This window comes from Eublepharis macularius, chromosome 18 (genome assembly GCF_028583425.1).
Source record: "Eublepharis macularius isolate TG4126 chromosome 18, MPM_Emac_v1.0, whole genome shotgun sequence".
NCBI lineage: Eukaryota > Metazoa > Chordata > Lepidosauria > Squamata > Eublepharidae > Eublepharis > Eublepharis macularius.
Genome location: NC_072807.1, coordinates 38,244,377 through 38,377,427, shown reverse-complemented (window position 1 = coordinate 38,377,427; position 133,051 = coordinate 38,244,377). Strand labels below are relative to the sequence as shown.

The window sequence follows — 133,051 nt, the reverse complement described above, 5'->3', positions numbered from 1 at the left end:
AGAATGAACATTATCCATAATGTCTTAGTTTTGAAGGCACATAAAGCCATTCATGGTTTTGTAAGCCATTTGGGGCAGGTTCCCTGAAGAGGTGGCATAAATTTTTTCCCTAATAACTTGAAGCTCATTCACACTGAGAGAGGCTATAATGCCGTAAACAACTTTTCTATTCTCAAAGACAATAAATATTTTTAAATCATTTTTGGGCACCTTTGATAGCAAAAAGAGGTATACTTTTCAGCTTCTATAACATTTTTTTAACTAGTATGTAAACAGTCTGTCTTCTGGTCACCGGATTTTGCTAGAACTGCTCTCAACAGAGACATGTTTTGCACAACTTGTTTCATGTACCTGTTCACTAACCAGTAACTTTGCACAGTATAGAACAATGGCTTTTAGCCTTACGCTGGAACAACTGGCTTCCCCCCTACTGAGACCTCATTAACTGCAAAGTTGGCTGCATGGCTTGTGACGCCCTTAAATTAGTAGAGAGCTGATCGTTGCTTCATCTGGTATTTGATTAAAAAAACACCCTGCCATCAGGTGTTGAAATGGCTTAACTATTCTAAATGGGGACCTTCTGCTGGCCACTTTAGAAGGGAACCTGACCTGGGCTGAATTCACACCAGCATAGTGCTAAACAGTCAGAATGATAGCGTCTTCCTGGCACGTTTTATGACATCATTGCGCCACGATGCCACTCTCATGGCGCGATGATGTCAGAAAAAGCGCCAGGAAGATGCTGTCATTCCGACTGTTTAGCGCTATGCCAGTAAGTGTGGATTCAGCCCTGGAAAGATTAAAACTTGGGGAACTTAATAAGTAGATACAACAATACACGGGGAAAGTGATCAAACAAACTGCCATGCATATACAGCAAGGTGGAGATATACCAGTTTGAGAGACAATACTGTGTATGTTCAACTCTTCTGTACTCAAAGCTTAGTGGGACAGGCAATCTGAGCTCCTAACCTGAACTGTGGTTGGGTTGTGACCAAAAATAATGTGAAATTGAGGCACTGTGAAGTTTTAGCTTCAGTACTCATTGTGAATGCATCAAGTGACATTATGGAGAATAGCAAACAACCAGTCAAGCAGATACAGTTATTGGAGCAAACATACATTTCTAATATTCATATTATAATTTTTCCAGAATCACTACTACGATATACTGTGTCATTCAAATGTAAGAGCTTATTTTTCACCTCCTGCCTTTAGGAAATTAATCTTGATTAAACATTCAAAGATATGTTGGTTTGCCAGTTAAAATAAGAATAGCCACCATATGTTTCCGTATATGAGTGCAATCACAATATTTATATAATAAATCCAGAATAAAACCCTCAAATGTGATGATGGGCCAGAAAAAGTGTATAGGTCTGCTACTTCAAATATATAAAGCGATCTTGCTAAATTTTCCTCACCTAAAGAACTGCTGCAAGCTTTAGAACAGAAAGGGTAAGTTGTTCTTAAGTAAATGGGGCTTGCCTTAGGGATTGTGTGGAAGAAAATGGAGAACGTCCTGGGGCATTGTGCCCTTGATAGTATTCAGGCTTGATGAGTCAACTCCTAATTATGAAACTGCAGAATTAATGTTTTGAGTCTCCTCCTGCCCCACCCTGGCTTTTTTAGGGAAAAAGTGTTAGTCAGCCAACAGAGATGATGCATAATTCACCTTATTGAACTGGGGCTTTATTCACCTTTATCTTATTTTTTCAGAGCGGCATGGAGAATCCAATCCTGCCCTCTTTGTACCCCAAAGCATGCTGAATTTCTTTTGTGCAGCTACATATATATATATATATATATATATATATATATATATATATATAAATTTCTTCCTTGACATCAAAGCTCCTGGGATGACGAAGATCAAATTGCCAGGCAATTGGCTGTGCAGCTGTTTTCCGGGGAGGGTCTGTTCCTCTTGGAGGGTCTCCTCCATTCTCTCTTGGGGGCTCCCAGGCCTGCTGCTTACCTTATGGAATAGACATTGATCACAAAATGCTGCTGGACCTGAAGGTGCTATGTTCACGTGGGACAGGAGTAAATATTTTAGCCAGAGAACTATTTTCTTTGGCATATGATCAATTCCTTCTGCTCTCTCCCAGAGGAACAGCGATTTGACATCTTTCCTGTTGTGTGAAGAGGGCTCCTTCATTGGCCCCTCCCTGTCTCTCAAGGCATTTTGTAAGGGGATGGGGATGGCTCCTGCAACAATTCCATCACACACTCCTTTATCTTCAGAATGGAACATTTGTTTCATTAAATTTAGGACAATGCCAGACTGTCATGGCCCGGGCAAGGAGACAGCACAGCTGGATTTCCTGGGTGTAAACACAGGCATTCTGAAAACGATGCGTATGACCTGATGGCACCGTTACCCCCTCTGAAAGAGGGCTGCTGGGACATGGGAGAGGCACATCAGCCTCTGGGCCCATGCACAGCACTTCTCTGCCAATAGAGCCATTGTTCCAAAGCTGCACCCTGGCCTCCCAAACCAGTCCCAGCAAGGGGTGGATTGAACAGCTAGCAAGTAACTTCCAGAGGCTGGGTGGGGCAAGGGAGAGAGAAGGCAACAGGGATAAAGTTACCCTTTAAGAATCAACACTTATATGGCAAACCAAGGGCCTGGGATGAAATGGGAAAGGATGTCTTGGGCATACTGAATGAACAGTAGCAGTCAAAAAGGGGGCACCCCCTTCTCTTATTGAGGCCCACTACAAATTCCTCACACCCATGTTCACTCAGTCCTTTGGGTCTGGAACCAAGTTGACATAGCCAGTCTTTCTGTCAGGGTTACAGAGGCTTAGGGTATAATTGCTTAAGGTCTGACCAACAGGTAGCGTCTTCGTTCCTGCAACCACAGGCAGGCTATGTGGCCATGACCCTAGACCCTAATCCCCCTCTATCTCTATCACTAAACTATAAATCGAGATGGGTAGCCATGTTAGTCAGTCTGTAGCAGTAGAAAAGAGCAAGAGTCCAGTAGCACCTATAAGACTGACAAAATTTGTGGTAGGGTATGAACTTGAACCTGAAGTGAGCTGTGACTCATGAAAGTTCATACCCTACTACAAATTTTGTTAATCTTATCGGTGCTATTGGACTCTTGTTCTTTTTTACTAAACTATAACCTCCATTCTAGGCTCAGCAGAACTTGAACTGAAGCTCAGCCAACTCATAGTCGAATGACTATTGAATGGCCCCTGGCCTTCTTGAAATTGAAAATTTCCTTAGTCTGAGTATAGATCCAGAGGAGTTAGCATCTCACGAAGAGAGCTGTGGTTCTCGAAAGCTTATGCTACAATAAAGTTGGTTAGTCTTAAAGGTGCGACTGGACTCTTTGCTATTAGTCTGAGCAGCTTCTTTCAAGGGGGTGATTGCTGGCCAAACTTTGGGACTCTTCACCTACCTACCTACCTACCTACCTACACTTCCATGGTATGCAGCTTGGTTCCCAATGTCTGTGTCCTTTCCCAGATGAAGCACTAGGTGCTTGTTACGGAATGCCAGACTTGAGCCTGGGAAAATGCAATCTTTTTGTAACAGCTGGGCTCCCCATAACAGGAAAATAAACGGGGAGTCTTTTGGGAAGCGGAAAAACTCTCAAGCGTCTGTTCTAGCATAAACTTCATCAGCATCTGATCAAGCAGGCTCTTGTCTCGGAAAGCTTTTTAAAACTGGTTGGTCTTTAAGGTGGCACAAGACTCCTGTTTGTTTTTAATGCAACAGACTCGCACGCTGCTCCTCTGGAATTATTACTATAACTCTTGGGAGCTGTTCGTGGTGCTGGAACCAGATATTTGCTTTTTGCTCTTCTCCCCTGTTCATCCGGGGTTTGACATACACACGTGCTCCATGCAAAGGAAGCGTGCACCTTGCTCTGGGATTTCTCACTGCTGGCTGCTATTGACTTTACGCCTGCTCTGTCTCCATAGCCAGCCCTTACTGACATCCCTCCCTGATCTACCTCCCATAATTATGACCCAACTTGCAGAAAACCCTTTGGCTGCCCTGTGATTTCCAGCTTCACCTCCATTAGTCTCTTGCCGTGAAAATCCCACCAGGGGTTGCCATAAGTCAGCTATGACTTGAGGACACTCTCACCACCACCACCACCTAAGAAAGTGGCTCTGGATCCACACGTACCATTTGTGTTATGTACCAGCAAGTTGCCTCCAACTTATGGCGACCCTATGAATGAAAGACCTCCTGGAAGGCAAATATATAATTGCACACATCTAAACTGTGCAAATTACAAGTGGCCCCATGGCTCTGGGGAGAAGTTGGCTTTGCAAACTGCAGTAAACCCTTGGTTAAGATGTTATCACCAGGCTAGCCAACTTTGTATGGTGGGTTTTTTTTTTTGGTGAGGTTACAATAAGATAACCATACACCGTCATCTTTCAAAAATCTTGGTGTAGTTGAAGAAGAACTTCTAATTAAGATTAAGTTTTGAATGTGGTCACTGATACAAAGCCTGTTGTTTGTAGAAAATTTATCTCCTCACCCCTGTTATATATTTTCCGGTGTAATTTTCCATGTTTTGGGTCTGAAAATTTTGTTGGTCTATAACGTGCTACTGGATTGAAATCCTTCCATTTTCCATATGTTTTCTCTGAGTATACATTGTTTTAAGGATAAACTAGCTTAATCAAGGAGTTGAGAGATGCAGTGTAATATAGGGACTAGGAATGGAAAAGAATTGGATTCCAATCCCTGCTTGCCCATAACTACGTAACTTTGGATCAGTCTCACAGCCTAGAAGCATGTCTATCCAGACCTAACTATAGTCCGCTCCCACAATTAAAAGTAATTTAAATATCCAGCCTTTTGGAGAAGGAGATTCCCAAGGTTCAGGCAACGGCCAGCTGTGATTTGGAGAAAGGAGTCTGCCCTGGGTATGTTTGGGTCTGAAAATAACCAGAGCGGGCTGAGGTGTCCAGCTAAGGGTCTGAGGAAAGATTGCCTGCAGTCTTCCTCGGTCTTTAAATAGTAATGAGTATAAATGCAATAACAGCAGGAAACAACTTGACCTGTCTGCAAAACCTACAGGAATGACTCAACACAGCTGTAGCCAGAAACCTGAATGACTTTCATGATGCACGAACGTTATTTGTGTAATGTAATGTGGTACATTGTAGCCCTTTATACCCTAGGGAGACCTGGGTTCGAATTTCTGCTCTACCATGGAAGCTTGCTGGCCGACCTTGGGCCAGTCATGCGCTCTCAAACCTAACAAACCTCAGAGGGTTGTTGTGAGGATAAAATGGAAGCAGGGAGAGCCTCGTGGGCCCCACAGAGTCCCAGGGGTAAAAATGAAATGGATAGAGAAGGGGAAGGGGGTACTTGGTGTCAGCGGGAGATAGTGGCTATATGTGGCTCAGCCACGAAGCTCCTTGGAGCAACCTTAAGCCAGTCGTCCTCGTTTCTCTCTCAGCCTAGCCAACTCCATCGGATCGTTGAGAGGATATTTATTTTATTTATATTCCGCTCTCCCCCCAAGTAATAGGGACTGTAGACTGTATTCCTGTGCTGTGTGACTGTCGTTTATGAGGTCATGTCGAATTGTCGGATTTATGAGGTCATGTCGAATTGTCGGATTCTTCCTTGTTTTCACATTTCTGCAGTCTATTGTGTTTTTACGGAGTGGCCCTGCTGTCCGTTGTATTGACTTCCTCTGTGTAATCTGCCTCGTGTCTCAGCGAGAAAGGCGGACTATATGTAACACAAATAAATACATAAAAATAAAAATTTAGTAGGAAGTTAAATGTAAGGTTCCCTGAGCTCTTCAAAGGAGGAGTGAGATTCAAACATAAGACACTATGATATAGTGGACTGAGGTGTACCCACCTCTGTCACAAAGCTGACATATCCATCTAGTTTGTACTTTTTTATTCCTCTGAGGAGTTCAGGGCACAGCTCACGGCTCTCTTCCACTTTATCCTCACAACAGTCCTATGAGGTAGGCTAGGTTGTGTGTGTGTGATGAGATTCAGGCAGAGAGGATTTGAAGCCAGGTCTCCCCAGTCCCTATATTCGAGCCATTTTATCACATTGGCTCAGAATACTGTATTTTTTAAAATCAATCTGTTATGGTTTTTATCCGGCCCATCACCTGAGGGAATCCGCCCTAGCCCAGACAGTTCTCTCCTCCTCCAATTTTATTCTTGTGTGGTAGGTCAGGCTGAGAGCATGGGCCTCACCCCAGGGTGGTGGATTTGGAAGATTTGTGTTCAAATCTCATCTTTTGCCTGAAGACCTTGGGCCAGTCACACTGCCAACTGTACTGTTCCTTACAGGAGTGTTGTGAGAATGAAATGGAAGCAGGAAGAACCATGCTATGCCCACCCAATCTGGTTTTCCTTGGAGGAGGAGGGAAAACAAAAATATAATTGAAAGAGGAATTTTAAAAGACAGTATTTGAACCTGTGGAACAGCCTGCCTAAGGAGGTCAGGAGAGCCCCCACTCTCCTAGCTTTCCGCAACCGATGCAAAACCAAATTATTCAAAAAGGTGTTTGTATTGTAGGGAGGGGCTCTCAGATGCTTCACTAATGAATTAAGGACTGTAGACTTCACCACTATGTTGCCTTACATACTACCTGTTGTCTTAAATATGTCCTCCTAAGAGCTACTTGTGCTTCATGTGGTCTAATGTCAGCCCTAGAATTGCTTATGTTCTGTTTCAGCATTTCTTCAACTCTGTATTGGATTCGTGCTACTGCTATGTCTTTGTAGACTTGTGTTTATTTACGCTGTGGCATTGTGTATGGAAATATCCTTGGAATTGACTGTACTAATCTCACACTGTGTAATCCGCCTTGAGTCTCAGTGAGAAAGGTGGACTATAAATGACCTAAATAAAATAAATAAATAATTTATTTTTGTCCTGATTCTTTCCCCAATGGAGACTCAAAATAGCTTGGAACAAGTGCAATGCTGTAACCCGAAAAGAGGACTGGGATCACCTGTTAGGGGGTGAGCTTAGTCCAGCCTTGCCCTGGACTAGGATCTGGGAGACCCAGAGAAAGGCAGGGTGCATAAATGAAGTAAACCAATCTCTCAGCCTAGCCTTCATTACAGGGCTGTTGTGAGGATAAAATGGAGAATGATGTACGCCACTTTGGGGTGCTCATTGATATAAAATGATTAACAGTAATTATTGTTATATAAAATGATGCAAGCCCTTTTGGGGACAAAGGCGGAGTGCATACATGAAGTAAACGAATCTCTCAGCCTGGTCTACCCCTCAGGGCTGTTGTGAAGACGGAGAGTGATGCAAGCAGCTTTGGTTTCCCCATTGGGGAGAAAGGCGAGTTGTATAAACAAAGTAAACCAATTTCTCAGTGTAGTCCACCTCACAGGGTTATTGTGAGGATATAAAATGGAGGAGAAGGAGGCAAGCTCCATTTGGGTCTCAGAAGGCAGGTTGTATAAATGAAGTAAAGAAACCTCTCCGCCTCGCCTACCTCACAGGGCTGCTGATAGGATCCAAAATGGAGAATGAGGCAGGCCACTTTGGGGTCGTCCTGGAGGCAAAAGGTGGGAGCATAAGCACAGGAAATAAACCTCTCAGCCTGATCTACCTCAGGGGGCTGTTGTGAGGCCATAAAGTGACACAAGCCCCTTTGAGGTCCCCACTGGGGCGAAAGGCAGGCTGTATAAACGAAATCAGTGTAGTCTACCTCACAGGGTTGTTGTGAGGATATAAAATGATAAACAGTAATTATTGTTGTATAAAATGATGAAAGCCCCTTTGGGGAGAAAGGCGGAGTGCATAAATTAGGTGACCTAATCTCTCTGCCTAGTCTGCCTCACAGGGCTGTGGTGAGGATATAAAGTGACACAACCCCATTGGGGAAGAGAGGCAGGCTGTGTAAACGAAATAAATCTCGCGGCCTAGTCCGCCTCACAGGGCTGTGGTGAGGAGGATGGGGGGGTCCCCCTCCTCCTGAGGCGGGAGGGGGACAGAGGCCGGGCATATGGATGAGGCAACCCATGGAAGGGCTCTCGCGGCCTAGTCTTCCTCACAGGGCTGTGGTGAGGATATAAAATGATAAACAGTCATTATTGATATCCAGTGACGCAAGCCCCTTTGGGGAGAAAGGCAGAGCGCATAGGCGGCGGAAACTGATCTCTCGGCCTAGCCTGCCTCGCAGGGCTGCGGTGAGGAGGAGGAGGGGGGCGCGTGATTGGCGCCTCACGTCCCCCTGAGGCGGGAGGAGGCCGCAGGCAGGCCGGGCGTGCGGATGAGGCGACCCCCGGAAGGCTCCTTCGGCCCAGCCCACCTCGCGGGGCCGTTGTGAGGGGATTGCCGGGGGGGGGAGAGCCCTGAGCGCCCCTCCCCCGCCCCAGCGCCCCGTCCTTGGCGGCGGCGGAGGCGGAGCCGGGCGGAGAGGCGAGGCCGGCGGGCGGGCTGCTGTGGCGGCGGCGGCGCCATCGCCCTCCCTTCGCCTCGCCGGCTCGCCTCGCTTCTCCCCCGCCCGGGCGGCTGCGAGGCCAGTGCGGAGCCGCTGCGGCGACTCCATGGGGGCGGCCCGGCGGAGGCGGCGGCCCGAGCGGCGAGGTGAGCCCCGCGGAGCCCGGAGGCCGGTCGCTCGCCGCCACCCCCGGGAAAGCCCGGCGGGCGCCGAGCGGGGCTGCATTGCGGGCGCTGCCTTTCACCCCCCCCCTTCCCCGTCCCCTTTCCAGCGGCCCCCGGTCCTTCCTTGGGGGGGGGCGTGCTTTGACTTTGCGGGGGGCAGGTAAGGATGCCGCTGCCGGGGCTGGGCCGTGGCCGGCCAGAGGAGGCACGGCTGGGGTGTCTGTGGTGGTGGTGGTGGTGGTTGTGTGTTGTTGCGTGTATGGGTGGGGGGAATTGTGGGCCTCCTTGCATTCGAAGAAGGACCCCCCCCTTTGCATAGGTGGGAGGGAAAGGGATGCAAGCCCCCCCCCCCCAGCTGTGCTTGGCCTCTCTGCTAGGTGGTACCTTCGTGTGGCTACTAGGTCAGTGTATGCGTGGGATGATGTGCGGGCAGATGTGCTTATTGGAGGGTGCACATATAGGCTGCATTGGAAGAAGACCCCCCCCCTCTTGCATAGGTGCAAGGAAAGGGGATGCTCTCCCCTAACAGTGCTTGGACTCCTGGATTCTAGTTGCATGCCCGTCTAGGTGATGCCCTGGTGTGGCTGCCCAGGTCAGTGCGTGTGTGGGATGAGTGTGTGTGTGAATACTCAGGGAGGGGGCACATATATCTGTCCATTAGGTTGCATTTGGAAGGGTCCCCCACCCTTGCATAGGCGGAAGGGGAAATGATGCCACCCGACCCCATCACCCCGCTGGGCTTGGCCTCTTCTCCCCTTGTTGCTTGCTCATAAAGGTGGTGCGTTGGTGTGGCTGCCCAGGTCACTGTATGTATGGGATGTACATGTATGTGTGTGTATGCATATTGGGGGGGGGGGTGCACATGCATCTGTCTGTTAGGTTGCATTGGAAGAAGACCCCCCCCCCCCGCTTTTGCATAGGTAGAAGAGAAAGAGATGCCACCCCCACCAACCCCCAGTGGTGTTTGGTTTCCCTGCTCCTAATTGCATGCCCTAGTGTGGCTGTCCAGGTCAGTGCATGTATGGGACGATATGCATTTATATGTGTGTGTGCATATTGTAGGGGAGGGGGTGCACATGCATCTGTCTGTTAGGTTGCATTGGAAGAAGATTCCCCCCCCCCCCGCTTTTGCATAGGTAGAAGAGAAAGAGATGCCACCCCCATCAACCCCCAGTGGTGTTTGGTTTCCCTGCTCCTAGTTGCATGCCCTGGTGTGGCTGTCCAGGTCAGTGCATGTATGGGACGATATGCATTTATATGTGTGTGTGCATATTGTAGGGGAGGGGGTGCACATGCATCTGTCTGTTAGGTTGCATTGGAAGAAGATTCCCCCCCCCCCCCGCTTTTGCATAGGTAGAAGAGAAAGAGATGCCACCCCCACCAACCCCCAGTGGTGTTTGGTTTCCCTGCTCCTAATTGCATGCCCTAGTGTGGCTGTCCAGGTCAGTGCATGTATGGGACGATATGCATTTATATGTGTGTGTGCATATTGTAGGGGAGGGGGTGCACATACACCTGTCTGTTCATTAGGTTACCTGTTCTTCCACCCCCTCCGCTCTGGTGGCTGGCAAAAGGCAAAGCGTCCCAGTGAATAAGCATGCTTTGGAGTTTCAAACTGGGCTCGGTGAATTTGTGGGAGATTGTAGCTTAGTGCTATGAGCTTACGGTGCCTGTCTTTTGAACATGATGCGGCAGCCAGGGGAGGAAACAGTCTTCTGCATCCATGTCTCCCTTGGGCGGCGGGGGGGGGGGAGTGGAATGAAATGCTGCTTGATAATTGCAGGACTGTCACTGCTTGTCCATGTTTCTATGGAGACTCTGTGAAAGCCAGAGGCCAGAATGGTGACCCACGGCCATTGCATCCTGAAAGTAAAATGAAAAGATTGGGTATGGGGGAAGTGGATGGGTGGGGAAATGTCCTGTGACCCGTTAGATTTGGGCCGCGCCAGTGATGTCATCCTGTAACAAACTCTTGTACCTTCATCAGCCTCTCCTCTGTCGCTCCCCCTCCCTTCCCCAAAACAGTGAAGCAATTTATGGTGCATGAACTGTGACATTCAATGAAATGCCGATACCTGTGAAATGTGTGCAAAGTAAGTGCAATATTTAGATTAAAAGGGACCCCAGCTTGGGTATTTGAAATGGTCACGGTGGGTGTTTTGCATGAAAGGAAAGGTTTCGTTTTAGCCAGTTAGATTGCTGACATGACTCCACTGCTGCCGTCCTAAAGCGATGAGAAAGCTCGGCCTGTCCTTCGGAGGGTGTTTTTGCTGCTCTATCTTGAGAGATATTTACATTTTAAATCAATTGCTGTTTTAAATCTAAAAAATACTGAATCTGGAACCATCTATCTGGCGTATTTAGTCATTTTAAACCTGTATTGTCTATAGTAAGATTTTGATAAGAGGAGCTTAAGAATTTTAATGTTATTTATTAAGATAGACAGGGTGGGCATATGTGCCATGTAATGGATCCCGTTTAACTCTTACGAGATGTCTCTAAATGAGGAAATGAATATAGTTGTTTTTTATCCTTGGTATGTGAGTTTTTTGGGTTTTTTCCCCTCCCCTCCTGGAGGTTAAAGCAGTTTTTTTGCTTGTGGAAATATCACAGAACCCTTGAGTATCCTGATGTCTGCCTTTTTAAAACAATATACGGCCGCATCACACTGCCGGGAGTTCTAATCATGGGGCTTCCAGATCATGTGCTGTTTGCCCGTGGAAGATGCTGGTCACATCCTGGCTTAGTTGTGGGCTTACTGGACAAGGCACACCCTCTCTCTCTGTGTCTTTCACAGCTGTAGTCTGCAAAACTGACATAGATGTATCGAAGAGGAAGGTGATGAAAAAAATCTTGTCCTCCTGAGTCCGTAAATATATCATACCTGCCGGATCTTTGGCTCCGTTTGTATTGTTTTAAGCGCAAATTGTTTAGACTGTTTCTTTATTTTTTTACTAACCAAAATTAGTTCTCCAGGTTTGCATAATTAGTTTGCAGTATGTTTAAAAGCTGGGTATCTGAATGAAATATATGTGCTGAACAGAACATCCTGTATGGTTATTACTGGGTAGGGACAAAACTGAGAGATGGGTAAATCTGGAACGCATCGTTTCTGTTAGGCTTCATGCTCTAGATAGGTGTAGGCCTGATTCTCATGTATGTGTCTGGTTGTAGTAGAAAGGATGCTGTGTTTCCTTTTTTTCAATCTTGTGGTCTGAAATACTGTTGAGCTACAGTGTAGAGGTCAGTGTTTTCTCAGATGTTACTTGCTGACGGTCCCATTTTGGGGTGTGCTTTCTTGGTGGTGGTGGGGAGACACATCCTCAGTCATTGTTATGGCTGGACACACTCGAGCAATCCCAGTAGCATCTGCTAGAAATGGCAAATGTGTTTTGTCAGCATGCCCTGTGGTGGCCTTTAACCCCCTTTGCGCAGTTCTTTGGCTGGAGCCGATGTAGCTTTTGAAATGCTGCTCTTCCCTCTGAGGTGCAGTTAAGCAGGGCAAATGTATTTCATTCTGCCACCGCCCCAATTTACCGGTTTTTAAAAAATATGTGTCATACGATTTACAGTGCAGTCTTAAGCAGACTTCACACCCTTCTAAGACCACTGAAGTCAGTGGGCTTAGCAGAGTGTAATTCAGGGTTGCATTGTTAGTCTCAAACAGAAGAAATCTAGAGCAGGGTCTTTTCACTAGTTCTAAGGATATAAAGGAATCCACATGGGTAATGCATATATATCACGGTTAGCAACCCTTCCCAGCCCCCCAAAAGGCTTCTGTTTTGTGGAGTTATGGCCTGGGAAACCTGGCTTCGCTCTCCGTTCCTGCCATGGACTGTAGACTGTACTACTGAGTACTGTCTGTGGATGCAGAAATTGTCTTACTGGGTAATTTCCACATCATTTAATAGGTCATGTCAATTACTTGTTTTGTTTCAGCAATGTTTAATCTCCGTATTCCTGTACGCTTCATTCCAAATTTCTGCCATGCAACCCTGTTGTATAGTTTATTGAATGTCCCAGCTGACAGATAATGACAGGCCCATAGTCAGTCAGTACGCTTCATGGCAGAGTGGATATTTGAGCTTTGAACTTCCTATTCCTGGTCTGATACTTCAGTTGAACAGGCCTAAGCATGGTTGCATCCTTCTAAGTCTACCGAAGTGACTCAGTTCTGGATCCCACTGCAGTGCATGCTATGTTCATTTTATAGGGTTATTCTATGGTTAAATGATGCAGAGACACTTGAATGCTTGGAGGCTGACCCTAAGGTTTGTACGGCAGCACAAAGGCTGGCTTGTCCAGAGTGTATCAATGGCTAAGATAGCAGCATCGCAAAACATGAAATGCTAAAGTTGTTGACTGCTAAATGCCAGGCAATTGGTTAGTACTGGGGTGCCAAAATGCAAGATTACTTCTAAGAGTATTTTACTTTGTGATGAATAACATCACCATAATTTTAGACCCAGGGCTCTGCGTCTGAATGGCACCTGATGAATTTTAATTTTCTTAAATGTTGTTCCATTTTAATGAGGACTTTTGTTCTACCTTTACGTTTGTGAATCAGTGCTTTTAAAATGGAAAACCTGTGCTTTTTTAAATGCAGGCACCAGAAGAGCTGTCAGCTTCAATGCTGAGTTTGTTTCTTTCTCAAGGATAATGGTTTGTGTTGCATTTTTCCATTGCGCATAATGATGTTCAAGTAGCAAAAGCAGTTGTTTGGGGTTGTGTGGCTGTATAGTTTCCTAAGGATGACGGTGGTGTGTCACTTGGGTCAATCCTGCACAGGTCAACTCAGCGCCCTACTTGGGACTGTTCAATGGAGCTTACTCCCAGGAAAGTGTGTCCTTAGGTTTATTGTGTTCGTCTTTCATGACTAAGGAGAGAGAGGGATTGGTTTTCCCCCTCCTCCGTCACAGAATTGCCATTAGAATACATGTTTAAAATAGATTTCATACCAGAAGGCATAATATATTTTAATATTTGAGGGAATAGGAAGAAAGGATGGTAGCCTGTGAATCTAATGATCAAATTATTCTATCTAAACACTTATATGAAAACTTTAAAAATTATATATAAGAACAAATACAAAAATGGTTTAAGCGAGAAAAAGCAAAACATGCGGAACCTCATGGAGCAAAGATGATGGCTCCTTCCATTCTGTTTTAATTGTTGTCTGAGACCCAGGAGTGTAACTCATAAATCTGGAAAATTTGGAAGGACCCCCAAGTATAAAAACTGTAACATGGAGAAGTATTGGGAAGAAAAGGGTATTGCAGGATAGAAAAATGAATCGAGATGCAAGGTGGGATATAAATATTTAAATAAATAAATAAAATATCTTAGCAATAAATTGGAGAGGCAGTTCACCCGCCATGGAAATGGAGGGAGGCTGCAGAGCAGTACATCTTGATGGATTGTCTTAAAGGGGGGGGGGCTTCAGGACAGAGCTTGTGTTTATGGGGTTGATAACTCATACGCTTCCTCTTACTGTTGCAGTCTACTGAGTAGCCACTGGCCCATGGTAAGTAGAAATAGCTTCCAGGAAAATGGGCAGTGAAGTTTTCTTGTAAATTGGGTGAGAGCAGGTGGTTCTTTTCTCTCTCTCTCTCTGGCAGTAGCTTCCATGTAAAAATCCATCGAATCCATACAGATAAGAGATTCACTGATGTCCACTGAAAATCCTCCCTCATTTATAAGGACTTCTCCATTCATTTTTGGAGGGTGTGTCCCTAGTTGTTTGTTTGTTTGTTTGTTTCAACTTCTGCCCCCCCCCCCCGCACAGGCAGGTTCAGGGCAGATTACACTCTATAAAACATTTCAATAAAACATATATAACAGTTTAAAGCAACAATATCAAACAATATGATAAAGATTTTAAAAAATACAAACATGCTGTGAAACTGTATGGATTCAGTGGCCTAAGTGGTGACATTATTGGGGCTAGAAGGTCCTTTGTACCGAAGCTTCAGTGTCCCTTGTGGGACTAGGGATAGTCGGAAGGCACATGATACGGCAGCCCTGCTGAAGTTACAGAGACCGAAATCTGTTCAGTGCCCAGCCGGAAGACCCTGAAGAACCCCACGTGTGCCATCTTGAGTTCTGGAAGAAAGGCCGTGTATAAAATACATATCTGCAAGAAACTGCTAGGTGGTGGCCTTGTGCATGAAAACATTTTTGTTTGATTTTCCTTCCTAGGGTGTGACCTACAGGCTCAGTATGGGTTACGTCATGTTGTTTAAAAGCAAGGCAAAAATACAGAGTGGTAAGCTACAATTCCCTGCACTTGTTAAAACCAGGGCATCACAAATAATCCTCAACTAAAGGGGGTTTGGATGTTCCTGATAGAAGAGGATTCAAAGGTGAGGAGCAGCTATCAGGGCTGTCCCCTTGCTAATTGAACTTGGGGTGTAACCAGGGCTTTTTTTCAGCGGGAACGCGGTGGAATGGAGTTCCGGCACCTCTTGAAAATGGTCACATGGCCAGTGGCCCCGCCCCCTGATCTCCAGACAGAGGGGAGTTTAGATTGCCCTAGAGATCAGGGGGTGGGGCCACCAGCCATGTGACCATTTTCACCAAGGGCAATTTAAACTTTAAAAAAACTCCCCCCTTGTTCCAGCTGGCCCAATCCTTGTGCGGTCTTGAGTTCCACCGCTGAGTTCCGCCACCTCTTTTCCCAGAAGAAAAGCCCTGGCTGTAACTGAGGTACTGTGAACAGATCTTGGGACTGTGATGTGGTGAAAGGTAGGAGGCAGTGCTGAAGTTCTCTAAGGCTACAGAAATATGTAAAGCAGCTGTAGAGTAGCGGCTGTGATGAACTGCGGCCAGGGATCTATAGAGAATTGTCAAGATTGCAAGAAGATAATGTATGTGAAGCACTTTGAACATACTATATACATGCTATAAGTATTATTTTAAATGAAGCTGTACACTAGTTGGGAAATATGTGGTCACCCATGTTTGTCCATCTCTCCATGTATTTCCTGAAGGAATTGGTATATGTCAGAAATTATACCTTCGTTTTCACCAGGAAACAATATAAGGCATTATAATAGCCAACAGACGCACCTCTGAATTTAAATTAATTGAGAATTTGCTGATGAATATTGCTTTATTGAGAGTGATTCTAAATAGCGAATGGAATTTTAATTTGGCCTCGCAGTTGCCATGCATCTGTTGTAACAAAGGAGGCAGAAAATCATCATGAACTTGTTTGGGGGAAGTAAAAGTCCAATTGTGTGAATAGCTGCATCAGAATATAAATGGCACATAAAGCAGTGGAAGCCGTTTAAACGCCTGGGGAAGGGGCAGGGGCAGCGATGACTCCATGTGTCCTTTGGGCCATTAGAAATCCAGCTGCTTCAGCGCCCGCCCTAAATACCTGCTGTTGTAGGAAAGTGCTATCATTCATTTGTGTGTGACAGGTGGCATTGTGTCCCCGCTTGTCTTGCAAAGGAGCCACTATTCTTAAGTTGTCACATGCTTCTCTCTGTGGTTACGGCTATTGTGTGTGTGTGTGTAAAATCCAGATAGGAGAACGGCTCTTGTCCGTTGCAGTTGCTGCAGAAATTGTTATTCTTTCCTTTTATAAAAACAATATACTGCAAAAAGGAAAAAAAAGTTCTGTTAAACTAACCAATTTCTTGGTGAGATCATCTATAAAGGCAGCTCCTGCTCTTCAACTTTACAGGGTAAAGGCAACTGAGAGTAAGCCTAGCTATTTGTTTAACTGTATCCCCGTTTTTAGGTGCCGTTCAGGAGCTCCTTATATGATGGATTTATGAAAGACAAAACTGTGGCAGAAATCCCAACAGGATCTTCTCTGTCGCAAGGCCAGCTTGCAAATATGCAAATAGTTGTGCGAGGTCACAAAGGTGCTTGTGAGCAACTGCTATTCATTTCCATGGAACTTGGACAGAAATTATTCCCAAGCAGAAAGGTAGTGTGAGAGCCACTTTTATTTATATAAAAAGTGAAGTACCCCAGTGATAAAGATGCTCGGTTGCAGGTACATGTGTGCGTTTACACATAACATGCCCCTTCCTGGTTAGTCCTGGCATGTAGTAGTTCAGTACTGATAGAAAGAAAGGGTGAAGCTGCTCAGCCTTGCACTTGCCCAGGAAGACATGCTCAGAGGAAAAAGGCAGCTAAAGCATTATATGAGGCTCCAGCATTGGTTTTTTTTTTTGCAACACATTTCACAATGAACAAGGTATTACTGAATCTAAATAGCTTTTATGTTTCAAGCTTTGAGATTTTGTCCCATGTATTTAGACGAAGGCTTGGGGAGATTAGTATAGCAACTATAGCAATTTTGTCATAGCCCGAATAAAATTAGGAGATGTTGTGGAGAGTTTAGGATTGTATCTTATTGATAGCAATAAGTGGAAAATATGGTCATTAGCATTCAAAATTCTAAAGAAAGAATTAAGTCAGGCTCCTAAATTTTGGGGCTGACTCCCACAGCCAAAGAAAATTTGCCAAGGCCTGATTTATGCCATGTATTTCTGCCATAATTGTCAGGCATCTGTGCTGTTGAGGTCCTCATTTAATGCGGACATAACTCTGTCCTTTGCATCTAATTCCCTGCGAGCTAATGTCTCCAACAAAATCTTTTCCACTGAAAGTCCCTGAGGACAATATCAGAGATGCTGATGATAAACTGATTTATGTTTCTTGCTTTCTGGTTGTGGCTTTGGCATACATAGAAGGATGATTGTTTTTTTAGCTGCTCTCTTATGGACTCTACTGATGACATTATGAGATGCAAAAGATTTTGATTTGTTTGAAGCTGGGTCTCTTCTCAACAACATTTGTTTAGTTTGCATCTTAAGTATTTGATTCTTCATGAGGCTTCTAAGTTCTGTGTTTCTGACCATTCACATGTTATAAAGACACACATGTCCAGCAGTTTTTTAAAAATCTGTTTTGTACAGTAGATGGAGTTGTCCTAAGGTAATGGGGCGCGGGGGAGGATATGTAATTACATGAAATGTCATTAGGTTATCCACTTGATCTCATTATTTTGGGGTTTCTAGGATGGGCTAATAAAGATGAAATATTTAAATTTGATTTGGGAATCACCTGACAGTAGCAAAAAATATATCTACAGATAAGTATCCTACACCAACAGTTTCTATTCTCACTACAAATATAAAATTAAGGGAAGGTTGAAAGTAGATTGAGAAAAAACACAGACATGTTTTTCTATCATTCTGGAAAAGCAAGTAGAGCTTAGATATAGATGAATACAAGGTGAGGGTCCACAAGGAATGATGGAAGGTGGGAAGTAAGTCCCAGCTACTTTGAGATTTCCCCTTTCAGGATTCCCTGAGCTCTCGAAAGTTCATTTGTCCCCCTTCCCCTTGTTTAACTGGTGCTTCACTGCTTTCAATATTCTGTCCCTTCTGGATTATTTTCAGTCCTCATCAGACTGGTTTTTGAGGACCTTATTTTCTGCCCCTGTGAAGAGCCCCATTGCACAGAGTGGTAAGCTGCAGTACTGCAGTCCAAGCTCTGCTCAGGATCTGAATTCGATCCTGGCAGAAACTGGGTTTAGGTAGCCGGCTCAAGGTGGACTCAGCCTTCCATCCTTCTGAGGTTGGAAAAATAAGTACCCAGTTTCCTGGGGGTAAAGTGTAGATGGCTGGGGAAGGCAATGGCAAACCACCCCATAACAAAAAGTCTGCCAAGAAAACGTGATGTGACGTCCCCCATGGGTCAGTAATGACTCGGTGCTTGCAAAACCTTTACCTTTTTTTTTCTGCCCCAGATAGCAGAGAGACCCTTTATTTATTGCATTTCTAGACTGCCCTCCCCGTCAGACGGGCTCAGGGCGGTGTAGCAACATACAATTCATAACATACAGTTTAAAAACAATAAAAATATTATAAATAAACATTAAAACACTATTCCACGTACAATAAAATTTCTCGATTGGCAGAATAGGCAATAACTTATCTGCAAGTGGTCTGGTTTTGCAATTTTCCTTATCCATACAGGGGCCAATGAGTTCACTATTAAACTAGCTCTTCTGTTTCGTAATAATCACAGGACATATATGAATATTACATTTTATATTTGGTTTTAGTATTTGAAGTAGTATCAGAAGATTTTAAAACTAAATCTGTCTTCCCCCTACATATTTTTAAGCTACAAGTGAGGGAAAGATGAAAGAGTGTTTAGAACGTTAGCATTTGAGACGATGATGATGATTACTTTGGAGGTTGATGGTGCTGCACGAGTGATAAATTCGATGATTTGTAAGCACCTCAGGGCAGGGACCTGTTCCTTTGCTTACATAACATAACCATTGATGGCATTGTAAATATAACAAAAATGTCATCTGACTTCCTAGAATAGGCTGTGTAGTGAGAGGGTTTCTGAAAAGAGGAGATAGTAGTGGGCAGTTGGAAAGGAATGAACTGAAGAAAAAACCTCACGGAGGATCTCTTTGTCCTCCCTGTATACTACGTGATGACATTATGTCGCGTGTAGTGCCGTTCTGTTGCATTTTTCAAGAAAGGAGCATTTTCATTGGATGGCGCCTGACTCAGTATTGTACCTCATTTAACTAGAGTAGCTCATGGTTCATTCATTCATAAGGACCTCCGGGAAATAACTACACGTACTGACGTCCGCTGTTTTCCTCTTCAACGTGATTCATATTTGCTTTCATTGTCAGTTGGGTTGAGTGTGAAGCAGCGTAGTATTCTGTGATACAAATGTACCCTTTTGAAAGTAGGTTGTTAACCTGCTGCTTTGCTCATGGAACAGCTTCTTGTGGCAGTGGGAGGGAAGCACTTATGTTGGTGGAGCAGGGTGGTAGGATACGGTGCAGGGTGGTCCAGAATTCTCCCACTGTTTTTTTCTTGGGATTTGGGGGGAAGCTGCTCGTGTTCATTGATCAGATCTCTGTGCATGAGAAACCTCAGAGTTTTGGAGTCAAAAACAGAGGCAAATTGTTCTTGAAGTCTTTTGAACTACCACTGGAGAACAAAGAAGACCTGATTGTACCATAAACGGGAAAGGTACATAACAGGAGTTGCTTGTGAAACGGTTGCCTTTCTTCTATTAATGCTCAGGGCGAGTTTAGATGATCATTTTTAATAGAAAGCTTTCCAGAATTTGAGTTGTTTCCAGTTCTTCCATGTTAGATACTCATTCCTGTGAATGCGGCCTGCCTTTTCTATGCATTAAAATAATGGATGTTGTGGATTTTTGATGCCTTTGGCTTAACTACCGTTTTGTATTCCAGATAACGTCAAGAATTGTAGTTTTATATTTGTTAGGTAGCCATGGTTGTTGCACATAACATTACTCTCTACAGTTTCTAGAACTAGGGGTGAAGAAGGCTGAAAGTGGTTTGTATACGTGGAATATATATGACAAGAGAAATCAAAGAGCAGGACTTGTGTTTGATCTTTCCCAAATAGGTTAGCCTAAAATAAGCCCCTTTCTGTAATTATGTGGATCAGTTTTGTGGAACCATTGCTAAAGTAATTGCAGTGCACGGGGAAGAAGGAGCACGGGGGTCTACAGGGACAGACAGACCCATTTTATAATGGGTCATTTGTGAAATATTTGTGCAATGGACTCTTCCAAAGAATATTTTTGATGTTAAGTTTAGACCTAATACAGCAGAGGTCTTGCCCCACCATTCTCTTGTTTCTTGTCATTTTTAAAAAACATTTCCATTGGGGGGGGAAACCCCTCCCCCCCAACAAATGCTTTAACTTTCTCAGAGTATACTTTTGTTCAGTGTGGATTCCCATTTCCACTTACGGCATTATTTGAGAGCAATAAGTATAAAAAAGAATTCCTCTTTAAAAGGATGTCAGATGGATAGAATTTCTTCATTCGAAACACTACAGTTCTCATACAGTTACATCAAAAGGAATACCATAGATCAAAACTAATATTGTAATCGCTACTATCTTATATAAAGCAATGAAGCCTGCAGTAATGGAAGTATGGAGGGACACTGACCTATCCCTACCAGCAGTCCAAATGGTACACAGCTAGACACAGATTTACCATCTCTATGAGAGCAAGTAGGCCATAATTTGAATATTTTTCTACTCGAAATTGGTATAGACTGTAATATGACTCTGCTAGTCTCTGTATCAGGCATCTGACGAAGAGAACTTGATTCTCGAAAGCTTATGCTAAAATAAAATTGGTTAGTCTTAAAGGTGCTACTGGACTCTTTTTGATTTTGCTAGTCTATGGTGTTTTGAATTCAGTAAATGCAAATAAACAAAACAAGATTGCCAACTACTTCAGGTAGTTCATTGCAAATCTTTGTACCTATGGGAGTAAATTGACCAGTTTCTGATGGGTGCAGTTAGTATGCATAGACAATAAATGTAAATCTCTTAGGAATTGAGAGTCTAGAGCAGAGGCTTTGCATTGCTTTTGTTAATACATTTCAAGGTTCTTGAGATTCTATTTTTGAAGTTAGTTTCAGGACGCTAGCTGTGTTGGTCTGCCGTTGAACAGAAAGATTGTAGTTCAGCGACACCTTAAGGACCCAACAAGGTTTTCAGGGTACAAGCTTTGACTCTCGAAAGCTTGTGCCCTGAGAATCTTGTTGGTCTTTAAGGTGTCACTGGACTCCAGTCTTACTATTCATTTTCAAATTGTTTGTTTGGATTTTGAGGATTTGCTGATAAGATGAAGTTTCCAGTTGGTGCTGCAAACAAAGTAGGAATGCAACCCAGATTTAGCACCTTTCCTTTCCTCCTTGAGCATTGCTCATTTAAATTAGGTCACTGCAAATATTGCATGTTAACTAAGAAATGCTTTTATGATCATGTTGAAGAAGAAGTGGTCTTACGTTTTTAGTTACATACGCCTTATAAAAACCATTGGACACCATCCTGATACATACTTAGAATTTTGATGTCCACCTAACCCCTTTTTCCTTTCACTCTCACCTAATCAGAGGGAAAGGTTTTTCCCTGAGCAGTTTTCACCTGCAGTGAATGATGGGTTCACACAGCTATTTCATACCCGTGAGCAGCACCATCTAATCCTTGAGACCATCAGTATGCGGAGAAATGTAATTTATAAACGGGGCAATCATATTGATAGATCTACAGCAATTCCTGTATTTGTAACTGCATTTAGTAGTTTGTTTTGCTGTATTAGTGAATGATACATGGTGGTAATTCAATGCACGTTCCTAGTGTAATCCTAAACAGAGTTATTCCAGTCTAGACCCATTGGAATCAGACTGAAGTAAGTCGCTTAGGCTCGCACGGTACATTTATCAGTGTGTGGGTATCTGTTTGGTTGTTTGAAACTGGTCCTATGTACAGAAAAAAGTATTGTGTGAATTGACCTTGAGGCGTTGGTGCTCCGAAGAGCATGAGAACAGTAGGCCTGTCTTTTACTAAACCAGGGCTTAATTTGTCTCCTCCGTACCATGATAAATGGAAAACTCTTGTCTTGTTTCTGGAGAGGATGGGAGCAGCTTATTTATTTATTTTAGAAAATGTATATGCTGTCCCTCCAGAGACTTAGTGGGTCACACAAAACCATAAAAACAGCATTAACCAGCCTAAAATGATGCTTAGAAAATAGTCCCCCAGGCTACATAAAAATAGCTTTAAAAGATGATTCCAGGATAATTAGTCCTGATTTAGCATTGATAACTACTGCGTATGCATAGAGTATATGAGATCAATGCTGGGAGGAAGAGCTGTTTATTCGTGTCTTAATCCAGCCCTGTGTAAATCAGTGGATTTAAATTCGTTCAGTGTCAATCACTTTCTGGTGTAACCTGTGTTACAGTTCTCTAAAATTCAGCAGGGCATGAATTCTGGAAGACCTTCTTGGGGAGTGTTACCCGCTCACAATAAAAATCTACAAGGAAGTGCTTGTTTGTGTGTTGCCTTGAAAACATTTTTAATTAATTTTTTTAAAAAAATAGTAACTTGCCTGTGTATTAGAAATACTGGATTTATGCTTGAGCTAAAGGCTGTTGATTTGTATGCTTTCTCCAAAAAGCTTGGGTCCGTGTACATGGGCTTGCTTCATTTAATCTTCCAACATCCTAGAGTGGTAGCCAGCGAGGTTGATGGCTGAACCTATTTTTTAAATCTGCCTCCCCCTCCCAAGTCCATCCAGCATTTCATAATTTATACCACAGTAGCTCTCAGACTAATTTTCTTGGCCCAAGAATTATTTTAGGAAATAAAACCTATGTATGCAATTGAGCGATATTGCTTTAAGTTTGGTGTGTTTGCAGATATATTAGTAGCCTAGAATCATTCATCAGTGCTGTGATAAATAACATATTCTTTGGCAGCTGGACAAGTTTGCTTTTACTTGTGGACAATAGAGAACCATTGAAATAGACTTTTCTTAATTTTTTATTTTAAAAAACACTGTTCTAAAGCCATGCTGGTGAAAGAATTAGAAAACACAGGATAGAGCTATTTCTGCATTAGCCATTCATGGAGATATTTTCAAGGTCCCTCTAATGTTATTTCCCTTTTAAAATCATCTATGATAGTAATTTCTAAATAACAGAGGTTATGCTTATAGAAATGAATGCATTTTCATCATTGGCTGGCTAAAATGAGGTTTCATTGTGTTGATATCTGGAACCCCTCCATTTCAAATTCAGGGATTCTTTTAAGGCCAGGAGAGATCTTTATAACATGCTCAAGACTGTAGAAATATTTCAGAAAGTACATAATTTATGCATGAAGCATACACATAAGTGCTTTTGACATCTAATCTTGATTCACAGGCTCTTAACCTCATGTCTGTGTTGCTAATGCACATAATTAGTGATTTTTGTCATACCAGCAGAATTGTAGTGGGAGTGAGCTTATTTTTCCCCTCTCCCTCCCTCCCTCCCTCCCTCCCATAAGGAATATTCAGGTTAAAACCTGAACAATTATTAATCTTAAGTATTGAAAGGGAGGAGGAGGTCTATTTAAGCTTTAAATCAAAACATTCAATATTTTTACTGCATAGTACCGCAAAACCCTTTACATTTAATTTTTAAAAAATCATACCTAAAGTGACCTAGTGCAGTGAATGAAATACCTGACTGGTAACCAGGTTGAATCTGAAATAAATGTTTAGCTTGGCTGAAAGGTCACTAGGATTGGAAATACTTGCTGTGTTGAAGTGTTGTGAGGCTATCAGGATCTATACATACTTTAAGTATAGGGTAGAGATGGGTACGAACCAAAGTTCATGACAAACCAGGTTGGTTCATGGTTCGCGAACCGGCGGTTTGTCAGAGCCCATTTCTGACAAACCACCACGAACTTTAGGCTGGTTGTTTTGTTTTGTTTTTTGGTTCATCACTGCAGACAGCCTGGTGCTGATCAATCAGTTTCCTAGGCAACAGGGGGTGGACTTCCTGCAGACCTTCTGCTGACCTGGAAGTGACAATTTGCTGACCTGGATGTGACATTTTCACAAACCAAATGAACCGGTTCGCGAACCGGGGCAGGTTCGTGGAAGTTCATGGTTCGTGAAATGCGAAGAACCATGAACCGCACAGTTCGGTTTTTTTCTGGTTCGTGCCCATCTCTAGTATAGGGCATGGAGGTAATATAATTCCTCTAACTTTCTGCTTTAAATACTGCTTTTAGATCCATCATTGAATCGCAGTGTAATAAATATTGTAACTAATAAATCAATACTTTTCTTTTACTGTTAAAAATAGGCTTTAAAAATTATGTGAGGAACATATCAAAACATTACAGTCGATGATACCTGGAAAGGGCTTGGGTTTGGGGTATTTCTTCCACCACCACCCCTGCTTTCATTGCTCTTTCCGACTGCTTTTATTTCTTTCCTCTTCCCCCCAGCCCCCTTGAACTGCGCGTCTTTATCATATTGCCATGGCCGATAGGGATCATTTCAGACAACCCCCAATTATTTGGGGAATTTGGTGTACTCTTAAATATATTCTCTCTGTATTTGTGTGTGTGTGTTCGTGCTTGTGTAAATTACTCAGATGAGGTTCTGCTTTATGTGCCTGCACATACAGATATTCATACAATGGCTTTTATGTTATTGGCCTGTTCTATAGTGGCATCTTGTCTTTGGAATTCCCTGACTAGAGAAACTTGCCTGGTCAATTCAGTAGAAATGTGGGATAAACATTTTAGAAATAAAAACATTAGTAGGAAGCATGAGGGAGTTCCAAAGGGTCAGCTGGAAAAGAAAAGTGGGCCTTATTTTGTGCCATAGGGCGTGATGTTCCCCATTCCTCTTCCATAAATGCATGGTATCTGAATTTAAAATTCTGCCATTAGGAGTATTCGCCCCAAATAGATGAGAGAATTCATATTAGTAACTGGATAAGATCAACTGAACCGAATAGCAGGATTATTTGGTTTAGCTGTATCTTGTTTCAGTAACATAGCATCATTTCTTTCTATTCCATAAAAGGATATAAAAATAGAATTGTCTGTACTTTCAGTTACTGTATTGGGAAATATAACTTTACTTCCCAGTTTCTGCTAAGGCTGCATAAAAAGCAAGCACGTATCCTAAATGCTGTCTTACAGGAATGGCTTTTGACTTTTTCAGATTTTGTGACCACCATGTGAAAGTCAGAATGTTCTCAGACTGATCCCAAAAGGATAACTGTACTATTTTGTGATCTTCCCACTGCAGTCTTTTCCTGTACACGGTGAGTTTATTTATTAACATTTTGCTTATTGAATATAATCATTGCCGTGTGAGAAATATATGTGACATTTTGAATTAATTTGATGATTTGTGGGTGAGGAAAAAGCCTCATTTTAGAGGCTTTTTACTGCTTGCCTGTAATATGTTTAAAGCCATTTGGAAGCACGTAATACAAACCAGTGAAACTTAGTACTTTGTTCTGCTTTAAGTAATATCACAAGCCAATATCTCTTTGGGGGAAAATATATTGTGCCACCTAAGGGGGGGTACAAGTATACTTTCACATTTTGCATTATACCCAAACTGACTTCCGTCTTTGGCTCTGCACATTCTCTTTTCATGGCACATAATGTACCTATCTCCTGCTGTCTTCTGCAGTGGCTCATACCATCTAGGCCAAGGCCAGTTGTTAAATGTATTTATTTTTTATTTTATTCAATTTATATTCTGCTCTCCCCGCAAGCAGACTCAGAGCAGATCACAAAATGTAATAAATACAATAAAAACATGGTAGCAAAATTTAAAAACTTCCGACAAATAATTCAGTTACAAAACTGCCTGAATTTGTGCATATCATATACATGCAATGGCTAGTACCATCAAAATCAGCTCAAGTAATAAAATAACTAGCTTGACTATTGAGTAGCTATACAAAATTGGGAACAGATCAGTTCTTTAAATTTGTAGAACAGCAAAATACAGTATTTAAAATGCAGCTGAAACAAAACAGAAGAACCTGTATTCAAAATTAGGAAAGGATATAAAAATGTTCTTTTCCCAAGGAATAATTGGAATAACCATCAGAACAGAAGCTAGGCTTTATCTCTCATTGCTTCCTTTTGTACCAATGAATCCCTTATCATTTTAGGGACAATTAAAATGTATAAGCAGAGGCAGGCAGCAGCAAACCACCTCTGAATGTCTGTTCTTGAAAACCGTGTGGGGTCACCATAAGTTCTCTGCGACTTAACAGCACTTACCGCCACCAAATACTGTATATATTTGGGGCATTTTCCTCCTACCTAAGGGATTCTTGTGCCTGTATGCTGTACTTGGGTTTGATGTATTATTATTCCAGTTGAGTGTATACTTTAACCTTTTTCTTGGTTAAGGAATGCCATTTCAAGTATACTCAACAGTGCCTTTTTACCAAGCATTTGTAGACAAGCAGTACTCTGGTGAGCTGTTCCTCTGGTGATGGTGGCTGCTGGTTGGTTTATACAGTTCCATTTGTGATGCCTGAACATCACTTATACTAATTCTAATTTCTGCTCACAGATACAACGAGATCAGTGTGGGGTAGCACAATTACAGTATCCTCTAACTAGCCAGACATACTCCAAACATCCACACCTTGGTGTACTTTCTAACTCTGTTGGTGTTCTGGTTGTTGGAGGAAATGTTTCATAGAAGTGCTCATTTGCCTACCTGCTTAAGGTGTAATGGCTTCCTTAACCATGAGTGTCTCAGGTTGTGTGTGTGTGTGTGTGTGTGTGTGTGCATGCATGTGTGCACAAGCATAAGTAATCCCAGGAATCTGACCCTATCAAAAGCTACATCCCCTGGCTTTAAGTTGAATGATACACTTTGTAGTCAGAGGAGGGAGTTTCTTTCTGTTGTGCTGAATATTTTATCTCATTAGTTCACATTTAATAGAACACACTCTATTATGTTTTTCCTTAGAACAATCATACCTTTTTCATACCCCATCATATCTGCTCATAAATGCATATCATAAGTTTGGGGCCTTTCTTTGAAAAAAATTAGCAAAGAATTTTTTTGGTACCTTAGAAGATGAACAAATTTGTTGTGGTATCTTATGCAAGCAGGTTTTGGCTCAGGAAAGTTTATGCCACAGTAAAACTGTTTTTATCATGCTGCAAAGGCTCTATGCTATCGAGGTAAAGAAGTCACCCTAAAAAAAAATAATTGTGGAATTCTGCCTGTGAAAGAGCAGCCATGTTGAATGAGACTCATTGTCCATCTGCATTTGAGTCCAGTAGCATCTTAAAGACCAACAACATTTTGAGAATCAGAGTTCTCTTCACCAGATACAGACAGGAGTGTGTGTGTGTGTGCTTGCTTGCTGGTAGTGATGGTGCCCAGTAGGGTGGGCTATAGGAAGAGAAGAATGGTGAGAAAGTGGTGAGGGTTACAGGGGCAGGAAAACAGCATCTCAACTGAATTCCAGCCAGGACCAAGATAATATTCTAAGAGCATTGACTGTTCAATCTGGAAAATTTTGTTTGACTTTAAGGTGCTACTGGACTTGAGTCTTCCTGTTCCACTGCAGATCAACAGAGCTACCCACCTGAAACCATTGTCTGTCTAGTCCTGTTTTATACAGTGGACAACCAGATATCCCAGAAGGCCTACAATTTGGAAGGGTTTCAGAAGGTTCCACTTAGAGCCAAGCTACAAGAGACGAATTACACGAGGAAGAGCATGTGAAGGGAGTTGCAATGTTAGCCGAGAAGCTGTTTTAGAAGAGATCGGAAGGCTTTGTCAATTTCCCGTCTCTACAGAGCCAGGTAGATAGCTGCTCTGAGGGTTTCTTAATTTCCTCTTTGCCTCCCCAAGGCTCTGTCAGTATCACTTCCCCTTCTAGGAGATGAAGAGGAAATTAACAAACCCTCTGAGGAGTCATCTTTGCTGCTCTGTAGAGAGGGGAAATTGACAGAGCCTTCTGATCTCTTTTAAAACTCAGCTTCCCGGCTAACATTGCAACTCCCTTCACGTGCTCTGCCTAGTGTAATTTGTCTCTTGTAGCCAATAGCCAGTGATGGACCAATCCTTCATGAATATGTTGAATCCCTTTTAGAGCCGGTGACGACACGCAGCCAAGCTGCAGTGGATTTACAATTGACCCACTAAATAGGTGGGAAATGGGAGCTGTGGCTGGGCCAAGCAACCAGGATTGGGGCCAGACGCCGCAGCTACCCATGCCACAGGAGACGACAACACAATAAGTGTTGGGGGATGTACAAATATAGGGGAACCTGGCAACCGGCAGAGTTCCCAGGATTACATAAGTAATGATGGTACCTATACCCTGGACTGGAGTGCAGCCAGGCCATCAGACCCATTTGGGGGCCAGACGCCGCAACCAAGAGAGGTGGAAAACAGGTACCAAACCGTTGAGACCCAAGTGGCATTGATGAGAGATGAATTGGGACAAACTGCCCAGCTAATAACCGAAATGGCAATCTGTGGGACCATGACCCGTTTGATGTACGGGTCATGGTCCCACAGCCAACGACTTCCCAGAGCCGGCTAAACTAGCGGTCATCATTACATTCTGTTGCATTAAATTTTATAAGCCAAGGACTGTGAGTGAAATAGTACTTGCTTTTGACTGTCCTGAATCTGATTATCAGCTTTATTGGGGGCCTGTGAGTTCTACCATTAATTAAGAGGGAGACAAAAATTCTCTTTCTCTCATTTTCCACCCTGTGCCTAATTTTATAAACCTTTGTCATGTCTTCCCTTTTTGTTGGGCATGTGCTATCATTTTTTGTTTCAAGAAAGGGTTGGGGAAATACAAAGCTGAGACCCTACATTAAATCATTTTTTGGTCTTTAAGATGTTGCAAAAGTCCTGTTTGTTTGTTTTTCTTGACTTGGTTTCCCTAATGATAAAATGAGATTCAGGTTGATAGGGGTGTTTGGAATCATGTTCAAGGGACAGCCTGTTGAAGGTGAGAAGTACATGTGGTAATGTTGTAAGGCTTCACTTGCATCATTTCAGCCATAGACAACTCTGTGTGTGTGTGTGTGTATTTGGGGTTCTGACAAATGTCTTGCAGAACTTCTTGAAGAGGAAATGAGTTTAAAGCTGCCTTTGTGGCTACCATAAAACTGGATGATTGCATATAGAGGGCAGTAGCTGATGCATCATAAAACAACCTCAGTGCCATTAGCAGATTGCAGAACGATAACAATCGTGTGCATGGATGGGCGTTTGCTATTGTGTTCCTGATGTGCCGTGTAACAAACATGGTGGCGATTGTATGTGGTAAAGGTGCCTTCTTTTCCCGTATATTTTGCAAAGATTCTCTTGAACTACGTAGCAAACAAGTGTGCCTCTGTCTGCAGCTTCCTTCCCCCTCCCCTAGAATTGTATTACATAATGATTTACGATACTTCCCCAAGTAGCTATCCAGGCCTCCTACCTTCACACTTTGAGAACCATTGCCCCATAGGCCAAGAGTAATATCAAGGTCTGATTTGGAGATGCCAAGCACTGAGTCCAGTGTGAGTCCAATGGCACCTTACAGACCAGCAAGATTTTCAGAGTGTAAGCTTTTAAGAGTCAGAGCTCCCTTCTTCAGACATGTCTGACTTTGGAAAGCATGCATACTGAAAATCTTGTTGGTCTCTGCTGCTGGACTCTAGACCTGCGGTTTTGCTGCAGACCGCCATGGCTACCCACCTAAAATTATCCACCTAGAAGATGTTGGATGAAGATTTACACTTGGGCTTCAGTACTTGTGCCTCACTGTCTTCTCTGGCTTGAAGCCGTGATCTGCTCTTAAGAAGCAATGTATTACGAAACCAAGAACTAATTGCATGCCTGTGTGCTCTGTTGGGTTTCCATGAATTGTAGACACTTTATTGAACCTGATAATGTGGCTATTTAGAAGATGGTGTTTCATTAATCTTCCTCTTTCCCTCCCTGTCTCTTCCTCTCTGGCCTTGTACCTGTATTGAGCTCCTAGGAAGTACACTGTACAGTTGAATGCCATAATTATCCAGTGTAGGATAGATTCTAGAGAATGGCTCTTAAATGGTCCTTTGTATACATTGATTTTCTTTTGATGACTAAGCGAGTGGTGTTCACTTCAGGTTGTTTTTTTTGTTCCTGTAAGTGTGTGCTTTTTGATTGATCATCCAAGGTTGTTTTTCCTCCTATGTACTAAAGCAAATTATTATTGATGTGATATTCCAGAAAATGCTATCCTCTAGGAGGGAGAGTAATTCAACAAACAGTTCCAAAGTTTATGTTCAGGGCTACAGATTGCTCTGGGACTGTCTTTTTCCTCCCTCCTTTACCAAAAAGTTTTATGTAGGTATCTGCTTCTAGGTGTGAACTGTTAATTTTTCCCTTTCCTACATACCATAAACTGTTGCTGTTTTGAATAACACGAAGGGATGGACTTTGATAATAATTAAAACCCAAGTATGGATTACAATGCTATAACGTAGAATATAAATGGAGCGAATGCTCCTCAAAAAATATTTCATTATTTGAAAAAATTGAAAGTTGTCATCATTTGCTAACAAGAAACTCATATTAGAAAAAAAGATATCAAATATTTGGACTACAAAATTTTGGGTGAAAAATTGGTCTCTGCAAGTAACAAAAAGAAAAATGGGGTGGTATTGGATTTGAAGCCTGTATTGAAACCACAACTTGTTATTTCTGACAACCATGGTAGATTTGTGGGGGTTGAGGTTGCATTAAGGAGTAAAATCTTGATGGTGGGAATCTATACACCAAGCAAGGAGAAGGGGAAGTTCTACTAATACTTTGGGGGGAAATTGTCTGATCTGCCTTATGAAAATTGGTTGTTGATGGGTGGTTGGAATGGTGTTGTTTCTCCACTAATAGATAGATGCTCTGATAAAAACATAAAGGATACTCAAGGTAAATTACCAAAGGTTTGTTTCAACATGTTTGATAACATGGGTTTGGTGGATGTCTGGAGACAAAAAAATGGGAATTCAAGAGAATATACATTCTACTTGGAGAGACAAATCTTTATCACGTATTGACATGGTCTGGGTATCGAAAAATTTGGAGACATAGTGAGTTTTAAGAGAGATAATAACAATATACTCAAATGACTAGCTTAATCCCAGCACCCAGAAGCCAACCAATACAGAATCATCTTGTAGTATTTCTGATGTTATAGTTTCCTGTTGATATTAGGAAGCCAAGGGACTATTTGGAAAATCTCCAGATCTGTTCCATGTGGTTCATAACTAAAACAATAAACCAAAACAAAGCAAATAAGACAATAAAACCCCGTTAGTAAAAACAAATCATGCCATGAGTCTCAGTGAGAACAACGGGCTGTAAATAAGATAAGCAAATAAAGAAAAAAGCATCAGTAAAACCAGGCAAGTCAATTAAAAATAAGACTAGCTTACTATTATAATGACTACTAGTATATTTATCTGCTATGAATAGTCTTTTAGCTAAATTTCTGTGTTCAGAAGATGCAATGTCTTATTACCTCCAAGGACTTACATTCTACGTTGAGTAGACAAGGATAATAACAACAGCAACAACAACATTCGATTTATATACCACCCTTCAGGACAACTTAATGCCCACTCAGAGCGGTTTACAAAGTATGTTATTATCATCCTCATGACAATCACCCTGTGAAGTGGGTGGGGCTGAGAGAGCTCTGAGAGAGCTGTGACTAGCCCAAGCTCACCCGGCTGGCTTCAAGTGGAGGAGAAGGGAATCAAACCCGGCTCTCCAGATTAGAGTCCTGCATTCTTAACCACTACACCAAACTGGCTCTCCTTACTGAGAAGCGGTAAGATATTGATAGTGAATAGTTCTTTGTTGCAGGGGAGATCAGATGTAGGAAGAAGCAAGAAGGGTGAAGAAATAGCTTGATGGAGAGCAGCAAATAAAAAAGGGGACTCTGTATATTCCCCCCCCTCCCCAAGTGATGGAGACAAACACTAAAAGTGTTGGAGAGACCAAGCGTGGCTACTTTTTTCTCCCGGTAATGCGTTCCTGCAGCTCCTGAGGAGAGCTCGGGTGCAAAGAGGTATCGAACAAAATGTCACGGTGAAGCTAAGTTATGTGGCAATGTTTTCCAGTGGCTTCATTGACTCTTCTCTGCCTCTGCCGGGTCGGTGGCAATTTTCAGGTGAGATTTTTAAGCAGTAAACATTTCAGATGGTAGCAGTAATTCTGCTGTGGAGCAAGACTAATGCCTGTAAGCCATACCTTGTCTCTGGAGTGCTTTAAAAATTCCTTCTTAAGAGCAATCTTCTCTCTGTACCTTCAGATATATCTCCTCTGTCTGAGACATGTTGGATTTTGTTGGTTTATTGAAAATAACACTGAGCATTCTTATTCTAGAAATGGTAACTTTTTTCTTTAAAAAAAAACCTTGCTTGTTATGTATTTGTTATAAATTAATGTTAGAATTGGATCACATTTTATATCTCTAGCTCTGGGAAACTTACATGATATTACTTGACACCAGCCATCACAGAAACAGAAACTCAAGCCAAGCTACAAGTGATGCCCTTACACAAGTTGGACACTTGTCAGCTTCCCTCAAGTTTTGATGGGAAATGTAGGCATCCTGGTCTTGCAGCTGTAATGGAGAGCCAAGCTGTAAAACCAGGACACCTACATTTCCCATCAGAACTTGAGGGGAAACTTGACCTGTGTAAGGCAACACTTGTAGCTTGGCTCTAATTTAAGGAAGGCAGACATACTTTGTTTCTGTAATGCATGGAGCTGAGTGAAATGGTAACATAGAATTTTTACAAAGAGCTTCTAATCCACAAAGTACATTTTGGAATATTCACAACAACCCTGTGAGGTAAGGTGCTGCTGTTCCCATTTGCTTGATGAAGAACATAACTTGAAATAAGTGGGTTAAAAATGCTTGATGCCCAGTGAAAGTGTGTTGATTTTAACCATTGTAAACAAAAACGGCTCCCTGCAAGGTGTGTATCTGCTGAGGCAGCCTCTGCCCAGAACTATTCAAGCATGTGATGGTGGCAGCGGGGAAAAATCTAGCGCTATGGGGGTGGTTTCATGAGGTCTTCTGTGCCCCCTGAGCATTATCAAGCTGAACAAATTCTGGCCCCAGGGAGGCCCGTTTAGCGTCGACCAGAGCCAGGGCCTTTTCGGTCTTGGCTCCAACCTGGTGGAGCACTCTGTCTAAAGAGATCAGGGCCCAGCCAGATTTGCTATCCTTTCGCCGGGCCTGTAAGACAGAGGTGTTCCGCCAGGCATGTGGTTGACGCTCTGGGCATCCCTGCCAGCCACCAAGAGAAAGCTGTGCCCCCTGCAAAGGGATATCTACCACCTAGCCTTTGCCATATATTTCTGGTGGTGGTTGCTGGTGGTTGCTGGTGAAATCTTCTGCCATATGTTTTTAAAAACCTGCTGCGGTATTGCTTGTTGTGTGTGTTCTTTTTAAAATATTTAAGATGTTTTATTGGTTTTAAATATACTGTATTTTATATAATTCTATTAATTGGAATCCACCCTGAGCTTGCTGGGGCGGGGAGGGTGGAATACAAATTGAATTAAATAAATAAATAAAAAATAAATAGAAGCTTTTGACTTTACTGAGGTTGAATTAATACTGTTATTCAGGGGATGTCTGAATAGTAAACAAAATGCATCCCCCTGGTTTTTAAAGAATTATTATTTTAGCTTTCCTACACCGTATATGTGTACTTTGTATCATTGTTTAAACAGTTTGAAGCATAGAGGACTTCTGTTCGTTTTCCCATTTTTAAAAAAATAAGTTGAATCTCTGCTCTGGCTCATTTTAAAAATACAGTTTCTTTAATCATAAATTGTATAAAATGTCTCCCCGTGTGTTTTTTTTCCTTCAGGGAACATTTTTACAGCGTACGTTTCCAAAGGGGAAATTGTGTCTTCCGCAAAAGTTTGCCAATTACGTTTAATTTTAATACTAGGCACTATTTTATAGTAAAATTTAGTGTGTGCCTCTTAAATCTTGCATGCAGATCGCTAAAAAGACCAAATGCAGCTGTGTATAGGAGGAATAATTGCAAAGGTACGCATAATGTCATGCGCTGCTATATATTTTTTCCCATTGCTCTGTTCTTTGTGCTGACATAATACAAACAAAAAAAAGAGAGAACTATAATGTAAAACATCCAAAGGTCTTTTAAAGGAGACTGTCCTGAACAACCTCTGAGATATTTACCAGGGTAGGATGGGGGCAGGCAGGATTCCCTTGGTAGGGCATAGCACACTCCTATCAAGAAGGCTTTCTTTTGTCTCCGCCTTCCATCTCTCAGATGGTGGGAATGCACAATGAATGACTTCTGATGATGATCTCATTATCTAGATTTTTGAAGGAGCGAAAGAAAAGCAGAGACCAACAGAAGAAGGGAATTGGAAAAAAAAAAAAGATGGGCAGGAGAACAAAGAGAGAAAAAGTTGAGCCTTGGACCTGAAAAGATGAAATCTTCATTTTCTAGAAGACAGGCACTCTGCTCCTCATGGTGGGTGAAAAGCAGCTATCAAATCAGACTCTCTCATTCAGTTTTTCTCTGTGCGGCTCAGGAGACGGCTTCTTGATAGCAGCCTCACAGCTGCATCCTTTCTTTTGTCACTTTGTATAATGCCACTTTTCTTGGTTTTCTTGGCATATAGGCTGAGAAATTCCCCCCCCCCCTCATTCACTAATGAAGCGACATCTGAGGCTATCTGTTGCCTTTCAGCTTTGCTGATCTGCTTGAGTCCCATGTGTGTGCTCTGTTGGATAAGATTGCCAGTCTAGAAAGCGATTTCTAATTACAGTCACCAAGATCAAATTATAGAAACCAGACCACATTCTGAGATCTACATAGGAGAGGAGGGTGAAGCAGATTCCTAGGTAAGCGCATCAGAGTTGAGATGGAATTCTCATTAGGTTTATTGGGGTTTTGTAGCCCTGACTTGTGGAAAAATGCGTTTATTAACAAATATGGCATTTGTATCCGCCTTTCTCACTTACATACTGAAAGTGAATACAATACAATCAATAGCTAGGACATTCACAGTGCAAAAATACAATATAATCAATGAAAACAAATACAATAGGGTATGGTAGCCACACATTTGAAAACTAGTAGCTGCTTAAGGTAAGAGCCATGTGAGCAGTGATTGATTGATTGATTGATAGCTATAAAACTGAACACATAGATAGAACCAGGGCTTTTTTTCTGGGAAAAGAGGTGGTGGAACTCATTGGGTTGCCCTTGGTGAAAATGATCACATGGCTGGTGGCCCCACCCCCTGATCTCCAGACAGAGGGGAGTTGAGATTGCCCTCTGCGCCGGCGCAGAGGGCAATCTCAACTCCCCTCTGTCTGGAGATCAGAGGGCGGGGCCACCAGCCATGTGACCATTTTCAAGAGGTTCCAGAACTCCGTTCCCCCACGTTCCCCCTGAAAAAAAGCCCTGGATAGAACCTTCCTGAATTAAAATGTAAATAATTATCTTTTGCAATGTTGGACTATTGAGTAGGAGAGTATCTACATTCAGCAGACAGTACCAATAGCCGAGTCTATAGTCTTTGTGTCTTACCAAGGTGTCTCTTTGAACTATTTCTTATAACACAGCTCTAAAGCCCTCCTGCATAATTCAGTCTTGCATAATTTGTGGAAAGCCAGGAGAGTGAGACCTTTCTAACCATTTCATAAGGTGGGAGCTACCATAGAGAAAGTACCAACTGCAGGGTGGTAACTGTGTCCAACCTAAGATGTCTTTATTAGTGTGCCATCTCTGATCTCACAGTGCACAAACACACATGATATTGCAGAATTAAACACCGTTAAAATCAAATTATAAAAATTGATTTAGGAAAGGTATGTTTAAAATCTTGTACACTGTTGAGTTCCTACAGCAGCAAGCCTTCAAATACTGAGAAGTGAATAAATTTGAAGACAGAAGGAATTAGGAAAGGAAAGGGCCAAGAGGTTCAATGCAATGTCAAGAATATCCAAGCTTAACATTTAAATGTATAGAAGTCATGGTGTTAAAATAAGAACCGGGCAAACCACCTGCCTTACTTGATAATGTAGATAGTTGGGATATCCCTCACAATTTTTGTCTAAGAGGAGGCTTTCCTGTGTTTGACACAGATTTCCATGATAGGTTTGATACATTTATTTTTTAAAAATCTAGAGAACAGTTTTGGGAGACAATTGTGTGAAATTGTGTTGTTTTTCTATAAGCAGTTTAAAAAGAAGCGAGAGCTTCTTATAACTACAGTACTTTCCGAGTTATATGGTAGAAAGAGAATTGTTTTTGTAAGTATCACCTTCAAATCAAAAGACAACCAAGGTCAAATCCACATTCACCCATTACCCGCATGTTTATCGGATATCTTCCGTTTGCCTCCAATCCGTGATTTTTTCCTCTTCATTCACATTCCTGCTTCCAATCCGTCTTTCTCGTGCGTCCCTCCGGTCACACAGCCGCTCGAAAACCGCTTTTTTGGGCGGGACCTTTTTTTCCCCTCCCATTTTTAAAAAATTTTTTGAGCGCACTTTTCCGTTATTTCGATCTTGCCTTATAAAGAAACATCATTGAAGATAATGATGCCTCTCTTTCCCCCACTGACAGCACTGATGGTTCTCTCCCGTTTCTTTTTTGGAAATTTGGAAGCATGTGGGAAGCTTTCGTGGGCATTTCCTATGCAGGACAGTTCAGTGCCTGAATTTTACTGAAGTTTCACTTCCTTGGAGTGTCATTATTTTGATATTTCGTAATTTTGATATTACAGTAATATAAAATAAAAATAAAAAGCAGTTAAAAAGGAAGTTTCGTGAGTCCATTCTGAGGATGGATTCACCCCAAAATGATTTTTCAAACTACCAGATTTGATTCAGAAACAGCATAATCAATAAATCCAATGCTATGAAGCCAAAAACAGTCTTTTGCAGACTACGGAGCACTTGCAAGTTGAATCAGCCAATAGGAACTCTCGGAACGGCCGGAGAGACAGGAAGGGGGGTGGTTTTTAAAAAAACCGCGTAAATTGCGCATTGGCCTGTTCATGGTCACTGTGAAACTCCCGTTGAAAACCTGTGACCACATATTTGGGAGAAATGCGAATGAAATGCGTCTGTTTAATGAGGTAATGTGCCCGGCACTCGGGATTGTGTGGGGAATGCGGGGAACATGCGACTTAGAATGAGTAATGTGGATTTGACCCAACAGTCATCAGAATTAGTTCTTGAGCCCTATGGACTTAAGTTGCCCGTGAAATGATTACTAAAGAGAGCTGAGTGTCTCTCTCGGAAGCTGTCACATGTCATACGGGTCTTTTTTGTGATGTAGGAAATGTCATCTTAACATCTGTAACTCAGGGCTGTCATTTAACATCTTTCTCGGGTATCTTTGTTGATGTATGTCTCTTGTTAACCAAAGTTTTGATTTTTCCCTTTTTTGCTTTCCGTCACATTTCCAATTTGCTTTCTTTTTAAAAAAACAACAACACTGGATTGGAATTGAATTGGTTCTAATATGTAATAAGGTATTTGCCAAAGCTTCCCGAGGACAAGGTGCTAAGATCTCAGCAGTGTTTGAGTGAGGCAATTGTGAACAGCAACTTAAGTGCTGATGAAATAGTCTTGCTGTCTGGAATCGTGCCAAGAAGTGACCTACAAATAGCAGTGCACACAACAGAGAACAAATGAACTGAGGGTACAAGCTTGTAGCCAGAGTGCCACGTTTAGTGACAGCAAAACTCGTTTTTAGATCACCGCTCTCCACCATCTATCATCTCCAGCTGCAGGCATCGTAGAGATTCAAAACCACAAGCAATTTAGGTCCTGTGCTCAATAACCTCTTTTATATATATATCTGGGTGCTCAAATAAATAAAATAACCACATTAGGAAACAGAAATGTTGACCTTATGTGTATTAGAAACCACAACATTTTCTTCCTCAGTGCGGTCTTTTGTTTTAGATGGGGTTTTTTCCCCCTTCAGTGGTCTCAGGCATAGCACTCTTGTACGAAGAAAAGGATTTCATCTTATTTTTCAGTTGAAGATTGATTGTAGCAAACCAGCAAGCCCAGCTAAAATTAATACCAAGATAATACGTCCATTTCCCATGGCAACACAAAGCTTATGAACAATGCAGGGATACTTGACAAATGAATCGTTATTTGCTACTGCTTGAATTCTAGCAGCTGAATAACTTAAAACAATATTCCTATCACTGCAATGTTTAATTGCTTCAACAGTTCTGATGCTGGGCATAGAGATGGGCACAAACAACAATACGAACAAAAAAAAGCCACAAACAGCCCAATCTGCTGTTCGGGACCAAGCTGTTCGTGTTCGGTCCCCCCCCCCCCCTGTTTGTGCCCATCTCTAGCTGGGCAGCCATCTGTCTTGGTGTCAGCATTGACACTTCCACAGCCTTTGACCTTTTCACTTTGTGATAGTTAACGGCTCTCCCAAGGGAAGACAGGGCACTGTAAAGAATGGATTCCATAGAGGTCTGGAAATGTCTTCTAATTATGTTAGCTTTTAGCTGCTGGTACTAGTTGTCTATTGAGTCTCTTTCAAACATGTTCAGACAGCGTCCCTTGGCATGTGCTTTTTTCCTCTTCCTCCTCCCTTTCTAGCTTCTTGCTCACTGTAGGGGGATTACCTTTTCTCTGCATGGAATATCATGTTCTATTTATGATGTGGGCTACAGATTTCTAGTGGCTATGAAGGGTTCTCCCTCCACCCCCCTGAAATGAGGTACAAGGGCCTCTGGAACTCCCATGTCCACAAAAGCTGTTCTGGGTTGTGTGTCCTTTTGCTTGTTTAACAGCACCTTTTTCTAGTTTGCTCTGTTTTCATTCATTCATTCATTCGATTTCTAGCCTGCCCTCCTCGCAAGCAGGCTCAGGGTGGGTTACAACAAGATACAAAATACATTTAAAACCAGAATAGAATCTTGTGGAAGGAAGTGTATATATGTGGGCATGGAAGTAAACATTCTGCAACCCAGGACTGTTTGATTCCAGCAGAGTACTCTATGAAGTGTCCTGTTGTGAGAAGGAAGGCTTTGGTTGTTGTGGATTTTCCAGGCTGTATAGCCGTGGTCTTGGCATTGTAGTTCCTGACGTTTCGCCAGCAGCTGTGGCTGGCATCTTCAGAGGTGTAGCACCAAAAGACAGAGATCTCTCAGTGTCACAGATGCCAGCCACAGCTGCTGGCGAAACGTCAGGAACTACAATGCCAAGACCACGGCTGTACAGCCTGGAAAATCCACAACAACCATCGTTCTCTGGCCGTGAAAGCCTTTGACAATATAAGGAAGGCTTTGTTTGCTCTTAGGAAACAGTTCAGTGGCTCATCACGTGAATTGTCCACGGCCATGTAGTTTGCCTCCAGGCTGCTGCAAAACCTTCCAATTGGTACCTTGCATGCTAAAAAATAAAGAAGCTCGCACAGTGACTAATCGGAGTGTGATGAGCTGCCGCATGCCTATGGTTTGCTGTGTGAGGCATCTGCTATACAGATACGACTTGAAGCAGTCTCTGCCCAACAGCTGATTTGGCTGAAATGGTTGGTAGATGTTCCTTGTGAAACCAGGAGTGAAATTTAGCCTTGCCTTGCAGTGCTCTAAGAGCGAAAGGAAAAAAAGAGTAAGCAAAAAAGAGTATCTTTATTCTAGTGCCCTGGCAAGAAGAGAAAACAACTGTTTGAGGAGCAGATATAAGAAAGCAGTGCTCTTGGTATGGCTTAGCAAAAAGGGAACAAACAGGCAGCACACAGCAGCTCCAATGCCCTTTTTCTGTAATGGAGCCCTCTGGCCACTTGCTTTTCACGTCCATATACCCGAGATGCTTGGGAGAAAGGAGAGGCATATAAATATTTTTAATAAATAGCCCCGTGGCGCAGAGTGGTAAGCGGCAGTACTGCAGTCCAAGCTCTGCTCACGACCTGAGTTCGATCCTGGTGGAAGCCAGGTTCAGGTAGCCGGCTCAAGGTTGACTCAGCCTTCCATCCTTCCGAGGTCGGTAAAACGAGTACCCAGTTTTCTGGGGGTAAAGTGTAGATGACTGGGGAAGGCAATGTCAAACCACCCCGTAAAAAGTCTGCCAAGAAAATGTCGTGATGTGACATTCCCCCATGGGTCAGTAATGACTCGGTGCTTGCACGCGGGGACTACCTTTACCTTTACCTTAGTAGCATTTACTATCATTTTGAGAGCTTTGGGGGAACTCACACAAAAAGAGTAAAATATGTATGAACGTTTCTTTGAAAGCTTAAGTGACTTGAATTGTGACATCTCTGTGAACTGGCCGGTTTCATGCAGAATGTTGAAAAACACTGGGTTTCCTAATAAACTAAAAGGTCATTTGGCAAACAGCAGATACCAAAAGGGATCAAATCAATAGTTTTATTAAATTACAGGCAGTTCTTTTCTGGATGTGATAAGCTGAAATTGGAATCTAGCGAACCACTTCTGTAGAGTGTAAAATGTTGACACTCTCATGTGATTTAGGACAGTCTTTATTTCCACCCTTTTAGGGCTTAGATGGAAATGCCGAATAATCATATTGGAGTAATGCTTTGAGGCTTTGATATTCACACAAAAAAATGTGAGAAACATCATCATTTATGCGAGGATGCTAGCATTTGTTGTAACCTGTGAATATATTGTAACATTTTATTCATATGCTCTGTTATGTGTTTATTATATCCTATAATACCCAGTTTCCTGGGAGTAAAGTGTAGATGACTGGGGAAGGCAATGGCAGACCACCCCGTAATGAAAAGTCTGCCAGGAAAACGTCATGATGTGACATCCCCTCCATGGGTCAGTAATGACTCGGTGCTTGCACAGGGGACCTTTACCTATATACTATAATATTTATTTAGTGCTTTAGCAGCCTGGCATTGAATTATTCTTTCAGTCTTCCAAATATTGTTAAGAAACTAAGAGTGTCTTGTGAATTTAGAAGCCTTTTCCTCTTCGCCTGTTGAGCGTGAATTTTCCACCCTCTCCCCATTTTTCAGCTAATTATTGTATCCTGTTAGGTCTGTATCAGTATTAATATGAACCATGGCTTGCTGTGAGTGAAATTTTGAATCTGCTTCTAACTGTGGTTTCAAACTCTGTTTTTTAGATTGGTTCAGATTAAAAACAACATGCTGGGGGGAAAAGTTTTGGGTTCAGTTCCAGGTCACGGAGGAGGGGGAGAATCACTGCGGGCAGGATTTTGTGTTAGGATTCAGGTTGTGTCGGACTGCCTATTGTTGCCACAGCATTTAAGTAACCCATTCTGCTGCAGATCATATATTTGTGTAAATGTTGTATCCTTTAACCCCTCCTGGTAAAGAGAAGCATAATCACCAACATTTCGAGTTTTCAAATACAGCAAAAATAAGTAGGAGTCATGGTACTTTATAGACTTTAACCAAACATTATTTCAACATAAGCTTTCATGGCCTTGAACACACTTCTTCAAAAGCTATGAATGGATCCTTACTATGCAGCCATTTTGGGAGAAATGATGCATTCCCAACAGATGATGAATGTACCACAAGACTCCTGTTTGTGTTAAGATTGTTGCAACAATAACAGTGACACCACTGGAATTGTTCAAATGCAGCATTATTTATCTTTCATGTTCAGTAAACATGGGTGGATATTCTCATAAAGTGTCTTTCCTGACCATTTTACTAGGACGTTTTGATGATGAAACACACATCCATCTTAGAGTGCAATCTATCCAAATTGCAGAACGGTTAGACCTGAGATCTGCATTAACCTTCAGCACTGCAGACACTTGGGTCCATCTCCTAGCACTTAGTCTAATTCTCTGGCCATGGCAAATCTAATTTTGGTTCTCTTAGGCCCATTACAAACACTGCTAATATGATCTGTTTTTCTAGCCCTTTCTCTCTCCCCACTGTAGCCTTTTCTTTACACTGTTTCATTCCCAGTGCCTCTTTCTCCTTCTTTCCAGTTTGGAAAAAGAATACATATTAATAGTGATTCTCCAGCTGGTCTTTAGTTGTGGGTTCAGGTGCGATCACAAGTGTGTTCGTGGTTGCCTCGGATATAACTCCACCAAGCAAAGGTTTTCCTGATGGTGTGTGCTCTTCCCCTTTTTCATAATGTCAGTGGAGTCACTAGCATGAAATAGCAGCATGAGTCTCTGGGGTGCGGAGTCTGTCAGTCTATGGGATTCAAGTTACTCTGATTTCATCTCCCACCCCTTGCTTCAAGAACTCCAAGGTCTCTTGAGTCAAAAGAGTCTTTATTGAAAGATTATATTCAAAGTACAAAATCAAAAAGAGTCCAGTAGCACCTTTAAGACTAACCAATTTTATTTTATTGTAGCATAAGCTTTCGAGAATCAAGTTCTCTTCATCAGATGCCTGATCCGAACTGGTCAAAGTACAGGTGTCCATAATTAATCCAAAGGCAAGAAAGCTTCTGGCTGGACGCAAGGCTTTGTTGAGAATGACGTGTTAGTTACATGTTGCAATATATCAAACCCTCCTTTCTAATGCACCCCCCTATAGTCTAGAGAAAGTAGAGGTTTGGGAATGTGAAAGTAAGACTCCTCCAAGGTCTGTGGCTAGCCGAGCTAGATAAGGCCGTCCTGGGAACACGGCTGTTTCTGTGAACCTGCAGACAAACAAAACTGGAAAATACAGCCGTTACAAACAAGATGGCAGTACTGCCTGACAGAGTCTGATCAACCTACCACTCTGCAGAGGTGCAGTATTATCCTCCACATTGTTCAACCTCTGTGTAAAGCCTTTAGGAGAACTTATCCATAGCTATGGAATTGGATGCTGTCAATATGGAGATGAGACCCAGCCCTATATCTCGCTATCCGAATCCCCTGGTGATGAAGTAGAGATACTAAGTCGCTGCTTGACAGCAGTCATCCGTCAGCTATAAGCAAACAAATTGAAATTGAACCAACACAAGACGGAAGTGGTGGTGATTGGAAAAGCAGAGATCTTAAAGAACATTGTGCTTCCGACCTTTGATGGGGTCCCGTTGACCCTGGGTGACTCAGAGCCAAGGCACAAGTGACGCCTGACACAGGTTGGACACTTGTCAGTTTCCCTCAAGTTTTGACGTAGGCATCCTGGTCTTGCAGCTGTAATGGAGAGCCAAGCTGTAAAACCAGGATGCCTACATTTCCCATCAAAACTTGAGGGAAGCTGACAAGTGTCCAACCTGTGTCAGGCGTCACTTGTAGCTTGGCTCTCAGTGAAATGCCTAGGGGTATACTGGACCCAGCACTGCTGCTAGAGAAGCAAGTAAATGCAGCTGCAAAAAAAAGAAGACCTTTTCCCAACTCAGACTCACCTGGAAGATGCCACCTTACCTTGACACGGCCGATCTGGCCACCTGGATTCATACCACGGTGACATCAGGACTAGACTACTGTAATGCACTCTGCATAGATCTCCCCTCAAAGCTGACTCGGAGACTCCAGCTGCAGCTCATTTACTCTCAGGAGCTAGACAGAGCCTGCGTATCGCTCCCATTTTGCAGTCACGCCATTGGCTTCCCATTAGATACTGGGCTCAATTTAAGGTTGTGACGATCACATTCAAAGCCTTTGATGCCCTCGGCCCCTGAGATCTGTGCACCCTCTCTCCATGTTCCACCGTGGCAGCTTTGCTCATCTGAACAGGGCATTCTGCAGATACCGCCATCCAGTTGGGCAAAATCAGCAGTTGCCCGCCCGCACACATGCTTTCTCCGCAGTAGCCCCCACCTTATGGAATGATCTGCCTGCGCAGATCACGAAAGCCCCCACTCTCCTAGCTTTCCGCAAACTGTGCAAAACTGAATTATTTGGGAGGGCGTTCTACGCAGACTATAGGAGTGTGTCATAAGAAGTAGTTCAGGGGGGTGCTTTGGTAGGAACAATGACTGCATGCTATGCTATTGGATACTGTATGCTGGTGCAGATATGTGCCACTAAGGAGTTTCCATGTTGCTTCACATGCCATGTAAACTACTTATGAATTCTTTCAGGAATATTTCATCTCTCTGTTTGACTTTTTGCTTTTCAGATTTTCTGCTACTGTGCCCTGTCGTATGTTCGCTGAACATATGAACTCTTGTTCATTATTGTACCTGCTCAGTGAATGTCCTACCTGTTGATTATATTGTATTTCACTTGCATTGTGTAATCCGCCTTGGATCTCAGTGAAAAAGGCGGACAATAAAACAAACAAACAAACAAACAAACGAACAAACAAATTCTCCTCAAGGTACCTATTGAAAAAAGAAGAGGCATAATTCAGAACTACAATGTGTAGCTCCGTTTAAAATTTTTGCAACGTCTCTGGAGAGGATAGGTTTCACTTCCAAGCCCTGTGAAGGGATATAAGGGTGCAGTTGACTAGACTAGATCAACTTCCTGGTGGCTGTATTTCCCAATACTAACCCAGGTCCTGGTCTCTCTAAATGTCATGGTTAATTTAATCCCTCTGCCCAAACCTTTCAAAACTTTATCCCATTATTTGTTTCCTCTGGGATTTTATTAATTAATTAAAATACTCTGCCTTTTTCTTCTGGCTCAAGGTGGTCTACAGTTCCAAACTAAAACCAAATGTAATACAGTAAAACCCCATTAACCCCTGGGCCAGTTGGCAGCACAGGATTAGACATGCGCTGTTGATCTGAGTAAGGTACAATGAGATCCTCAGCAAAGCTTCTTCCTTCTAATTAATTTCAAGTTGGTGGACCCAGATACAGGTAACTCTGCTCAGAATGGCACCGGTAGTTGCTTATGTAGTAAAAGGAATTCTTGGAATAATCAAAACAAATACAAAATTGAGAATTGTTCAAATATACCTTTTGTAGCACATCTGGAAGATTCAGCTTTTTTGACCCTCTATACATTCCAGGTAGTTACAAAAGTGACCTCACATCCTCTGCAGGTTCGTGTTGTTATATCCCTGTTCCTCAAATGTTTCTGGTGCTGATTTAACTGATGAAAAGGTTAAATATGGCAGCGGTGATAATCTGCAACCTTTCCAGCTCATTAATTCTGTCAAGCTCATTACCGTACTAACAGTTGCTGTGTGATGGCCCCCATCCATTGTGCGCTGCGCTGAGCTCAGGAGATGCCTTCTGCCCGCAGTCCCCGTTCAATCCAAACCTCAGCCCCACCTTCAGAGCTTTCACAGCTGTCTCCTCACTTGGTGAATTACAAAATATATGGAGAGATCTGGCTAATAGTTTTTGAATAGCTCCTGCTGTTCATTCCATTTCTACATCTTAGTGGCTAAGGCACCAGCTAGCATTCTCAGTCAAGTTCTGCTTCCCAGTGTTTTAGACATTCTGCCCATCTGTCGAAGCCTGTCTGCACGACTTGTGACCTGCCCGCCTGAATGTATCTCACTAGCCATGCCTTGTGGTCTCTCCGATATTTGACAGCCTGCTTTCCTCTTTTTTGGAGAGGGGAAATCCCAGGCAGGCAGCAAAATCAAAAGGATTATATGGCTGGGGAACGGTATTTGGCGTTGGTGATTCACGATTTGTCCAGGCCTTTAAAAAAAAGCACCTCTCTTCATAGTGCTTATGGAAAAGGACAAAGATGAGCAGGGGCTCTGAGACAAAGACAAAGACAGACAAAAGAGGACAGAAGGGGGGAGCAAATGTAAAAGGAAAATAAGTATTCTTTGAGGTACTAATTTCAGCTCGATGATCAAATTTAACTATAGCGTGCTTTTTTTAAAAAATGCAAATTAATTTGACTGATTTTCTTATTGTTTTAATCCATTTTTACTTTCAAGAGGTCCAAGGAATATTGCATCTAAAATGTTTATTGTCATGTTCCCAACACTCTTGTTGTTTTGCCACACTGTCTCTGAAGGTGTAAAAGCGCTTCAAGCCCGGAGCCATTCTTCTGTGCAAAACATAACAACCTGTGATTCAGTTAGTAATCTCCGTCATATCCAGAGCAGAATCCCTAATCAGCCAGCTAAAATGTCCTAGTTTATGTGTCCCCCTCCCCTTTGGACCCTTGCAGATTTTTCATTCGTTATAGTCAGGGATCATATCGTAGAAAAAGAGCGGGAGGAACTCATTAGCATAACTCATTAGCATATGCCACACCCCTTGCCATCACCGGAAGTGTGTCATTAGCATAGCTGATTTGCATATGCCACACCCCCTGGCATCACCTATCCTGGCTGTTTTGTACCCAATCCTGGCCATTCAGGGCCGAAATTGGGCCCAACATGGCAAAAGGGGCTGAAAATGGCTGAAAGGGGGCCCAAAATGGTCAGGATCAGGCCGCTGCTGAGTGGGAGAGTGATCCACCACCCATCAGAGGCCCGATCTAGGCCGTTTCAGCCCCAATCCAGGCTGAAACAGGCCCAAAATGGCTGAGAGTCTGGTGGGCGGGGCCACCTGACATGTGACCTCTTTGGGGACCTGCCGGAACTGCGTTCCTGCACGTTCCCCCTCGAAATGAGCCCTGGTTATAGTTATATAGAATTATTAAAAAGTCTTAAATATATTACTTCCTTAGGGCCACTACTAATCTTATGTTGTTCAGTGTAAGTCCTAGAATTGATTGTGTTCTGTTTCAGCAATTCCTCAACCCCATACTGGACCCTTGCTAAGACTATATCTTAGTAAACTTATATTCTTTTTCCCCATGACATTGTGGAAATGTTCTTGACACTGTTTATGGAAACGCCTGCCCTTGTCCTTGCCACTAATTGTACTAATCTCACACTATGTAATCCGCCTTGAGTCTCAGTGAGAAAGAATAAATAATCTTGCTGTGTTTATTTATTTCACATTAACGCTATATATGGCCCTCGTTATAGTCTCATCTGAGGTCTCTATAGGGTTGCCAGCTCCAAGTTGGGAAATTCCTGGAGATCTGGGAGGGGGGGGGAACCTGGAGAAACCTGGAGAAAGTGGGGGTTTGGGGGGAGGGAAAGAACCTTGGCATGGCATAATTCCGTAGAGTCCACCCCCCAAAGTAGCCATTTTCTCCAGGTGAACTGATATCTGTGGCCTGGAGACCAGCTGTAATTCCGGGAGATCTCCAGCCACTACCTGGAGGCTGGCAACCCTAGGTCTGTATGGAACTACTAGTAGGTATGTAGCTATAGGAGGCATATGGGGTTATTCCCCCCCCCCCATATATCTTACTCTTCTCAAAATTCCTAATCTTCATTTTAAAAAAAGCTTTCTAGCCCTTTTCATTACTGAGAAGTAAAGGGAAACGTGCAAACAGATTTTGTCCAAATTGCCAGTAAGGAGTCCGGAAGCTGCAAGAAGGCTGGGGCTGGCCCTGTTGCCTCCTTCCTGAACAAATTGCTTCTCTTCTGCTTTCTCTATAACCTTTTCTCCTGGAGCCTTTTTGTTTCTTTTGATCCTCTTCGATATCCACAGCGCTCCCTCACCATAAATTCCTAGCAATAGACTTGGCTACTTCACACATTATACCTAAAATGTTTGAAAGTGTACAGAGTAAATATTATGCACGTTCACCGGGGTGGTGGTGGTGGTGGTGGTATGATAATCTTCGGATCTCTGAGGAGCGCACACGCAGTGGCAGATACAGAGTTGTCTTGACATAACGTCTGAAATGGCGCCATGATGTTGGCTACTTTGATTGGTAGATTTTTTTTTCATAACTCCAGGGTACATTCCGAATGGTACTATCTTCTAAAAATGCCTCTTTCTAAAGTGCATCGTGGCTGGGTTTTCAATACCATGCAGTATAGCAGGGAATGTGGAGAAAGCAGATACTCTTTTATCTGTTTCATTGGATAATGAAATGATAAATGCCAATCACCTCTTGTGCTCTTTTAAAAAGCTTATTATAGTCCTACAGCTAGAGAAGTGTTCCTTTCACAGGAGCCTTTGAGGGAATCATTAGGTTTTTGTTTATTAAATGCCAATTAACTTGAGGTTAAAAGCATCCTGCTTGTTCTCTTTTACTCTTCCTTGCACAACCCTAATTATAACAATTGTGGCTGTTACTGCAACCTGAAAGTACTGTTGGAAGGTGGTTGCTGCCAATATTACAATTCCTACAGCACTTCCCATGTACAAAGTTGATAATTCTTTCATCATTTTATCCTTGTAAGAACCCCAGTGCAATGGTAAGATAAAAGGACACCAGCAAATTTCTTGGCAGAATGGAACTTAAGGCCAGGCTGCAAGCCAGGAACATAAGCATGGCAGGAAAAAGGGTCTAGCTTAGTTTCTTCCTTTAGTTAGCAGGTGGTCTGTTACAAATCTTGACCCTGGTGGGTCAAGATTTGTACCTGCTAGGTGCATCTATTACAATATATATATAATACCAGCAATGCTCTTACGTGCACAACAACAACTATCACACCACTGCTAGGGATTCTGGAATCCTCAATATGCCTTATTTAATATATTTATGCTTGAAGACTTGTATTCATTTTTCTTATTTATGTTTGTGTTTTTCTAAGTTTGCGTGCCATTTTTCATGCACAAAAGGCTCTTATAGGGTCTTAAAACAACGAAAAACTCATGCCTTTTCTTTAACCAAAGCTCCCCTGTAGATATTGATCTTTGAGTGTATACATGCGCACGCTCGTGTTCTTCCTCCCCTCCTGTCCCCCGGCTGTTTTTTAATCAATAACAATTTCATTCTGTTTCTGGCTATCATATGTTCCCATTTCACGACAGTATTTTAAGCGCTGTGTGTTGGCCGGCTTTTTTGATTGTGAAAGAACAAATTAGACTATGGGAGTGGAATCTGTTTCCTTGGAGAGCTGAGTAGGGCTAAAAATGCAGCCCCCCCCCCCCCGGTTTGTGTGCTACAAGGCCTTCAGAGCAATGTTTTGCCTCTTGCGGTTTTTGTTTTGTCTTTTGTTTTAAATTTCAAGTCATCCATCTGTTTTGTCTTCACAGCCACAGTGGTTGGTAGATCACTATTGCTTCCATTTTGCAGAAGGTTGGAAAGACCACAGAGTAGCTGAGACGGGAATGTTCAAAATCCCAAGGGCCTGGGTTGCTTTAAGAGACTGCTGGGAGACAGTAGCAACATACTTGTTCTATGCAACTTCTAAGTGTGCTTCTGACTGTGAAAGAGGCCCCAGAAGAATCTTCTGTCTGGGAACTCCTGGTGACTAGCGGTCCCGAGAGAGTGACTTGTTCTATCCAGGGCTTTTTTTCTGGGAAAAGAGGTGGAGAAACTCAGTGGGTTGCCCTCGGAGAAAATGGTCACATGGCTGGTGGCCCCGCCCCCTGATCTCCAGATAGAGGGGAGTTTAGCGGCACTGAGCGGCATGGAGGGCAATCTAAACTCCCCTCTGTCTGGAGATCAGGGGGCGGGACCACCGGCCATGTGACCATTTTCAAGCGGTTCTGGAACTCCGTTCCACCGTGTTCCTGCTGAAAAAAAGCCCTGGGTCTATCCAAATGGGAATTTGAACAAAAATTTTCTTTATATGTTGAACTACACCAGGTTTGATGATAACATTGCAGACTGTTATGATGCCTTTAGAGGGAGCCTCTTTTACGTGGGTAAAAAGAGCCCTTTGGGGAAGGGAGACTTTATGAAACCTTGTATGAACCCAGTAACAGTATTGCAGTTGTTGTTACACATTTCCCCCACCAGTCAGCCTCTTTATTTATCCTTGCAGTACTCGTGTTGATAGCACTTTGAGTGTAGTACTCTCAATGTTCCTTAATGCTTCATCTTTCCTAGGCTAGGTACATTTTAAAAAGTAAAAAAAAAACCAATCAAACTTGCACCGTATTTTTCCACATTAGACACACCATTGTCGGAAGATACGGAGGATGTAAAATGAAGCTGCATTTATTTTATGTGCTTTTCTTTTTATTCCCATTTAATTTTCACAGCATATTTCATTCCTTTTATGTGATCATAAATACCAGTTCTCAGATTGGGCTATTTCTAGCAGTGGAGGCTATTTACAGTAGCGGTAATTTTGCGATAATTGTCATGAGAATTCCATGGAATAACTAAATTTGAAAAGATTGTGATGACTGAGGGAAATCTCAGCATATGTACGATATACACGCTTTCCCTGATCTGCATATTATTACAGTTCACGGCAAGGAGATGCAGTAATGCAAGAAAGGCCGTGCTTTACCAAATAGACTTTTCTTCGACTTGAACTGTGTTTTGTGCACCTTCTCTGTTGACTAGCTGGAAATCCAGAAAGCTGCTGTGCAACTGAGCTTGTATAAGGCAGGCAGAGATGCATATTTTCCATTTTGCACCAGTGACTTTGCATTGCATTGTGACTTTGTCAGTCAATATGCAGCAAGACACAAAATCCTGGCCCATTTTAAAGCTTCAGTTTTTGATTAAGGTTTGCATTCATAATGATGAGTTTGACAACAAGGAAAGATTCCAGTTTGTTTGGAATGTTATACCTTTGAATTCACAGTTATATCTATAGTTACTGTAAAATAAAAAGAGATTTTAAAGTGTACATTAAATATGTAGGGTTTAATTTACATCTGAGTTTGTTCCCATAATCTGTTTCATACCAGAACTGCATCTGAATTATGTGAAACAGCAAAGTGCCTGAGCATGTGCAGAACGTCTTTCCTTCAACACCATCATAATCTGTCCTCCAACACTTATAATTAAGGATCCCATCTCCTATGGCTGTGTTGCCCTTTTATTTTTCTCTCAAAGAAATTGGATACATGGTTTTAAAAGTGAAGGGCTAATCCTATTGCTCGTTTTAATTACCTTTGCAAAGTGAAGCAATAATGAAATTAGCATTGACTCCCAGAGAAGCTGGCACGTGGGAGCAATGCAAGGGAAGGATTTTCAGCCATTATTTTGATGTATGTATTGTGCAAGTGTCTTGTTGCTGTATTTCATAGCAAATGAGAGCTTCTAGTCATTAAACTACTGTGTCTTTGCTACAGTGGATAGATGGGGCACAAAGCATTAAAGCCTCTGCATCTTTTTGCTCCTGACTTTTATCTAATTGTTCCTTGACCTCTTACTTCCCTCACTGCTTTCTGCAGGCTTACACGTTGTTAATGTCCGTCTTTCCATGAAGATGGAACAGGGAAGTCCTTTTCTCTCATTGCTGCTGTTAGCTTCAGAGCAGGTCTGCATTGTAAAGTAGTAATAAAAAAGACATAGTAAAAAGTCTTTGGGTGTACGAAGCCTGTGACAAAGCCAGAACAGATGGAAAACTGCCTCCGTCATCTGTTTCCTAGTCATTGGGCTCCAGGCAAGCACTACCTTGATTAATGCAATTAAAACTACCTGTCCTAAGTGTTAAGGAGTCTGTGGCTGAAATTTGGATTCTTTATCCCTTTGCTTTTTCATGCTTCCTTTTCCTCTGTCTAGTTGCTCTTCTGGGCAGTTGCCTCCCTTGGTAATTGTCTGTGAACTAAATCCCAGCTGCAAACCATGAAACTTGCATCTATTTCCGTTTTGGGTGACTAGAGAAGCAAAGATACAGAAAATGTACAGAGTTCATTACTCCTATGCGTAGCTGCACCTCAGGTGCTGCTTCTCGTTAATACAGTATACCCATTGAGTAGCCCGACTAGGGTGGAGATACTCTAGATGATGTTTATGATGAATTAACAGCTGTTTTATTTCCTTACAGATTTCTCAGGGGTCACAGCTTTTTCACACGCTCTACTGTGATAAAAATGAACTGTTGTCTTCTGCGAAAACTAGTGGCATAAAGTCCACTTGACACATGCTGCAAGGAACTGTTACTTAAAGTCTACTGAAAGTAAGTAAAATGCACCACTCAAAGAAAGCATAAATAATGAGTTATTCTTGGCTTCAAGAGCACACAGCCTTAAACAGGTGCATGAATGTTAGCAAGTTGAGACAGGTGCCATATGTTCTTAAATGAAAATATTGGGGAAATTCTTCATAGAACAGAAGATGGGTATGCCAGACACTACAGTCATATCCCTAAAACTTGTGACAAAATGTCTTGGGTCTTGTTTCTGTGAACTGTGCTTGAAATTTATAGCAATAACCAGTAAAGCGAAATCAACAGCAGCCCGTACACAGGCTTTCTCTGTGGTGGCCCCTCCCCTGTGGAACAGCCTGCCTGAGGAGGTCAGGAGAGCCCCCACTTTCCTAGCTTTCCACAAACAGTGTAAAACCTAATTATTCAAAAAGGCTTTTGTATTGTAGGGAGGGGGCCTTAGACGCTTCGTTAATGAGTTAGGGACCATAGACTTTACCTCTGTGTTGCCTTATGTACTATCTGTTGCTTTAAATATGTGCTCCTATGTCAGCCCTAGAATTGCTTATGTTCTATTTCAACATTTCTTTAACTCTGTATTTGATTCTTTCTAATGTTACATCTTTTAAAACTTGTGTTTATTTACCCTATGGCATTATGAAATTGACCTTGAAACTGGCCGTACTAATCTCACGCTGTGTAATCTGCCTTGAGTCTCAGTGAGAAAGGTGTACCATAAATGGCATTAAAGAAAGAAAGAAAGAAAGAAAGAAAGAAAGAAAGAAAGAAAGAAAGAAAGAAAGAAAGAAAGAAAGAAAGTGTTAGGTTGTCAGGACAATGGTCTCATGGGTTCAGATTTGCCTGTCAGCCCCTGACTTGTGTGTCCCGTAGCGCAAGAGCAGTAGCGTTTGTTTTTGGGTCTGTCTTGAGCCCCAAAGAGGTGCTTTAGCACTAGTATAGAAGTATATAGTGCTCAAGGTTAGGCTTGGCTGCCCTCAACCTTCCTTCAGGGCATATTAACACAGGAAGGTTCAGAGCTGGCTGCCAGCCTCAAATACATGTTTTTTGTTGCTGCACAATACAGGGAGGGGAGTTCTTGGGAGTCTAGGAAAGAAAAAAGCATTCGTTTTTCGTCTTATCCCCTCCACCTTTACAGTGCCTCTAACACAAAATTTGAGTGCTTCATCGTGATACTTAATGGGAGCAGCAGTGTCTCAGGAGGCTGGGAAGGGAAAAAAATAAAGTCTCTTTCTTTTGCCTCCCTTCCCAAAGCTTCCCTCTCTTGCTTCTCCCTCTTGCTTTCTCAGTTTAACTCAGTTCAACGGCTGTACCATTTAAGATGCCATGTCTAATTGCTTATGCTTTGTTTCAGCTCCGTTTCGGCATGGCTTCCGCCCTGTATTTGATTTCTGTTTGTATCCAGTTTCCACGATCCGCACCCTATTGCTTTGTAATGGAATGCCTGAGCCGTTGATCATATCGACTCGCACTGTATAATCCATCTTGCATTTCGGTGAGAAAGGTGGACTATAAATAATGTAAATAAAATAAAAACCTAGCAGCCTTCTGCTGAATAACCCTTAGCCTCTACCCTGAGGTTGCTACTAGTGGTCCGCAGCAGCATGATAACGTGTGTGTGCTGCCACGGCTCTTCTTGCTTTCGAGGTCGTTCCTGTTTTTGAAACCACAGATTTCCAGTGTACCTGGGAGGCGGAGTCTTCTGTTTATGTGCCCATTCTAGTTTCTGTTTTGCTGCCTTACGTCAACATAGGACCACCCACTTTGCTACTGGAGGGAACGACGTCCTCTGTTATAAATGGTTGCTCAGCCATTCCTTTGAGCGAGACCTGTGTAAGAGAACTTCTAGATGGGTTGGGTCTTTGAACTTTATTCTGTAAATGGAAAGGGAAATGTCTATGTGAGTTTCCTGGGCCTCTTGCAACTGAACACCATTTCATTTATCCTTCCTGTGTAATTTGCATTTGTAATCATCAGAGCCCTTGGGGGAAGCCATGCGATCCTGAGCTTGTTGGAGAAAGTCTAGGATAAAAATGCTTCCAACATGGCTGTTCTTTCATAAGAGTTTAATGTCCTTTGGAGTTCTTTCATTTCTCCCAGAATTTTGTCCGTAAGGAACCCAAAATCCTCTTATTGACATACCATTAGAGTATGGGAAATTATTTCTGTAGTTCTGGATTTTGGATACATTCCCAGTTGAATGCTAAAAAAGGTTTATAACTTTCTGTCTATAATCAGAGTGAAGGTAAGTGGACCTGTCTAGACCAGACTTCACTTCCCAAAGTACAATCCCAAGCTTGTTTGAGTCTTATAATGTCAACTAGAAATCTTCACGGGTTAACAAATCTCTTTATTTGCCATTTCATCCCCTTCCTTCCTTAAGTCCAGCCAAGTCGCCGACTCCACTTTATTATCCATTTAGTGTCGTCTCTGGTTGCTACGGCAACTAAGAATGTATATGGGAAGTGGAACACATTGGACTGCACACCCTGGGTGCTGGGTGCTTCAAGGGAAGCGCCCTGCATTCTGCTCTGTCCTCTGATACTTGCCAGTGCCTTCAAGCCACCTCCTGTTTCTCTCTTCACTTGGAGGGCATGAGACTCCTGTGGGGAAGAACCGGTTCTGAAAGGTGATCCGTGCCCACTGCTGCCAGAAGCGGTAGAAGGAGATTTCTCCCTCCTGGAATTTTGCACTCTTCTTCCTTCGAACCCTGAAACCTTCCCCCGTCAGGTCCCCTGTAGGTGCAGGGCAGAACAAGACGGTGGGACTGAGGCAGGAGACCACAAGCGGGGACTCGCAAAGTATCCGCTGAGGAAAGGAGCGGATCAGTGCCTAGAGTAACTGGCTGCACCTTCTATCTTGGTGCGCTGAAATAATCTGGGACTGCATGCCTGGTCTGTTTGGACTGCAAGCGCGCACCTGCATGTCAGGCGCTTTCTGTGTTTGCCGTGAGGCCTGAGCTGGAGGTGTCCCACAGTACTGGCCTCTCGACGTGGGGATCCCAGTCACACCCTCTCTGCAGGGTCCCCAGCGGGGAGAGCGAGACCTTTGCCACTTGCTGCAGGGAGAACCGAATGGGAGGGTAGTACAGCAGCGGGCGCTGCACAAGTAGCACCCATGAAAGGAAGGGTGCCCTTGGATGAGAGAGAGAGAGGCAGGTGTAGGTCCCCTGAGCAAGGAGATCCAGAGCACCTCCTGGATTGGCCTGCCAGCTGACTAGAGGGTGAGGCAGGCTCTTTTAAAAAGCAGGTGACTGGGTGTGGTGGGTGGAATATGACCAGGGAAATAACACTGAGAGCAAGACTGATAGCGGGGAAGAGAAGAAGGGACCTGAAGGGGAGGGAAGAGGCTTGAGGACAGACTCCTGGACCTGGAAAGCCCACAAAGGAAAGGCAGTAGCAGCTGAGAATGGGAAGGAGGCAGATGGGAGCGAAGGAAGTATGCAGAAGCTGGGTGAGGGAAGGCCTCCTAGCCAGACTGGCCTGGACAAGGCGTTGAAATAAACCTTCTGTCCCAGCTTATGATGTAACATCTAGGGGAAAAGGGTTGCTGAATTGCACCCCAGGCTACCCCGCTGAATTAGCCTCTGGAGCTGTCCCAGTGTAACCTGCCCCCACCCCCAGAGCAGCTACCGATCACGCACCAAGTGAAAGGTTAGCAGTGGGTTAGGGGTGGGGGGTGGCGGCTTGGAAAGTGAGCATGCTTCTCAGATGTTCAGAAGTCTCCCACGCCTCTCTGAGCTCACTCTAAGGTATAAAGGCTATTTATAGATGAGTGGGAGTTTAGTATGGGCCCAGCTCTTGAAGTCCCTGCACGTTTTCCCTGAGACGAGGTAATTTTGGTGTGCTGAGAATTGCCGAATTCAGTAGAGTGGCTTGAGGTTTGTAGTCAACTTTAGTAATTCCATAGACGTTCAGCGACAGCCAGAACGATATTTTAGCAGAGGAAGGCCAGAGACCAGCTGAGCCATTCTGACGTTTCTCTGACCCTTGACAGCATCAGATACTCCAGGCAGGGGCTTAATGAGTGATGAGGCGAGATTTCTTATCAACAGCGTCTAATTCTTCAGATTTTCCCAGAAGAAGGGAAAGATTCCTGTTGTTGGCAGGCTGGTTGAAAAGCTACTGCCCCCCTGTATGGCTCCTGCCAGTATGTGGGTGATCTGAAAGTCGTTGTACAAGTGGTGTTTTCTGAGATAGCGGACGGAGCTCCTCCTGCGATGTGTTCGATTGAGATGTCGGCACAATTTGCCTTTTCCTTTCCAACTGGCTTTATTCTGCCTTTATTTCTTTTGTCAAACGTTTTTCTACCCTACTTCATCCTTCAACCTGTCATGTGACCGCTGGCCCATTCTTGCCATCCCAGACCGAAGAAGTAGCAGGGTGGCTTTGCCTACGGTAGCAAATAAGGTGAGTTAGGGAGGACATGCTTTGTGAATAGCTCTCAAGCATGCTCCCGTATGGTCTGCTTGGATGATTCTCTTCTAGACTGGACTTTAAAAGCTTAAGATGTGGACGCTTGCTTCTGAGCAGCCGGCTTGCTCGCATCCTTGAATTGCTCAGGCTGGAATTCGGGAACCTTCTGCCCAGGCAGCTGAATCTCTCCTCCTGCTTCACGACTGCTAGATGTTTACTCCTGTCCTGCTGTTGGGCCTCTCTGTATAGGGTTTCAGAAATGTGTGCAGTGGCTACAGTGCGTTTACCTCCAGCTGAGTGACAGTGCTGGTGAAATGGATTGAGCCAGCCATGTTCACCCACAACAGTGGATTCTGTTTCAGGGTTTGTTTGAGCGAGAGCTTTTCAGCACAAAAAGTAATTCTTACAAGTCGTAGCTGTATATTATGCCATAGCAGTTGCTTAAAGGTAAAGGTAGTCCCCTGTGCAAACACCGAGTCATTACAGACCCATGGGGGGACATCACATCATGATGTTTTCTTGGCAGACTTTTTGTTACGGGGTGGTTTGCCATTCCCTTCCCCAGTCATCTACACTTTACCCCCAGGAAACTGGGTACTCATTTTACCGACCTTGGAAGGATGGAAGGCTGAGTCAACCTTGAGCCGGTTACTTGACCCCGGCTTCCGCCAGGATCGAACTCAGGTCGTGAGCAGAGCTTGGGCTGCAGTACTGCAGCTTAGGGATCTCATTTTTGATTAGTTCAGCACCTGTGAGGATGTGTACATATCCTCTGAATACGAGGGCTAGGTGGCAATATCTGGGGAAGGCCTCAGCCCCTGTGCTTCGTTGTTGGCCTTTTAGAATTGGCCACTGTGTGAGACATCTGACGAAGAGAGCTGCGGTTCTTGAAAGCTTATGCTACAGTAAAGTTGGTTAGTCTTAAAGGTGCTACTGCATTCCTTTCTATTGTGTGAGACAGGATGCTGTATTAGACGGACCTTTGGTTGAGTCCAGCAGGGCTGTTTTTATGTTCCGTTCATGATGCTTTTGCTCCCTTAGATAACTCATCCCGCTTCATGTACATGGTGAACCGTAGGCTGTTCTATGAAATATTTTCCCCCTGTGAGTCAATCATAAAGTGCCACAGACCTTTTAATTGTTTTGTACACATGCATGCAGAAGGGAATCTGACCTCTTCTGTCTGTCCGAATCCATCCTCTTACTACGTTGTCTGAAATGGAAAGGGTTAAAAAGTAGAAAACGCTTTATCTTGGAGATTCTTCAAACATGTTGGTTTTAGCTGTACATCTGTGATCCAGCATATACTGGATAATGTCATGTGTAAAATATGACATGCCTTTAGCAGAGGTTTGTGCATACCTACATGATGCCTGTGTGTTGAAATCCCGGGAATTAGCTGCTGCTCCACGTGGAGGACACAGTAGCAAGTAGGGAGGGTTGCTATGTTTATAGACAAAAGCCGCTTTAATTGTATCAAGAGATTAATACCGACATTAGAAGTCGAAAGCTTTGAGCGATGCTGCAATATATAACAATTAAAAACATTCACACACAATTTTTAATTTAACTACGCACGCTAAGATCTGTCCCTTGGGAAGAATTACATAGTCTTTATTTTGTTTAAAGAAAATAATCAGACGATACACTGAGAATCATAAATTGCTTTTATAAAGGGTTCCCCCCCCCTCACTTTTTCTGGTGCTAAGCGGGATAACGTTCTGTTTCTGCCACTTCCTACCAATTGTGATATGTCTGCGCAAAAATCTTTCTTAGCATGGGGAGCCGCGCGCAGCTGGAGGTCTTTTTACAGTTGGTGGCTACAAATCACAGAATCACATAAATCCAGACAAAGAGTGGCTGTTTCCCCGGGAGAGGAAGAATAGTTTCTGTTTAGACCCCATGTTCTCAAACCTGGGAAGAGCAATCAGCAGCGTTAATCAGAATTCAAGAGCTTCAAAATATTTTGAAGAGTAGATTTTCTTTTGAGCACATCAAGCGCACTTGCGTTCCCACTGCCTTTTCAGGCTGTTTCCCAAAGTGGTCTGTTTATATTTATGGTTACCGTTTCAAATGTTCCTTTTAAAGTAAGGCTGGAAAACCTATTTTGAATGCCTTTTCCGGGTATGGTGTTTCTCCATTCCCTTTTGTATTGGGTAACCTTTCATACTAGCTAAGAAATAGCTTCTTCTTTTTTTTTTGTAAAACATTAGCAACTTATTTGTTCCTTGCTAACTAAGTTCAGAACATCAATGCGGAATCTGTCAGGAAGATCTGTTTAGAAGTCAGAGAACAATACTACAAGAAATATTGTAGCTTTTAAAAAGAGAGCAAGAATTGTGCCAGGAGAGTGTTGTCCAGCCAGCCATAGGTGTTACCATGTACCATGGGTGTGACCCTTTGAATGGATATCCAGTTTTTATTTATTTATTTATTTATTTCACATTTCTATTCCGCCCTCCCCACGAGTGGGCTCAGGGCGGATCACAACCCATTAAAACACAATAAAATTCCATTTCCCATAAAACGTTTAAAAACATCATTAAAATAAAAACATATTTCTAGTTATACAGTCAGCCTTACAAACTAAAACTGGGTGGTGGACAGCCTTCATAGGGAGGGTTAGATTTTATACAGCCCTTGTTTTTCAGGCCGGCGGAGTCCCAGACCTCAGCCATGTGCTTGGCGGAACAGCTCTGTCTTACAGGCCCGGCGAAAAGATAGTAGGTCTTGCTGGGCCCTGGTCTCAGTAGACAGAGCGTTCCACCAGGTGGGAGCCAGGACTGAGAAGGCCCTGGCTCTGGTCAAGGCTAGGCGGGCCTCCTTGGGGCCAGGGACCACCAACAGCTTTTTGTCTCCTGATCGGAGTGTCCTCTGGGGAATATATGGGGAGAGATGGTCCCGCATCTCTCTGAATGCATGGCCTGCCCACGTGAAGTTTGCCAAGTGGGCCAAACTATTCAAAATAATTAGTTGCCAAATTGAAAGTTAGTTTACAGAGACATGAGTCCAGAGGTATGTGTTAAAATACACATGGTGGTGGTTTGCGAAAGACTGTATGCTCTTAATGTTGAGGGTGGAGTTTCTGTCCCTAGAACTAAGACATTTGCTAAATAGCTTCTCATTCCTTCCCGAAACTGGAAATCACTTACTCTCCCTTCCTACCAAGTTGGCATTCCCAGGGTACAGGGAAGAGAAGGGGGGGCATTAAAACCAGCAGAGCTTGAAATATCTTTCAGAATAAAGTACAGAAATTGGAAAAGATGGATGTTTACATAAAGCTTTGTAGATTTTTTTCTGAGCACAGAATGGAAGTTTTTCATGCACTGTTTATGTTTTCCTAGTAGATAATTTTTTGTTTGTCAGTTTTAAGTATAACAGTTATTTGGCTGTTCTTTTAAAACTCCGTCTATGGACTGAAGAGAGGTTTAGCAAAATGCGATCATCACTGTTTTCTGTAATTCCAATAAAATAGCACTTACAAATTATCTTTATGTCGACCTATTTAAAAAGCTCAGGATGTATTGATGTAAGTTCTAAAGTTAGCTAGGTGTGTTGAGGGAAGTTCAATATGCTTTATTTCCGCCCTACAGGAAAAATAAATCCAATTTATGTTCTAATTCCATCTGACACTCAGTGATTGATGGATTTTTTTTTTTTTTGGTTTTCAGCAGCCTGGTATTTTTGTAAGCGTATTTTGGATGTGCTCATTATGATCACATAACTAAACAGCCACATTGACCTTGGGCCTGGAGCAGTGAGGGTATCTCAGGTATGGAGAAAAAATGTGGAAGGTCTCAGTCTTGCGAAATCTAGCACGAAGCCAACATCAGCTGCCCAGTTGCTATTTAACTTCATGTCTACTTCTTGTATGTTAAGAGGCTCATTGTACATTAAGTTGAAGAATGCTACATTGAGAGCAAAAACACTAATGGTTAGAATTACCACTGGTGGCAAAGCAGTGTACTCATAGATGGTGTGGGAGGTGCTAAGTTCATCCAGTTGGAACAAATGCTCTAGGTTTCGCGTTTGATTTCAGAGTGACTCACGGCTGCCTTCCCTTTTCTTTCCCTATTTGAATTCTTCTTTTTAAACACATTTTCCACTGAATGAATCACTTGCAGTCTACTCCTATACTCCTGCAGTGAGGTCACATCACTTAGCCCTTGTGAAATTGTGTCCCTTCTAACCTTGCTAGGTTGCGCATTCCTTTCCCCCTGCCTTCCATGCTTAGAAACACCACTGAATTTATATTCAGGCTCCTATACTCGCAGTCTGTATCACTTTACTTCTTCAGTCAAGTCCTCTGTGGAGCGCCCCCCTCTGCCGCTATATGCCCATAATTTCACCACATGCCTGAAGATGCTGGGCTAGCACCAGTGTGCTGAGTGATCGTGTGTCAAGGTACTTGGAGTTCACTTCATACACACAATCAGTGGCACGACCAAGGTTTTTTTTCAGCGGGAACGTGGTGGAACGGAGTTCCAGCACCTCTTGAAAATGGTCACATGGCTGGTGGCCCCGCCCCCTGATCTCCAGACAGAGGGGAGTTGAGATTGCCCTCCACGCCGCTCCAGCAAACTGATTATCAGAAGCAAACTGATCCCATTATCAGAAGCCCCTGATTGCATCTACTCCGCCCTCCCCTCTCCACCTATATATCTGACCAGTTTCTTCTTACCCTCCATGCATCTGACGAAGAGCGCTGTGATTCTCGAAAGCTTATGCTACAGTAAAGTTGGTTAGTCTTAAAAGTGCTACTGGACTCTTTTCTATTTTGCTACTACAGACTAACACGGCTAACTCCTCTGGATCTATGACTGTAGTCAGAGATACAGCAAGGAAAAGCAGACTGGAGAAGAGCATTTCTGAGCATAGCAGTTGTTAGATACTAATTAGTGATACTGGTAATTTTTACAGGCAGAATAAGTTTTCATTGGTATATGAGGGGAGTTAATTACTTTTTAAAAACTCATTAGCATACCCCATTAGCATACATGATGCCCCTTGACATCACCGGAAGTGTGTCATTAGCACAACTGATTTGCATATGCCACACCCCCTGACATCACCTATCCTGGCTGTTTTGGACCCAATCCTGGCCATTCAGGGCTGAAATTGGGCCCAAAATGGCAAAAAGAGACTGAAAATGGCCGAAAAGGGACCCAAAATGGTCAGGATCGGGCTGCTGCTGAGTGGGAGAGTGATCCGTCAGAGGCCCAATCTGGGCTGTTTTGGCCCCAATCCAGGCTGAAACGGGCCCAAAATGGATGAGAGTCAGGTGGGCGGGGCCACCTGACATGTGACCTCTTTGGGGAACTGCAGGTTCGAAATGAGCCCTGCAGGTAATAATGTGTGTCTATGAGAGAGAGATCTGTGGGAAAAGAAAGAAAGGTAGTTGTTACCTTCCAGTTTGTATAAATATGTTCCGTTGTCTTCATGGAAACAAGAGTGTATTTGCATTTCCTCAGCTATGACAGTTAGTTCCATTAGCTACCTACACACCAGTCCCTATGCCAATGAGTCACTATCATAAACTGGTGTGATTGTTGCTTTTCTCAGCAACTGGATGGTATAGACAGCTGGCAGTAAGTTGCTGAACACTTATTGCATCACTTAAATTGAGAACAACCAGATCATTGTACCCAGAAAACACAACTTCCTACCTCTTCAGAAGGAATTCTATGCACAGAATGTGATTAACTGGTCCCTTTAAATACTGTATAATGCTTGTGATTAATATGTCCTGTGCATTTTAGTGCATATAGGGTTCTTATGCTTGCTTAACGTGTATTTCTGTATTTCATTTAAAAGAGTCTTTCTCATGCTGTGGACATTATTTTCCTGCTTTGGAGGCAATCTGTTAATTATCAAAAGTTTGTGTTTCCTTTGCCTTCTCAGAAAATCTATGGGACTTGGCTATTGTTCCCACAATCTGTGTCGTCGTGGGGAAGCCACTAAAAACTGCCTCCCTATAGCCGGTCTTCCCTGGCCGTAATAAGTGGAGGCACCAACCACATGGCTTAGGACCACCATCTGGGAGATGTACAAAGACTCACAATGTAAAAACCTCTGTTTATGTGGGGAATAAGCCAGCATGTTTTGGTCTGCACAGAGATCATTCAGTACTCTTGGAGGGGGCTTACTAGAAGGGGACAGTTTCAGGTGGGTAGCCACGTTGATATGTAGTAGAAGAACAAGATCCAGTAGCTCATTAAAGACCACCTAGATTTCCAGGCGATAAGCTTTTGTGGGAGCTTTGATTCTCGAAAGCTCATACCCTGGGAATCTGATTGGTTTTTAAGGTGCTAATGGCCTTGAATCTTGCTCTGCTAGTTGTTTGTTGTTATTTTCATGATCATTTGCTTGAATTACTGGATATTTCATAATCGCTAATGGTCTAATGCGGTTACTGAGTTTCTTTTTTATATTAACGGATAATTTTATGGTTGTGAATGTCGAGAGCTTCAGTTATGAGGCAGTCGGAAAGTCATTTGGCACCCATAGGTAGATAAGTGCTGTTCACAGACTACTTTGTTCTTTGAGGCGTTGTATATGCTAACATGTTGTACAGCTATAATGGAAAAGAGTCCAGTAGCACCTTTAAGACTAACCAACTTTACTGTAGCATAAGCTTTTGAGAATCACAGTTCTCTTCGTCAGATGTATCTTCGTTCTCTGATGAAGAGAACTGTGATTCTGGAAAGCTTATGCTACAGTAAAGTTGGTTAGTCTTAAAGGTGCTACTGGACTCTTTTCAATTTTGCTACTACAGACTAACACGTTTAACTCCTCTGGAGCTATAATGGAGTTACTCAGACTTAATAACTAAGCAATAAAAGATGTTAACATTTTGAGAATGTGATTCTGACCACATAATTTCAAAGGGGGGGAATCATGTCACTAAGAAGCCACCGTAGTTCTTGTTAAAAGAAAGTGTTCTCCGCCCCCTTGCCTCCCTGCAAATGAGGTGTTGAGTCATCAAGTGAAGATGTTGCCGTAGACACCTGACCTTCAGGAAAGTGATCTTGGGAAAAAGTTTTGGTTTCACTCTTGCTCTTCATCACTGGATGTGTTTGTCAGGTTTTGACAAGCCATGATGTATTGTTCTGCTTCTGAACTTGATTATGATGTCAGTAGGGGAAGGCAGCTGCAATAGAAGGTCGCCGTAAACAGGATCAGGCCCTCAAGATGGTCATCTTGTACAGTAAGCAGTTGGCGTGGACAGCCTGCTCATTCCTTGAATATGAACAGCCTCTGAGAGATTGCTTTGGGAATTCTTTCCAGCGTTCTCCTTGCAGCCGTCATCATGGCTATCTTCATTAGGCTACGGCTGTACAGGAAGTCGCTGATCGTGGCCTCTCTGATGAAACATACTTTAATAATAAAACAATAATAATAAACAATAATAATATATTTATGCCATGCTTTGATAGTTCAAAACTATTCACATGAACGATTTTTCTAATTCTTGCATTAATTCTGTAAGGCTTGTTGCAAGCCAAGGTAGTGCTGACGGAGGCTTTGTTAATTCACTTAGTGAACTTTATGGCCAAGGCGAGATTCAGTCAGGGGAATTCCTGGCTCGCAGTCGTTCTATTTGCCTGTGCGCCAGTAATTGTACAAGCGGTAGATATTTAAAATACAAAAATTACGTAAAATAATACTCGCTCTTGTGTGTTGGTGGGCCTCTTTAAATAAGCAGCTGTTAGCAAACACTGTGTGTGTCATTAGATAGAACTACGGAGTTGCTATGCAAGTACAGGATCGTGTCCCTGGCAAACTCCATAGTATCAACTCTGTGTTTTGTTTTTTAAAAGCAAGTCTCTCGACGCTGCGGCTGTGGCAAAGGTAAGGAAACATACGAGTGATAATTGGTAAAGCCACAGAAATGGAGAAGGGAATTTCAAGGCAGAACTTCTGAGTTTTAGGGCAAGGATTTCAATGCGCCTTGTGCACACAAAACAAGTCCCGGTTTTGAAAATCCTGTATCTTGGAAAAAGAACAAGAGTGGTATGAAATATTGCACATTTTTCGTGCCATTACTTAATAATACACTTGCAGCATTTGACTTTCTTTGACTCAGAGCATACAAAGCTATGAATAAAGCACTGATTGCGGCAGTTGTTTGCCTTTGACTGTATAATCAATCTTCCTTCTGTCTTGAAGTCTCTTGTTTAAATCAATGGGGCTAGTCCTATGGAAGCTGCCTGATTATGGAAACGTAGTCAGGAAGAATCGATAAATGGGGCGAAAGGTATGGAACGAAAACAGGACAGGTTTGGTTCTGGTGAAATTGGGGCTCTCCAACTAACAATAGAGTAGCTGTAGTAACTGTCCAAGGATAGTTTAAATATCTTTAAAATAAAAGGGGTACAAAAAGAAGAGGGGGAGATACAGGGTCAAAGGAGGGGTAGGATTTTGCACTACAAGAGTTATTAAAATACCGAGTACTCAAAACATATCTTATTCAGAGTTAAGCAATATTAAAATAAAGAATACATACACTATTCCAGCTACTGTATGTTTTCACATTTACCTTCCCAAACTAAATACATCATGCAGTCTACCTCGTCGTTAATATTTGCCCATTTCCATCTTATCATAGCTTTATATTCTCTTTTATTTTTCTATATCCCATGCTTAGGAAATAGATTTCTAGCATCTTTTAATAATTTATTTTTTTTCTTTTAATAGATGGATGTCTTGTAGCCTGCTGTTAAATCCTGCCGCTGCTGCACCTCTGGCAGCACTTCTAGATGATCACATGACTCTTGATATGGATGCGGTCCTGTCAGACTTTGTTCGGTCCACAGGGGCAGAACCGGGTCTGGCAAGGGACTTGCTGGAAGGTAAGCTCACACACGTGAAAACGCTTTCCTCCTATCTCTGAAAATGCTCTTTGTTACACTATTGAGCCCCCGCGGTACAGGATGTTTAAAAAAGAGGTTGGCATGCTTTGGACACATTTATTTATTTTTATTTTTATTTTTATTTTTTTTGAAATTTGTGAAATGCTTTAGTTTTTATACAGGAATAAGGAAATTAGATAATAAACGTCATGCCAATATAGTTAAAACAAAGACAACTAGCATTTTTTTTCAATTATTTGATAGTCGTTGCTTCAAATCTGAGTAACAAAAAGTAAATGCTTAGGTGGAGAGTGATTTGTATTGGAAATGAATTCAATGAATGGTAACCATTTTGCAATAAAATCAGTTTCTTTCAAATAGTGTTCACTCTGGTATAATTCGTCATGTATTTTTTCTTGTATTGGACACATTTATGAAGCATAACTTTTGGTTTTGATTCTGGTGCCTCAAGTTATGAACCATTGGGGTCAAGAAGGATATTTTCCTGGATTTGGTTTGGATTTTTCCGCCTCTCTCTTCTTTGAGAGTATTGTGGGATGTTTGGTATGGCCTTGTGTTTCAGTGAGAGTTTCGTTAGAGAATTTCATGAGTGTGTCTCACAAAGAGTGTCTGATTGTCCTTGTTTATTGCAGTGAGGCGTTTGAGGAGAACTTCTTAGTATGTCATGACCCACTATTAAGTAGGAGGAAGTAGATTTTACATCTTATTCAGCAAGATGTCTTTTGCCAGTCCTGCGTGTAAACTTTTGTGTTTATGACTGCATGGTACATGTAATTTCTTCAGTGAGTCATAGAACTTTGCATGGGGGAAAATGCGATTATGACTCATTTTGAAATTGCTTACTAGGTTTGTTGGGGGGGGGCAGAATTAGGCAGCCACAAATGTTTGATAAATAATAACAAAATGGAAAGATGCATCAACGTTGTTGTGATTGTGTTATGTATGTATCTTAAGTTAGGTTACCTTTGACATAGTAAACTATTGGTAAAAATGGAACTCTTGAGTACTGTTTACCCCAGCACAGGAAATATGATCCAGTGGAGATTTTTTAATGTACTAAAATGGGAGTGCGGAAGTAAAAATGTCTTCCGGTTTTCATATGTCCTGCAACTCTCTTGCCACATGCAAGACAATATTTTCTTCTAATTCCTGGTAACTTTCTAAGCAATATCATGCCATGAAAATGCGTTTGTGGGAACTGCTTTCCAGCAATGGAAGGTTTATAATACCTGGTGTTAGACTAGATTATGTATAACTTCTTAGTTAAGGTAACATGAATATTACTGACTCTAAGTTGCCAGATGGCATGTAGATTACCTTCTGCTTTTAATGACTGTGTTCTGATGTATCCAGGCATGTATACACTCTCCCAAATATGCCTCAGTTGGGTAGCCATTTTGGTCTGCAGTAGAACATCAAGATTTGAGCCCAGTAACACGTAAAAGACCAACATTAAGTGGTCATTAAGACCTGGTATTTGACAAAGGGAGCTTGACTCTCAAAAGCTTATACTCTTGGGAAACCTTGTTGGTCTTTTAAGGTGTTACTGGACTTCCAAATATATCTCATCACATATGTTCAGACATACTTCTCCCAGAATTCTGTATGAAGTGATAGAGCATTTTTTTGGAGCAAACTTTGGTTGTGGTGACTAATTCATGAAATAACAGTGTGTGGAGGCACCTTAAAGACTTGGAGGCGCCTTGAAGACTAATGCAGCTGTTGTGAGTGACATGCATACACTCATCGACACTCAGAGAGGGGTTATAACAGTAGGAGTCATTAATACAGATGGGAGGCCACAAGGCCCAGCGTTCCAAGATTCAGGTGTGTTAATACTACAGGGCATGGATGAAAATGAGATTTGATCAGAAGAGTAAACTGGCCAGTCAAAGCAGATGTGTGCAACTCCTAACTGCTGACAAATTGGCAAATTAAGATGAATACACAAATCAATAAAGAACAATTACTTTCTGTAGTGTGCTAGTCCTCGAGGTGCCAAGAGATTTCTTGTCTTAAATTTCTAACTCTTGTTCAGATAGCCTCATATAGTAGGTCGCAAAGAGCAATGTGATCTAGGTTCCCCTATTGTTTCACCTGTCCAGACCCCAGAGTTGGTTTCCAGATAAATGTTTCTTATAAAAGTTAGAGCTCCAACCATCATCTTCAGTTTTCAGTTAGCCAAACCTATGCTGGATGGAGGACCAAGACATACTATGTACCTGGAGACTCTCAATTCACAAATTGGCAGGGCCGAGTTTTTTTTTTATTTCATGGCTACTGAAGGTTTTTAGACCAGCAATAACCCATCTTATTGAGTCATCTTCAAGGCAAGTATGTTTAGCCATATGTACAACATTTTGATATTTTCTTTTATAAAGTTCATGTCTGTTGTGTGATCCAAATTAACAGTGATTAATTCCTGTGATGTTCTCCAGCAAGATAATAAATTAAGGAATGCTTTTAAAAAGTCTGCAGGGAACTCTTAACCTAACGTTCTTGACTGATTAAGAAACGAAATTGGAAAGCTGGGAGAGTTGGAACTCAGTAAGACTGGCTCGGGACTGTGATCTCTGCTATCTAATGTTGATAACTACTCTGAGTCCTGCAGTATAAGTAAATAAGAGAACCAGCAGGTGAGGGCAGTTTGGGGTTTTACAATGAATCTAATGATAGGTGAAATAACGAATCCCAATTCTGAACAAGTTTAACAGTGACTGTTCGAAGGAATGCGGTCAGGTGGTTATTGTGGGTTTTCCGGGCTGTATTGCCGTGTTCTTGGCATTGTAGTTCCTGACGTTTTGCCAGTAGCTGTGGCTGGCATCTTCAGAGGTGTAGCACCAAAAGACAGAGATCTCCCAGTGTCACAGAGTCAGGACTTGCTGCATTGCATGTGCTATGAATAAATGAGTTATCCATTTTGCCAGTTTTGCATACTTAAGTGTGAACATAGGAAGGACACTGTGCTATATAGAAAAGTCGGAGACTTCTGCATGACAGAGACGAACATGCGCCAATATTCAACATTCTAGCAGGAACATGATTAGATCTCAGTGTACAAGTAGAGCATTCATGTCTGACCGGACAGTGGGCCCTTCAAGCTTGGAAGAGAAACAGCTTGTGTCCAACTCCAGCTTCCCTGGACCAATGCCATCTTGCCACCGTTCTTGATCACTGCCTGTTCTTTTTTGTACCGCTGAGGACACTGCACGGACCAGAGTATGAAAGTTCTTTTAAGTAAAGATGAGCATGAACCAGAAAAAAACCGAACCATGTGGTTCGTGGTTCGTCGCGAGTCACGAATCACGATTGAACTTTCACGAACCTACCCCCCCCGGGTCGTGAACCGGTTTGTTTGGTTTGTGAAAACGTCACATCCAGGTCAGGAGATCATCACTTCTGGGTCAGCAGAAGGTCACTTCTGGGTTAGCAGAAGGTCTGCAGGAAGTCCATCCCCTGTTGCCTAGGAAACTGAGTGATCAGCACCAGGCTGTCTGCAGTGATGAACCAAAAAACGAACCAAATGAATCAGCCTAAAATTCGTGGTAGTTCATCAGAAATGGGCTCTGACAAACCACGGGTTCACGAACCGGTCGGGTTCCTCACGATTCGTATTTCGGTTTCTGCCCATCTCTACATATAAGCATCTTTGCTTCTGTTTATCAATATCCCTCTACATTCCATTTTTTAATTTAAAAAATGCAGTGGAAGAAAATACAGGAGTGAGAGAGGGTGAGTTGAGGCACATAATCTTAGTGCTCATCATAATTCATTTAAAAGTTTTGGCAACATTTCAAAGGTGTTGGGGGTAACCAGCTCTCTCTCTCTCTGTCTGATACCTTAGTCGTTTTAAATACTTTGCCTTCAATGTGGAGATTCCTATGTCCCCAATGTTCAGACCTTTTAATCTCAGTCAGCAGAGATCACAGAAGAATATCTAGTATATAATGCAGTTTTGTAAATTTCGTGTGGGAGATGGCTACCAACAGAGCGCATTTGTGATGGTTGATGGTGATTAAATTAGCATAGAAATATTTTCGGAGGTTATTACCTGTGCTATAATGTTAATGGGATTGTAAAAAAATTTTAAAAATCAAGAAACACAACATGTAGGATTAAAAGAGAGAGAGATGATATTTTAGTGATGGAAGGGAGGCAATTCTGAAAAAAGTGTCACAGTAGAAATCATGTCACTCTGGTGCATTCCTTAATACGATATGAGGTAGCAACGTTATCTATGCTTTCAGAACTAATCTGTCATGCATGTTTTGATGAGAACAATTATTATATCAAGGTCACGCTGTTGTAGACCACAAGACTCATTCCTGTGTTAAAGTATTAAGTAAAATGCTCAGGAGGACTAGGAAAATCCCTGGTGCTTAAAACCTTGCTGTTGGCATATTTTCCAGGCCTGACGCTATATCTAGGTGCTACTTTCCATGGTTTCTCTAGACATTTCAGAGTATGGCACTGGTAGGAAAGGTCATGGTTGCTGAGATATGTGGCAGTGTCACCATAAATAAGTTGGACTCTCAATCAGTGCAGTGAAAGCTGCAAATGGGAAAAAACCCATTTTGTTGTAACTGGTAGTTACCTTTATTTTATTTAGTGACAAGTGTAGAGGGTCCTAGTAAAGGCTTTTCCATTGGGTAGCCAGTTCTTAGGCAGAGCTTTAATGGGAGCCAGTAGCAACAGAGGTTTGTGATGCTGTTTCTAGAATGGCATTTCAGGGCTTGACACTTAGGAAGGATAGAAATGTCTGTATGTGGCCCAGGTGTGCATTGTCAAGAAGCAGGCCTGCTGTTATTCCCATGTTACTAATTCAGAGCTTTATGGAGGCTGACCAAGTTTAATTATAGTTCTTGCCATTTGAGTGCAATCTTTTCCCCATCTCCCTTCCCTGAGTTTAGTAGTAGTAGTGCTTTTCGTTTCAGGTTTACACACTCAATTCAAGAATCTGTTCTCCATCCAGTTAATGAAGAATGTATGCCAGATAACCTGCAAGATTTACAATTACTCCATTTTGACTACAGGAAGAAAGCTTGACCGATCTCTTGAGTTGTTATATGACAGGCATGAAATGAACATCCACTCCAAAGTAGGAAACCTAAGCTTTAAAGTCGATCCAGTTTTTTTCTTCGAAGCTATGTTTAAACAATGCTTGTTTCCTCCCCCCCCATCCAACCATGCTATGACTAAAGTTAGCTCCTTGTGTGAGTCAGTAAGAGTTTAAGAAATATCCGATGGGCTCTGCGAGCAGACTTCTAATTCTGGTGGCATTGCTGTTCTTTAGTTGTATTTGTTGAGATGGCTTTCTTGCTTTAGGGTGAGCTACAGTTACTTCACTTTTATTTTTTCAGATCCTATTAGGTTTCTTTTGGTGAGATTCCTTCATACATAATATATGAGGATGAATTTTGAGGAGAGATGGCTTGCCCAGAGAGCTTCTTCAGAGATGAAAAGCAACCCTGGCCACTAGATCTGGCTAACTATTCGTGAGCAAACAGGCACAGTTATATTCCTGTTCAGTGATAATAGGGGGGAAATTTTGAATCTTGGAATGTTGCTTTGATGGACTGTTCCAGATTAAAATTCCCTTCATTACCTACTTTCCAACTCTGCCCATTCGAGAATTCTCCATCGGTGCTTGAAAATCAGGCTTCGAAGGCAGCAGAAAGAACAGCTTTATGAGGAGGGAGGGAAGGAGAGGTTGCTTCATCCCACCCAGGCCTTTATGGGCAACATCCCTTTGTAGCTGTATAGTACAGAAGATACTTAGGCTCTCTTGGGTCCCACCTCCCCATTTTGCCCCTCCTGGACTGATAGCCAGTTGCTGGCTGCCTCACACACTGCCCATCGCTATGTATAAAAACGAGGTATATTGTTCTTGATTTGGATTTTTGTTTTGCTTGCTCTTTCTGCCTTTTCCCTGGTATATAACGGAAAAGATTTTGTCCCCTTCAGCAATTCTTTGCCTCCTCTGTGGCATTATACCCATCCGTGATGCTGACTTCACTGTTGTCAGTGGAAAAAGCTGCTTGTTAGCAGACACGCCAGAATGCATAGGTAAGTGTTGTGACCGAACTGTGAGGGAGGAGACCAGCCCCCTTTCAGAAGCGTTCTTCCTGGACTACAAGGAAGGAATTCTATTTTGTGTCCCTCCCATTTGACTCGTAATTTTAATTATTGAATTGATGGAATTAATTGTGTGGGGAGGGCCGAAAATGTAAGTTTTTAAAGTGATAGGACACTTTTGCTTTCCAGAGATGACTGCCTATGCCTGTCTACAGCGTCCAAACCTCCAAGAAAGAAAAGTTTCATAGCCAGAATCCACCTCCCCCATAATAATAGTAAAAGCAGAAACGAGAGTGCCAAAAGGAGATTTGACCGTGCCAGGAAGCAGTTAATCTCCTATAATTATCTAAAAGTGGGAAGACGCATTATTACAGAAATAAGCTGAGATGGAAAATAAAATAGCTGTATGGAAGTAGACTGGCACCGCAGATAGCAACTAAACGTGAGCGAATGGATAAGGAGTAGATCAAAAGAAACAAAGAAGGCTATACAAGTATAATGAAGAGATAAGGAGGCTAATGGATGTGTAGAGGATGATATGAGGAATCAAAAGAATGAACACAAGAAACCATTCAAATCTTTCAAAAATGTCCTACCCCATGATAGTGAGCAAGGGCCCGCGTGGGTCAGAGAGCACGTTCTCCCCCCCCTCCATGGAATCAGGTCAATATTTGAGCCTGCCTTGTCTTTCTGAGTAGCGATGCCAGCTCTTTAGAACTGCTTCCTAGAGATATTTGCTATGGCTTCTCCTCTACTGGTCTTCTAGAAGGACTAAAGACTCTTTCTTTCAAAAAGCCTTTCAGCAAATTGAGGTTTTTGATTGGCTTTGTTAAGGCTGATTTGTTGATTCCACACACACACACACACACACCCCTTCCCGATGCTATTTTATTGGTTCAATTGTTGAAATGTTTTAATGTTGTCTTAAGAAAATGAGCCCTGCTAGACCAGACAAGAGGACCATCTAATCCAAGAACCTGTTTTACACACGTGCAAACCAGTTACGCCGAAGGGCCAACAAACAGAGCAGAGAGGCTGAGACCTTCGCCTGGTCTTGCCTTATATTAAAGTCTTAGATGCTTATGCCACAAGTATCTGGGCTGCCTTGTGGGCCTGATACAGACGGAAAGGCAGGATATAAATTAAATAAATAGTTTTTAAAAGAGGAACCTTCTTGTAATCTGCTAGCTGTGCTCTCCGCCCCCCCTGCCATCCCTTCTACTGACTTCCTCCTGTCGTGCCCAGCAGCAGGGCCTTTGAGCCAGTCTTGCTGTTTTTGACTGTTTATAGACTTGCTAACCAATTCTCAAAATGGTGGTTGCGATTTCACAATGTAGCGTTGTGATATCTCAGTTTTCCTCCAGTATATTAACTTTTTTAAGTGTTAAAAATTCCTATCAAGTTTTTTTGGGGGGATTTTTGTGCAAACCTTGGGGGCTATCCAAGGTTTCTAAAAGCATCTCCCCCCACCCCTAGTCCATAGCTAGTCCTCAGTACATAGGTTTTTTGATCTGCACTTTGAGGTCCAGGATCCGCAGGAGATATATGATACATTGGAGTGTTTACACAGCCCAAATACAATCTGAATTAACTCTAGTGGTGAGCCTATATAAATGAATCTGTATGGGGTCAAAGGCAATTTGTGGTGTTAAGACTTGGATGCTGGTATAAACCATTTTGGATCTTGTGAAGTAGCCTCATTCTAACAAGCCTATTTATAACATCACTGTGATATTGCATTATTTTAAAAAAACAAATATTTTTAAATAGCAAAAAGAGCACAATTGTCAAAGTCAGTGAATGACACACATGTTCTTTTTTGTGTTAAGCCATCTGCATTAGAACTCTACAGCCACCTCCCACTCAGAATAATTTTCACCCACCTCCAGCTCAGTATATTGCTTAATCAAGGTGGGTGCAATTTGGTACCCTCGTAGCTTATGCAAGTGGCAAAGTGAATACAGTCCGAGCTGATTTAGCAGTAGTTGATATTGGTGCAATCCATCTGTGCACACACTCTAGCCAGTACCCAGTTAACAAGCACGGTTCCTATGTTCAGTCAATGACTACTGTGAACAGAATTGGTACTAGTTATTGGAGCTTGCCAGCCAGCTGGATAACACAGAGGTCTTATCTACTCTTGAAAAATGGAAGTTAAAAAACTTGGGTGCTGTATTTTGAATATCTGAATATTTGCATATTTGGGGGAAGAAGGTATTAATGTAGCTATAAGACGTCCAAATATGTAGTGTCTTAATGTGAAGTGGTGTTTTAGTTCATAGAGAAATGAATATTTTGAAGATCTTACACTAAATTCTGTGCTTGAGAGATTTGCCAAGTGGTTCCTTAAATGAATATCTGTGAGGGCAAAGAGAAAAAAAAATATTTTGGCGCAGTGTGGTAAGCGGCAGTACTGCAGTCCAAGCTCTGCTCACGACCTGAGTTCGATCCTGGCGGAAGCCGGGTTCAGGTAGCCGGCTCAAGGTTGACTCAGGCTTCCATCCTTCCGAGGTCGGTAAAATGAGTACCCAGTTTCCTGGGGGTAAAGTGTAGATAACTGGGGAAGGCAATGACAAACCACTCCATAAAAAGTCTGCCAAGAAAACGTCGTGATGCGACGTCCCCCTATGGGTCAGTAATGGCTCAGTGCATGCACGGGGGACTCCTTTTACCTTTGCCTTTACCTTTAAATATCTAAGGGCACATGAGGCTCATCCTGTAGGTGTGAATCAAATGAATAAACCATTCCTGTGGGTTCCAGTCACATTCTGCGCATTATACACCCCAATTTCCCCTGCTGTCAGAGACTCAATGATCCATACGTCTACTGAGATTAAAGAAGTAAGCCATGAAATCACGCTTCCTATCATAGCCCTTCTTTCTTTACCCATCATCATCGACGTACGCGGTGTTTGAAACTGTGCATTAAATTTCAGCTGTCAGGTACTTTGGAAATAAATGTGTGATTTAAAAAAAAATTAATTGGCATCATAGAAAAACAAATCCACAGAACAGCGCCCACAACTGCCTTATGCGAATAGGTTTTATTATGTCGGATAATTATAAACCAAATAGGGCTAGGCAGAGGCAGGAAAAGAAAGATGGTTGTTGCATGATGTGAGCAAAAGGCATAATATCTTCTCAAGACATGTTTGTGCCACACCTGTGGAAAATAACTTTGGAACTCTTTCTCCAGGGAGACTCTCCCGTCCCCTTCTGTTGCCATCTTTTGCTGGCGGGCGAAGACATTTTTGTTTCATTTGGCATTTCCTCAGTAATCCCTCCTTTCTTCCTTATGTTTAATTGTTGCCTTTTTTGTCTTTGTATGTATGTTTTAGCTCGGTTTCAATTGTTCTAATATGTGTGTTGTGTTTGGTTTTAATGTTTTTGAAGATGTATGCTTGTTGTATATGTTTTTAATCTGTTAGTTGCCTTAATAACCCTGATGACAGCAGAAAAGGTGGGGCTTAAATTAATTGTAAAATTGATAAGTGTGTGTGTGTGTAAGTATAGTTTTTTTTTTTAAAAAAAAACACCCAAACCTGGAGTTGCATGGTGGCCTCTAAAGTAAGATGGTTCCAAAACTAAATGAAAGTAACATTTAAATATTGGTGACTTGAAGAAGCTATCTAACTGATTGATGGTAGCTGGCTTTTTACAGGGTGCCATTTAAAAGAAATGTCAGCATGTCAGCGGGCCTTGTGGATTGCCTGACTGGCAGGCTGTTTGTGAAGACCGAGTTCTCAGGAGCATGTGGTGTTGAGAGAATCTGGCAATTTCTGACCGTCCTTTGAAAGACTGTTAAGTGCTTTCCTCCTTCTGGCGTGAGCGATGCCCTGGTTCGGTGGAAGAAAATTGGAGGCATTCTTATTTGATGAAAACTAATAATCATCATCCGTTGGGGGGAACCAAGAATTACTCATATGCCATTTCTCTGGATGCTTTTTCTGGCAGAGGTAGCTTATCCCGTGTAACTCCTAAGGTCAGTATTACTGGCCCATGAAATAACAGTCTTGCTTGAGTTCTTTTGCCTGGAAATAACACGGAGCTCTTGAGCTCTTCCTGTGTTGACTGCCAAGAGGTGGCGCCACGTTGCAATACTTTGCATACCGTTTTATGAATTTTCCCCACAAAACGTGGTATTCGTGTGGCATAGATGTGATAGATGCCTGGATCTGATGGTATAACTTAATGGTTAGGAGGTAGTTTGGTATTGTGTCTTGCAAGATTGTTGGGTTGGAAATCCCTTAAAATAGTGAAGGCCCCTGATGCCATTTATAGTTGGCTTTGTTCTTCTTCCTCCTAAACAGGCTTCTAGTGTATAAAATGTAGCATCTTATTTTAGAAATATTCTTTAATTGGATTAGAAAATAAAACCCTTTGGATTGATTGAGCTTGTACGTTGTGTACCATGTGGAAAGTAGTGCATTTGCTAATTAAAGTGCCGAAAGCCTTTTAGTTATATTCTGTTTTCATGGTGGCGTGGGCAGTATATGTTAAAAACAGATTTGGTCAAAATATTTTGGAGAAAAGAGATCCAATTGAGATCTGAACAATGAAGAAAAGATAATGTTGCAATTAACTTATTGCATTTTTGTTAGCGGTACATTGAAGAACAAAACAAGAAAGGGTTGATGTGTTTGTATGGGTAAAGCTTAACTTTAATGTATAACTGAAACTATTTTCACTCGAGAACTAGAGTTTAATGTCCACAAAACAGTATAATTTTCCTTAAGATGATGCATGAAGTTGTAGTTAAATACACAATATCTTTTGGTCCTGTTTTGCTTATGTATGTGGTGAAGGGTATATTTCCCCTTAAAACTGTCTACATAATTAAGGTTGGGTCACCTTTCACAGATTGTCTCATTATATTTCAATATTTTGTGAAAGCAATGAACTGCCATGTTTCCTTTGTGTAGATGGTAACCTAATATCTCCCCCCCCCCCACACACACACATCATGAAAATTTATGTCCTCTAATAACAAAGGCAACCCTGACCTGGATAGCCCAGATGAACCTGATCTTGTCAGATCTCAGAAGCTAAGCAGGGTCAGCCTTGGTTAGTAGTGGATGGGAGACCTCCAACGAAGGCCAGGGTTGCAGAGGCAGGCAATGGCAGGCCACCTCTGTTAGTCTCTTGCCATAAAAACCCCACCAGGGGTCACCATAAATCAACTGTGACTTGAGGGCTCTCTCCACCAATAATAAAGGCAGAAGTAGAGCAAGATCTGGGTCCAATAGCACCTTAAAACCAACTAGATTTCCAGTGTATGTGTTTTTGAGAGTTAGAGTTCCCCTCGTCAGATTCATCTCTCAAATGCTCATACTCTGGGGATCTAGTTGGTCTTTGAGATGCTGTTGGACGTGGATCTTGCTCTTCAACCACAGAGCAGCATGGCTACCCACCTGAAACTAAAGGCAGGAGTGATTCTTTACCAAAATTTAAATCAGTATTTTGACCAGTCTATTGACCAATGTTTGTCCCTTTTGAGCAGCCTGCCCTTCTCTATTTTTATAATAACTGTGGGGCCATCTAGCGTGATGCTGTTTTGAATCACAGCCCTTATACTTCATCACAGTGAAGGAATGAAGGGAAGACTGTTGACTGAGCCTCTAAAGCCAAGTACTATTTGATGTGCAATGTGCACATGCAACGTACAGTCCTCTTACCCTAGATTCATTAATCCAGAACAGTTACCATTTGTGGCTTCCATACTCAACTGTCCGTCAGTGTGGTGGAGAGTGCTGGCTTATGGTGGCGTCTGGTTGCAAGAGACTATCAGAGGTGGTTTGCCATTGCCTGCCTCTGCAACCCTGGCCGTCATTGAAGGTCTCCCATCCAATTGCTAACCAAGCTGACCCTGCTTAGCTTCTGAGATGTGACAAGATCAGGCTCTCCTGGGCTATCCTGGTCAGGGCAGTCCATCAGTAAGCACATGGAAGTTAACACCGTTCTTATTCTGTCTCTTTGTAGGCAAAAACTGGGATTTATCTGCTGCTCTGAGTGACTATGAACAACTGAGACAGGTTCATACGGCGAACCTTCCCCAAGTGTTCAATGAAGGGAAGTACCCCAAGCAGCAGCTGCAGGAAAGAGAGCCTCCTCAGCCAGTGAACAAGCATGAACGGCCGTCTCTTCAAAGACAGGATGATCTTGCTCAAGGTAAAATGCTTCCAACTGCAGAGTGTTGATAAGAAAGCAGCGGAGAGAGGCCATTTTGTAAGCAGCAAGAATTAGAGTCAAACCTTTGAGAGAAGGATTGCCGCAATATGCTGGCTGGCCGGTCCACTGCGGCCCTTTGAAGAAGAGAGTTCCCTCCATTCAGATGGTACTAACGCCCTCCTCAGTTATACGTGTGTTGACGTTGCCTTTTTATGTAGTTTCATTATTTCCTTAAGAGATTTTGTTTGTTTACCATTCTTATCCACTGTATATGACCTTCAAAGCAGCATATGCTGTCTTTGAAAACAGTACACCAAAGTAGAAATAAAGAATAAAAATAAAATATCCAGCGCCTTCACCTTTGGTTCACTTCCAAAGTAATGTCAGTAAAACAAAATTTGAGTCCAGGAACACCTTGAAGACCAACACAGTTTTTTCAGGAGAGAGGCTTTTGCGAGTCAAAACTCACTTTATCAAGTATGGATATCTGACGGTGAGCTTTGACTCACAAAGGCTTGTACTGTGGAAAATTGGGTTGGTCTGGACTTGGATTTTGTTCTGTTACTAAAGACGAACACAGCTACCCCTCGGAGACCAACTCCGTTATTGTTTCTGCTTGGGCTGATTACCCCTTGCAGCATCACAGGACGTGTACTCAACCCCCTCCGCCCGAAATGCCTGGAGTGGGAACCACTGTGGTGTAGTGGTTAGAGTGTTGGCCAAGGATTGGGGAGACCCAGGTTTGAATCCCCGCTCTGCCATGTAAGATCTCTGGGTGACCTTGGGCCAGTCACACTCTCTGAGCCTAACCTATTTCACAGCAAGTTTCGGGTCCAGCAGCACCTTAAAGACCAACTAGATTTCCAGAGTATGAGCTTTCAAGAGTCAAAGCTCCCTTCATCAACATGTGGTTTTGAGGATAAAATGGAGAAGAGGAGAACATTGTAAACTGCTTTGGTGCCTGCGAAGCATACTTTAGGCAGACAGTAATTGTTAATCTCTATGGGGGCAGTGTTTCTTCCGACTGATCCTGGCGGCAGGATAGTGGCCAACAAGACTTGGAGCCAAAACACACGAGAAGAAATACCTAGGTTCAGCATGTGTTCTCTTACCTCAAGGTTTTCCGGGATCTGTAGGCGTCCTGGAAGCTTAAAGTTTAGCATTTACAGAGCAGCAGGAAGGGGAATACAGGCGCCTGCATTTCCCTTCCCCTCCCTGCTGCTCTGTAAATGCTAAACTTTAAGCTTCCAGGACGCCTACAGATCCCGGAAAACCTTGAGGTAAGAGAACACGTGCTGAACCTGGGTATTTCTTCTCGTGTGTTTTGGCTCTTGGGGACAGATTTTGTTTCAGTGACCAATCCCAGTGCTCCAGGCCTTTGTGGCACTTCTACTTTCAACCCGTGGTGGCCACAGGGCAAGTACACCCCCCCGTACACTCCTCACACCCCTCCCTCCCAGTCTCCTGAGCTTACACTCATCAGCCGCATGTTGCCAGCCTTTTTGGGTTATTTGCTTCAATCGCATAGAGCTATCAGGTTTGATGGTTGTCCTGGAATCTGAATTCCGTGAATTAACTTATTTTCGGATGGGGAAGATTGACATCTGGAGGATCTCATCTGCGTAGGTAGGTGAGATTGATGACTGTGGCAGAACAGTTCCCAGGTCCCCCCTCCTTAGCACTGAGGGTATTTAACACCTCTCATCCTTCCGAAAGGACCACAGCATTTAGTCAGTAATGGGGCCTAATATATCGGAAATGGGAGGGAAGGGGAAAGAAATCGTTAAAACCGTATTTTTTTAAAATGCTGTAAGCCACATGTAGAACTTCACTGTGAAAAACAACATATCACTATGAGATAATTAAATTACCTTCTGGTAATCATTTACAGCCCTAGGTAAGTGTGTGCAAAGTGCAGTCCAGTCACAGCTGACTTAGGGTGGCCCAATAGGGTTTTCAAGGCAAGATCTGCACCTTGAGGTCCAGGATCAGCACGCACAGGTGGTTTGCCATTGCCTGCCTCTGCAGAGCAACCTTGGGCCTCCTTGGTGGTCTCCCATCCAAGTACTAACCAGGGCTGACCCTGCTTAGCTTCTGAGATCTGACATGTCATGGCACAGCCCTAGATAGATGTCATAAATTCAAAGTTGGCAACAGGCACGTTTTGAGAGACGCATGAATTACCGCTTTGCGTACTACCAGATACATGTAAGAACATTAAACTCTTTTTTGTTACTTATTCTTAGGTAGGTTCATCATGTTGGCTTTGCTTCCTGGGACTAGAAGAGAAGGGAAAGCTGGTTACCTGAAGGTGCTTTTCCTTAACCCAGGAGACCTCAAACAATAGGCAGAGACTCAGAATATAACCCATCTTTTGGCTTACTTTTTTCCAGTTGCTTTGAAGTCACAGAAGGTTTTGTAAGCCTCCAGCTATGCTCCTCCTAGCAGTTCAGGGGCAGTGGGGATTTCCAAGGTCTATAAGCAGCTGTGGACAACATTAAACAGTGCTGGAATGTATTTACGCTTCTGGCTTTTTAACCTCTTGGGTAGTTGGGCAGGCTCAGTTTCTCTCACCAGAAAGAGGCAGGCAGTGCTTGTTTTTTATAAGAGAGGGTGTGTTTTCTGAAAACCCTGTTCCTGCAAATGCCATCTTGCTTTTAGAAGAGAAACAGAACCTGTCTTTAGATTTAAGCATAAAGGTTGCAACAGTTGGAGATGAAAGCTGGCCCTGGTCTGTTTGATGCTTTGTTATGATGCCAAGGGGGTGACTCTTTGATGCGTTTCGTTTTGATATGTGAAGAAAGCTGGAAAATGAAATCATGAATAATTGTTTAAAGCATGTCCTGGTACCTAGTATTTCAAGAAAATGGTGGTAACTCTCTGAATCTGGTTTTTTTGTGTGTGTACACTAGCATATTTCCTTCTCCCATAGAGAAAAATAGGAACCTGGCAAAGTCTCAGAGAGCAGGAAGGGAATGGTTGATCAGGAGTTGGAAAAAGCGGCCTCTCTGTTTGTATAACTCGCCTTTCCTTCTTGCAAGAAAAAGTGGAATAAATTATGTTAAAGAATGAAATGGATAAATTTGCACAGTAGATAAACATCAGAAATTGTAAATGCACTGCTCTGTGTACAGCTGTGCAGTTCCACATACTAAGGTTCTCTCAGTTAGCACAGGATAATTAACTTGCTAGCTCTGCCGTCTTAATTTGGGGCCAATCTAGATCTTTAACTCTCTCCTTGGGTTCCATAAAATATGGTAGAACTTGCTTATGTTTTGACTTCACGGTGAAGAATTTACAGTGTATTCCTTTAAAAAAATGTTGTCCTTGTAAGTTCTTTTGTTTTGTTCATCTTCATTGCATGTTTTGTTCGTGCTATTTTTACTTTAAATGCTATTTTATATACCGTTGATATAAAAATTGCGTTCAGAATTGTATAAATGTAATGGTAACAAATTCAGCATTAGGAGATAGAAAGCGATGTGAAAATAAAGACTTAATTGTTTGATTTTTACAAGAGAAAACAAAATAGGGGATTTTTAAATAATGGGCAGTGAAATTTGATAGTATTCCTTGTTCTGACAGCCTGTATCTCTCCCCCCACCCCAGGCATTACAGTAGCTTCCACACATTTAGTATGGCTTCTAGTAAAGTTAACTATCCTTGCAATAGAGTCAATTGGATGCTAACAATGTACTTGACCTCAAGTCATTCAGCATCTTATCTGGCTTTTCTAATTTGCAAGAGTTAATATGATGGTTTCTAAGTATGTTTTGAGGTTTTCCGTGGCTGTTTGTTCCTGTGCCTTTGAATACATAATTTGCTTTTAGCAAATGCACAGGGAGTGATAATTCTTCATTAACTCATAATCAAATGACAGATTTCTGTTTCTTATGTTGGGAGCAACAGAAGTCAGGAGAGACCCTTGTGTCCACCAAAGTAAAGTTGGCTGAAAATGTGCCCTTGGTTTCATTTTGCTCATCTTTTTTTTCTTTTCCGAAGCAGAAAAAAGGCTTTCTAGAGGAATTTCCCATGCCAGCTCAGCAATAGTCTCCCTTGCCCGTTCCCATGTGGCCAGCGAATGCAACAGTGAACACTTCCCCTTGGAGATGCCTGTCTACACATTCCAGCTCCCTGATCTCAGCGTCTACAGCGAGGACTTCAGGAGCTTCATTGAGCGAGATTTGATCGAGCAAGCAACCATGGTGGCTTTGGAACAAGCAGGTGAGGGAATACCTTCAGCAAAAAGAAGACGAGGCCTAGGGGAGAAAAGTGATGCAAGTTTATCCAGTTAGGAATACATGAAGAGAACGAAGAGACAGAATTTCTGAGACCAATACTTTTCAGAATAGCAAGATCCAAGGCCCGTGCCACTGTAAAGACCAACTAGATTTCTAGAGTATGAGCTTTCGAGAGTCAGAGCAGTTGATAGTAGGTTCATGGCAAGCAAAAGAAGGTATTTCTTCACATAGTGTAGACTCCATAAGATGCGGTGGGGCCTTTAGCTTAATAATAACATTCGATTTATATACTGCCCTTCAGGACAACTTAATGCCCACTCAGAGCAGTTTACAAAGTATGTTATTATTATCCTCATGACAATCACCCTGTGAGGTGGGTGGGGCTGAGAGAGCTCCACAGAGCTGTGACTAGCCCAAGGTCACCCAGCTGGCTTCAAGTGGAGGAGTGGGGAATCAAACCTGGTTCTCCAGATTAGAGTCCTGCACTCTTAACCACTACACCAAAACTGGCTCTCTGTGGCTTAGATCTGTGCAATTTGCTTTTAAGAAGGGTAAGATACGTTCATGAAGGGCAAGTCTGTTAATTGCTGTTTGGTGGAATAGAATCTCCATGTTTGGGGGCAAAACACTTCTGTTTACTGGGCACAAACTGGTATGGTGATTGCTTTTGTACTCCACTCCTCAGCTCTGGCTGCACCTGTTTGGATACAAAAGCTGTGTTTGAGGGACCTTGGACTGACCCAGCAAAGCAGTTCTTAGTTCCTGCATTTTGTATGAAACAGAATTCTAGAGGAATATTTCAGTAATTTCATTAGGTAGAGTAAGAGATTGAAAGAATTTTTCTATAATGCTGCTGTTCAGAAATGTGCAGATATAGAATCGCCTGTCCATATGTGGGCCTGTCCTTGGTGATTAGACTCAGAGATGGGCAGATTTGACAAATGAACAGTAATAATCTCTCTGAAGGTCACTGCAGCTTGGTTCCTACACAGTGCCTAAGCTTCATGTTAGAGTTCTTAGCCTCAGTCTTGCACATTTCATTCCGCTTCTTTTACATGCTCCAGTTGCCTTTCTTTCTCAGCAGATAATGGTAGGCTGTTATATGTGAACCAACAAGTGATGCCCCCCCCCCGAGTCATTTGTGGTTTCTAGTTTGGGTTTGAAGGGCGTGCACATATTAGTTGCTAGTTTGGGTGCCATGGGAAAAGACTCCAGTTCCAGGACGAAGTACACATTTCTGGTGTAGCGTGGTGGTTAAGCGGTTGTGTCGGAGTGCGGCACTTTACTGGTTTGGATCTCATTACTGCCCTGAACTCACCAGCTGGCCGTGGGTAAGCCATTCCTCTCCACCCCAGCTCCTCAGCTGCATTGTGGGAATAATAACACTGACTTTGTTCACCACTTTGAGTGAGCAGTAATCTGTCCAGAACTGTGGTATACAAATGAGCATTATTATTATTACTTCTTGGATAGGTAATACTTCACTGATGATAATACTAACACTGCTATTTCTTTTCTGTAACACTTTGAGAAATTGTGTCCCCTAGCCGACAGATATCTATATGCAGTAAATAAATTTTAAAAAAGAATTGTTTTGTGTGGCAGTTCTTCCAGAGTTACACAAACTGTTGTTGTGCTACAACAATTCAACAAAGAGGTTTTTTTCTTCAAGTAACAAAGAGGCACCATGTCCAAGGCTTGTTTGGCCAGTACCTTCTTCACTATAGACAACACCTGTTAAAATTTTATAGCTGTTGTAATGGGCTTTATTAGTGTTGTTGAAGCGGCATCGTTGATTTGTCTTTTCACTGCCTCTACATTATTGCCAAAATATTCTGCACGGAGCAGGTGACAGGTTGTTGTTTCACAGAGCCTGCGAGGAAGGAGTTGCTAAAAATGAGAACATGTTATTTCCAATTTTATCTTTCCCAAAGGCTGTCCAACACGCTTTAAATTATTCTTCCCAAAAGCACTCCTAATTTAGATTTAATAAAACTGGTTTAGGGATATTAAGTGGATACCAGCTGAGACTTGTGGAATACATCTGAAGATTACCAAGGTTTTGTATAACCCAAACTACTATTTATAGTGAATATATTTTGCAGTATATCCCTTTTATGCTGTTGTTTTCTGTAATGGTCCTGGATTAAACTCTCAGGTGAATGGGGGACATGGAAAATTGAATCATTACCTTGCTAGCAAACTCGATTTTTAGTTTGAGGCAGGGCTCGACAAATCCCAGAAGTCAGGTTGCCATGGTGCCTAGAAATTTCATTGTGGCACCTAGTATTTCAGTATTAGGTTTTGTGGTAGAAATAATTAGAAACCTAGGAAACCGTGAAGAGTAAAAAATTAGTCTGGCTCCTAAATTTTTGGGTTGGCTCCCAGAGCTAATTTTTTCCCCTCAAGACCTGGCTTGAGGCATCTCAATAAGTGCTGTTTTCACTTACTTGGATAGAAGCAAATCCACTCCTACATCTGTCCTTTTCCAGTGTTGGCGTTTGTAGGAACGAGCCTTCAGCCTCTTGGAAGTCCATTACCTGTGAAGTATTCTTAATCTCACTTTGATCAGTCTCATACTACCCATCGCCGTAAGATTTCTGCATTATATTGGAGAGTATTGCAAGCTTTGAAATCAGCACAGCTTAAAAGTGCTTGACCGTGACTGGGTTGTGTCCTATAAATTTGAATTTCCGCCTCCCTTGCCCCAGGTCGTCTTAACTGGTGGTCCACGGTGTGTACAAGTTGTAAACGGCTTCTTCCACTGGCAACCACGGGGGATGGAAACTGCCTCTTACATGCTGCTTCTCTAGGTAGGTCCTCCTTCTGTTAGAGCAGTATATTTCCTTTTTGTTAGTTTGTTTTGAATGTTTATATCCCATCTTTCCTTTTCAAAAGAACTCCACTGACACTTATGGGTAAGACCTCAAGATGTATAAAGAGGTGTGGTTAAGAGAGTTCCTCTTATTCATAATGGTTTGGTGTACTAAAGGCCAGGGCTCATTTCAAGGGGGAACGCACAGGAACGCAGTTCCAGCAGTTCCTCAAAGAGGTCACATGACAGGTGGCCCCGCCCACCTGACTCTCGGCCATTTTGGGCCCATTTCAGCCTGGATTGGGGCTGAAACGGCCCGGATCGGACCTCTGACGGGTGGTGGATCACTCTTCCACTCAGCAGCGGCCTGGTCTTGACCATTTCGGGCCCCTATTCGGCCATTTTCAGCCCCCTTTTGCCATTTTGGGCCCAATTTCAGCCCTGAATGGCCAGAATTGGGTCCAAAACATCCAGGATAGGTGGTGTCAGGGGGTGTGTCATATGCAAATCAGTTATGCCAATGACATACTTCCGATGATGGCGAGGGGCGTGGCATATGCTAATGAGTTATGCTAATGAGTTCCTCCAGCTCTTTTTCTATGAAATGACCCCTGCTAAAGGCCATACTGCAGCAAGTGGTATCTTTGACTAAGAGCTCTGGTCCTCCAAGCAACTTTAAGAATTTCCGTATCTCACAGCCTCCATTCGTGATCTATACATTTTGCACAGATGTGATCTACAGCACAGAATTATTGTGAGATAAGGAAGCATTGCCTTTTATAAGATTTCAAGGTAAGATGGGGACTAAATAGAAATAAAATGCGGTTCTGTCCTTTTTTTGCTCCGTAAGTTATTCTGGATATGTCAGGATCTGTTCAGTTTGATGGATGACAGAAGCTTCACCAGCATATTGGCTGAGATAAAGGTGCAGCAACAAATTAAACTTTTGACCTGTAGGACCATCACGTGATATCCCTAAAATGCCCAGACTTGATGCAGGCAAAGATTGCGTTTTAATTTGGAAGCATTTGTATCCTCCACTGTATTGCAGGCTCAGGTGTGAGATATGAAGAGCATTTAGTACATCTCACACTTTTATACATATTCTTGGGTCTTCTGTGTCATTTCTGTTTCCTTATTATTAGCATAATAATTGTTGCTAGATAGTTGTTAAACCAGGTGAATGAAAACTGAGGACCATGTTATTGCAGAAACCAGGAAAGCTTTTGAGTTCTTTCTTCCTCTACTTGAGTTCTGTTGCTCTGAAACTTAGTCACAAACCCACTGGCTACAGCTACAAAAAAGAACTATGTGCAAAATGGCGGCTTCTGCTCCATTTCTTAATAAGCGTCCAGCTCATCTGGGACGTTGCTGGCCCTGCCTAGTTGCCCATAATGCTACTGGTGGGCTTGGAATCCACTTAGGCTTGCAACAGCAGCCGTATGATCTTGTATCTTGAAGTAGGATATGGATACCCGCGTGATTGCAGTGACAGCTGGCACCTCCACGTGATCCTCACACAGTAATACGTGCACCGGTCAGTTTGCCAGTAATTAACATCTATTGGGAACATAATATTTTTTCAGCCATTTACAAGGGTCACTTTTAAAAACAGTTCAATAAAGAAATAGACATGGTTAAATAACTTCAAAATGTTTTAAGTGGTTCATTTCACCTCGCTGGTACCACTGTTGATCGGTCTCGTTTCTTTTCTAAACCTTAACCAGGCTCAGAGTGTAAGTTTGTTTTCTCTCTCCCGTGCGCACTCAGCAACGCAGACACCTGCAACCCCACATTTCTCTGCCAGCTGTACTACTCTGCTAACATTTTTAAGAAGCCCCTTCAATGTCTTTGTTGAATTCAGTATTGCTCCTATTAACCTGTTTAACACTGGCAGCATTAAAGCAATAATTAGAAGTACTGGTTGAGTACTGGATCCGGTGGAGTACCGGATTAGATTCAAGGTTTTGGTATTAACCTATAAAGCCCTATGCGGACTGGGACCGGCATATCTGCAGGACCGCCTCTCCCTATATGAGCCCCAGAGGACGCTTCGATCCAGCAACAAACAGCTGTTAATGGTCCCTGGCCCCAAGGAGGCCCGCCTAGCATCGACCAGGGCCAGGGCCTTTTCGGTCCTGGCTCCAACCTGGTGGAATGCTCTGCCGGGCCTGCAAGATGGAGCTGTTTCGCCAGGCGTATGGTTGACGCTGGTTGGGCCTCCCCCCTGGCCGACGAGGGGAAAACATACCCCCCCTACCCACGCAGCCTGTTAAATACTTTGGAGATGGTTGGGTGGTGGTTATTGGAAAAGTCTGCTGCTGTGTGTTCTAAATATTTATGTGGTTTTATTGATTTTAAAGTTATATGTATTTTAAATTACTATACCGATTGTAATCTGCCCTGAGCCTGCTGATGCAGGGAGGGCGGAATATAAATGGAATTAAATAAATAAATAAATAAATAAATAAATAATTAGAAAAACAATACAGACACCTGCCCAGCTTCAAGTCATCATCATTCAGCACGTTTTGCACCATTTCAGTGTGGCTGCTGGATCTGTAATGCTCACTGTATGTTCTTCCTTGCCTTTAGGGATGTGGGGCTTCCATGACAGGGACCTCGTGTTGCGGAAAGCCCTCTATACCATGATGAGGAGCGGCGCTGAAAGGGAAGCCCTCAAGCGGCGGTGGAGGTGGCAGCAGACGCAGCAGAATAAGGAGGTTGGTGTGGCATGAAGAGGCAAGAGATTGCCCAGCGCTTCGTTTTGAACGTGTGGTCACAAAGGCGTTGTCCTCCGAATCGCTTACGGGTGCCCAGACTTACCCCGCCTTGAAAGAAAGGCGGGCTACAAATAACCTAAATAAATAAATAAATAAAATACGCTCTCTTCTCTCCCCTAGTCCGGGCTCGTTTATACAGAAGAAGAGTGGGAGCGGGAATGGCATGAACTTCTCAAGCTGGCTTCGAGCGAACCACGCACTCACTTCAGCAAAAATGGAGGCACTGGTGGAGGGTAAGATTGGATTAGGAGGCCTTGTTTCTGCTTTACTTGGCTGCCAGCGGGTTATTTTCTGAAGTACTGTATAATTGAGTCTTTTCGGTAGATCTAATCCGGCATAGAGAAATGTGCCTACTTTTACTTGGTGCATTCCTTCCAAAGAAAGTGCTGTAGGGGAGGACGGGGGCAAGGGAAGCCTTTTATTGAACAGATTAACAGTGCTGCATCTTTCTCATACAAGGGTTGCAGCACCAGCCATGAGCGGAAAGGCCTTCGTCGTTCAGGAAACAAAGATGGCTAATATTCTTCTAGAACACAAAACTGGATAAAAAGAAATTTTTCTTCCTCGTGCCTCTTTAAAATGCTGCTGAAAGTTCGGGGCCCCCTGATTTGTTTAGCAAAACTGAACAGTTAAACAGCCTCTCCCCTCCCCTTGTGACCCTGACCTGAATTGAGTCTCTGTGTCCGTTCGTGCACCCGTATACAGTTTACCTTTTACAGACAACAGAGATCTGTGATCTAGGTCACATTTGTTTTATGTCTTCCAAGAGATTTTGGCCTAGATGGCATCAGGAGGTCCTCCCGTGCAGCGCCCACGTCTGCCAGACACAATGGCACGGACTTGGTTTCCCCATGCAGAGTTGCAAAACGAAACAGGGGTGGTTTGCCCTGAGTGCTTTAAAGACACCCATGTGAACTAATGCGTTTCAACAAATCGGTACTTCTCCAGGGCCTTGTAGTTACTCAGCACGATTTCCCAAGGCTTATTTTTAGAAGCGATTTATCAGTTGCCTCGTAGCTTCTACTTACTTATATGCTTTCCTACCGGCCCCCCCCCCTTTAAGCATTATCTTCTGCTTCATCCTTAGCATGCCCAGGGCAGGCAGCACCTTTATAAAAAGCTTGGTGGGGGGAGCTTAGGTATAAATGCCGTGCTTTAATTTAGTTTGTTTTTCACTTTCATCATCTCAAAAATCTCTGTGTTCTGTCCTTTTTTTTTTTTTTTTTTAGAAAAAGAAGTGGCTAATATATGCTGCTTCTGTATTCAGGTCCTTATTAGCAGTTTTCCCCCAACCTCATTCTGTCCTCAGACAATTTTTTTTTTACCTCATGTTTTGCACAGCTTGGTGCTCTCCAATTAGAAATGTGCTGAGATGTGTTTTCGACAAAAGATCTCAGTCTTTAAAGAGTCCCTTTTGACAGCTTAATTTCTCTGGAAATCAAAACATGTACATCATAGAGCACTAATAAATATTTTAAATATTTAATGCTGTAGTTCTCAAAGTCAGACCTCCTTATGGGAGGAGTTGTGAATCTCTGGTGGGAGGGGGGGATACAGTCTCCCCTCCCTCATCCGCCAAACTTTTCCAGATTAGTAACAGGACATAGTCTATAAGAAACATCTTAAAGTGTATAATAATGCTGATAAATGAAACGGAGACAAAACGTTCTAAAACTAGTAGAAGAGTAATGATGGACAGAGTTTTGTCTTAGCTACAGTAGCCACGGAGAAGAAAAAGAGGCTCTGGCCAAATGTTCTCAGGGAAGAAATAGCCTTTAAAAAGCCTTCTTCCACCTTTCTTGCTCCTCTTATGGAGAAGGTGAACCAAGCTGTGCCTCATTGCTTGAGTGCAAAACTCTCTTGGATCTTAAGATCTGTCCCAAGATTGCAAGGAGATATTTTCTAAGACAGTTAGGAGGAGCCGCTATTTAAATGCAGTTCTTGCCTCTGCAGTATGGGGTAGGGAGAAAGGGCCCAGGGGAGATTCTTGCAGGTTTTGATTTTCTTTGCAAAGAATGAATGTCTGAATGAGGCCCAGCTGAGAAGGGCAACTCAAGTGCAAGGCTGTTATGGCCAGACTTGGAAGGAGAAAGGTGGCCAAAACAACCTTCAGTCTACCTCTTCATAAGCATAAGAACATAAGCAAAGCCATGTTGGATCAGGCCAGTGGCCCATCCAGTCCAACATTCTGTCACACACAGTGGCTAGAAATCCAGTGCCATCTAAAGGACTGTCAGTGAGGCCAGGACACCAGAAGCCCTCCCACTGCCTTCCTTCCAGCACCAAGACAACAGAGCACCACCTCCCCACAAAGAGAATACCATCTATCTCCTGTGGCTAATAGCCACTGATGGACCTCTGCTCCATATATTTGTCCAGTCCCCTCTTGAAGCTGGCAATGCTTGTAGCTGCCACCACCTCCTGTGGCAACGAATTCCATGTGTTTATCACCCTTTGTGTAAAGTAGTATTTTCTTCTATCTGTTCTAACCCGACTGCTCAATAATTTCATAGAGTGCCCACGAGTTCTTGTATTGTGAGAAAGGGAGAAAAACACATCTTTCTCGACCTTCTCTAACCCGTGCATTATCTTGTAAACCTCTATCATGTCTCCCCTCAGTCGTCTTTTCTCCAGGCTAAAGAGCCCCAAGCGCCTCAATCTTTCCTCATAGGGAAAGTGTTCCAACCCTTTAATCATTTTAGTTGCCCTTCTCTGTACTTTTTCCAGTGCTATGATATCTTTTTTAAGGTGTGGCGACCAGAACTGTACACAGTACTCCAAATGAGGCCTCACCATCGATTTATACAGAGGCATTATGATACCGGCTGATTTGTTTTCAATCCCTTTCCTAATAACCCCTAGCATAGCATTAGCTTTTTTTATGGCAGTCGCACACTGTGCTGACGTTTTTAGTGAGTTATCTATCATGACTCCAAGATCTCTCTCTTGGTCAGTCTCCGCCAGTTCAGACCCCATCAACTTGTATTTATATTTTGGATTTTTGGTTCCAATGTGCATTACTTTGCACTTGGCTACATTGAACCTCATTTGCCACATGGATGCCCACTCTTCTAGCCTCGACAGATCCCTTTGGAGTGCCTCACAATCCTCTCTGGCTTTCACCACCCTGAACAATTTCGTGTCATCTGCAAATTTAGCCACTTCACTGCTTAATCCCAATTCCAAATCATTAATAAACAAGTTAAAAAGCATTGGACCCAATACCGACCCCTGTGGCACCCCACTGCTCACCACCCTCCACTGTGAGAAGTGCCCGTTTATGCTCACTCTCTGTTTCCTATTAATTAGCCAGTTTTCGATCCACAAGAGGACTTGGCCCTTTATCCCATAGCTACTGAGCTTACTTAGGAGCCTTTGATGAGGAACTTTGTCAAAAGCTTTCTGGAAGTCAAGATAAACAATATCTATCGGGTCTCCCTTGTCCACTTGTTTGTTCACTCCCTCAAAGAACTCTAACAGATTGGTGAGACAAGATCTTCCCTTACAGAACCCATGCTGAGTTTTCCTCATCAGCTTTTGGTCATCAATGTGCCCACTAATTTTATTTTTGATAATAGTTTCCACCAACTTACCCGGTATTGACGTCAGGCTGACTGGCCTGTAATTTCCCGGATCTCCCCTGGAACCTTTTTTAAAGATGGGGACAACATTAGCTACCTTCCAGTCCTCAGGAACAGATGCAGAGTTTAATGACAGATTACATATTTTTGTGAGGAGATCTACAAGTTCACACTTGAGTTCTTTCAGAACTCTTGGATGTATGCCATCTGGGCCCGGTGATTTATCAGTTTTTAAATTATCTAGCAGTCGCATAACCTCCTCTCTCGTCACCTCAATGTGACTCAGGTCTTTCAAAACCCCTCCCAAAGTCAGTGCTTCCGGAGTGGGCATGCACTTCTTATCTTCCACAGTGAAGACAGAAGCAAAGAATGCATTCAGCTTCTCGGCCATTTCCCTATCACCCTTTAGTAATCCTTTTACGCCTTGGTCATCCAAGGGCCCCACGGCCTCCCTAGCTGGTTTCCTACTTCTAATATATTTAAAGAATTGTTTATTGTTTTTCTTTATGTTCTTTGCAATATGCTCCTCATATTCCCTTTTTGCCTGTCTGATCACAGACTTGCACTTTTTTTGCCACAGCTTATGCTCCTTTTTATCAACCTCACTCCGACTAGTTTTCCACTGCCTAAAAGAATCCTTTTTACCTTTTACAGCTTCTATTACATTGCTTGTTAACCATGCTGGCCTTTTCCTAAACCTATTTGTGCCTTTCCTAACCAGCGGTATATATTTAATTTGAGCTTCCAGGATTGTAGTTTTAAATAGTCTCCAAGATTCCCCAAGTGTTTTGACCTTTTTTACTTTCCCTTTCAGTTTCTTCTTCACGTACCCCCTCATCTCAGAAAAGTTACCCCTTTTGAAGTTAAACATGGCTGTGTTGGTCTTATTTGGCAATTTCCTATTTATACATATGTTGTACTCAATAACATTATGGTCACTGTTCCCAAGTGGTGCAATCACATTTACATCTCTCACCAGGTCTTCAGCATTACTGAGGACCAAATCCAGGATCACCTCTCCCCTAGTAGGTTCTGTAACCATCTGTTCCATAGCACAGTCATTGAGACAGTCTAGAAACTCACTTTCTCTCCCCCGATTCGAACACCCATTGGCCCAGTCAATGTGTGGGTAGTTAAAATCACCCATTACAACACAGTTTTTTTGTTTAGCAGCCATCTTTAATCCTGTCATCATTTTATAATCCTCCTCTATTTTCTGATCTGGAGGGCGATAACAAACTCCCACAGTTAAGTTTCCATTTGGGCCCGTAATTTCAACCCATAGCATTTCCAGAAGCGAATCTAATTCAGTTACCTTCTCAATCTTACTGGAATGTATACCTTCTCTGACATATAGAGCCACCCCACCACCAACCCTTCCCTCCCTATCCTTCCGATATAATTTATATCCAGGAATCACCGTGTCCCACTGATTTTCCTCATCCCACCAAGTTTCTGATATGCCCACAAGTCATTTCTCGACAATCCCAGCCTCCTTAACTGCAGCCAGCAATATCCCTTCCCGGAGAAAGATGGCATGGGAACAATTATCCCTGCAGTAATAACATCCAGGATTATATTTCTGCAGTGCCTTTACATGTGGTGTTGCCTTTGAGAAGTTAAACCAGTTGGTACAGAATAGGGTGGTCGGATTGTTCTCTCGTATTGGCTGCGATGTTAAAAGAGCTATGTTGACTTCTAAGTTGTTTCCACATTTGATTCAGAGTGCTGGTTTTAATCTTTTAAAACCTGAACAGACTGGAACTGGGTTTCTGAAGGATACCCTTCCCCACCTGGACCTGCCTGTCAGAAACCCTCGTCCAGGTGCCTCCACTTTTAAACGTAAGGCCTGTGCCTATGAGAGGGGAGGGCCTTTTCTGTATTGGCTCCCTAGAGCTGTTCACCTGGAACCGTCACCAGCGGAGTTAATCCTGTTCTCTCAGGCTCTCACCTGTTTTTATCTGCTGTTTTTAATCGTCGCACACTGCACTTTTAGCCTGCTGTAAGCTAATTTATATGGATTGGATAGCCTGAGTGGCATGTTCAATATTTTTGTATTTTTTAAAATCATTTTTAATGTCAGCTGACTTGGGCTTTCTGTTGAACGATAAGAAATAAATACTGTGTAGTTCAGATCACAAAATCTTTAACTTGCTGTGCTCAGTATTCAAGAGATGTCATATGTGCCCATCTAGCCAATAATATGCAACACAGCTCTTTGGCAAAAACCAAAACAGGTTAGTTTTATCACTGCCCAATCTTTTAAACATTAGCTGGATCCAAGGGTGCTGTTACATTGATGGAGAAGGGGAGGGTGATTTTTGCCCATCCCCCCCCTGCTTTGCCCTCCCGCTGTTCCAAAGGGTCTCTTCATTTCCAAGAGCTGACTTTTTGGGGAGCGCCAACTTCACTCCTCTGGCAGTGCTTTTGATCCAGACTGCTGTATTGGCTATCCCATAAACTGAACGTTTGAAGGCACATTAAGGGTGTGCATATGTACTGTGAAAAAAATTACCTCTAGATATTGGAGTGGTGTGAGGGCTGCAGTCTCTTCTCTGAATCCAAAGTGAAGCCTAAAGATTAATGTGAGAGCCCCAGTTGGGGGCATGAACACCCCCACCCCCCAAATTCCATGCCTTACATTTTTCAATTATTTCCCTGTACTGTTACTGAAGAGAATTTGCAAATCAGTCTTTGAATTATAGATGAGCCAATTTTCTTTGGTGTCAGAACAAACTTGACACATCCAAAGGAACATTACCTTCAAAGCAATCTTGGTTTAAAGAGGAGGATTTTGAACTAGAGTAGGCTGCCACCCGCATGTTAGGGTTTTTTTAAACCACCTTTTAAGTCTTTGCGAGCAAAAATGCTCTTTTTAAAAAGAGGAAGGCACCTGCTGTCACCTTGGAGTTCTACAAAATTAGAGAAATACTATTTTATGTTAGATAACCAGTTCTGATGTTAGTAGTTTGTGTGGTTCCTATAGCCGCTATTTGGGCTCACGTGCTCTTTCTCCCAGAACTGGAGTCAGATGAGTTTGTCTAATGATCTGCAATTTTATCACTCCACCCCAGGTTTTAAAATTTTTACATTAAAATCCGGACATCAGAAAGTAGCTTTAAAATGACATGAAATAATCAACAAGCGTGTCTAAGACACTACTGGTAGCATTCCACTAGGAAAGTTTATTATCAATCAACTTACAAACTTAGTTATTACCAACTAACTTATGAACTTAGTTTTATAGATTACTTGCTGTAATCTATAAAACTTGTATTTTATAGATTGCAGCAAAACTTTGGCCTGTGTGGATCATGAAAAGCTATAGAGAGTCTTAAAAGAAATGAGAGTGACACAACATCTGATTGTTTTGATGCGTGACTTGTACTCTGGACAAGAGGCTACTGTCAGGACAGAATTGGCAAAGATGTCAGACAAGGATGCATATTATCTCCCTAACTGTTCAACCTCTATGCAGAGCATGTCATAAGGAAAGCTAGATTAGATCTAAAAGAAGGTGGAGTGAAAAGTGATGGAAGGAACATTAAGAATTTGAGATATGCAGACGACATCATGTTACTGGCAGAAAATAGTGAAGACCTAAAACAATGACTGATGAAGGTTAAAGGAGAAAATGCCAAAGCAGGATTACAGCTGAATATAAAGAAAACAAAAGTAATGACTACTGAGGAATGACACAATTTTAAAATAGACAATGAGAAAATAAAAATTGTTCAAGATTTCCTATTCCTTGGCTCAGTCATCAACCAAAAGGGAGACTGCAATGAAGAAATCAGAAGAAGATTGAGGCTTGGAAGAGCAGCTGTGAGGGAGTTAGAGAAGATCCTTAAAGATAAAGATGTCTCTCTGGGAACCAAGATCAAAATAATCCAAGCTATGGTATTCCCCATTACGATGTATGGATGTGAAAGTCGGATGGTGATGAAAGCTGACAGGAAGAAAATTGATTCATTTAAAATGTGGTGCCGGAGGAGAGTTTTGCAGATACCATGGATGGCCAAACAGACAAATAAATGGGTACTAGATCAAATCAAGCCTCCCTAGAAGCTAAAATGACAAGACTAAGGTTATCGTACATTGGTCCCATCATGAGAAGAGAAGATTCTCTGGAAAAGTCAATAATGCTAGGAAAAGTGGAAGGCAATAGGAAAAGAGGAAGACCTAAAAAAAGATGGCTGGACTCAATAAAAGAAGCCACATCCTCCTGTTTGCAGGATCTGAGCAAGTCTGTTAATGGTACGATATTTTGGAGGTCTTTCCTTCATAAGGTCACGATAGGTCGGAGGCAACTTAATGGCGCATAACACACAACACAACTTAAAAATATCTAATCCCAGCTTTTCAGTTCTGACTTTACAGAGGTCACAGGAAGGTGACAGTGGAGATGGGCATGCTGTTGCCCCTCTCCAGCAATCCAGAGGTCACAGGGTGGTTCAGATGGCTGACCATCTTAGCTAGAATTTTTTGGTATCACCTCAGCATAACGACTCAGTTCAGATATCACACAAAACCACTGCTTGTTGTAACTGTGGCTAGTTTGTGAAACCAGGGTTCAGCTCCTAGACTGTCATTCCAATCCTGGCTTGTCTTAACACATGCTGATTTCGTTGCCTTTTCTCTCTAGCCTGGGAAGGTGCTACTGGGGCATAAGACAGGATAAAGCCAGTATGTCGGTGTTCGTGCATCACATAGAACTGTGTTTAATAAAATCAACTTCAGATCCTAGCTTCGAATTCTGGTTTAATAGGCCTAACTAACCATAGCCAGTGTAGTAGTATTCAATGCAGACAGTCACATGAATCGCAATTAATTTAATGTCACTAATTCATTGAATCTTGCTGCTGTTGGCAATTTTTCTTGTGGTTTTTAAAGTGTTTGTTAATCAATAACTGCAAATTTCCTTATGAACTGTGGTTGAAAGGAAGGGTAGAAATACCTTGCATAAGTAAATCTATCCATATTTTTATGCCACCCTTCAAGGAACTCAAGGTGGGGTACATGGTTCTCCCCCCTCCCCATTTTGTTTTCTCAACAATCTCCAGTGAGGGAGAGTAAGCTAAGAGAGTAAGTGGCCCCAAGTCACCCAAAAAGCTTCTCAACTGAGTGGGGTTTCGAACCCGGGTGTCCAAATTACTATAACCAGGGCTTTTTTCAGCAGGAACGTGGTGGAACGGAGTTTCGGCACCTCTTGAAAATGGTCACATGGCTGGTGGCCCCGCCCCCTGATCTCCAGACAGAGGGGAGTTTAGATTGCCCTCCGCGCAGTGGTGCGGAGGGCAATCTAAACTCCCCTCTGTCTGGAGATCAGGGGGCGGGGCCACCAGCCATGTGGCCATTTTCGTTGAGGGCGATTTAAACTTTAAAAAACTCCCCCCTTGTTCCAGCTGACCCAAAGTGACATCATTGTGCGGTCCTGAGTTCCATCACTGAGTTCCACCACCTCTTTTCCCAGAAAAAAAGCCCGGACTATAACCACATTGTCTCAGTAAGTAAATGTAATACACTTGATGTTAGATGTTTTGACCCTTCTCATCTGACGCGCTACACTTTTATTTTGTTCTGTGTATCCAAGTTCAAAATTTAGCTGCCTTGAGTATGTCTTTTGGAAAACTTGTAAAGAATATTTCAAAGTGTTGTTGTGAGTTTATTCTCCTTCTCTGTGTTAAATGTTTATTCTCCTTCTCTGTGTTAAATGTTACAGCTTTAAAGAAAAATATGCAAAACTGTGTACATCAGATAGAAGACATAGAATTATTTCTGAATTTGTGTGCCATGGTGTTTGGTTTTCCAGAGTTGACAATTCAGAAGATCCGGTGTACGAGAGCCTAGAGGAGTTCCATGTTTTTGTCCTAGCTCATATATTAAGACGGCCTATTGTCGTGGTTGCGGATACAATGCTCCGAGACTCAGGAGGGGAAGGTGAGTCTGGTGGCAGTTTGCACGCATGGTTAGCATTACGTTGTTCAACGAGGGTGCCTTTGTGTGTCTAATGGATGTTGTGGCAGAAATGAAATGTTTCATGAAAATGAAAAAAGTTGCGACTTGGAGGTGAGTGGTAGTTACAGTATTGACAGGAGATCTGCTGGTGGCATAGCTTGTGCTCCGAGCTCGTCCTTGACCGTATTTTTTTGGCCCCCAATTGATGGTTTGTGTCTTAATGAAAAATCAGCTCAAGAGAAGCATTTCAGTGCCTTTGGAGCCTACGGACCCACAAAGCGACCATTTGTTTATTTTATCTTTTAAAAATGTATTCCCTGTCTTTCCAGCCTCTGAGGCAACTTATATATGAAAACTAAAACCAAGACCACAATGAAAGTCAAAACAATAGTTTGATGAAATTCAACCCCGCCCTAAGCAGGGTTAAATATATCCAAGAAAAGCCCCCAAATGTAGTCATCAGCTTTCAAAAGGCATTTGTTTGTTTAAAGTACTTTAATGCTGCCCTTCACCCAAATAGGTCCCCCAGGTGGCAAACATTTGAACATGAAAACAAAGAGTTAAAGTAATATATAAAATATGGTTGTTGTGGGTTTTCCGGGCTGTATTGCCGTGGTCTTGGCATTGTAGTTCCTGACGTTTCGCCAGCAGCTGTGGCTGGCATCTTCAGAGGTGTAGCACCAAAAGACAGAGATCTCTCAGTGCTTTTGGTGCTACACCTCTGAAGATGCCAGCCATAGCTGCTGGCGAAACGTCAGGAACTACAATGCCAAGACCACGGCAATACAGCCCGGAAAACCCACAACAACCATCGTTCTCCGGCCGTGAAAGCCTTCGACAATACAATATATAAAATAATTCAAGAAACAAACAAACAAACATCTAGTTCAGCCAACTCCCTGGGTTTTGTGTCTTATTGCAAAACTCTTGGTTTCTCTTCACAGCATTTGCACCGATTCCGTTTGGTGGAATTTACTTGCCTCTGGAAGTTCCACCGAACCGATGTCACTGCTCTCCCCTAGTCCTTGCCTATGATCAAGCGCATTTCTCTGCTCTTGTGTCAATGGAGCAAAAAGATCAACAGAGGGAACAAGGTACGTAGAATACGAAAGCAAATAATTCTGTCCTGCAGGGGGAATGCAAAGCAGTTGGCAGTGGGCTTGCCAGTCTTGAGCATTTGCTGAGGCTCAAAGCTCAGCTGGAGTCAGTAGCAGACCTATAGCTTTTGGTATTAGAAACATCTGCAGAAGGGGGTCCCTGACAGCTGTGTTTGCACAACTCGAGCTGCAGTGTTTTGAGGAGAAACAAATATTCTTTCTCAGTATGAATTAAAGAGGTGGAAATTCCAAGTGAACTTTGTAGTTAGCCGTTGTGGATGGTGTGTGATGAGGGAGGGGTGAGGTCTGTTCCAGTGTAGTTTTCTGCTGTTCTCACTGTCTTTTGCGTGCTCTGCTTTTCACAAAAGGTAAGCTATACTCAGTAGCTCCATTTCTCCCTTTGTTTTCTGGTGCTGCACTTTTGCATTACGCCGTGTGATTCTCAAAGAGGGCTTTTTAGAAAAGATAAAAGATGACCTCTGCAGGTTGTAGACAAGTAGCACTCCGTAGCTTACTGTGAACATAAAGTGACAGAACATTCGGGAATAGGGTGGAATAATACAGCGATAACAAAAGAAGCCCAGTATAAACAGAGAGTTTGCCTGTAAGGGAATCTCGGTTGGGAACAGAGAGGCCCAACGAGGGAGCACCACCATGCAGGTTGGCACGGCAGTGGGCTGCAGTATCGACAGGCGCATGAAGTGTTCTGAGAGAACGTGGAACGGGTCCTGTGGCCGCACTTTTGAGAAGCTAGTCTAATGAGCTAGATAAGAGTACATTCATATATACTAATTACTGAAAGTATCTTTAGACCTGCCTGTTTTTAGGGGCTAAAAAAAAAAATCACTAACCTCATTCTTTGTAAAAGCATTTAGTCCTAATTTTTCTCCCTATGTTTCGTGAACACTGAAAACGCATCCCATCCAATCCACACTCTAGGGCTGTGAGCAGTGCCTATCTGAAATGCTCCCTGTTGATTAGCACCAGTTCAGAATGGCATCCATCTATATTTATTTTATATCTTTGTGCTCTCCCCCCCGCCCTCCGAGATTTCTATTCTGTCCTTTTACTGAAACAGAAATCCCTACTGTTCATGAAACGTTTAAAAATAACCACAACATGAAAAAACCTAAAAAGTGTGTGCAAGCACCAGAAGGGCTGGAAAGTAAGTGGGTGGGTGGGAGGATGCATAGATGGGCAGGGAAGTGCAAGTGGGGTGGGCATGGTGGTGGGCAGAGCAGGGGGTGCTCCAAGCATTTTCTGCCCAGGGCCTGCAACAACCTGGAACCAGCCCAGATTTAGGTGTTGTGGCTGCTCTGTGCCAGCGCTTTCATGAATTCAATAGCTGCATGAGTGATAGCATTTATTATATATAGCCAAAGGCTGTTACTATCAATCAGAAGATAAAACATAAGCCATAAATAACACCATTAAAATAAATCAGATCTAAAAGTGCTTATCAAATTAAAAACAATTTCACCCTTCAGATACAACTTTAGCAGGCATCTTCTTGGCTGCCAAGGCAAGCAATGACTGTGTGAAATGAGTGAGCCAGTATCTGAGAGAGAGAAAAATCAGCTCTCCGCTTCTGAGGGAGAAGCCCTTCAAAAGCACTGCAAGAAACTTGGTTCTAGGCTCTGTGAAAGAAGGCAGAACGGGGGGGGGGGGGAGAAAAACCCTCTGGAATCAGAGCTCCACAAATGTGAAACAGTTTTGGGTAGTAGCCACTGTCAAGCAAAGTTGTTGGCATGGTCTAGAACTGAATAGATGTAAAGGCTATTCTGAGATTATGACAGGTAATGCTAGACAGATAGGAGGCTCTGGTGTGGTCCCTTTTAATTAATTTAAACCAGGGGGGAAACTTGAAGCTCAAGATGGATTGTCTGTCTAATTGCATCACACTTGAACATCCAGTCCCTGGATATTGGTGCCTTCATATCCCAAGGAACTAAATTCTCATGTGAAGATGCATGTATACCTTCTGTCAGATTCTAAATCCTTTTGAAGATGCTTTTCCTGTGCAAAGCAGAACAGCTCGAAGCGGGCCTCTTGATTCCTAGACCTTGCTGTGTGAAGTAAGCAACTGCTGCGCTGAGATTCTTTTAATCATGGCTTTTTTAGCTTATTTATTCCTAAGAGCCTTTGTTCATGAATTTGTCAGTTCAAAGGCACAAGCAACTCTGTTTGTCAAAGGGCTGGTTTCCCATAAACGGGTAAGTGTAATGGCTCCACTCCCAGGCCTGCTCAAAGCATCCTTTGATTTCCGCTGTACAAGGATGCACTGTGAGCGGAAGAGATGCTGTGATTGTGGCTGGCCTACTCAGCCGGCGTGTCCAGGGCCGTTCAGAAAGATCAGATATTATTCCCTGACAGGTTGTGGGAGGCTTTGAGGAAAGAAGGAAGAGAAGGGGGCACATTCATGTTGTTTTTAAAAACTGGTTTGTGAGTCTTCCGAACACACTTTTCATATAGGAATGTTGGTCTGTGTTACTGAGAGAGAATTCACCATGGATTGCAAAGGTGCATATTTTACTGTTTTTTTAAACCACCATATATGAGAAAAGTTCTCAAGTAAAAGCCAAATTCTAAGCTGTGATCTTCTTTCCAGTGTTACAGATTAAACTTTTTGAGGGTTTTTTTTTTTTTGCTGCTTCAGATGCTCCTTTGCTAGGTGATGTATAGCCCCTTCCCAAATCCATCTTCTACCTAATATAATTTAGTCCTACAGCATTGATCTGTGTAGCTTTGATGCTCTTCTGACTTTTGGCTAATTCTCCAAGATGAGAGCTCCCCCTGCCAGCTGCATCTCACTGATTAGCGTAATTACCTCCGTGAAGGCTCCGTTGAATATGTATAAGATTAAAAAGGAGCCCGCCTCTGAGCTTCTTTTACGGCCTTCTAACTTTCCTGTTATGGCTAACTTCCAGGCAGAGCATTACCAGTTCTTTAAAGACTACACTTTTGTGCCTTTAGGAGCAGCCTAAGTCACAGAAATGCAGCACGTGATGCTTTTCTCATTGGTTATTTCCATGCCAGGAAAAGCTTCACCTGCTAATTTCCTATGCATCCTGCTGGTGTTAAAAAACATAGGATTGAGCCAGGAAAACAGATTGCAAACATGCATATCCCCCCAAACTGCAAGCTGGCCCCAACGGTGGGAAAATGCTGCCTCCTGCTACCTCCTGCCTCAGCAGAGCTGGTTATTGCTGTGAACAACTCAGTAATAGCCCAGACTTAATTTTTGAATTTTTAAATTCTGTGAACTTAATTTTGCATTTAAATGGCATTAAAAAAACCCACTGTGAAATCCAGTCACAACGTAGGAAGATGAACCAATGACCTTAGATGCCTTTTCCGGCTTTATGATTTTGAGAAACTGTCTTGTGGGATATTTATTATTTGTTTAGAAAACACACATACAGCCTTCTTTCTTAAATAAATAAATAGCACGCAGAGCAGCTTATATACACCTTACAATAATATAAAATCAACAATTAAACAATTGGTTAAAATAAACAATCAACAATAGCAAAACAGCAGCATCAAATATCCACTAAAGAAAAAGAATAAAGCAATAAAACGGGGCAATCAGAGTGTGTATTCAGACAGCAAATGCCTCGTGATTCTGATTCCATTCAGTTGCTGATGTGGGCAAGAGAGACGGCTCTACTCCTAGGTAAGGCGATTTTCAGTGCAATGGGAATAGACTGGAGTAACTCTGCTTGAGGTTGCACTTTCTGGATGCCTCCATGGGTGATGGAGTGAGATGGACTGATCTCACCTCTAGGGTGCAACCCACAGGGAAGTTCTCCTACACAGGCATCGGGGAAATTTAAGGGAGCTATATAAGCACTCAGTAGCTCTCTTGCGTGGCCCCCCCCCCTTCATTTTGTGAGGCTTACAAGAAGAATTCCCCAGTAGTTGTTTTTGTGTTACTGTGGTTGATTAGTACGGTGGGGAAGAAGAGGTCCCGTTTGATATCCTATCTCAGGCACAATTTTGTTGGCTTGGCCTCGTCCCAACCCATTATTTTCCTATCCTCCTGTATAGCTTAGGGGAAAAAATGCCAGATAAATACAGATTAGAACTGCATTTACCCTTGTGAGGTGGCCTCCTTGCCGGCCTTCGCCAGAGCAAGGTTGCATAAATTTAGAATCACATCGCATCAAATCAATTTTTACCTATCACATGCTGTGAATAAATCATGTCCCATTAAGCTTCTGCTTTCAGATCAAAATCACAGCTAATCAAAATGTATATCAATTTATATCAAATAAGCGTATTTGTCCTCCTAGTCTCTAAAAACTTTCTGCTACTTTTAAAATTCTTATCAAACCAGACTTCTTCAAATCTGGAATACTTTGTAATTAAATTGTAGTTTAGGTGCCGTTTAAATATTACTTCAGACAAATGAAAGTGGCTAAGAGTTGCTTAGAATATATAAAACTTCTCCCTGAGACCAATTTCCTTGTCTTACAAAAGAAAACGATCAAAATGGGGCTCTCTTTATCTTCTTATGACTCTGTTCTGGCACCCATCTAACTTGTTGGGCTTTTGCATTCAGCTAACATCTGAGATGTGAATGACAATTGAATTGATGTATTGTCGAAGGCTTTCACGGCCAGAGAACGATGGTTGTTGTGGGTTTTCCGGGCTGTATTGCTGTGGTCTTGGCATTGTAGTTCCTGACGTTTCGCCAGCAGCTGTGGCTGGCATCTTCAGAGGTGTAGCACCAAAAGACAGAGATCTGTCTTTCGGTGCTACACCTCTGAAGATGCCAGCCACAGCTGCTGGCGAAACGTCAGGAACTACAATGCCAAGACCACGGCAATACAGCCCGGAAAACCCACAACAACCATCGACAATTGAATTCTTTTTCAAACTGTTTATATTAATAGATTTAGCTATATTGTATAACGTTGTCAAGGGAAGGAAGAAACTCTTCTTCAAGGCTGTATAGGACAACGCAGTTAGGGGGTTTGGGTCACCAGTTTATCTGTGTGGGGAGTAAAAAGAGACCTAAACATCTAGAAAACGCACTTCACTGTTGCTTGTCTTCAACCTGAAGAAGGAATTTGCTGGATTTCCTACTGAATATAAAACATACCGAATACATACGCGCACAAAATGTATTAGACTTCCAGGTAGGAGATAAAATTTTAACTTTTACATGACACATATATGTGTGTATGTGTGTATGTGTATGTTTATATATATATGTATATGTGTATATTTGTGTATGTGTATATACACATATGCGTATGTGTATATGCAGGGCTTTTTTCTGGGAAAAGAGGTGGTGGAACTCAGTGGGTTGTCCTCGGCGACATGGCTGGTGGCCCCACCCCCTGATCTCCAGACAGAGCGCGGAGGGCAATCTCAACTCCCCTCTGTCTGGAGATCAGGGGGTGGGGCCACAAGCCATGTGACCATTTTCAAGAGGTTCTGGAACTCCGTTTCACCACGTTCCAGCTGAAAAAAAGCCCTGTGTATATGTATATACACATCCTTCCGAGGTTGGTAAAATGAGTACCCAGTTTCCTGGGGGTAAAGTGTAGATGACTGGGGAAGGCAATGGCAAACCACCCGGTAAAAAGTCTACCAAGAAAACATCATGATGCGATGTCCCCCCATGGGTCAGTAATGACTCTGTGCTTGCACCTTTACCTTTGTGTGTGTGTGTGTGTGAGAGAGAGAGAGAGAGAGAGAGAGCTGGCAAGCTGCCCTTCAAAGCTGAGTAGGATTGAAATAATCATGTGTTTGACTTTTATATGAGATACATATACATGTACATATATACATATATATATATGTATATATATGTGCGTGTATGTATGTATGTATATATGTATTATCATATAAGAGTCAAACACGTGATTTTTTCAATCCTACTCAGCTTTGAAGGGCAGCTTGCCAGCTATTTTCAGACAACACCTGTGTGTAATTTTGGAGAAAAGAAAAGTAATATTAGAAACAGAGATGAAAAACATAATGCAGAGTAAGTAAAACCAGCTGTAAGACATATTAGAGAAATACATTTGGCAAAGTGGTTCATTCTTAAGTGGTACCTGTCCGGTCTTTGATTTCCCCCCCTCTCCCCCCTCTCCGCTCTCCTGCTTGGAACACCTGTCTTCCAAAGGTTTATGTTCCAACGACTTCGGAGGTAGGTGCTTGGCAACCATGTTGATCTTAGCGGGGAAAGGCATTGTGCCTAACAGCTGGCTGCTTGCTTGTATTCAAAAAGCACAACTCCGTAGCCCGACCCTCACAGACAGGTTTTACAAAGGAACCATTTTGTAATGGGTTTAATGACAGGTGTGCCAAAGTGTACTTTGGAAGCCCTAAAAGAAAGAAGAGAGAGCAAAGCAAATACGTAAATTTTAATCAGGCAACATAGCCAGGCTAAAGAGGGAAGTTCAGTGGCCCTCATTTGTGAAGTATAAGCTGAAATCATGTAGCAGCAAACATTGACTGTTTTCTGTACTTAAACTGTACACTTCTAGCTTTCAAGTTATTGAGCCTCTTTGCCTGTGTTATCCTAGATTCAGCCTGCATAACTGTACGTTGAAATGAAATAAAATGCATCATCCTCCCCGGCCTTAACAGCAGCTATATTCATCCTGTTAGACCTAGAAGCTGCAAAGGTGCTTAGGCCAAATTCAATCACTGATCTGTGAGCTGTTTTAATTGAATCTGGCTGATCTCCATTAGAGGCTTACAGTTTGTACCACTTAGTAAAGGAAAGCTGGAAATACTGACACTGTTCTGTGTAGTGAAATATTTTCCCTGCAATGAGGCCTAGACTAAAGTAGTCTTTACCACAGAGATTAGGGGAAATTCGAGAGTATCCACTGGAAGTAAAGTCACATCTTTTCCTAATTCCACCCTCCCAAGTCACTGCTTTCAAAATGTTTGAGCATTTTGCTGGCAACCATACAACAAGACAATTAATTTTTTAAAAAAAATCTTAAATCTTTAGATATCTCTTTTCTTAAAGGTCTTGATGCATTTCACATTATATGAGTAAAATCTGACAGCAACTATGTAAGGTAGACCTCGCCCTTCCTCTCTTGTCCCGTATTGTACGACACCTTTAAGTCTCTTCTGAGAGTTTAAAAAAAACAACAACTTTGTATGATCACATGCATGTCTTGTTTCATGCATGCAGGCACAAAACAAGTACAGCAACTTTCATGGTGCTTTTGAGTTGGGTGTGTGCGTTAATTTAAGACTATTAGTTGGTTATTTGCAAGAATCTCTTCCACCAGGTAATAAAAATCCCATTAAAGAAATACTAGGACACAGAGTCCCATGTGTTTATTCCTCAGTGTATGTGAATTAACATCATAAAATCAATTTGAAATAAGTGAGTTATCTGAAATAAAACCACCCTTTACAGCAGTGGGTATTTATCTCAGGGCACGTGTTCTCATAACTGTTACCATATTTGTGTGGAGCAATTTGTAATTTATAGATCTTTAGAGGCTTTTATACAACTAAATGTCCCTTTAATGAGAGACAGTTGTAGAATATATTGTCGAAGGCTTTCACGGACGGGGAATTATGGTTGTGGATTTTCCGGGCTGTTTTGGTGCTACACCTCTGAAGATGGCAGTCACAGCTGCTGGTGAAATGTCAGGAACTACAATGCCAAGACCACAGCGATACAGCCCGGAAAATCCACAACAACCACAGTTGTTGAATATGTTTCTTCACTGTGATCTTCAATGTTTTGGGGGGCCGTGGTGGGGGAAGCTATCATGGAACATATTCTCTTAGGTACAGCCCAGGTTGTACTCTTTCTGGAAGGGATGCACATGAAGTTTGTTGAATGGCCACTGCACGTTGTTGTTGTTGTTATTAAGCACTGAGATTCAAGGCGGATTATACAGTACAGATGAAAAGACAGTATAATCAACAGCTAGGACATTCATTGAGCAAAGTACAATAATGAAGAACAAATAGGACATTCAGTGAAAGAAATACAACAGGGTATGGAAGTAGAAAATTTGAAAAGCAAGCATAAAGCCAAGCACGGAGATGAAATTTTTCTGAAACAAAGCATAATGAATTAACTTGGCATGTTTAGCAACATGGAAAACTCCTTAGTAGGTGTGTGTCTACATCAACAGACCGTACCTGACAGAGTAGCAGATAGTTCCTGCCCCTAGCAATGCATCTCTCTGAGCTACTTCTCACCACACAGCCCTATCATCTGGATAGAAAGCCCTCCTGAATAATTCAGTTTTGCATAGTTTGCGGAAAGCCAGGAGAAGGGGGAGCATTCTTGACTTCCTCAGGCAGGCCGTTCCATAAGGTGGGGGCTACTGCACAGAAAGCGTGTGAAAGCATGTGTGTGGGCAACTGTTGATTTTGCACAACTGCATGACGGTATCTGCAAAAAGCCCTGCCCGGATGAACAAAACTGCCATGGCGGAACACGGGTTGGTTGCACAGATATGACGGGCTTTGAATGTGATAATCATGACCTTCGATTGAGCCTGGTAACTGACCGGAAGCCAATGGCGTGACTGCAGAATGCGAGTGATATACATGCTCCGTTTAGCTCCTGAGAGTAAACAAGCTGCAGCGTTCGGCACCAACTGATGTCTCCTAGTCAACTTTGAGGTTAGACCTATGTAGTGTGCATTCTTGATGTTGCCGTGCCATGAATCCAGGTGGCCAGATCAGCTACGTCTAGGTAAGGGGCCATCTTCTAGTCTAGTCTGAGAAGAGGCCCTTTTTGCAGCTGCATTTACTTGCTTCTCTAGCAGCAAAGCTGGTTCGGCTAGGGCCAACTCAACCCTATCAAAGGTTAGAAGTGCAACGTCCTTCAAGATCTCTGCCTCTTCAAGAGCCTCTTGTGTGCAGAGACAGTGGAGCTCCTGCATACCCATCTGGTTTTTGACGTGTCTGGCATTGCAGCTTCAGGAGGGATAAGAGCCGGCTGACTCGGCCATAGCAACACCCTGTTATTCCAACCTTCTGTTTCCACCAGCAGCCAGCCACGTGCCTTGGGGAATCTCACCAACAGGCAGGCCTATCCCAGCTTTTGCCTTAGCACCTGTAAGATAATATCTCCACCCCACCACCATCTCTCATGTCTTACATGGAGCCGCTTCTTCAGCGACCAAATGAAATAGCTCGAGAATCATTCCCGTTCACGCCCTGGTAAGGTTACCAGGTTCCATACTGGACAGGGCTGCTCCATAATTGGTGCTTTTAAGAAAAAGCGACTTTGACCAACATCCAGCATGAAAGAGCTAGAACTGCTGAGTAATCCACATCCGCGGCAGTTCTCTCTCTCCTGAAGCACTGACTTGAATTCTAACTGGAAACTCTACCGCTAAAAATGATTAAATGTCATCAAGGAGAAGTTGTAAATTAATAAAGCCATTAGGTGCGAGAGCTACAGGCATAACAGAAAATGCTACAGAGATTAGCAGTTGGCAGCTTCACAGGTTCCTTTCGGACACTTCGGTTGTAATTCTAAAAACATGTTATGCGTTCTCAAGGCAGAGTCCAGATCCACCAGGAGGGGTTTTTGACTTGGATTGTCTTGCAGCTGGAAGATCCTGGGTCACATAATAATAGTAATAGTAACAACAACAACAACAACAACATTCAATTTATATACCGCCCTTCAGGACAACTTAACATCCACTCAGAGCAGTTTACAAAGTATGTTATTATTATCCCCACAACAACAAACACCCTGTGAGATGGGTGGGACTGAGAGAGCTGTGGCTGACCCAAGGCCACCCAGCTGGCTTCAAGAGGAGGGGTGGGGAAGCAAACCCGGCTCTCCAGATTTGAGCCCCGCGCTCTTAACCACTATACCAAACGGGCTCTCATAAAACCCATTGGAATCCAAAGGAAAGAGCTGGCTTTTTGCTTTTCCCATTATTTCGGAGATGGAAATATCTAGTTCCTGTTTTATTGTAATGGGATTTTTTGTTAGAAATTTGAGAATTGGATCTTTAATTTTTTTAAAAAAGGTTACTGGTGCAGGAGCCAAACTAGACCCAGCATTCTGTGTCTTTCCGTAACAAGCTGTAATGAAAAGCCACCTGCAAAGGCAGTGGCTGGCGATTCTCCTCGCTCTGTTCAGCCGCTCAAAACAGTGCCCTCGCAGGCTGCATTCTGCCTTCGTGGGAAAAGATACCAGGAAGAGCATTGTGGTGACAAACCTCAGGAAAAGCACTTGCTAACCAACATCAAGAAAGATTGCGCAGCCTCTGCCTTTCCCGTTATTCTCCCCCAGTCTCTGTTTCAGTCACAATTTGCTTAGCATTAAAAAAAAAAATACTGTTTATGCAACTGAGCATCAGGCCTCAGAGGGAGCAATTTAGATGGAAAGGCACAGAACATTTGAACTTGTTGGAAGAATTAATGTGGTTAGAGCTTTGCCATTTAGCTTTCTGTGCTGGTTTAACCTTTACGACACAATACAATTTTCTACAAAAGCAAGGAACCCAGACAGAGCTGACCTTTCTTTTTTTGCTCAAAGCTGTTGGCTGCTCCATCTGGGCAGGTGTGTGTCTTAAGATCTCTTGCAATGTCACGAAGGATGCTGACCCCACCCAGGGCAGGAACGGCCGAAGCATCCTGGACCATCGTTTGTCCGGCTGCTCGTTGAAGACTGCCAATGAGGGAGAACCCACCACGTCCCTGGGCAGCCAGTTCACCTGCTGGATTACTCTTAATGTGAAGAAGTTTCTTCTAAGGTCCAGCCGGTACCTTCCCTCCAGTAGTTTAACCCCATTGTGGCCAACAGGAACAGCTCCCTTCTCTCTTCTAAGTAACAGCCTTTTAAATACTTAAAAGAGAGCAATTGTGGCTCCCCTCAGCTTCCTCTTCTCCAAATTGAACATTTCCAGGACCAGGGCTCATTTCGAGGGGGAACGCGCAGGAACGCAGTTCCGGCAGTTCCCCAAAGAGGTCACACGTCAGGTGGCCCCGCCTACCTGACTCTCAGCCATTTTGGGCCTGTTTCAGCCTGGATTGGGGCTGAAACGGCCCGGATCAGGCCTCTGATGGGTGGTGGATCACTCTCCCACTCAGCAGCGGCCCGATCCTGACCATTTTGGGCCCCTTTTCGGCCATTTTCATCCCCTTTTTTCCCTTTTGGGCCCAATTTTGGCCCTGAATGGGCAGGATTGGGTCCAAAACAGCCAGGATAGGTGATGTCAGGGGGACGTGGCATATGCAAATCAGTCATGCTAATGACACACTTCCGGTGATGTCAAGATGCGTGGCATATGCTAATGAGTTATGCTAATGAGTTCCTCCAGCTCTTTTTCTACGAAATGACCCCTGTCCAGGACCCTCGGTCTTTCCTCGCAGGGCTCCTGATCAATTTCTTGGATTGCATGGGGCAGATACAGCTTTTACTTTAGGATTCCTGATATTGGCTGTCTAAATTAGATACACTTTGGTGCCACCTAGTGAAACATTAACTGTGTTGCAGATCGTTAGGCGTTTGCCAAAATAACAATGAGCAACCTTAACTATCCCTGCAAAATACTTCTTGTGTTTGTTAGTAGAGTGCTAGAGGACAGGTGGGTGGATTCTCAATAAATTGTGCAATGTTACTTGCTCTCTTGCAAGATTATCATATCTCCCCCCTCCTTCATGTATATTTGAAAAACTTGCTGAAAGAAATGGTGTTTTGATTTTCAGTTGGCTGCTCTCTCTTAACTTGTGTATTCTCTCATGATGAAATCTTTGTTTGGTAGCTAGATACTTAATGTCTTCAAGGGAATATTTTTAGATGCACATTTGATTCAGCAGTTTCTTGCAGTATGACCCCAATAACAACAACAACATTCGATTTATATACCGCCTTTCAGGACAACTTAATGTCCACTCAGAGCGGTTTACAAAGTATGTTATTATTATCCCCACAACAACAAACACCCTGTGAGGTGGGTGGGGCTGAAAGAGCTCTGAGAGAGCTGTGACTAGTCCAAGGTCTCCCAGCTGGCTTCAAGTGGAGGAGAAGGGAATCAAACCCGGCTCTCCAGATTAGAGTCCTACGCTGTTAACCATGACACCGAACTGACTCTCAAGGCTCTAGCAATTCGGCAGATTTAGGCATTCTGGAGCTCTGCATAGCCATAGTTGCGCGGCAAGAGCATGCTCCAGGGCTTTTAATGTGTCACAGCAGCAACAGAATCCTTAAGAAGCTGAACTTTTAATGTTTTTTTCTTTAAAAAGGCATCAGGGCTTTTACCAACCAACTGTCCTGCTTGTTTATATGTCTGTATCTAGAAAAAAGATTATGCCACCTTTCCAGGGAATGTGTCCAAGGTGGCTTACCAAATAAAACATTAAAAGTTTTTAATTGAAACCCAACATTAAAAAAAAAACAAACAGCCAGAGCATACACATAAATCACTGAGAAGTTTAAAAGGAATTTAACAGTTTTCAGACTAAACGCGCACTACCAAAAATGGTGTTCAAATACGAGCCCCTTAATTAAAAACCTGGGTAAAGTTTACCCGCAGGTGTTGTGCTGGATAAGAAGACAGAGAGGAGAGGTGCCTCAACTGCCAGTGCTGTGGGGCGATCAAAGGCAAGCTGCTATATAAATGTCAGTATGCACATAGACTGTCCCCTCATCAGACCAGACCCCTGGCTGACCGCTGGTGGCCCTGCTCCTTGGGCCAGAGCCTCAATTCACCCTCAAGTAGGTTCAGGCATCGTTCAGGCATCGTTAGCCTGTGAACTGTTTGGATTGCGCCCCACTTTCTCCTGTAGAGGCTGCAGGTGCCTGATGGCACGTTGTTGAAGAGGACACAGAACTGTGTAATGTTACACTGAAGCTGGTTGCTTAACACCAGATTCCCGCCCCAAGCAAGTAAACCTGGCATGGCTTCTTTAATGCTCAGGTTGGGGCTGTGGCGAGCCCCCAGAGGATTGTTCCGTGAGGTTCTATTCCAGACAGGTATCTGGAGATGGTTGTCAGAGTGAATAAACCACAGCTCAGTCCAGGCAAGGCAGAGATGATACTGGTTGTGGGCATTCAGCAGGCCAGTTAGTGGGGAAATGCCTGTCATAGCCAGGCTTGTATGCTCTCTGGAAGAGCGGGTTCACAGTTCAAGGGTCCTCTTGGGTCCTGATTTGCTTCTGAGCTTCCAGAGGGCAGCTATGAGAGAGGTGTATTTTAGCCACTTAGGTTGGTTCCCTGCCTGTGCCCACTCCTGGAACAAAAGGATTCTGCTGCGACCTCATTTATGCCTTGGTGACTTCAAAATTAGATTATTGTTTGCACCCTGTAGGCCTGCCCATTAAGACTGTCTAGAAACTGCAACGCCTTCAGTCCGATGAAAACAGGAGGGAGAACTTTGCTCCAGAGCTCAGACAAATGGGTTGATTTGTCTGCCTTTATCTACTGAAACATTTACACCCGGCCTTTCAGTAGTTGGCTTCCAAGGCGGCTTAAATAGGATGCACGCGACAGGGTGGTTAAAAGTCAACCCACTTCTACTTTCTTGGCTGCTGCTCTACTGGGAGAAATTCTGCTCTATACCAGCAAGAGGCCAGTTGGCACCCAGAAGTTGGATCAGAGGATGGTGGAGCAGCTACCAAGGAGGTATCGACCTAAACCTGTAATATTAAGACCTGGCACATGGATTTCGCAACACCTTTTTATGAACCTTGTGGAGGAAATGGTTTTACTTTACATTCATGCCTGTAATTCTGCCTCAGTATCGTGTCTCGGTGAGATTGCTGGTTTAAGAACTGCCTGGGGTCAAGTTCTACAGAAACTGAGGCACTGGGAGAAGGAAGAGGCATAAAGTAGATATATTCTGTATATAAAGTAGATATATTCTGCAAAATAATAAAGAGAATTCTCTAAATGGCTTGGACTGAAACATGGGAAACATGTTTTCAGTCAGCATAAAGTGGACAGTGGTATGCAGATGGCAGTATTGAGCCGTTACAGCGCCTTGTGCGATAAATCATTGTGAGCATGTATGAGAGCAAGAAAGGCAATCTTGCCTATGTGGAGACTTAAGGACAAGGAGTGCGGAAGAGTATTCTAAAGCGTTACGGCTTCTCGGTGACGTCAGGAAAGGAATCGTTCGACAGTCTATAGACTTTGAGCAAGTCAGAGCAATCCATCATACTAGCTAAAACAGATTTTAAGTATGTTTGATGTATACCAGCATACAAATGACAATGCAAAAGAACATGTGTAACTGACTTGTCACATTTTTGTTCACATAAACAGCATCTAGCTGAATAGTCTATCTTGTTAAATCTGCCATATAGAATGGCCAAAGGCATAGCATTGCACCTGGCCAAAGAAAATGCTCTACGAAGTTGTGGCACCTGCGGGGAAGAGTTGGAGTGGTCAATAAAATATCTAGACATAAAAACGGCCGTCTGTGAACAGGGGCTGTGGCTCAGTGGCAGAGTGTCTGCCTGGCAGGCAGAAGGTCCCAGGTTCAGTCTGCGTTTGGAAAGGACGGGCAGTGGGTGATATGAAAGACCTCCACCTGGGACCCTGGAGAGTCTCTGCCATTCAGAAAAGACAAGACTGGCTTTGATAGACGGAGGGTCTGCCTCAGTAGAAGGCGGCTTTATTATGCATTCACAGCCGGTGGCTGCTTTTCTCCATTGCAAGTTTTGTGTGTGATGTCCGAGTGCATTGTGGTTTGTAAAAAGAAGCAATTTGCCAAAGGGAAGAGAGGCTGCATACCAAGCAGAGCCTTTGACCCTGTGATGCCTTTAAAGTGCCCCCCCCCTCTCTTCTCCTGACGATTCTTGTTTTTCCTCCTCCTGTTCCAGCTAAACTCATTTCTTCCTTTCTGATCTTCTCTCCTTTCCTTCAGCGGTGATCCCTTTGACCGACTCTGAACACAAGTTACTGCCTTTGCACTTTGCGGTTGATCCAGGGAAAGACTGGGAGTGGGGGAAGGATGACAATGATAACCTCAAGCTGGCCAAGTAAGACCTTTTTTTCCCCCCCCCATTCGATAAAATTTCAGCATCAGCTTACCTTAAAAGCATCCGTGTACTTGTGATGTGGTAGCTGGGCCGTTGCTTAGCCTGCATTCTTTGTAGCAACCCTAGAACAAATAATTGCCAGAGGCGTTTGAGCCACACACAGTCCTTGCAGAGCCTGTTCTTGCAATAGATCCAGAGGAGTTAGCCGTGTTAGTCTGTAGTAGCAAAATAGAAAAGAATCCAGTAGCACCTTTAAGACTTCGTCAGATGCATCTGACGAAGAGAACTGTGATTCTTGAAAGCTTATGCCACAGTAAAGTTGGTTATTAAAGGTGCTACTGGACTCTTTTCTGTTCTTGCAATTTCACACTTGTCTGTGCTGAAGTCCCTGTTGACTAACAAGAATGAGTCTGGGTCCAGCGCTCGCAGGGCTTTGTGCAAATTTGGCTTCCATGGTAAGGTCCGGGGTGTTCCAAGAAAAAAATTCCACCTGTTTTTTGCTGAGATGTTTCCTTTTGGAGAGCCAGCAGGGTGGACACCTGCAGTCCGAAAGTGCCCTTGTTAAAATGCTGTGTTACCATTTCTCTTGATTATGCGTGAATGTTCTGTGGCCGTACCATTTCAGTAATTATGTGGTGTGTGGTCTTCCTCTCTCTCTCTCTCTCCCTCTCTTTCCCCCCTTTCTCAGTTTGATTCTCTCTCTGGAGGCAAAGCTTAACCTTCTGCACAGTTACATGAATGTCACCTGGATACGCATACCATCGGAAACACGGGTAACCCCTTTTATTCTGTGTCAGCTGCTTGAGGGAAATGAGAGCCCGCTGTGTGAGGTTGTGCGCATGGAGGAGGTTATGAAGCATAAGATGCAACGCAAGCCTCCCAGCACAAGGGAGCTTGTTGTGCCCTTTCTCTGCTGCTGCAGTGCTAGCACTCCAGGGAAGCTCCGCCACAGTGCAGCTTGCTGTACAGTGAACTTTTCAGAGACAGGATAGAGGTAGGAGGAGCAACCAGGCTGCTGAGAACTCTTTAAACTCCCCTTAATTGTCACTGGAGCCGCCCTGTGTGGCAACAGGACACGGCGTCTGGGCCATTGCTATCTTAAGGTCCTCTAAAGGGGTCAGGTAGTACGTGATGTGAAAGACCTCAGTTCGAGACCCCTGAGTACTGCTCCCTGTCAGAGTAAACAGTATTCGCCTTGGTAGACCAATGGTGTGACTTAGAATAGAGCCAGTTTGGTGTAGTGGTTAAGAGCGCGGGACTCTAATCTGGAGAGCCGGGTTTGATTCCTCACTCCTCCACTTGAAGCCAGCTGAGTGACCTTGGGTCAGTCACAGCTCTCTCAGAGCTCTCTCAGCCCCGCCCACCTCACAGGGTGGTTGTTATTGTGGGGATAATAATAGCATACTTTGTAAACCGCTCTCAGTGGGTGTTGAGTCATCCTGAAGGGCGGTATATCAATCGAATGTTGTTTTTATTATATTATTATAAGGCAGCTTCATGTATATTCATGTAAGATTTTATGTGCATGTTGAATGTATGTGGATTATGCTGAAATGTGCACTGCCTGGCATCATTCTCGGGCAGAATTCAGCGCTCACTGGAGTGACCAGAGGGTCATTCTTCAACTTAGTCACAATGCAGAATTCTCCACGCCTTAGCCTCCATCCATTAGCCTCCAGTGTGCTGTGAGCATTGAACAGGAGCAAGGAAAGCACCATGTGCTATTGTGGTTTCTGGTATCTCAAGCAAGTGAACCCAGTGATGTGCTCCGGGGGAGAAAAAAATCCAGGATTTCTCGCCGATCTGGTTTGAGAGAGAAATTTCTTCCTAAGCTCATCAACAAAACCTCCTCCAGGGAACTGTAACAAGGAGCAAGTGCGCTCTGTCAGACCTCATCTCTGTTGCTATACCGACCCCTTAGGCTCCAAGTGGGAGCCCATATGCAAAATAGCTGTACCGTTTCCACCAACGTGCTCTGGCATGCACCGCACGTAGCAGCAATAATTTCAAGACAGTAACTTTCCAAAAGACATTTGATCAGGAAGCTGAGGTCTGAAGGACATTTCCGATAACGATCAGAGGTCAATTAATGAGTGTGGTCTTGGCTCATCAGGGCAGGCTTTTAGAGGTGATTTTATTTTTTCATATGTAGACATTGCATTAGAATGTAGATACAGGATTCTTATCAAAGTTAACCGCTGCATTAGGAATACTCCGTGTTTCTAATTGTTGACTTACTTCTCCTAATAGGCTCCTCTGGCTCAGCCAGAATCTCCCACCGCATCAGCCGGAGAAGACGTTCAGTCTCTGGCTGACTCCATGGATTCGGACAGGGATTCCCTCTGTAGTAATTCTAATGGCAATAATGGCAAAAACGGGAAAGAGAAAGAAAAACAAAGAAAGGACAAAGACAAAAATCGGGCGGATTCCGTGGCTAATAAACTCGGGAGCCTCAGCAAAACCCTTGGCATCAAGCTAAAGAAGAATATGGGTGGGTTCGGGGGGCTAGTGCACGGCAAAATGAGCAGAGCAAATTCGGGAAACGGGAAAAATGGGGAGATAGTTGAAAAAGTTAAAGAGAAAAAGTCCAAGTCACGAAAAGGAAGCAAAGAGGAATCTGGTCAATCGGCAAGCACTTCCCCTTCTGAAAAGACAACGCCCTCTCCCACTGAGAAGGTGAGCATCTCACCTGTAGAAAAAATGAACTCTAAATCTCCCTCGGATAAGCAGTCAGACCCATGGAAATATAGCACTGATGTAAAGCTGAGCCTCAACATTTTGAGAGCCGCCATGCAAGGGGAACGCAAGTTCATTTTCGCCGGTCTCCTCCTGACCAGCCACAGACATCAGTTCCACGAGGAGATGATCGGTTATTACTTGACCAGTGCTCAAGAGCGCTTCAGCGCGGAACAGGAGCAGAAGAGGAAGGAGGCAGAGAGGAAGGCTGCTCTCAACGGGACGTCTTGCAGGAAGCTGGAGCAGGAAGTGTACTCGAAAGAGAAGCTGGATTCGTCTCCTCAGGGAAGGGCATCACCCGTCTTGCCTCAAAGCCATACAACTCAACTGGTTTTAAAGTTTAAAGACCGCACTAGCCCCACACCAGTGTCATTTTCTTCACCTAGCAATGGTGCCAAGAAAAGTGGACCCATCCCAGTATCTGCCCACTATAGCCATACGCCTCCCGTTCAAAGGCAAAGCGTCATCCATTTGCATGATGTCAGCTCCAAGCCATCAAGCTTCCAAGATGATACTTACAAGCCGGTAGTCGGCACTTTAAAAACATGCGCCACGTATCCCCAACAGAACCGATCGTTGTCTTCACAGAGCTACAGCCCGGCCCGGATAGCTGGTATCCGTACAGTCAATACGGTAGAATCCCTGGCCTATGCCATGCCTACGGACCACAAGTCGCAGACATATACAAATGGGTTTAATACCAATGACATTAGAGACTGCTTAGAATATGCTGATGAGGAGGCGCCTCAGACCTGGTTGAACAATGACAAAAACCGAGGCAGAAGCACAGTTTGCCCGATATATTCGATCCAGCAGAACCGCTGCAGGAAGGAGAACTGCTCCTTTTACGGTCGCCCTGAGACTGAAAACTATTGTTCCTACTGCTATAAGGAGGAGCTAAAGCGCAGGGAGCGGGAAAACAAAGGCCATCGGCATTGAAGTTGGTGGAGCGCTTCCCACGAATATTTATTTCCTCCATTTTCTTACTTACCAAGTGTATGGCAATGGATTATAGGAGGAAGGAAAACGGGATCTATGGGGAGAAAGGTCTAGCTTGTTTCCCCCCCCCCCAGGGGTGATGGGAAAAAAGGATTAATTTATCATAAAGAGTTAATTATTTTCCATTTTGTCAGTGTCTTTTTTACATATACTGGTAAGCTGAAAGGTTGTTTACTCCTTTGTCAGTGCTGTGTATATGTGTGGTCAAATTTTTACTAATGGTGCCTGAATTTACACTGACATCACTCAGGTAGTAGAATGATAGGGAAAAAGTCATAACTGGAGATATGGTATTGTAATAAGATAGTGTCTGCCTCATTCTATAGAGCCATCTCAGTTGTTATTGTTAAGTGTAACTTTTCATTGCTCTTTTCTCTTTTTTTAAAAAAGGGGTATAGTAATTTTGCATATAGTACATTCTAACATGCTCACACCTCTTGCTGTAAGCATTTGTATTACTTTAGTACTACAGTTTCTCCACAGATATACAAATGAAGGTCTGGATTCATGAGCACAGCTTTCCTTAAGTCATGCAGATTATTGGGGGTAGGGATGTAATCAAATTCTAGTTTTGTATTTCACAGAATCTTCAAGAACTAAGGGCTTTCCATCTAACACATCCTTCAAATAGCGTACTCTTGGTAAAAAAAAAATGCCTGTTTTATTCTTTCAAGCAGTTTCCTTAACCCTCATGTTTAAAATAAGCACTTTAAAATTTTTAAGGGTGGGGTATCCCTGCACGACGGAACAATTACAGCCATAGCCTTGCCGTCCCCTCTTTGATCTCATTCAGTGCAAATGATATAGACCGGATTGGGAACCTGGTCTCTGTTTAACCTTATCCTTCGGTTGGTGGGCTTCAGCAATACTGCTCATTAGAGTCACAGCTGCCTGTTCCCAAGTAGATCTTGGAACGTTGATGCATGCGAGACTTCGTTTTTAAAATTATAGATACAGCCCACTGCACAGTTGCTGCTACTTAGCAGAGACCAAAAAATAAAACCTAGCTATTTCCCATGTGGATGTGTACATCTGTCCATTTTTTTTTTTTATTTTAGAAAGTCTGCACTCAAATTTTAGCCTTCTCAAATAGAATAGACAGAGGACAAAATCTGAGTTCCATTTAATAGAGGACAAAATCTGAAATTTGTTGAAGCAATATTGCAAAAACTCAAAGCCATGACTGCTATTGTTTGGAAACCAACAGTCAGGTTGTTTTGATAATACCTAGAATTCATTGATCTTGGCTTAGGTCCAGTATTCAGTAAGTGCAGGGCTTTTTTTCAGCAGGAATGTGGGGGAATGGAGTTCCGGCACCTCTTAAAAATGGTCACATGGCTGGTGGCCCCGCCCCCTGATCTCCAGGCAGAGGGGAGTTTAGATTGCCCTCCGCTCTGCCGAGGGGCGCGGAGGGCAATCTAAACTCCCCTCTGTCTGGAGATCAGGGGGTGGGGCCACCGGCCATGTGACCATTTTCGCCGAGGGCAATTTAAACTTTAAACCCCCCCCTTGTTCCAGCTGACCCAAAGTGACGTCGTTGTGCGGTCCTGAGTTCCACCACTGAGTTCCACCACCTCTTTTCCCAGGAAAAAAGCACTGAGTAAGTGCAACTGCAGATCAGATTTCAGTTGTCATTGATAGAGGCCTCTGTCTTCCCTTCCCTACAATTTTTTCCTGGCGGACTGCAGGCTAAGAATGTAAATAGTGTGATCCACAGTTTGAGACGGCTGGTAGAGAGAGTCCAGAAGCCAGTTTTCTGCTCCAGTTCAGGGAAATTCCAGGTGTTGTTTGCGACCGATTCCAAGGCTTTTCAGAGGAAGTAGCAGGAGAAAAGAGGTGAATGATCAGGAGAACGTAGGTGTGGAATCTTTGTACATTTGCAGCGAAACGCTTGTGAAGTTAACCTGGCTTGGTCTCTTAGTAACCTTCCCTTTAGTCACTTGCAAAAAAAGTTTTATTTGTGAAGCACACACCCCATGGAGACTTCATACAACACAGTTCCATATTTAATTTAATTGGTTCAATTTATAGTCCGCCCTCCCCACACCAGTGGGCCCAGGGCGGATCACAACAAAGCTTAAAAACACACTGCACAGTTAATCAACATTACCATTAAAAACATAAATAGTACATAACATTCATTTAAATATACGGGTAGCAGTCAGTATAGGGAAAAATTTAGATTTTTCTACACCATATTTTTTCCCATGTTGAGAGGAAGCTGGTTTGTGTAAGAAAATGCATTTTAAAATTAGATATATTGTTATGCCTCATTCACATCAGAAATGGCCTTCAAGTCTCCTTTCAGAAGTAAAACAGCAATGCAGTTAATTGTAACTATGAAACAAACTACAAAACAAAAACCTGCCAGCAGCAATACAGGTGTGGTGTTTGTGGCGGTTGGAATAAACTCTGTTCTTCTTCCCCTTCCCCTTCTTTCCTCCACTCACACATGACTCATAACGTGATCAATTCTGGTTTGATTGTTATGTCTCAACCTGAAAACTCTGTTTTTTCTCCCCTCCAAACCAATACTGTACTATTGTAGATGGGGTGCGCTTCGTTTCATTCTGATGAAACAACCAAGCATGGCTTGCCGTGGGAGTGGGAGTGATGCATTTCTTAGCCTTGTGCAAGAGGAAGAGAGAATTCCTGCCTCTTCCCTTTCCATGGGTTCTTTCACCCTTGGCATCTTCATAGGGCCTGAGTTCCGTTTGTTTATCCATTGTGAAGGAACCCGCTGCACATGAGAGACAATGAATGAAGGAATATTAGTGGGTGTCCCCTCCATAGAGGTGAGGTTATCTGCCCAAACCATGCAGTGATCCCCTCCCCCTTATTATGGAAGCTCCTTCACTACAAGTATTGCTGTGTTCTGGTCCTTCCTGCTTTTAAGCTTTTTTATTTATAGGCAGACTATTAAACTAAAAAGATTCCCCCATGGCCCCTCTTCGCTTTACCTTTTGTACTTAGTTCTGTATACCCAAATACATGTGCCTCTTGCCAAGTAAGAATTAGATGCCACACACATTTAAACTGCCTCTTACGCACACGAGTTGAAGCAACCATTTGGTACAAAATGAAAACCATTGTCTCTCCTGAAGAATTTCTGGTGGGGTGGGTGTGTGGGGAGAGCCATACAAATAATTGTTTTACGCACAGCTCTTCATGAATCCAGGCTTGTCGTTTGCATGTTTGGGAGAGTTTGCCGGACTTGTGCTTCTGGACTAGTATCTGTCCTTTTTCCAGGGGAAGTTGTGTAACCACCACACCTAAGGGGCATGCTCACACAGTGAGATTTTGCAACAGGTGCGCAGTAAAGCTTTGCTGCCATGCAGGTCTTTTTTCCATTGGGGGAAGCCCCCCATAAGGAAGAGAATCAGCTGCGTATCAGCACTTGGTTGGCTTTGCAGTCTTCATTACCAGGGCAGCCATTTATTTTAGAACAAGGAAAAGGGGCTTTCCTTCCTTCCTTCCTTCCTTCCTTCCTTCCTTCCTTCCTTCCTTCCTTCCTTTGTCCTTTCCGACTTTCCTGTTGAGAACCGAGGTGCAAAACGAATGTGGTGGGCAATAACTCCCTGAACATTGGTTGTGGTTCATTCATTACAATCTTGGATGTTCTCCGTTTTGTACAATACTGTACTGCAGTGTCTTGACACATTGGGTTGGTTGTGATAATTTGCTCATCTGTTTCTTTGGCCAAAGAAATCTGTGGTATCAGATGGCGTTACCTGTGATTGTATTTGTTACAGAGAGAGAGAGAGAGAGAGAGAGAGAGAGAAATCAGGAATGATTTTAAAAATGTTTTTAAGAAAGCAAATATTAGTACTTATACTAATGCATTAGTATAAAAATAGCCCTAGATATTCCTCTGAATGCTCCTGTAGGTGAAGTTTAGCATTATGACAAAATTGCCATTAACAAATTCTGCTTTCCCCTGTGATTCAGATATATTATATCTGGATGAAAAGCTTTTATTAAAAAAACATCTGCGTTAGTTTTAAAAGATTGTTGTGATGTAGTATGCTTTTTTTAAAAAAAATGTAAAGCAATTTGTATCAGGGTTCCCATCTCTCCTCTATTCAAACAGGAACCCCTTAGGTATAAAATGAGAACAACCTAAATAGACAGCAGGGAAGCTCACATGGACTGTGGCTTTATGTCGTCTTCCCCGTCCCTTGTAACTGAGATGCTTGATGCGCAGAAGTGCAGGGAGAATTGATGGCCTGGGTAGCTGTATCCAAATCCAGATGTGGCACAAGAATTTGTCAACCCCAGAAGGTCAGCTCAGCTGTGAGATTTGAACTACGGGCCAGATTTCAGGTGCAGCAGGTACTCTTCTGCTGACCGAGCGAAGACAGAAGGGGGAAGGTTTCTTCTATTTTATACCAGGCCTGACTATTCCAGAGGCTTCATGCCTGCAGCTAATTTCAGTCTGGTGGTACCCACCCTGGTTTGTTTCCTATCTGAAGAGGCCTTTGAGCTTGGAGTGTAAGTATACCATGGTAGTTCACTAGGCCTAAATTCCGTACTTCGGTTGTGAGTTTCCAAGTTCTTTGTTCAGGCCCCTGTAAAGCCGGAGAAATGACAGGACAATTTTCACATCCAAATTGCTTTTGCCAGCGACCATTGATCTTTTTATCTCACTATCATAATGTAGGAAGTTACAGGGGGTAATGATCTGTGCCAGTCCTGTGGATCAGGTCCTCGCGTTCAAATATCACGGCAAGCTATATTTAAGACGCTAGGAGTTTGAGCCCCCTTTGTGGCTGTGCTTCCCTCCCCTCCACGTGCTCCCAGTTCGATCAAGCTCCCAGTTGCTGTGACACCTGAATGAAGGTGCCTGCGTGCACCGGAGCTTGTTTACACTCCATAAAAAGGATTCTGAACTGGGATTAAACCAAGGTTTAGAATCCCAACTTGCAGGAGAAATGCACATACTTTTCTTCACTGAGGCATCTGTGTTTGGACGTCGTGGCAAATTGGAGTATGAGCAAGCTAGGAAGTTTGGAGTTGAGCTCCATGCCTGGAAGTGCATGAGCACGGCAGCTGGCTTTGTCTGTGCCTGGTGGTAGTTTGATTGCAGGCGGAGATTGTGGTACGACCATACTTAACCTGCGGCAGTTGTCTGTAATGGGAGATCTCAACCTCGGTCTCTGTTAAACTGTTCTGAAAGACAGTAAACGAAGCAGAAATAAATCCTATCTAGTCGTCTACTTCTTTCTCACCAGAAATTAAACGCCCATAAAACTTGCAGATCCCAAGAGCTTTTTAGTGTGCGTTGAAAGCCAAAATAAGTTTTGCCTGAACTCTCTCGCTCTCTATGTATCATTTTCTCTATATGAAACATAACTGCTGTCTCATTCCGCTCGGCATTTTTCTTGCTTGTGCCTGTGATGGGAACTCGGTGGCTGGTAAGTAGGTATTGCTGATCATTCGATACGTTAAGGGCGAAGGGGTGAGTGGGGGGCTTGTCCTAAGGAAGGTAGGGCTGGACAAAGACAAAATTCCTTGCTAGAGATGGGGGTCTTGGTTTTTCATCAGACCCCTTGTTTTTAATAAAATAGAGGTGCAATTTATTGAGAAATTCTCCTGAACAAACCCGATTAAAAGGAACGGAAGACAGACCACAGCAAATGCGTCGCCTCCAGCACCTGTTCATTTCAGTGAGGCTTGTGCAAGCGGACGTCCAACGGATCACGTCCTTTGTTTAGTGTATCAAAAGTACAAAATGTGGAACGGTGGCTGAATGTATTAAGTGTTGCTAACTGTTCTGGGTTAAAGTGATGTTTTGCAAATTAAAAAAAATTCTTTATAGTTTCCAATAAGTATCTATAGAGATAGACATCAGAAGAAGAAGAAAGTATATTTGGGGCAGGGGGTATTCAAAGAATACGCTACTTAAACTGTTCAAGCCACTAATCCGAAACTTGTTAAAAGACAAGAAAATATGCAAATTGTTTGACCTTTCTGTTTCTTTCTTCTGTGGAATCAAGGGCCTGTGGGTTGTTAAGAGAATGGTATATAGGCATCCTCATACTTTGTAATAACAATGCATTTAAAAGAAGTTTGAAAAGGGCTAATGAATGAATAAAACGTGATACGCTTGTGTTTACAGATAAGTTGTGTTGTGTGTTGTAGGTGGTTTTGGAGCAAGTCGGCGAAAGTTTTGCAAGTGGCCCTAAGCCCCTGCAAGCTGACCTTTGGACTGTGTGGCGGTCTCTCCACTGTCCAATCGGCTGATCCGTTGCGGGGCATGACCAGGGTATACTCTGTTCTTTTGAAATCCAAAGATTCCCTTTCTCCAATTCAACATGTGTTAAAAATGGCAGCAAAATACCCTATTCGACTTAAACTGGGGCCTCAGGAAAGGGCTGCTGTGACATGGTGTATGGGTGATGTGTATTTTTCCCCCTATACATGCAGCCTTCACTCCTGGACTCTGGCTCCGCATGCATCTTCCTTTACTCTTCCTATGTTTAGAAGATGGCAAAAACATTTCATTAAAATGGTAGCTGGGAAAACTAAATAGCAACTCTGCAGGGAATGTACTGTGCTCAGTTGGCTCCTGCCCCCATGCTTAACATTATGAGTATATTTTTCATCAATACCGCTTCATCAGTAAAAATATAGCTAATCAATGGCCCCATATAAGAGGCACAGTCCTTTTCCCAAGGGCTCTCTGCTGTGGATGTGTGCACTACAGTTCTGTAGCTATGCAGAAAGAAATGTAGAATTTGGTACTGGGTACAGAGTTCAGCTTCCTGAGAATCACAGCTTTCATGGGGGTGGGGGCGTTTCTCTCACGTAAGCTGGCAGCGATATGCTTGAAAGCGCGTGGGAAGTGCCTACCGAAATCTGAAAAGTCAAACTGCATAGTACTGTTTTCATCACCTTGATCTAGCAACCTCAAATGTATGCAAAAATAGTAAAAAAAAAAAATGAAGCAGAATAAATTATGCAAAATAAGAGCTGTTAGCCACATTTGCTTGATTTGACCACTTTATACGGGAGGGATAATTCAGTTTTTGCCAGTTGTAGAATTTCAGTGCTCTTGACACAGAGTTGTATACACAGTCCTGTTCAGCGATAAGTTGAGCAAGTACAAACGTCTGCATCATTGGACTGACTCAGACCCAGAGACTTGTATAATTAATTGTTAAATGTTCCTCTTTACAGTATTCACCCATATGGTCTAACAGTCTCTTTAATCCAATCCTAGTTAGAGAAATTGGACCATATCGTCAACGTACAACAAAACTGACACTTTCTGGTGGTCTAAGGTTGGCGCAACAAATTCTGGTCCAGATAGTTTCGTGACAATATCATTTATGAATAGATTAAAGAGTAGAGGGGCTAGGGCACACCCTTGCTTTACTTCCTTTTCTGTTGGGATTTCCTTAGGGAACCTGATATACCGACCGTGATCCTTGCGAATGTATCTGAATATAGCTCACGTATAAGAAGCAACAGTCTCTTATCTATGTTAGTCTGTGCAAGCTTCTCCCAAAGCCGTCCCCTATCTATTGAATCGAAAGCTGTGGCCAGATCAACGAATGCCACATATTAAGCTTTGGTTGGGCCATTCATACCTGCATAAGCCAACTGGAGAAGTGTTTTACGGTGATCTGTCGTGCTTTGAATGTTGGATCCAAATTGGGTGTTGTCAGTTACTATGACACTATCACATGGAGTGCTCTGTTGCGTTTATCTGTCAACTGCTCTCTGTTATATTGCCCCAGTGGAATTGGCAAAGCAGTTTGAAGTTAAATTGTCCCTGTTGTCATTACCTGGTTTTATGAAGATGCCCATCAGATAGAAATAATTTCATTCTACAAGTTGGGCTTCATTCAGTAAAAAGGTGACAGCCCTTGTTCTAGTTCAAATGGAGCAAAGCCCCTTAGTGTTTGGCCCTGGAGATGCCCATATGTGCAGTTCTGTTCAGAGAAGATAAATAAGAGCCTTGGCTTTGTCAATAGGTGTTGATTTCCCATCACCTCACAAATACTGTGTTCCCCTCAAGATAGAATGTGTTCCAAGATATGCACATGAAATAGTTTATTATAGTGGGCAGTGAGAACGGTGGCCAGGTTTTTACTAGAGATGGCAGGAACAGGGGAAATGGCAGCATGTTGCAGTTTGTGGTTTGTCATGTTTCATGAACTGGCATGAAATTGCCCGGTTCGTGAACCAGTTTGTTTGGTTCGTGAATACGTCACTTCCAGGACAGCAGAAGGTGTGCAGAAAGACACACACCCCACACCGTTGCCTAGGAAACTGATTGATCGGCATCAGGCTGTCTGCAGTGACAAACCGAAAAACGAACCAAGTGAACCAGCCTAAAAATCGTCACGGTTTGTCAGAAATGCCCTCCGACGAACCACTGGTTCGTGAACCAAAAAAACCGACCTGGTTTGTGACAAACTTTGGTTCATATTTCAGTTTGTGCCCACCTCGGGTTTTTAACGTGGGGGAATCGGATGGAAGAAGATTTGATCCTCTCACCATGATTGTCCGTGGCTTTTCAGCACAGTCTCCACTTTATTCTTTTGCATTGTTTGAAGGAATGGCAAACGCCATAGTATTATTCTCAAATGATAGAACATGGCAGAGAACTGAAATTACTTCAGTAGGTTCTTTGCTCTTGTGCATTCCAGTGTATGTGACTTGACCTTTTTTTTTTTTTTGGAAGAAAAGAAACCCATCAAGAAAGGTGTTTGTGCATTCTCTTTGTGGACTTAAGAAGGCTGTATTGCATTGCAATTTTCCCTGCCAAGTTCAAACGATGAGATAGAAATTATTTTTATATTCATTTCAAAATATGCTACAAAGCAATATTTTGCGCCTTTGTTATAGAGAGGTGTTGTCATTTTTGGTAAACCAGTGTGGGAAATGTGGTAGTGCTAATCTTGTAAAGAAAGCTTTGTAAATGTTCTGATACTTTCTGAATGATCTTTGTGTATGCCGGTGTCTGTGGTTGAAGATTGGAATACAGAACGATTTTTACTGAAAAGCTTTATATGGTGGTTTACATATTTTGGTAAAAGAAATACCCTTCTTCCCCTCTTTATTTCTCTGTGGAATGTAAGCCATTTCAATGTCATACAGTTTTTAGGCTTTTAACATTTCAGCTATCCCCTCCCCCCTACAAAGACACCCAATGACAACTCATTTCCTTGCATTGTAATAAGTAGCGTGACCCAATTTTTCCATAATAAACTAAGGCCAGAGATGGGCAATACTTCCAGAAATTGCATAGAAACATGGTTGCAGGCAATTATTGTATACTGCTATAATCGCTCTAGAATATGCTTGATCCACTCTCATGCAGCTTGTAACTTGGAAACATGTAAGCTAGCAGGTAAACTCCGAATAGCTAATGTGTTTACCTGTGGGCCAGTCCTCTTCCCCTCAATCTAAAACTGTGGCTTTGACGACTGTGCTGCTTTCATGTACATTTCTGTAGTCTACTCATGGTCTTTTTAAATTATATATTACTTACTTGGGCCCCTTAATTGTGTGGTGTTTAAAAATAATTTGTTTTGAAAGCGGCAGCTCTTTGATGGCAGCCAGAGAGGCTGGAACCATTGGTGGAAGGGATGCGTGATAATTAGGGAGACAATTTAGTAACTACGGCAACGAGGAGTTCTAGTGGAGGCGGAATTCTTAATTTCAAAGGCTGTCGTCTCCCCAGGCAAGATGAGTGCTAGTCCAGACTCACAACATGTCCTTCTGATTATTGCACGAGAGCTGTGGGCCTCTCTTGCTTTATCGCCAAGAGAACAGGGGCATGGTTCTTTGGTTTTCCTAATATCTTGTTGGGGCAAAGTAGATTTGGCTTCCCATGCAGCGTTGTCTAGTGAGTTCTTTGTTAAACCCTGATTTCTTAGCACTTTTCGGTTTAGAGGCTTTGCTGTCTCCATAATTCATTGAGGAAGGACTGTGAAGTGTTTGCTTATGTCTAAGCTTAAGAAATATAGCCCCATGCTATACTCTGTTTACGGTGACAGTTGCATTTCTTTAATTCTTTAGCAACTCTTGATCTCGGCGATTGTAATTCCTTCCTATAAAGAGGTGGTGCCTTAGATGGTGTGGTTTAATAACTTGTACGTTTGATCATGGACCATGAGGTTCCCAAAGCCCTCTTAAGCCACCCGCTGCCTGGCTCCTAGATGTCAAGCCCCCTCCTTGACATCAGAGCAGCTGAGCCAAAGCTCACCAGAGGCGCCCAGAGTCTCCTCGACAGTACGAGCCCCCTGTGATGAGAGCAGGCCAGCCCAAGGGTGGAGAGAGCCACCAGAACGCTACCTAGGAAAGAACTTGGGTGGTGCCAGTCTCGGACAAAACATTTGAGGAATTTCAGGAGAAGCCAGTTTCTCAGGAATGTTTTGCCCATCCCTAGCCGAGAGAGGACAGCGTAGGAATAGAGGGACGCATGGAAAGGTGATGAGAGGACAAGGAGGGCTCTAAGGAGGGTTGCTGTATATTCCTCATCATTTATGTCTATTTCTGTTGCGCTGTTTTTCTTTCAAAGCGACACGGATTTTGAGCAAAGGCTTTCCTCCCTCCCACCCCCAAACTACTGTGGCAGGATCTTGAGACAGAAGTCATCAAATTAAGTTATTGTCAGTAGGGGATGTGGGAATGTACGGCAGCAGAAAATTAGGGGTGTTTCACTGGTTGCTCAAGAGGCAGGAGTGGCAGAATGTGCTCATGTCCCAAGTCTCATGCCTGAATTACGTTGCCTACCTTGGCCAGGGCATACGACCTCCTGTGCTACCTGTGGACATTTGCCTTACGTGTCTCGCTAGCGCCAAGACAGATGCATGCTTTATGACTTACGCTGCATATTTTTAGATGCCGATGCAAATCCCAAGAGCACATCTGTGACTTGACTCTATAGGGGTTCACTTGAGTAGAAACAGAACAGCAGGTCTTCAGTGGAGAGAGAATTCTATTGAAAGAATCTTCACTCCCGGCACCCCCAGTTCTTGTGGGAGGGAAGCCTGGATTGAGGCTGATTCCGCACGCGTTGGATAATGCACTTTCAATGCACTTTATCAATCATTTGAGGTGGATTTTTTGTTCCGTACACAAAAAATCCATTCCAAACCATCTATAAAGAGGATTGGAAGTGCATTATCCAACATGTGCGGAATCACTCTGAGTGTCTCAAGTCCCTCCCAATGCTAGACTGGGCAGAGGGCAGTGGGGCAGCCTAAAGGAATCATAGTGTCCATAGGTGTATTGAAAACCGTAAAGAGCAATAAGACACCCAGACTTGATTAGTATAGTATATATCCCATTTCTGGTAAGGTGGTATGAGAAGCTCCCTTGCAAGCTAGTTAAGATTCGAAAACTGTTGATATGTTCCCAAACACATACCCTGCCCTTTCATAGGAAAGCCAATATATTGATCATCTTGTTAACAAATAAGGTATGCTCTTTGCTTATGTCAGAATTCTTACCCTTGGATCAAGTTTGGATCAAATTTTGCATTCTTGCCTCCCCGAGATTGTTCATGCCATATACCTATTATAATTAGCTTAGAGTTCTCCATTCACTTAGCACCAAAGCCATATTAAAGTCTAAGTGGAAGATGGGTGACTCTCCACAGTAACCTGATGAACGTGGGGTGTTCAGAGGTCTGTGCAGATGTCAGTGAATTTATGAAGAAATTTATAATATAAACAGGCGAGCTGCTATTTGCAAATGCTTAATTATGTCAATGTGCAAAAAAAGTTTTTTTTACCTTATCTGCAGAATATTATCTTTGCAGATAGTTCTGGCCTTCCGTGAAGTTTGACATCTTCAGCAGAGAATTGTATTAGTGCAAAAAAGTAGGAGCAAGACTTGCACCTAGGCTCCCTGCAGTGTTGCACTTCATTATGTCTAGATGGATGTTAATCCTTGCGGCGTTTGTTCGGTTCTCCTTATTCTCTTCCATCCTCATGTTTGCATCTGGAATGCTCGTGTGAATGTCCAGTAGTGCTTTAGGCAGGTCTACAACCCATCAGGTGGTTGCCCTTCAAAAAGGCTCCAGTCCAAAGAACTGCTTTACTTAAAGACTCGATCAAGAGTTTTCCCCTTTAAATTGTAGGAACCCCCTGCCCCCCAGTTTATATCACAGACTGCTTTTGAAGCTGCTCTCTGCTACAAGGCGAACTATGCAGCATAGGGAAGTCTAAAGCTCCATTTGGGTGTCTGGAACTCCTATTCAGTTCTTTGGGTCTGAGCCATTCTTTTAAGTTACCCTCATATCATACCGAATTAATTCTTAACGAAGAAGCAAGGACGCAAAGTAATACGGACAGGTAATGAATGTGGCTTTTCTTGTGGGATGTGTGTGTCCTTGAGATTTTTCTACGTGCAACCTTCCTTCTGATTACAATTAAATGTTATTTTTTAATATGCTCCATTCTTTGACAAAGAAGATGTGTATGAGCCGTTTTTAGCAGTTGGATTGTTGTTTTGTAAAATATGAGAGCACTAATCCAATCTTTTTGCAATAGTTATTATGAAATCTGGCTTTTGTTTCAGAAAACTTCCAGTTATGACTGTCGCTCTTTTTTATAGAACTGTAATTCATTTCTTTCTTTTATGAAAGATTGCTAAAAGTTACTGATAGCTCTGTAATCTGTGTGATTGGCTTCTCCATTGTTTGAAATAGAGAGAAGCTCCGGTACCTATTCAATAAAATTAACTTATTTGTAAAATATCGGCTTGTCTGAATTCTTGAGCAGTTTTTTTCCCCCCGCGCAGGACAATCTGTAAGTTGTTTCCCCAACCGCAGCAGTCAACTGAGTAAATAATTTTAATTGATTAATCATTTATGTATTATAAAAAAACCCTGAGAGAATGAGAGCAGAACCTCAAGTGACAAAAGGCACAGATTGGACGCTTGTCAGCTTCCCTCACGTTTTGATGGGAAATGTAGGCGTCCTGGTCTTGCAGCTTGGCTCTCCAACTGCTGTCCAACGGACTTTTCAACTGTGGCTTGTCCAACATTCCGCCAAGCTGCCTACATTTCCCGCCAAAACTTGAGGGAAGCTGACAAGTGTCCAACCTGTGCCTTTTGTCACTTTTGGTTCTGCTCTGAGAGAATGTATGTGTGGGTGGGTGCTCTCAAGTCATAGCTGTCTTCTGGCAACCTCTGGCGGGGTTTTCATGGAAAGAGACTATCAGAGGTGGTTCGCCATTGCCTGCCTCTGCAGCCTTGGTCTTCCCTGGAGATCTTCCATCCAGTTACTAATCAAGGCCGACCCTGCTTATCTTCTGAGATAGGCTATCCAGGTCAGTGCATACGAGAACATAAGAGTTAAATATAGTCCTTCAGCCGCTGCTTGTGCTGGTATAAGCATCTCCTGCGCTTGGAGTGAAAAGGTGCAATCCCGTGCACAATTCCTTGGGAGTAACCATGCTGAACTCAATAGGACTTCTTTCTGAGGGCCTAACTACACATACTATGTTCACTAAGCGTATCCCTGGTTTGGCAGACATGGGAGTTCTATACACGATTGAGAATGGGATTGCAGTGTGTGGGGAGAGGGAGTGTCCCCCTGTTTTCCCAACCTGAAATATCCTGAGGACCTGCTGTTTGTCCCGTTGGGGAACCTTAAAATGTATGATGGGCTACAAGTGAAGTTTCCCCACTGGGGCCAGTAGTAGAACGCTGAGCTCCTTCTCCCTGTGTGCTACAATCTCACAGGCCAGGAAATCACAGAACTCCCAGACCACATCTGTTGACCCAACTTGAAACACAGACGTACATCGGGAAAATGTCTCTCTAGTTCAGCCTTGATGCATAGGATCTGATAGTCGCTTCCTCTCCAGGGTAGCACATGTATACTGTCTGCCTGTAGATTTTTATCCCACCCTTCCTTCGGCACACTGGCTCTCCCACTGCCCCCATATGTGCAGTTTGTGAGACATTTTTCCATCTCTGATGCAATAAAGGTATGCAAAAGTTCCAGGCTTTGTTAGAACTATCTGGCCTTCAACACCATAAATTAAAATCATTGTTTATCATCATCGTCACCACATTTAATGTAAAAAATAATTTGCAATATGTGTCTTAATCTTGTCATTATAGCCCCTCTCTGATGAGCTGCATGTTTCTATGCTGGCTTCGCTGCATTTCTGCTGTATGAACACGTGCCACCTTGACTTCAGACATCCGGCCTGTTTTCACAACCTTTTCCCACTGGTTCCTTGTATGTTGCATGGCAGCCTTGCTCTCGATCCACAGCGCAATTTTAAAAGCGCACAGACCGAGTGAGAGTGGGCCAAAAAGGAAGAGGAGGCCGAAAGTGGCCTATTTGGACTTGGTGGTGAACTGGTCAGTGGAAGCTGCAGTTTTTAATCTAGAGGTGAATGGTTATCGAGGCAGAGACTGAAGCAAGCCAACGCAGGCTGGAACATAATACTGGTTAGAAAGTGATTGGTGCATCCTTTTGTTGGCTTTGTGCCCCACAGGAGGCAGCACTGTTAAGAATGTTCAGTTACTTTCACCCCCAGGATAGAAGACACATTCTGCCATTAAGACTACAATCATTTGCTTAAGATCTTTTTAGAAGCACCCTTTCCCATGAATCAGGTGCGGATGTTGAATGCAGTTAAGAAGTACAATCTACCCTGTGCTCAGTTCCCACACATTGCAATGAACTTTGTACAGGAAGGCTTCCCCATGGATCGTGTGCTATGTTCATGACAGTGCGAGTGTGGGGTGCGCATGGGCCACTGAGTACTGTGCCTTGAGCACCAAATGCTGTACGCCAGTCAGCCAGGTAGAACTTCCTTGAGGAGCCTATGTCTGTGTCCATCCAGAACTGTTATCACCCCCACATCTGCTGCAGTGCTATTTAAGAGCACTTCCCTTTTATAATGTTCATAGGTTAGCCACAGGCGCGTCATTGCCAGCAGGTCCCTGGAACTACAAGGGTAATGATGTCAACTGCAGATCATACTGACTTTCACTAGGGAATCTTCCTTGAGTCTCAGAGCCAAACTACAAGTGACGTCTTACACAGGTTGGACACTAGTCGGCTTCCCTCAAGTTTTGATGGGAAATGTAGGCATCCTGGTCTTGCAGCTGTAATGGAGAGCCAAGCTGTAAAACCAGGACGCCTACATTTCCCGTCAAAACTTGAGGGAAGCCGACAAGTGTCCAACCTGTGTAAGACGTCACTTGTAGTTTGGCTCTTAGTGAGAAAGGTGGACTATAAACAGGGCTTTTTTTTCTGGAAAAAGAGGTGGGGAAACTCAGTGGCGTAGTGTGGGTTGCCAGCACCCAGGGCAGCTCCTGGCAGGACGTGGCACCCCTGGCAGCACACGCTCCCGGGACCTTCTGCCTCCAGCTGGGGGGAAGCGCTCGAGGAAGTGGCGGTAGAGGCAGCCTCTCCTGGCAAGCTGGGGTGCGGGGCCCGCTTCTGTTTCACCGCTGCTGAGACTCAGTGTGCCACAAAAGAGCCAGGTGTCTTGGGCTGCATGCAGGGAGGAAACGGGGTCAGGGGACAGGGCCACGAGACACGTGATTACTTTCAAGAGGTGCCAGAACTGCATTCCACCGCGTTCCTGCAGGGAAAAAAAGCCCTGACTATAAATAATGTAAATCTTTTAAAAATCAGCAGTTGGTTCTTCTACAGTGGTCCTGAAAGCAATGATGAAGAGGGCCATGCAGGGAGAGAGCGGCAAGCTGTCAGGAAACAGAAGTAGCCCTGGTAAATACCAGAATTATCAGGACTTTGAGGCTGGGGTGGGGGGAGACCTGGCATGCAGCAGACCCCTGAGATTCATAAGACTGTTTCTGTTCGTTTGAAAAGGGTGTGTGTGTGTGTGTGTTTTAACAGCAACTGTAACCCTAGGAGGAAATCTTTTCTTGGGTGGAGTTTCCATCAGCGAAGGGAAATGGGCTGGGCCTTGGTTAACAGTCTCTTTGTGACTCTGGGAACACGGACTTTGTGTGTAAAAACTTCACATTTCTGTTTTTGTACCCCTACGGCCATAGCTGGGAGTGGAATACCAAATTCGGGGAGCTGGGAGACACGTATAGAGTCAAATGTTTTGTGACTATTTTCTAATTCATTATCAAGCATTATACTAGATAGCTTCCCCTATATCTGTTTTTGCTGTGTGTTATGTATACGATTGAATTCCTGGGATCTATTCCACAATTACAGTCTAGCTGGACCAAGAAACAGAATCAAAGCTGGTCTTTATGATAGGATTGGACTTGGGACTCACTGGTTCTTTTTATGTTTAATGGGACAAACGAAGCAGACTGGAGTTTGCAAAACTGTTAACAGGGACAAAACTTGCTCCCCCCCAACAGCTGGGGCTACAAACACCCACCTCTTCTCCTTTCCCAAACTGGATCCTAGCTTTGGGAGAAAAGCCAGTGTGTCTTTACTGTATGATCTTTCCATGCATTCTGTCTCTGGCCGACTCAGAGAGAGCAAGAGAGAGAGAGAGCCTACTGAGAATTAAAGAAGTAGTTGTGCACAGAGGTTGAAACGGACATATTTCTGGAGGCGCGGTGTATATGTGAAGGCTGCTTTTTAAGGAAAGAACATTGCATCCACTTCTTAGGGAAGCCTGCTTCAAACTTACTTTATTCTATGACTTTCCAGTTAAATAG

The 133,051-nt window shown here is 43.0% G+C and overlaps 1 protein-coding gene across 1 annotated transcript; it reads left to right on the top strand.

Annotated features, from left to right (window-relative positions):
- Positions 1-51,650: 51,650 nt before the first annotated feature.
- Positions 51,651-116,470, top strand: OTUD7A (OTU deubiquitinase 7A). The gene is made up of 13 exons (XM_055002833.1): positions 51,651-51,731; positions 64,829-64,983; positions 77,059-77,247; positions 81,253-81,471; positions 84,200-84,301; positions 86,899-87,026; positions 87,207-87,319; positions 96,480-96,607; positions 97,570-97,719; positions 112,566-112,680; positions 113,369-113,453; positions 114,931-115,356; positions 115,411-116,470. Exons 2-13 carry the CDS (start codon positions 64,833-64,835, stop codon positions 116,353-116,355), a joined length of 2,751 nt encoding a protein of 916 aa, XP_054858808.1. The 5' UTR covers positions 51,651-51,731; positions 64,829-64,832; the 3' UTR covers positions 116,356-116,470.
- Positions 116,471-133,051: the final 16,581 nt, after the last annotated feature.

What these genes read in the sequence shown, in the direction of transcription:
- OTUD7A (XM_055002833.1), top strand. Translation starts at nt 64,833, where the DNA reads ATGTCTTGTAGCCTGCTGTTAAATCCTGCCGCTGCTGCACCTCTGGCA. An exon ending in GGTGGCTTTGGAACAAGCAG is followed by an intron (nt 81,472 to 84,199) that starts GTGAGGGAATAC and finishes CCCTTGCCCCAG; the next exon opens with GTCGTCTTAACTGGTGGTCC. An exon ending in CTTACATGCTGCTTCTCTAG is followed by an intron (nt 84,302 to 86,898) that starts GTAGGTCCTCCT and finishes CCTTGCCTTTAG; the next exon opens with GGATGTGGGGCTTCCATGAC.